Genomic DNA, 144,179 nt, shown 5'->3' on the forward strand with positions numbered 1-144,179 from the left:
TATATGGGGTATTCAGGAAGCACTAGTATCTCAAGTGTGATAGCTTGCTGAATCTTGTTCAGGGCTGCTTATCAATTTTTGGTATCTATCTGTCCTACAATTATTACCTTTGGCTCTAATAAGCTGTAGTGTATAGTGATTATACCCTGGTAAAATGACTTGGAAGATAGACTAAACTAGGTTGAGGGTAACTAAGCCTGTTGTGAGTTAGGGGGATGTTTACCCCAATTATATGAAGTTCCAATAGACCAGGAAAGTGGTTGAAGCAGGCACTGGGGACTGCTTAGAGCTCCATCTAAGGAACCAAAGTCAGTCATCTATTGCTTCCTGTGTCATCACTGGTCATCTTGACTTTTGTTTTACAACTGGAATTTGATGATTTTGGAACAGATAGCAAGGCTAAGGAAATCATGCAATCTGCTTCCTTTATATCCATGTACAAGTCTGTACAGAGATGAATGGGCAGCTAAGTGACTCAGCAATAAGAGTGTCTGGCCTGGAATTAGGAAACACCTGAGTTCAAATCTGGCCTCAGATACTTACTAGCTGTGTGATCCTGGGTAAGTCAGGTTGCCCTGTTTTTTCTTTTTAGTTTCTTCTAAATGTGTAGTTTGTAAAATGAGGTAGAGAAGGAAATGGCAAATTACTCCAAGAAAAGGCCTAATGAAGTCGTGGAGAGTTGGATGTGACTGAAACATCTAAAGATAAAGAACCTGAGCAGTAGATTAGTATTCTAAAAAGCTTCATTAATTTTCAGCATTTCCGTGTTTGTGAATTCATGTAACAGAATGAATCCCTTAACCTCTCTGTTCAGGCTTTCCTTGTGTGCAGACTAATGGCAATGTTTGATATGTACATCAGTGGCATGCTATAAAATTTAATGAAGAAAGACCAATCCAAACTCAAGAGCTTAGAACCGGAAAATCATTGAATCAGTGAGGCATAAATACAGTTTCAAGTTAGTGGAATTGAGAGATTTCTTCTTTTGCATATAAGAATCATTTTAAAACTGTTTGTGATATTTGCACTGTGCTTTATAAAATAGCCACAGGCATTCTCCTCATCCCTGGGAGTTTATAATCTTGGCTGGATGTTAAATATCTCCTTTATGGATCTTATTGTTTATTTCCTATTTTCTAACCTTGTTTTTCACGTACATTCAGTTACTAATTTTAGATTGTACACAAAACAGAAGAATTTTTTTTTTTGTCTCATCCTCATTGATGAGGATGTCTCCTCATCTTTTAAGTCATTAGCATTAATTACTGTTTACCCTATTGTCAGTTAAAATTATACCTCTGTACTTCATTGTTTCAATTGTGTGGTCATACCTTAGCCTTAAGGTATTTTACATAGGACTATGAGGGAGAGGGAGAAAAAAAAAAAACTCTACAGGATTTTTTGTGAATATAAATAGAAAAAGATGAATGAGTGTTACTCGACCATCTTATTCAGTATATTACCAAATGCTGAACATTCTTTGCAAGGCATGAAATAATTTTACTATAAAACAAAAATATATAAAACTCTTCAGGGTGAGATTTTATAGGCTCTTTTGTTATATCAACTATGAAAGCACTTTGACCTCTTTCTAAGGTGATGTAATATGGTGGGGTGAAGGGGTGAAGAAAGCAATATGGTCAAAAGTATAATATGCACTAAATTTGTTTCAGAAATAGAAAAACAAAGCCCCAGCACATACTGAAAACTCAGTTGTTATTGTATTTCTGCCAATCCTATGGCAAGTAGCCTGGATTATGGAAGCCATATATCTTCCTCACATTCCCCCTGCATCTTAGAATCATAAAATCAGAAAAGATATTTGCAGCCTTCCATTCAAACCTGTACCTCTAACAGAATCTCCTTTCCCTTTCACTCAAGAAGTTGCCATCCATTTATTTGCTTAAATAGAATATGGGGTAAGGCTTAGAAGGCCTTCAACACAATTAAGACTGTAGGTAGAGAAATCTGAAGACTGTAAGTAGAGAAGTAGAGAAGTATGTAGAGAAGAAGGACATGAAGAAGAGTTGCACAGATTGATATGCATCATTTTTCAACATTTTGATCAACTGATCCCTATACCATATTGTAGCATTAGTAGAAACACTCCAACTGCAATCAAAAGGAGAAATAAATATTATAAATAATATAAGGGCACAGTAAAGTCCTACTCCTATTGTAACAGTTACTCAGTGTCTGCATAAGAGAACTTGAGGTTCTGTCTAAAATGAATTTTTAATTGCCAAAAATAATTGGTTATTTCCTTTTACCTCCTGCTGTTAACATGGGTGTATTCTTATTCTGGTAAAAATCCTGCCAGTAGAATTCCAAATACTTCCTTTTATTCCCTAGATTGATCTTCCTCTTTATCCTCCTCACTTCAGTGAAATGTTGATGCAAATTTCTGCTAATTGGCTGTATATTCTTATCATACCCAATAGATTGTAAAAAAACAAATCTGTACCCTAGTAACAAGAAACTGGAATTGAAAGAACTGTGTTCCTCAGCATGCTGATATAGTACTTTTAGTATGACCTGCTATCTTTGACCTACAGATATTAGCTCCCCATTGACAGATGTACCTCTCCCAAGAGAGCTAATTTCTCTCAGTTGAGAGAATTCCCAGAAAATTGTAAATCTGCATCATTGTAGGAAATAACCACATTGATGAATTACTCATTCATCAAAATATTGAGAGGAAAATATCACTAGCATCTGTGTTCCCTCATGTAATAGTCACAGAAGTACCTGATTAAAGAATATGAGAGTTGGAAGAAAAAGAATCCCACAAGCACATCACCCATTCATATCTAAAGGAAAATCAGGCTACTATAGAATAGTTTAGGAAATCAGTCCATGTGATTAATTTAGCTACAAACATATAGAATTTTGAACTAATCTAAATCAATAAGAATTAGAGAAATGCCAATGAAAAGAACTGCAAAGTACCCATCCATATCTATGAAACTGGTTAATGTGGGGAAGGAAAATGATGAATTCTAAAGGGTATGTGAGGAAAAATGGGAAATTAATGCCCTGCTAGTGGACTGGAAAAAACATTCTGGAGAACTATTTGGCACAGTATCCAAAGGAATATAAAACTGCATATTCTTTGAACCAACAATAGCACTACTAAGGTTTGTATCTCAAAGAGTTTGAAGAAAAGGGAATAGAACCTATATGTACAAAAATATATAGCAGATTATTTTGTAGTGCAAAAATTGGAAATTAAGGAGATGACCATTAATTGAGCAATGATTGAACAAGTTGTGGCATATACTTGTGATATAATATTATTATGATATAATGAATGATGAAGAGGTTGCTTTCAGAAAAAGCTGAGAAGATTTATTTGAACTGATACAAAATGAAACGAAGAAAACCAAAAAATGTACACAATAACAACAATATTGTAATAATGATCATACATTAGCTATCTGATCAACACAATTATCAAGATAATTTCAAACCACTCATGATGAAAAATTTTATTTACTCCAGAGAGCAAACTGAGGAAACCTAAGTACAGATTGAAGCATTTTTTTCCCTTACTTTATCTTTTGAACTTGTTTTTTTTTTTTTTTTCCAACATGATTAGTAGTGAAAATATTTTATAAGGCTTCACATATTTACATGTATAATATTAATTGCCTTCTTAATAAGCAGGGGAGGTTGTTGGTGGAGATAATTTAGAAATTAAAATTTTAAAAGAGTATTTAAAAATATTTTGACCTAGAAGCAGTTTTAGAGATTATCCATAGTAAGCCATTTAAAAAACAAATGTGGAGACTATGGTCTAGAGAGATTAAGTGATTTGTTGAAGTGCTAAAACAGAAAAGGCAGGGTTGAGATCTGAGCTCATGGCCTCTGATTCTAGATCCAGTCTTTACATTATAGGAGTATTGCTCGTGACATCATTTATTTTGTTACCTTGAACTACTGATTCAAGAATAATTTCTATAACATTTCCTACAAGAAGTACATGCAGTATTTACATGCAGAGTCCCCCCGAGGAAAAAAAAAAGTCACCAAGGATAGCAAATTGCATTTCTGGATAATTTCTCCTAATGTCAAATATACATTTGCTTCTTTGAAACTTAAAATAATTGTTCCTAGTTCTGCCTCCTGGAGCCAAACAGAATAAGTACTCTCTTAACTTAGAACTCTTGAAATAATTGAAGTCAGTGATCTTCCCCCTTCCTCCCAATTCTTTTCTTCTCCATTTTAAACCAATAAAATTCTACTAATTGTACTATAACCTAAGTCATTGTAGTTGCTGTCCTGATAATAACTTTAATATAAAAATATCATTCCTAAAATGAGTCTCTTATAACTGAATACAGAACTCTAGATGTGTCAGAGCAGGACAGAGTGAAAGAAAACTATAACTTCCATAGATCTGAGTACTATGTTTCTCATACAGCAACTCAAAATCACATTAAATTCTTTAGATATCATATACTACTGAATTAAAGTTAGCTGGCAGATATATTGTTGTAATAAATCACACACACTGTTTATTAAATATAAAAAATTGATTTTTGAATCAAAGGATGTTTTTGCATATATTGCTATTAAATTCGATCTTATTACAATGAATTAAATGTTATAGGCTGTCAAGACCTTTCTGAATTCTTATTTGTTATCTAGTGTCTTAGCTATCTCTCCCAGGTTTTGTCATAATTTCTCAGTCTAAGGAAGTCTATTGGAGGTAGAAGCCAGGAGAATCATAAAAATATAGACTTCATCTATTAACAAATACAAATAATTATAGATGCAATATATATTTTATGAGAAGAAAAAAATTTGTCTCCTTTTAGCAAAATTTTAACGACCTCAAAATGACTCTTCAGTTCTGAATTGTAGAAATTATCCTATTTCTTACAATATGGCATTGTTCTAGAAATGTTGGGAAGAATTTCTGTTATCACCTTAGAAACATAAATGTTGACACATTGGTTTTGAAATCTAGTCCTTCATATTCCCTTCAAGTCATTCTTATATCATTGTGATATAAGAGATTTGTAAAATTAATCTCAGTCCCAATTGGATTATAGTCATAGGATTATAAAATCACAGATTCGGAGCTAGAGAAGATCTACTTCAGAGGATATCTATAAGATTTTTAAATAGAAACAATTACATCATTTTAACAGTTAAGAAAGTGAGACTCAGAGAAGTAAACTTTAAGTAGAAGTAATCTGGTAAATTTTTTGGGTGTGGCTAACATATATATTTTAATTCTGCTATATATTATCACTTCTTTTTGCCTTGATCTGTGTTTAAATGATAGTGTCATCCTGAGTCCAATTTTTACCACAGAAATTATACATATGTATGCATATGTGTATATATATATATGTATATACATATATATATATGTATAGAAAGATATTAAGTGGTTTTCCCAAAGTTACAATTACTAAGGGAGAGATCTATAATATGAACTCAGGTAACCTGACTCCATATTCATTTTTCTTTTCTCTATATCATGCTATCTCTCCAAGTTAACATATTTAGAAAAGTCAATATTAAATCTAGATTCCATGTGCTCAATCCTGTTCTTCCCACTAAGCTATTATTAAAAATAACCACCATAGTACTAAATTTACCAAGTCAGTCAATTCCAGTGGGAATTAGCTTTTTAATGTCTGCTCCAATAATCTGATTTAAATATTTTAGTCACCACTGAGATCATCTAACATCTACAAACATTTATATTTTTATTTAAGAGCCTATATCTTTGGTTAATTTGGCTTTTGCCATCTTGACCATAGTAATTGTGGTACACTCTTACTGGGTTATATTCTGGGAATACATCCAAAAGCTGTGTCAGTTCAGGCAACTACCACACAATTTAGAAAATTACTCCCTTTAAACATGAAATAGTTCCCTGGTGAACTGAAAGAGTTCTGAAAGTCTCTCATGTACTTTCAGCCAGTAGAACATGTACATACAAGAACTTGTTCAATATCTGCTTGTGGAACAATGATTAGAGTGCTGGACCTGGAGTTAGAAAGATCTGATTTCAAATCTAGTCAATAAAATTTATTAATTGTGTAACTCTGGGTAATTTATTTGACCTCTGTTCACCTCAGGGCTCGCCATTGTAAAATAGGGACCATAATCATAGCTGAATCCTGGGGTAAAGGGGGTTGGGCTGTGTTAAGTGCTTCATAATTTATTTTATAATTTTTATATCATTTGGGGGTTGATAAAATTTTGCTGAAAAGAACCAAACTATTTTTTCTCATAAAATATAAATTTTATAATTATTATAATTACTAGCTCATTGAAATATCTGTGAAGCTCTTAGCATATAGAAAGCACTTAATAAATGCTTTCTTCCTCCCTTCTTTCTTCCTTCCATTTAGTAGATCAGGTGAAAAGAGATTACCTTTGAAAAAGACAAATTTATGGACTCCAGGCATACAATAGGTGTTTGTTGCTGTCCTTTCCTTCATTCTTGAAGAAGACTAATGACATCTGGAAGGTGATGTTTTGACATATGGAAGTGAGTTGAATTCAAGAGAGACAAGGTGTGCAAAGTCAAGAGAGAATAAAGTACATCTTTCCTTGGTAACAATATTCATGTTGCCCATTTACGGATCAATATCTAAATTCCCCAAATTTTCAAGCTAACTTGCCATGGATGGTAATATTTACTCACTCTCTCTCTCTCTCTCTCTCTCTCTCTCTCTCTCTCTCTGTGTATGTGTGTGTGTGTGTGTGTGTGTGTGTATGTGTGTTAAGGCATTAGGTATCTTTTTAATACCTAGAATGCACACCCAAAGAAAGACCACTGTCATTATTGGATGATTGAGTTTTTTAACCATCTATTGATTGCAAAGCAAAAGTTCTTTGGGAGGCAGTGTTAATGCAGAGTTGATGGTTTAGTTATTTGTTAGCGACCTATACTTGTGGAGTAAGTGACAAGATAAGCACACAGCACTAATAAGCAGTCCCCAGGGAGGGTTGTCAAGATGATAAGGCCATAGCAATGTCAAATAAATTCTGCCTCATTCTAACCTAAAAGACAGGAGGGGAAAATGTGATTCAGATTCTTTGTCTGTCTCTCTCTCTCTCTCTCTTTTAACTTTAATTAGGAAGCAATAGCAATGATTTGTTAGTGATTTTTTTGTCAAATATATTCTAGTAAATTTCTAAGTGGGGGTGCTGAGCAACAGATATTTTTTCTTTATGATTGTTGAATGCATTTCTCTAAAACCATATCATTAATTATGGAAAATTTTCCAAATCCCCAGACATTTTAGCATGCTTCAAGTAATCATTCTTTCCTCCTCATGAATTGAGAATTCAGAGGAATCATGATAAAGATGAAAGAACTTTAGACATAATATAGTCCAAATATTTTCCTTTATAGCTGAGTAAACAGGCTGCCAAATTGACTTGTCCTATATACAATGAACTTGACACATAAAAATAAAGAATACATATATGTGTGTGTGTGTACATATGCATATCTATCTATATGTGTGTGTGTGTGTGTGTGTGTGTGTACATATATTTATACTGTGTGACTATGTAATCTCCTTGTAGCAATGGGCCCAGGTCCATTTTGGATGATGCACTATTTTTCTTGGCTTCTATGTGCCTTCAGGTAAACTTATAAAATTCAGATTAAAAAAAATATGTAGTTATATAGCACTTAATATATGCCAAGCTCTGTGCTAACACTTTTAAAGGGTAGCTGTTATAATCATCCTGATATTATAGTTAAGGAAATTGAGACAAACAGAAATAAAAAGGATCCTTATGATAAAGAAAATTGAGATGAAGCAAAAGTGTTCTCCAGCCTCTCAAGAAGCAAAAATACATCTGGATGCTAGAAGAATTTAGTAGAAGCTTTTCACCAGGAAAGCTAGTGTGAGTTCTGATAAATAAGAGAGAGAGAGAGAGAGAGAGAGAGAGAGAGAGAGAGAGAGAGAAAGGAGGGAGGGAGGAGTTATCATATAAATAAATAGATAGGTAGGTATATAAATGGAGGTGGGAGAAACATAGACATGGATGAATAGTTATCATCATTTGGTATTTACCACCTTTATTTTCAAATATACCATTCCATCTCAACAAATCTAAGCAAGATATCAACTGAATCTAATATTAAATATAATATTTTATTTCCCTCTGAACTCTTCTTTTCTGTTCCTCAGGGACACATTTGACCAGAATAATTGCATAGTAGTTAAATTTCATTTTATTTTTCTTCCTATTCATATTGTAATAGTTGTGTATATTATTTTCCTGACTTTTCTTGAATCATTTTCCTCCATTCAGATAAATTTTGAATATTTCTCTTAATTGTTTGTTATTTCCATTATATCCATACACCACAATTGGTTTAGTTGTTTTACTACCTGCAGCCATTTCTGTAGCTATAGTAACTTTGCTCTGAGCTCATTTACTCATCTCTAAACCAATAAAAATAGTATTTATCATGCTTACCACATAATGTTTTCATGCTGATCAGAATAAGTCACTCATGGGGAGTAGTATAGAAATGTCAGATATTGAGAGGTACAGACCCATTAAAAGCAGATGATAAAGGGTTAGAATAATTTTCTCCTGAATGAGATTATTTTTATTAACTTTTTGATATAAACCTAAATCAATTACCATAATCTGCCTTGAGCAGATCTTAAGGTACACAAGCAATCAGGACCCTACCCTTTTCCTATTTCAACTGAAAGGGAAGGGAGAAGAGAAAGAAAAATGCAGTTCTGCCAACGAAACACCATAATATTTCCTGTGTATCAGATTTTCAAGTTCTTTCATCTCTTTTTCCCTTTTGAGAGGTATCTTAGACATGATCTAAACTCTTCATGTTCCTAGTTCCCATTTTTCCACTTATGAGGCCCATATTTTGACTTTGAGTTAAGACTAGCAATTATCTATAATACTGCTTGGTGGGCACTTATAAATCCTCATATAAACAACGATTCAGCATGCATATTAATACTTCTTATTCAAAGAATCATACAATCTTTCCCATTAATTTCTGGGGTCAAATAGAAATAAAGACTGATGAGGAAAGACAAAATAACTATGATGCACTGAAGGAGATGTCACAGCCAGACTGAGGCATAGAATGATAGAAAGACCCATCACCAGTTATGTAGAGGAAAAGATGGAACAATAAAGATGAGAATTATGATGTAGAGAATCAATTAAACCAAATTAATTCATTGATGTTTGTGAGTCATATGGACTGTGTAGGTTTCAAAGAAGATGAAATATGCCATATATTTATACATATTTTTCCCAGAAATGGTGGAAAATATTTGGAATGTCATTATAATTCTAATAGACTATATGAAGCCCTGGGAAGACAAAAGACCCAATAAAGAAGGAAGAGAATTTTATAACTATTCTGAAGTTCACTCATTAGCACTTTTAAATTTTCTGTCAGATTAAAAAAAAAAAGATATCCTAAATTCATTTTTATTTCCCAATTTTTATGGAATATAGGATATATTAGACAGAAAATGAATTATGTTATTCTCAGTAGTAGATACTTAAGCCTATAGAGAATATTTAAAAGAATTGCCCAAAATTGAACCTGGTCTATGTGAGTTAAATATGTGTTTTTGTGGCAATTGGGGGCAGGAGTTAATTATATGTTTCATGATGCTCTCCTTTCAAAAGCTATAACTACAAATTCTTTAGCCTGATTGGGCCACTTAATTGACATTTTAAAGTCAAATGTTGATTACTCCTTTTGACTTTTCTGGTTAATGTGTTATCTAGATGTTTTGTTTCTCCCTTTTCCCTTTCTACTAGGTCTTTCTGGGAAAAATCTCTCTTATTTTGAGTTGATGAACGAAATAAAGGGAGACGTAACCCAAATAACTAGCCCACTGTTCTACTTGTCAGCAATACTTGTTAAAAAAAAAAAAAAAAGCTTTGGCTAATGAGGAAAGCAGATATTAATGCTACTGTCTTAGATTAATGTCAGGGTTTGTCTATGGATTTTAGTTTTAAATGATGCCCATGTGTCCCTTACCACAAATAATCAGAGTGTTTTCACTCATTGACCTAGTTATCTTTGAAAGTTAAGCCTTAATGCCATTTCTTTTTGGACCATATTTGAAACAAACTATATTAATGAAATCCTCTCATCAGACACCCCTCCACTTATTGCTAAAAGAATGTCACCATGGAGAAATGTCAAACCCTTTCCAGAATACTTCCCAACATCAAAGAAGAACATTGCTGTGGAAGTTCAATTCTTAAAAAAAAATAGTTTTTTTAGGTCCATGAAGAAGTAAAAACGAAGTTGCAATATCAAAGGAAAATATAGTATCCTATTACAGCTCAAAAGTGAAGAATCTTTGCAGAGTAACTAAAGAGTAGTCAACTTATTGTCTTAAAACATAGTCTCATTCTGAGATCACAGAAGCTTATAAAAGACCAGTGCAGAAGCTACAATCAAGCAAAATAGCACATATTTTAAAGTGACAGCATAATCTTCCTTTGACCTCCCTTATTTCAGCAGCATTCTCCCATCTGCTTTAAAGGATGATCTATTTCAAAGCCTCCAGTAATCCTAATATTGAATCTTTCTATCTTTTCTTCATTCATTTGAGATTCATACTTATATTTCCACTAATATTAAGAGTACTGGCTATATGCTTAATAGGTTTTAATAAATAGCAATTGAATGGAATTTCCATAAAACTAATAGAAAAAAAAACTATATTGATTTAGTGATAGTTGGAAAGGAGGAAGAGATGGATTAACCTGCCAGATGACTCAAATTGGGAGGTGTTACAAATTCTCACAAGGACAAGAAGTAATCTATGGAAGCAGGTAGCTTAGAGTTGCTTCAGAGAAATAAATTGAGATTCAGGTTAAGAAAGTAAATGGTGAGGAGTTTGGAGAAAAAGTATTTTGAGAAGCAGCTATTTGTGGGAGGGAGATCCCTGAAAAGAGCTCATTTAAAAACAAAACAAAACCTTTCAGAGAAAACAGATATGATAGAATCTATCGTTTCTACTGCTTCCATTCATTTTAGGAAATGTAATTTTTACTTGACTCCAATCTTCCATTATTTCCAAAGTCTGCCAATTTTTTTCTTCTCAATGAAGCCATAGATTTATAGTTTGAATGTTCCTTAAGATATTATGCATTATATTAAATCATTTTATTATATCACATAATATATTGCATATTATGACACATCATATCCTCTTATTTAACCTATATTACCATGTCATGTTAGGTCATTTCATATCATATAATATTATTCTATGTACTATCATCTTTTTATTCTTCTTTTTATTTCACAAGACATCATTTCATTGAAATTGGGAACTCTAAGAAGGAAACTCCCTTAATGAATATAGATCAGTGCCTGATATGAAATTTAGAACACTAGAGAGTTTTCTCAGGACACTGAGAAATTAAGCAACTATTCCAATCACATAATCAACATATGTCAGGGTCAATATTTAAACTCAGATCTTTTTAGCTTTGAAATAGGCTTTAGAGTCACTATGGAAAACTCTCTTATTATTTTGATCTTCTCATTTTTATTTTTTAAATATGATTCAGAAACATATGGTTCTAAGATAAGCCACTAAAACTCTCTTTCTATAATGTTGTGATCCACTGTATAGGGGGAAATCACTTTGTATAATTGAATAAACATAGTCATATGTATGCACTTAACAGTAATGGCTTACTGATAGGTAAAACTTCATTACCACACAGGACCCCAGGGATTAGATGTACCTTGAACTATTCCTACATGATTTTGGACTCCTCTTTTAAGTCTCTATATTTTAGAAGTTTTCATTGCATGCTGCTTGAAGATTATGATTTTTGGTATAGTGTCCTACATTAAAATGACTATTCTTAAATAATTATGGATCACAAGTACCAGGAGACAACTGTGGAAAATAGTTTAGTCTATTATCATGGGCGTGTTTCAATATCATTTTCTGGGGGTGGCTTTTTCAAGATATGTTGGGGTACAATTTTGTTAAATGGCGATTTGTGATCTGTCAGTGCATATATAGCAAGATTCTGATAGATAATTCTAACCTCCAAGTCATGCTTTATTAAGTACTCAGTAGGTGCTTTTTTGTAGCTGTAGGCTACAAGTTTTTAAATTACATGACCTACATGACAACCATTTGTTCTATGCATTCTGTATTAAAGTGTTGGGAAATTTCAGATCACTCAAAATTAAGGTACACAAGTTAAAAATAATAATTTAGAATTGACTAGTTATGGCATGCATTTGGATGATTAGCCCATCTAAATGTTCTTTCAGTGTTAGGAATGTCACTGTAGTACAATAGTGGCCTGAGGTGAGGATTGAATGAAAGTAAGTGAGCAGAGTGGATTACTTTGGGGAAATTATATAATGTTTTCAATGATCCCATTTTGTTCCTGTCTTCAAAGCTTGAGTTTTCAAAATCAATATTGGCTTGATTCTGTCATAGAATACCATATTTTTCAAAGAATCAATATTTCAGGTGATACAACAGACAACTAAAAAACAGATAGACAGCAAACTTCAATATATTACTAACTTGGAGGAACACAAAGCATTGCCCAAATGATATCAATAATATGTATGATCTAAAAAAAAAAAAAGTTAGATTGGCTATTCTACAGCATAGAGATATGACAAATATATAATCTGGGAACTACATTAGAAACAACAAAATGCTTTATAATCCAGAAGAATGACTGTAGGATATAGGGTAGTAGATCTTCTGCCGGATATGTATCATAGGAATGAATGGGTCTCAATTTTTCTCATAAATGGAATACTCACAGTAATGGGAAAACAAATAGATTCACATAGTGATAAATTTTTAAATGGGGTGCTTTGAGAATTTTAAGTGGCTATCACCAAGAGTTAGCATGACTTCCTCAGAAACAGGTCATATCATACTTCTTTAGTTCATTTATTGTGTTATGTTTTGTAATTATTTAACTGATAAGTCTGGAAAACGCTTTAGATATAATTTACTCAAATCTTAGAAAACCCTTTGATAAAGCTTTTCATAATATTCTAAAGTAATGTTGGAGATAGATGAACTAGATGGCAGAACAATTATATCAGGATCATTTGCAGGAGCCAATGCAAAAAAATGGTCTTTAATAGCTGCAGGTCAGTTAGGAAGGATACCCTTATTGAGGTATGCCTGAGGCATGTTTTTGGTCATTTTATGTTTAACAATTTCATCTATGGTGTGAGTTAAATAAACAAAAACCATACTTATTAAAATTGCTGATAGCTCTATTACAAAATGGCATATGTGTTTACAAAATGGCACGTGTGTGTGTGTGTGTGTGTGTGTGTGTGTGTGTAAGAGACTCTATCTGGACAAAGACCTGACATTGATTTGTGGAAATGGATGTCAAAAGAGTTACAATTTTTAATTAATTGTGAAATGGTGCAATTTGCAGAATCCTACCTGTTTCTCCTTTAAGAATTGATGCATAAGCCAATTCAAAATTTCCACTGTTGCTTAAAAAACAAAAAACAACCACAAAAAAAAAAAAAAAAAATTCCTAATATAAAGCTAGAGGTTACTAGATTGCACAGTGAATAAAGTGCTAAGACAAGTCATGAGGTCTTCGTTCAAAACTATCCTCAGATACTTACTAACTGTGTGAGCCTGAACAAGTCATCTTACCCTGTTTGCCTCAGATTCCTGATCTGTAAAATGACCTGGAGAGGGAAAAAGGCAAACCATTTCGGTATCTTTGTCAAGAAAACTCCAAATAAAATAATGAAGAGTCATCTTAACCAAACAGCAGCAGCAGTCCTGAAGTCAGGAGGACCTCAAGTTCAAATCTGTTCAGAAAGGCCTGGAGAGACTTACATGAACTGATGCTGAGTGAAATGAGCAGGACCAGGAGATCATTATATCCTTCAACAACAATACTATATGATGACCAGTTCTGATGGACCTGGCCATCCTCAGCAACGAGATCAACTAAATCATTTCCAATGGAGCAGTAATGAACTGAACCAGCTACGCCCAGAGAAAGAACTCTGGGTGATGACTAAAAACCATTACATTGAATTCCCAATCCCTATATTTATGCCCACCTGCATTTTTGATTTCCTTCACAAGCTAATTGTACAATATTTCAGAGTCTGATTCTTTTTGTAGAGCAAAAATAACGGTTTGGTCATATATACTTATTGTGTATCTAATTTATATTTTAATATATTTAACATCTACTGGTCATCCTGCCATCTGGGGGAGGGGGTGTGGGGTAAGAGGTGAAAAATTGGAACAAGAGGTTTGGCAAGGCTATTAAGAGGTTAAAAAAAAAAAAAAAGTTCAAATCTGGCCTCAGACACTTAGCATTTCTTGGCTATGTGACCCTAAGCAAGTCACTTAACCCTAAATGCCAAATGCTCAGGAAAAGAACCAACAACAACAACCAAACAACAAAATATGAATCACATTGGAACAAATTAAAATTTCCAAATCAAGTATTATTGCAAAATTTATTATACCATGTATTCAACATGGATAGCTAACACATTGGATGACAGAGTCAAGACAAAAAAGACTACAACAATGGGAGGAATCTAATAAGTTGAAAATTAATAGAAATATGCAAAATCTCTTATGGTTGGATTAAAACACAAAACAAATATGGCATAGACATACCTAGATTTATTGCATCACTTACAACCTTGATGAACTTGGTCAAGTCATTTCAACTTTGTGGAATTAATTTTCCTCTTCTGAAAATAAATATTTGGACTATTGACTTCAGAGTTCCCTTCCATTTAGAAAGCTAGATCTGGTGACAATTGTTCAAATAAAAGAAATGTGGAATTTTAAAATAATAGTAGTACTTCATTTTTCAAAATACATGCAAAGATAGTTTTAAGCATTTATCCTTGCAAAACTTTTTGTTCCAAATGTTTCCATTCCCTTCTCCTATCCTGAACAGCAAGCAACCCAATATGTAAAACATTTTAAATTCTTCTAAACACATTTCCACATTTATTATGCTATGGAAGAAAAATCAGATTAAAAGGAAAAATGAGAAAGAAAAAAATAAGCAAACAACAATAAAAAGAAAAAATACTAGCTTATGATCCATATTCAGTCTTCAAATTCTTCTCTCCAGATACAGATGGCTCAAGAAATGTGGAATTTTTAAGAACTTTCAAGGTCAACATGATTTGATGTGGAATACAGAAATACAAAACAACAATAATCTTTTTTTAAAATGTAAATTAAAGGAGATTTTTAGCTTCTCACTGCTTTGCCTTTACATCTAGATCTGTTTGTCTGTCTATCTGTCTATCAATAATAGCTTACTTATATTCAGTTCTTGGTGATACCTATTAGAGAAGATCATATTATGGTGGCAAGAGCATTGGTTTTGAAGTCAGAAACTTGGATTTTAATTTTAGTTCTGTCACTTATAATCTATGTGATCGTGGATAACTTAATCCCTTGAATTTCTTCTTTAAAATCGAGTTGCATCAAATTAAAATTCTCCTATAAGTCTCAAAGATTTTTTAGACACAGATATTGTTAAAAATTGGATGATTCCCATAAAAAGATAATAGGATTGTGAGAGACTTGTGAGTAAAAGCATTCTTTATAAAAATAAATAAAAAATTAAAAAAGCAATGGACTGAAATTGAGATATTTAGGTTGGGGAAGAAAATGCTTATAGGAGATATGACAATATGACATCTCTCTTCAAGTTTTCAAATGACTTTAAAGTAGAAAGGGGATTTGGCTGTGTTGCCCATTTCAGGGGCAGAACAATTACTAATAAAATAAAGGCAACAAACATATTTTTAGTGATTCAATGTAAAAAAAAACAACCCTCAACAATGAGAGATGTTAAAATGAATGTACGTGGCCTTGGGAGTTAGCAAGTTTACAATCATTAGAAGTTTATTTACAAAAGCTAGATGATAACTTCACTTAGTCTAACAGTTTTGGTTCTCTAGGATCAAACTCTTCTGATTGATGATGAAGTTTGCCCACTAATATATAGTCAGGTATTGAATGCAGACCATGCTTCACAACCTATCAAGCTCTTTGCCTTTACCATGCTCTAGTATCCTTATCCCTTCTAACAAGTAATTTCTTACCTCAAATTTTCCACCTTTTATTCACAGAAGTTTAATCAAATCAATACTAGTACCTCTTTTGGAAAGGCTGTATAACTTGTCACCCTTATCACTATACTCTGCATGCTTAACTCATTTCAGACAAAAAGGAAAAACTGCATTTATTTGACAACATTCTATTTTACATGAATATATTGACCACCAGGTGGATGGGAAGGCATAAACCTTTTGAAGGATTTATACTACGTGCAAGAAACTATGAAGTACTTCATAAATATGTTGACATGCAATCATCATGACAATTCTGAGAAGCAGATATTATTATCCCCATTTTACAGTTGGGGAAACTGAGGTAGAGTTAAGTTATATGTTCAGGGTCACAAAGCTAGGAAGTATTTAAACTGAATTTGGACACGTCTTTCTGACTTCAAACCCAGAACTATGTTATATAGATACCTGTTAGAATATAACTCTCTTGAGGATAGGATATATCTCACTCTTTATTTTTATATCCAATTTATAGCAAACTTCCTAGTATAGAGTATGTGTTTAGATCATTCATTAACTTATTCATTCACACACTTCTCAAAGATATTGGAGAAGGGGATTCCTGTTCACCACATTAAGTACTTGTTGGACTAGATATTATCTATCATTACAATACTATCATTCTGTGATTTGGGAGTCTCTATTTGTTCCAAGTTATTTTTATTGCCTTTCTTAAACTACTGAAAAATAAACTTTTGTCTGTCTATTCTCTGTAATATATTTTGTACTGTTTTCTTTGAAACCCTAAAGCCCCTATCCCAGGGGATATCTCCCTGACCTGATCATAGTCTCTCTAGCAGTATAAACAGATGTATGTTTTCACAACCACATGCATACACATATGCAGATATACATATGTGCAGATGTGTATATACACATATATGAATATATGTATTTTTTCTATTATATATCCATACACATCCATTTATATGCACACGTGTGAATATGTATATATGTATATATCTGTGTTTATGTTTAATATTTAGTAAAAACACTTCCATTTTCCAGAGAGTGATGAAAATTGTTTCATAAAATGTAATAGGTCTCAGTGGGGAAAAAAAATGACTATAGGATCAGAAGAGCCTTATTCAGATCCCAGGGCTGTTATATCCTAAGTGCATAACCTTAAGAGAATCATTTGATCTGTCCAGTCTTCAAATTCTTCATTGGCCAAATGAGAAATCTGAACATGGCAATTTCTAATGTACTTTCCAGCTTTACCTCTGTGATCTTCAGACAGTTGCATTGTTACTACTAATTATTGAACAGTATGTTACTTGTTACTAGCTAATCTATCCAATCAAAGGCAGACATTGTTAAGGGAAATCACCTCTGGCAGAAAGGCTCTATGTCTTTACTACTGGAGAGAATTTGTCTGACCCATCAAAGAGATCTGCCAGCCTCCCACTGAAGTCTCGGCATGGGAAGACTCGGGGAAATGTTCACTGCTCGGAAATGAAATTGTAGAGATGATGAACATCTTCAGGTTGATTAAATGAAATGGAAATCCATTTTCTCTTTCATACTGCAAGAGGCTTAACATTAAAAAACTAATCTTTTCTAAGATAAAGTTCATTAACACAATGATTATTCATTTGGCTCCTATAACGATATTGCTGCTTAATCACCAGAACATTGCTTCCTGTGCTCGCTGGGAGCCAGCAGGAAACATTTGAAGAGTGAGTCCTGGCGCTAATGTGACGGGAGAGGGAATGGAATTCTCACCGCTCCTCATTTCCGATGTGCAGCACATTCTTGCTCAGGAGTCGAACACTACCCATCAAACAGCAGGAGCTTTAAACCCCACATTAAACGCAGAATAAAGTTATACAACCCTGAAGGCGAAATCTCTGCCTCAGGTTTCCTGCCTCTCCCTGACTTTGGGATAATGTTTCTCTAGGGGGCATTTCCATTAGAAACTCAGATTTGGGTGGATTTAATCTTGACAGTTGTAGATAATACTGGACCAGATTTGAGATCTACTTTGGCAACCGGGGTGCTTAGTTTAATGTAGAAGGATGTGGATTAGACAATTAGATCCAATGCCAATATAAAAACCCACTCCTTAACAACTCAGTATTCAGAAAAAAATTTCTGTGTTGGGTTGAATACTATGAAGTATCTTTAGCTTTTGGAGAAACTTACAGGCATAACTGCAATCTATTTATTAAGTGTTGATAATGGAGTGAACTTAGATGACTGAGTCATAAGGTCAGATTTAAAGGTATATGAAACATAAGATTATATAGTTATATGATTATAAAAAATATAAATCTTTGATAATAGAAAAAAATCAATTTGATCAGCAGGTTGGCCACAAAAATACACATATACCTACACAAATACATGTATATATACATATATAAAATGGGTAGTTGGCCATAGAATGTTATGAATCTATAAATAAATATGGCAAAATTATAAACCACATAACAGAGGAAATATATCAAAGACTATTGTCTTTACAGACAGAAAATTACAGAAATGCTTTGGTACAGTAGAAAAACAAAAACAAAAAAGCACCAATTTAGGAGCAGTAAAGCCTATGTTCAAAACTTGCTTCTTGTGCTTACTAATTCTGGGACATTCAAAAATGTATTAATCTTCCCTGTATCCTAGATTCTTCATCCATAAAATGAGATCTTAAACTAGCTTGATTTCATGTTTATTTCTATCTTTCCTAAAGAAGGATATGTCTTTTAAAATAAAATAAGTTTTATTTAGCTTAATAATAGAACCAGGATTCATGAACACAACCATTTTGATGGAGGGTGGCTGAGGGAATTCTGTATTTCTACGATTGGGTAACATGGGAATCTATATTTTTTTCTTCACAGAATTGAACATAACTGAGTTTTTCACTTATTGTACTTTGAATAGAAAATGAAATCCTAACTGGCAAGTATTAGCCTGTAGCTAATATGTTCAAACAAAATCAAGCTGACATTATTTTCCTAATTTTGCATCCTGATCTCAGCACTTCACTTTATGAACACTGGCTTGTTTAATATGTCACTCTTGTCCTAGCCTCACTATTTAACTCTCAAATCATGACTTAAATTTTTATTGGTCCTCAGAATAAGGTGACTTAAACTGTTCACCTCTCTTATTAGGATTGTGGCTTTACGTGTTGTAATTTTGTTCATCTCCTTTCATTGTTCTCATATAGAAACCCCTTCCTTTCCAAGAAAGGTATCATAATCCAACAGAAAGGGTACTGAATTTGGAGTAACTTCATCTGCATCCAAATCCTAGATATGCCACATACTACCTTTGTGACTTTAAACAAGTAATTTAACCTGTCTATGCTTCAGATTTCTCATCTATAAAATTAAAGTAGAGTTAAACTAGATGACCCCTAAAAATCTCTTCTAGCTCTAAATCTATGATCCAGGGATCTTATGAATAAATATTCTGTTAAGGGAGTATTCCCCAGCCACTGGAAATGGAGCTAATCATTATCAGTAAAATTGAGAAATACACATAAAAATGGATAATCCACCCACAAATAAGTGAGAGTTAACCATATCAGCATAGCCTTTCTTGAATTGACCAGTAGGGTTAAAGTATGTGTCATGCAGTCATGTGTCTCTATTTATTCAATAACAGCCATCAACACAGTTAACATTTTCTAAATAAAAAAAAAAAAACAAAAAAACAAAAACCGAGTAGCATTAAAGAGTTTTTGTACTGGGAGCATAAGGTTAGCCATAAAGAAGTAATGTTCCCTAGATTTGAAGGAAAATCACAGTGACTAGAAAAGCTTAAAGACATAAAGCTATTATATAAGCACCATCACCCACAAGTGGAATAGAAAGAGAAGAAAGAATCCAATGTGGAAACATGAGCTATTGGCCTGAGGCCAGATTCAGTGGCCAGCTACTGTGAAAAAGACTACAGCTCTGACTACTTATTTCACTGCCACATGGATAGCAGATGTTCAATAAATAGGAAAGATGATGATGATGCTAAACAATAATTTACCAGTCATAATTAGATATCCAGAGAATGAGACACTTAATAGTATCATCTTCAAATTTAAAGTGCAGAAGTGGAAGCAAGATGATGGAGTAAAGATAAAAACTCACCCAGCCTTTCATCCAATCTGTTCCAAATTCCTGTAAATAATGACTCTATGCAAATTTTAGAATTAAACAAAATTTAGAATACCCCAAAACATAGAGTAGAATATTTTCTAGCTGAAGACAACTTAGAAGGTCAGCAGGAAGAATCTGTGAAACCAGAGAGTGAATCCAGTATGCAATCCCAGTGCAGGTCTTGCCAGCACAGCCCTGACCTGGTCACAACTCAATTGATTTAGGGACCTCTGAATCAATGACAGTATTGGTAACTTGCAGACCTTTCAGCCAAGGGACACCAAAGAGGACTTGGAATATCAGCAGAAAAGTGGAACAAGGGTGGGAGTCCGGCATCCCAGAGGAAGCCACAGCACAGGCCCAGCTCAATCCCAGCAACAGCAAGGTAGGATTATGGAATTCATAGTGGTTCTGGTCTTTTCTAGATTTCTTGGCTGGGAGACACCTGTGTAGACTTGGAAGGTCAGTGGAGAGTGAGAATCCAGGATGTGGTCCTAGCACAGACCACACCAGCACAACCTGGGCTCCAGCCCCAGTCCTGGTGTCAGCAGCAGCAGAGGCAGTTTCTAGCTCTCACAGCCCAGATGCAGCAAAAATGAATTTGAAGATTGGGGGGGAAATTTTGTCAGTAGAATGAGAGCCCTTGGGAAACCAGCAAACTAAAAGTTGGAGTGAGGCAATGATGGAAGTAAAAACTTCCTCGGGACTGCAGTTGACAAGGAGGTCTCTTTATTAGCACTGAAGAAGGATTCTGTTGCTTTAGCACATTAGATATTACAGCCAAAGTGATGGGAGAGATATTCCCAACAATTTAAGGGCAGAAAAGAGGGTTTGTAGTTAAGTCCCTAGAAAAATCTCTGAAAATATCTGCACAAAACTATCAAAGCTTGGTACAGTGCACACTCCACCCTGGAAACAAACTTTTAAAAAGAATTAAAAGCCAAGTAATAAGCTAGGAAAATGAGCAGCTAACAGAAAAAGTTTCTGACTATTGAACCATCAAAACACACCATCAGAAAATGATAATAAAATCAAAGTTCCTCCATCCAATACCTCGAAGAAAAATAAGCATTGGTCTCAGGAGATGGAAGAGCTCAAAAAGGATTTTGAAAATCAAGTAAGATACATAGTGGAAAATTTAGAATGAGAATTGAGAGTAGTGCTAAAGGAAATACAAAAAGCTAATGAGGAGAAGAATGCTTTAAGCAAAATTGGTCAAATAGAAAAGGAAGTACAAAAGCTCAATGAGGGAAATGATTCCTTGAACATTAGAATTTTGATAGAGCACCAGTCCTGAAGTCAGGAGAACCTGAGTCTTAGGTTCTGGTCTCAGACAATTAACACTTCCTAGCTGTGTATCCCTGAACAAGTCACTTAATACTAATTGCCTCAGAGAAAGAAAGAAAGAAAGAAAGAAAGAAAGAAAGAAAGAAAGAAAGAAAGAAAGAAAGAAGGAAGGAAGGAAGGAAGGAAGGAAGGAAGGAAGGAAGGAAGAAAGAAAAAAAGAAAGAAAGAAGAAAGGAAGGAAGGAAGAGAAAAAAGAAAGGAAAAAAGAAAGAAAGAGAAAGGAAGGAACAAAGGAAGGAAAAAAAGAAAATTAGAATTTTAAGCAAATAGAGGTAAAATGACAATGAGAAATTAAGAAACAATAAAGCAAAAGCAAAAGACATGAAAATAGGGGAAAACATGAAATATATCTTTGGAAAAACAACTGACCTTGAAAATAGATCCATGAGAGATAATTTTAAGAAAAAATTAATGCTTTACCTGCAAATTGTGATAAAAAGGAACCTGAAAATCATTTTCAAGAAATTATCAAGGAAAACTCTCCTGATATTTTAACCAGAGAGTAAAATAAAATTTAAAAGAATCTACCAATTATTACCTAAAAGAGATCTCTAAATGAAAATATCCAGGTATATGACAGCCAAATTCTGGAAATCCCAGATCAAAGAGAAAATAGTGCAAGCATCTAGGGAAAAAAAAAAAACAATTTAAGTAGAGTGGAACCACAGTCAGGATAACACAAAATTTAGCACCTACTTTAAAAGACTGGATGTTTTGAAATATAATGTTCTGGAGAGCAATGTATCTAGGATTACAACCAAGAATCACCTACCCAGCAAAACTGATTATAATCCTTCAGGAGAAAAAGTGGAAATTCAATGAAATAGAGGAATTTCAAGCATTTGTGATGAAAAGACCAGAGCTAAATAGAAAATTTGATTTTCTAAAACTCAGGAAAAATATAAGAAGGTAAGTGATATCATTAGGTTAATCTGTTTACATTCCTACATGGGAGAATGCTACTTGTAAATTATTATAATTTTCTTATTGTAACGGCAGTTTTAGGAGTATATAGGGCACAGGTATAAGTTGATTATGAAAGAATAATAACTTTAAAAATTATATTACAGGGTTAGAAAGAAATGTACTTGGAGAAAGGAAAAGGGAAAAGAAGAATGGCATAAATTATTTGCTATATAAAGAGGTATGAAAAAGCTTTTACAATGGAGAGGAACTGAGGGAAGAGAGGGTGAGTGAATGCACCTTACTGTCATCAAAACTGGTCCAAAGAGGAGAAAATACTTATCCTGTTGGAAAATATGAGGAAAATGAGAAATGGGAATGAGGGAGGGTGAAAAAAAGAAAAGGCATATTGGAGGAGGGAATGATTAGTAGCAAAATACTTTTGATCATGGACAAATTGGGAAGAGAGAGAGAATAAAACAAATGGGGGTAAATATAATTAGCATTAGTAATTGTAAAAATAAGTTTAAATTAAGTTTATCTGATAAGTGCTCATTTCTCAAACATAAAGGGAACTGAGACAAATTTATAAAAAATAAGAGCCATATTCCAATTGATAAAGGATCAAAAGATATAATTTATTCCCAAAGGTCATGCATATCTATTGATATAAAAATACCACTATTAGACATGAATACCAAAAGAGGTTTAAAAAAAAGGAAAAGGACCTATATACACAAAACTATTTATAGCAGCTTTCTTCTCAGAGCCATAATATGGAAATTGAGGGGATGCCCATAAATTAGGGAATAGCTGAATGAATTATGATGTGTGATTATGTTGTGATATTATTGTGGTATGGGAAATGATAAGCAGGATGGTTTCAGCAAAAACCTGAAAATTACTCCATGAACTCAAGTAAAGTGGAATGTACTATGTACAAAATAAAAGCAATGTTCTGGGATGATCAGCCATAAATGACTTTGCTAGTTTCAACAGTACAATGATCCAGGACTGTTCTGAAGGTCTTATGATAAAAGATTCTATCCATTCTCAGAGAAAACATTTATTGTGTCTGAATACAGATGAAAGTGTCTCTGTTTCTGTCTCTCTATTTCTGTCACATATATTCGGTTCTTAAATTCATTTTTCTTGAGTTTTTTTTTTTTTTTAAGCATGGGAGATCTCTTTTCATTCACAACATGACTTTTATAGAAATGTTTTACATAACTTCATATGTGGTTTCTTAATGAGGGCTGAGAGTGGTGATAAGGGAAAGAATCTTAAACTCAAAAGTTTAAAAAGTTATATAAAAATGTTCTAAATGTAACTGGGGGGAATATTATACATATATATGTATGTATATGTATCTATATCTATATTTATCTAATCATTTAATATCTCTGTACCCTTCTTTTCCTGGCTATAACTATGTGACAGAATAGTTGCTGATTCATGACCTATAAAAAATTCAGACTGGCCTGGTTTTCATTTTAATTAAATTTAATTTTAAAATTGTTGACTCTAGGGATGATCTTCAATCCTAGTGTCTTAGAGATGGAAAGGAAGTTAGAAATTATCTAAATTAATCCTCTTATTTTAAAACTCAGGAAATTGAGAATGAGATAGCTTTCATTCCTTGGATTCTTACATTTTGAGCTGGATGCTACCTAGGCAATATAGTAGATTGAGTGCTTAATATACTATCAGGAAGATTCGAGTTTAAATCCAGCCTTAGACATTTAATAATTGCATTAATATGATCAAGCAACCTATTGTCTGCTTATGCCTATAAATTTGGGTTAAAATAATTGTCAAAATTATTTTTAGTATGAAATATGAAAATGTTTGTAAAGAATGTTGCAAATCTTAAACACTGTACAAATCCTAATTATTATTATTATTAAAATTAATCTTGTCCAGTTGTAGATCAGTGACAAATTATTTTTCCAAGGCCAATCCAAATCAAAATATGACTCACAGTCACCAAAGATAATAACATTTTCATTATATGACCTCTCCCACTTTTGCCCCCAAGCTTATAAAGCTATTTATATATAAGAATGGAATTAGATCTTAGAGAAAGGATTTTTCCACTCAACTGCTCTAAATCTGTCATAGGCTAATGGGAATGCTTCACTTTTTACTTGCATTATTTCAGGAAATAGGTTAGGTATAAAAAAGAAATTCACCATTTTTAGTTATTGAGTATAATATAAAACAAGATCAGGCTCCCAATATGTCAAATAATCATTATCACTAATAACATATTAGAACAAAATTCAGAAACCACTCTGGAGTCAAAGTGGCTATAGGAATAAATGAACTCTTGTGCCCCAGGGAGTGGTTATGCTATTCATTATTTTCTATGCATAGTTTGGTTTAATTTCTGGACACTGAACAGTTTATCTTCTTTAATTTCTACATTTGGCTAATATCCCACCAATACCATTATGAGATGGGTAGAAATTTTTGGTTTTCCTTTTGAATTATACATGTGAGTAATTCAATGAAAGGTATTGACATTGTAGCAAGGTTGATCTCAAATGCAGACCAAAGTATGCATTTGATTAATTGGTTGCTCAGTGGAATTTTTTTTAAATGCCAGTCTGATCAGAAAGAAAGCTTGAATTTGTCCTGTCACCTGTGTTGATTTCACTATGTATCAGCATTAAGAGCTCGGTCAGACATTCTAAGGGAATTAAAACTAGGCAGAGCACTGAATTTGGAGTTAGTGTAAAAGAGTTCAAATGACTGTTCTGTTACTTATTGCCTGAAGAATCTTGGACATCAGACCTCACGTTACTCATCTATATGAGTCCTAAGGGAAATTTTACTTCCCTGAATTTGTCTAATAGATCCTACCTCAATCCTCTGATCCTATTTTAGGTGAGGTTGAAACAAAAAAAGAAATAATATTGGAGAGAGTCTAAAAAGTGTTGACCCTAAAACAATAATACCCTAAGGTAGCCTTATCTGTCTACAGCAAAGACAACAGGAACAAAGGATCAATGGTTATGTTTTGAGAGATTTATCAGTGTTGGAACTTGGGTCCATAAAGGAGCAACATTGAGCCAAGCAGTTAGCTTCAACTAATGACCATGTGGACAAAAAACAAAACAAACAAACAAAAAAATCAAACAAACAAACAAACAACAACAACAAAAACACCACAATCATTTTCAATCAGAAAGTCTTGAATGGCTATGAAGTGCCTCAATTCTCATGAAGATGTGGCTAATAACTGGAAAAATCATAGTGCTTTCCTTTTTTTTTTTTTTTTTTTTCAATTCATATAGGAGTAAAAGTTCTTCCTCTTCTCTAATTTTCATGAACCTCACGTTTACAGGGAAAGGAGTTATTGTGATCCCCACCCTTACCCCATCCACAAAGAAGATCATGGAGGGAAGGAAAAGAAAAGAAAAAAAAAAATAGGTATAGATACTTATCTCCATTAAAGGATAGATAAGTTCATTTGTTTTCCCACTGAATTTATTAAGTGTGTGAGTGTGTGAAGAGAGACAGAGATAGAGACAGAAAGAAGAATGGAGATAGGAGAAGAAGGAGAAAGGAAGATGGAAAGAGAAACTTATGAGTTTTTTTTTTTTTTAATTGGCCATCTGGAGACTTATTTTTAAGCACACAATCAGAAAGTATGGGTCTGATATTTACAGTAAGAAAAAAAAGTTTGTTAAAGGAGTAGAACTGATGTGCCTTGGATAAAATCTTCCAACATTGTTACAGGTGAAGTAAAATACTTTGTGTGACAAAATTAAAGTGAGTAAATAAATGTCAAGTGGGAGAGGATGAAGGACAAAAGGAATCTGTATCCTTATCAATTGTTTTGGTGAATAGCATGGAGATAACATCAGTACAAGAATATAAGGTACAGAAGAATGGGACTTTTGTAGGAGGGCGGGATTTAAAATACAAAATAAAACAAAGCTTAAATTCAAGGAGGGTTTATTGTTGCATAACTTAGAAAGAAGTACATATTTTTAGTGAGAGTTGGGAATGCCAGTCTTAGGAGAGTTTGAACATTAAGAGAACACCTTCTAAGGTAATGTCATGTCTCTGTGTCTTTCTGTTCAAAAGAAGGGATATGCAAGTTTGGGGGATCAGCCATCATTCTGAAGGAATAGATAACAGATGAGATGTCAAAGACAAAATATCATGATCAATAAAGAGAAAAAACTTGAAGAAAACAGGAGAATTGCAGCACATGATTTGAAACATAGATAACTCTTAATCTAGATTTAACAACTCTATAATAACAACAACAATAATAGCATTTATATAGCAAAATAAGGTTTGCAAAGCATTTTACATGTTGTATCTCATTTGATCTTTGTTACAACCCCATAAAGCAAGTGCTGTTATTATTGCCCTTTCACAGATGATGACACTAAGACTGTAAGGGGTTAAGTAATTACCTCAGAGTCATATACAAAAGAACTCTTTGAATCAGGATCAGAGTCTAAGATTTCCTCTTTCCGGGTCCATCAATCTACCTGGTGGGCCATTTAAGTCATTACCTTATTAATTCTCTGTAACTTCTGCCATCAATATAATTATTTTAGATAGTTAGTGAAAGATTTAGGAATTCCCCTCTGAGTTTTTTCATCATAACAGTTAAACTCACTTTTCTCTAAAAATCCCTTTAGACTCTCTCAAATTTGACAGCAAACTCATTGAGTCCCTCATAGACATTTTCTTCATGACAGTTAATTCTCCAAGTCTTCTCTGAGAAGTTCTCTTAATTTTCTCTCAGGGTTTCACCCAGGCTTCTATCACTTTTGACAGTTAATTGTCACTTCTAAAGATGTTATTGTCCTTCTTAATTGTATAATAACAATATCCAAAGCTCTTATGAAAAAAAGTATTTTAAATTAGATGATCCACATATTGTTTTTAAATTAATGTGGTGCATGAAAAGAACAATTGAGACTACTTCCAAAGAATAAAAGCCAGTGTTCAACAAGTAGAACAAATACAATTTTAAATATTGTTAAGATTCTTAAATAGTGCTATTTGAGGAAAAAAAGATGAAAGAGCCTTTGAAGTCATGATGGCTGCTTACAGAAAGGGAAAGATTAATGCCACAAAGCACCATTTTGGCAAGGAAACTTGGTCACCTTATATATCTGGTTTTGATCAGCCTGCTAAAAAGTTGGGATATTTCACAAGTACGGTAATTTTGGACCAACTGGTTCAAGTAGACTGCCATCTGGTGTTTATAATAAATACTTCACTCTGAGTTAATTCAAGCCCTTTACATTTTAACTTTGGTAGTACAGGAAGAAATCCAAATCAAACACTGTTGCTTCATGGAATGTTTTGTATAAAATGTGTAGGCCGACTAAGTGACTTCTACAATTCCTTCCTAGGACATTCAGCAGTAACAAATTTCATACTTTATTACAAAGCAGTCATTTAAAAAAAATGCTACTGTGTAAGAAATGGAGTGGTTGATCAAAGGAATATATTAACTATATAATACAGAGAGACAAATCAGTACAGGAACAATATTTGATTAATTCAAAGATCTCAACTTAGAGGAAATAACTCACTTTCCCCACTCCACCTCTATGACTTGGATAAGTCATATCTTTCTATCTTATTGTCTTTACTTATCTATAAAAGGTGTTAAAAATCTATTTTTTAAAATAAAAATGTGTTAATATTTGATAAAAACTGTTCAGGAAACTAGACAGTAGTCTGGCAATCTCTTGGCACATAGCATCTTATCCCACAAACCAAGATGAATTCAAAATGGGTATATAAATGGGTGATTCACAAGCAAACTGCGGAAAAATGAAAAAAAAAAAAATCCCCAGATCTGTGGCTCAGACAAAAGTTCATGACCAATTAAGAAATAAAAGTCTCAAAGGAGGAAAAATACATAATATTTGATTACATAAATTTGAAAAAAGTTTTTGCACAAATTGAATATTTCCAAGATTAGAAGAAAATCAAGAAAGTGGGTAATCTTTTTGTAGTAAATTTTTCTATTTTTCTGCCCATCAATCAATCTATCTATTTAGTCATTTTGTAGGAGAACCAATAATTGAGGCATTAATTAAAGGACTCATGGCGGTAAATGATCCGAGTTTAAATGAAAGAATTTGGAGTAAAGAAATGAAGGATCCCAAGTATTATTTATATGGCAATGCAAGTTTGAGAGACATTTTGCATTTTTCTTTATTGTATCACCAAGAATCAATCACCAAAGAACTTGTCTAATATTGATGGATTAAGAAATGATTATTGAGTTAGATGCAATTCCTTACATTTCACACTATTTTTGCTTTCTTCTCAATAAAAATTCAGAATGTCCATATTAAATAATAATAATAATTGCATAGTAACATAAAATAAAAATGTTAATGATAATATGAAGAAATGATAATGATTAATAATAACAAATAATTTTAAAATGTCCTATGTAGGATTTAGTATTCAGGGTATGTATGTAAGAGTACACTGAAACTTCTCAAAGAAATTTGCTGAAGCAAAAATCATTACTTGAGACAAATGAACAGTAGTGTGTACAGAATATGTGAGGAAAAATGAGAATTTTTTTTTTATTCTACACATGAATAGATGAAAAAAACTATGTTCAGTGAGGTCTATCACAACTAGGATGAGGCAATATCTTTGACAGAAGTTATTTAGAAACAAAAACGTGTGTATGAACAGAACAGAAGATTGATGCTTGTATTTTTGTCTCCCAGAAAGATCATGGTGATTATGCATGTGATAATATTTTATTTCAAACAGAACTGGGATATTAGTTAATTATGCAATTACCATGTTTTCACCACTTAAATCTCCAAAGAACTGACAGCTTACAGCTTGAATTGTGCATGTCCTTAAACTAAAACAAAATATGGTTTGAAAAAATTACATCTTTTTCCGACGTCCTAAATGTGAGTGCTTTTGATGAGCTGATCCATTCCTTGTGGAGTTTTAAATGTGCTTATATATCTTGTTGATTCACATATCTAAACAATTTAAATGTGCTCATGACTAAAATATTTTTGGGTTTTGAAATATCAATTCTTATTAGGTCTTAGAGAGAGAAAAACAAATAAGGATCACATTTTAGTAACTAATAAGAAAAGGTGTATTTTCTATGTCTTGTTAAAATTCTACATGCCTGATTTTAAAACTTATCATTATCTTGTGTAATTATTAGAAAGAAGCTAATGCCAGGAGATTATAAGGATGGAACTGAAACAGCAAAATGTGAAAACAGCTGATCTCATACTGTGCCATGCAAAACTACTAAGTAAATTGGACTTTATAGAGAACACTAATTTATATAAGATGGTTTTGCATCTTATAGTGAAAAGTTAGAAATGCCTGAGTTCACCTTTTAAATTAGTAGTAAGTTTCTCATCAAAGAGCTGAGAATGAGTAGCTGAGATCAGTAAATAACACAATAAATATTTATTTAAAATTTACCTATATTAATTTTGAAAATATAGGCTACAGATCTATCACCTTTCCACACCTTTCCTATCATTCTGCCTTACTCTTGTTGTTGTCTTGCTGCCATTTCATGAATCAAATAATTAATTAATATTTATTAAATTATTCTTCTATGTGTCAGCTACTGTTCTAGACCATGGTGATAGAAATAAAATGATTTCTTACCTTGGACTTTAAAATCTGAGTATACACACCCACACATGCATACTTATTTACATGTGTGTGCTTGCACATATTGAATAAATGCAAGGTCATTTAGGAAAAAAAAACATTCATAGTTGAGGAGATTTGATAAGATTTTTGGAAGAGAGTGCTCAGATTGTATTTTGAAGGAAGGCATTCTATGCAGTAGATATGAGAAAACATGGTAGACAATCATTGTAAAGAGAAGAAGATGAGATCATGGATAACATCAACGATATCAAATTGCGTGAACATCAGTTTGGCTTGTTTATGCAGGGTCGGATAAGAGTAATGTACAATATAGCTAGAGACAGATTATGAAAGCCTAAAAAGTAAACAAAATATTTTTTTATTTGATTCTGGAGTCAATAGGGAAGTATTTTAACGTATTATGACATATTGTATAATATATAGATTTATACAGTATATATTATAATTTATTATAATTAGGGGAGTGACTTGGTTATCTAAATAATATTTCATCTCTTTAGACCTAGAATGCTTTATTTCCTCAACTGCAAATATTCATTGAAGCTCAGATCATTTACCACCATGAGTCATTTCCTTAATGTCTTAAATTATTAGCTCTCCAAATTATTAGATAGACAGACAGATGGATAGATAAGTAGATAGATAGAAAAATAGAGAGGAATATATAAACTAGTAATGTAGATAAATAAAATTTCTTTTGGATTTGTGTATGTTTCCTCCTACTAAAATATATGTTTCTTGATGAAAAAGGCTAATGGTTATGCTGTAGTAGGTCTGTAATCCTACTATCTAGCATAATGCATGGAAATAAAATAGTTGCTGTTTGAATTGAATTGTATTACCCGAATTATATTGTGGAATTGAGGGAGGACCAGGGTAGCCATGCAAAGAATGAAATATTGAAAAGGAAAGATCCAAATTAATTTCTTTGGAGGGAGGTGGGACATGACCAAAAAAAATCACACAACAACAACAAAAATAACAACAGCAACAAGACAACTTCAATGTGAAACTGTCCATTCTTATCTTGAGTAATTTTAACTGTTAGGAAGTTGTTCTTTTCCCCTGAGATCAAACCCAGATTTAGACCTTTGCAAGTTCTACTCAAGAAGGATTCTGTTTCTGCCATCTGTAATCAGGGATTACTAATCTATTGTTTCATCCAAATGGAAGTCCTTTAAATATATGAAAATATCGATTAACTCCGTCACCTCAATTCCCTTGACAATTTTATTGTAATCATTTTGCCATAATAATAGAAGACTTCAATACAAACATATGCTGAGAAATAGAATTAATAGTATCTGGCTATTTATTATAAGCAATTTCAATCAACAAATGTTTGAGAGTCAATATTACTCCTCAAAGATGGTACCCTGGGAGTTCATTCAAACCTTATTTGAAAAACTATCTTTTCTTAAGAATATTTTCATAACTAAGTAGCTATGTTTGTTAGAGATCCATGATTTAGGAACTGTAGATTAAATTCTGTGTATAGGTTTGTGTTTGTGATTCATTTTATGGTCACAGATCAATCATTATCTCAAATAATAGTGACATAATACATAACCACATACATACTTAGTTATATGTATATTTATAAAGTGTAGAGTTATGATATATAAATCAAGATGATATTGATATAGGTTATACAGTGATATAGGTTATAGGTTATTAGAAACAGATTTCAGAGAACTGAATATCCCCATGAGTATAAGGGTGATATTCTACATAGGATATCTTTATATAGACTTCAGAGCCTGTTACAATACTGATTTTGATCTATTTATCTTAAGATAAAAATATGCCTTTTCATTGATTGTTGATGTAGTACTGAAAATGGATTAGATTCCAAAAAGTGCTAATCAGTCAAACAATTTTGTCATTCCTTCATGATTGTATCAGTGAGGAGGCAAAGATCTGTAAAAGTCTTTGGGTGGAGGAAGATCCTCCATTTGTAGTCAGTATAAAGTTCTGAGATCATTCAGTGAGAATTACTATCAGGAATAGCAGTGTGGTCCTAATTCCAGCTTCTTATCTTCTGCCCCCTTTTATAGTCATTATTTTGAGCCATAGTTATAATTGTGATCACATGGCTTTGATGATATTTCTTACTCTATTGCATACATCTAGTATGTTCTGCTCTTAAAGGAAGCAATATTAAACTAGGTTGTGATCTTGTGAGATTCAATAGAGAGAAGAAAAATTTCCTGAGTGAATTGCTTAGCATAGAAGCATAGAAGGCAGTTACAGGATTCTGTAACAAGAATTACAGAAACTTTGAATGTAAAATTTATAAAGAAAGGTGGAGCCAGGATAGGGAATTAAAATGTTTCTAAATTCTCACCCGAACTCTTTTAAAATAATTCCTCAAACAATTTTCTGGAATGGTAGAAGCAACAAAAAACCTAAGTAAAATAATTTTCCAAGTCAGCTAAGAGTTTGGCAGAAACGTCTTTCTTCTGAGGGTGGTTGTGGCCCCTGGAAGTACAGCATAGGTTGTGTTGACAAGGGCTTGGGGGCAGCTGCAATCATTGGGACAGAAGTTTTGGTAACTCTCAAAACACAGATGGTAGAGGCACAAAACAAATGTTCAGAAGAATACAAAGAGTATTTTGCTGAAACTAGCTTCAGAACCTGTTGTATCATCCATATATAATTTTGAGTTATGGTCCCAGGGTGAGAATGAGTAGCCACAGGATTCAAATATTGGAAATGAAACAGACTGCTTTCTTCAGAGTCATCAAAAGGAACTTTGTAATCACCTTACCAACTGCCTGGTTCTCTTATCATCTGTGGGCTGAGAACTCCAGAAACAGATGCACCAGTGTTGATTCACTCCACTCCCAAAGCTTGTTCATGGTTTTCCAAGGCCTTGTTTGGAAAAGAGTGTGGGAGAGAATTTGGAACTCAAAATATATTTTTTTAAAAAGTTAGATTGTTTAATATAATGAAGGGATAAATATAAATTTAAAAAATGTGAGTGGGCCAAAGAAAAATACATAGAAAAGTAATTTCACTAAAGGCAATAATGAAATTTGAGGATGAAGTTAAAATAATACTAAGAGGTAAATTTTTATCTTTCAATGCTTGTGTAAATAAAATAAAGAAAAGCATAACAAACTAAACATGGAAACAAATGTTTAAAAAAATAGAAAAATAACATATTAAAAATCATCAATTAAATACAAGTTAGAATCTTGAAAATAAAAGGAAAGGTTAATAAAACTGAAAGTAAACAAAAATCATTAAGCTAATAATACTTTAAAAAAAACACAAAAATACCCACAAAACAACAAAATAGATGTCATTGGTTAATTTATTATTTTAAGTAAGAAAATCAAATTATCAGTATCAAAAATGAAAACAAAAAGGGGGAATCTGCACCAATAAATATTAAATAAAAGCAATCAGGGGTTATTTTGCCCAATAAAATGTCAATAAATCTAACAACTAAGTGAAATGGATGAAAACTTAGAAACTTATAAATTTCCCAGTGTCATGTTTGGGCTAGCTTTCTGGAGGTCCTCTGGAAGGGCCTTGGTCTCAGCAAGATAAACACCATGAGAAAGGTTAAGGGTAGTCTAGATTCTTTATTCTGCCCCAGTCTTGATCTTAGTTCAGGAGGCATGAGAGCCACCACTAGGCTGGTCAAAGATAGCATATCTATATCTATCTTCAAGTCCTTCTTAGCCCTTATAATACCTGATTATAATTACATCATTGCAGCATACTGATTATGTGTGAACTTAGAGAACTATTACTTCACCATACTAAATACTAAGCATATATGTGAACTAGAGAACCATTATCTCTTCGATTCCACTGAGTTAACACCTTGTTTCAAGTATACTTCTCCAGAGTTCCAGCCCTCTACATCTCAGAATAAGAGAAGAGGGAAAAAAAAAAACATGCTATAGAAAAATAAGTTAAAAAATCAATAAACGAACTCTTTAAAAACAATAGACCAGATGGGTTCAAAAATGAATTCTACCACACATTTAAAAAACAATAAATTCCATACTCTCTGAACCTTTTGGAAATAATAGGTCAAGAAACAGACTTACCAAGTTCCCCAAGTTCCTTCTATAACACAAATATGACTTTAATACCTAAATCTGGAGGAGAAAATACAGAAATTAAATTATCAACCAATTTATCTAAAGAATATTGATGCAAATAACAGTTTGGACATGTAAACTTATTTTGTATTTAATGTGTACTTTATATATTTAACACATACTGATCATCCTACCATCTAGGGAGAGGATGGGGGGAAGGAGGGGAAAAATTGGAACAAAAGGTTTGGCAATTGTCAATGCTGTAAAATTACCCGTGCATTATTACCCATGCATATAACTTGTAAATAAAAAAGCTATTTAAAAAAAGAATATTGATGCACTAATTTTAAATAAAATACTGATAAGAAAATTACTTCAATATATCACAAAATCAGACACTACAACCATCTAGAATTTATGACAAGAATACAGACTCATTCAATAATAGGATATCAATATATTATACATATATGTGTGTGTATAATATATACAATGTGTTCATAATATCCATATAATTAACCAGATCAACAACAAAAATCATATTATTATATAAATAGAAGCAGAAAAAGTTTTTGATAAAATATAACATTAGTCCCTATTAAATGGAATTTTCCTTAAAATAATAAAATCTAACTAAATCCATCAGCAAGCATTATGTGTAACAGGGTTAAGCTAGAGTTTATCTCAATAAGATCAGGGGGTATCTAGAATACCCATTATTATTACTATTATACAGTGTTGTATTAACAACTAGAAGAGAAGAAAATTTAGCTAAAGGTATTAGAAAAGACAATGAGAAAACAAAACTATCACTCTGCTGATGATACCATACCATACTTAGAGATTCAACTCTAGTATTCTAGCTTAACCCCATTACAGATAATTAACTAGTTAAAATAATACACAACTTCATCAAAATTATAATAAATAAAAGAATCTTACATAAATAAGCAGCATTTCTATAAATTACTAATAAAGTTCAGCAAAAAAGAGAGAAAAAGAAATTTCACTTAAAATAATTGCTGACATTATAAAATGCCTTAAACTCTACCTGTCAAGACAAACTCAGGAACTAAGTGAACAAAATTACAAAGGGCTTTTCATACAATTGAAGTCAAATCTAAACAATTGGAGGAATTTGAATTACTAATGGTAAGTCAGGCAATAAAATTAAATGGCAATATTATCTCAATTAATTTGTTCAATGCCATACCATTCAAACTACCAAAAAATACATATAACTAAAAAAAATTATAACATTTAAGTGGAAGAACAGAAGACCAAGAACATAAAAGAAATTAGTGAGGGGAAATGTGAAGGAAAGTAGTCTAGTAGTACTATATTTCAAACTGTATTTCAAAGTAGTAATTGTAACAACCTGAGACTGACTGAGAAATTGAATGGTGGATCAGTGGAATAGATTAGGTACAGAATACACAGTAGTAAATGACCAAAATAATCTCCTGTTTGACAAATGCAAAGGTCCAAACTTTTAGAAAAAGCATTCACCATTGGACAAAAATGGCTAGGAAAACTGGAATACCATTTGAGAGAAATTAGGTGTGAGCCAATATTTCACCCTGTGAACCATGATAAGTTTAAAATGGTTACAAAATTTAAAAATAAAGTATAATAGCATAAGGACATTAAGAGAGCATAGGATATTTTATCTGATCTATGGATAAGGCAAACATGTATGACCAAACAAAAGACAGAGAATATAATAGGAAATAAAATAAATGTTATTACATTAAATTTAAAAGATTTTACACAAAGCCAATGCATTCTAGATTAAAGGCAAGACATAAAACTTGAAATGTTTGTGTAGAATTATAGCACTTTTTTCTGATAAAGACTTTATTTCACAAATATATAGAGGACTGAGGCAAATTTACAAAAATAAGAGTTGATAAATGGTCAAAGGATATTAACTGACAGTTTCTAGAAGAAATGAAAATCATCTATAATCATATGAAAGGATGTTCTAAATAACTATTGATTAGAGAACTTCACATTAAAACAGTTATTTGAAGAGTGAAAGAAATACAACCAAGAGAATAGCAATATTGTTTTAAGAACACCTGTGAATATGTTGTCTATTGCAAATACTGAAATTAACTATAACAGCCATATGAAGAAAGATGCTATCTGTATGCAGAAAGAACTGATAAATAGAAGTATGTATAGAAAAATGATTACATATATATACAGAGTTATTTGTGTCTGATGAGAGCTATGTCTATGGGGGGAGAAAAAAAATGTGTTACTTGATAACACATGTTCTAATTTAAGAGAAATAGCAAGTTTTGTGTAATAGATTTTCAAGTTCATGATAAATTATTTTTTGTTGTACTGACAAATCTTTTTTTGTTGTACTGTGTCATGTAAATGTGCATTTTATTTCGCAAATTTAGACTAAATAAATAAATATATCTGAGGCAACACCTCATACCTATTATATTGACTTATTTGACAGAGAATGAAAATGAGATCTCAAAAAATTGTCATAATAATGCATATTTGATAAACTGATGCAACTATTTTGGAGCCCAATTTGAAACTAGGTCCAAAAGGCTGTAAGATTATACATACATTTGACCCAGTAATATGATTACTACCTTTGTAACCCAAAGATTTCAAAGTAAAAAAAGGAAAGGACTTATATGTACTATAATATTTATAGCAGCTCTTTTTGGATTGGTAAAGAATTGGAAATCAAAGAGATACTCATAAATTGGGTAATGACTAAACTAGATGTGACAAATGATTTTTGATGAAATGCCATTGTGCTAAAAGAAAAGATGAGCAGCTTGATTTTAGAAAATATCCAGGAGACTTACATGAACTAATAAAGTGAAGTAAGCAGAGCTTGGTGATCATTGCATATGGTTATAGCCATATGTTATTATGATCAATTCTGAATGATTTAGCTATTCTCAACAACACAATGATGTAACACAATTTGAAGAACTAATGATGAAAAAAAAAATACTAGGTATCTTCAGAGCAAGAATTGATGAAGTCTTTTTATTGTAGTAAGTTTATTTTTAATGCACATAGCTTTATGAATCATGTTTTGAGAGAAAAAATAGAGAAAAAGGGAAAAACCATGGGGGAGAAGAAAAACAGAAAAAAGAAGTTAACATAGCATGTGTTGATTTACATTAGGTCTCCTTTGATCTTTTTCTGGATGAAGATGGCATTATCTATCCAAAGTCTATTCGGATTATTTTGGATTACTGAACTGCTGAGAAGAATCAAGCCTTTCAAAGTTTATCATCACACATTCTTGCTGTTATAGTGTACAATGTATCCCTGGTTCTGCTTGCTTCGCTCAGCATCAGTTCATGTAAATCATTCTAGCCCTTTTAATAATCAGCTTGCTCATCACATTTTATAGAACAATAATATTCCATTACCTTTATGTACCACAACTTATTCAGCCATTCCCTAGTTGATGGACATCTACTCCTTTTCCAATTCTTTGCTAGCAGAAAAAGAGCTGCTACAAAAATTTTTGCACATATGGGTCCTTTTTTCTCCTTTATGTATTCCTTGGGATACAGATCTCATAATGTTCTCTTTTTCTTCTTTGGTCATAAATTCCTCCCTTCTTCAAAGGTCTAATAGGTAATTTATACCTTGTTCTCTTAAGTTATTAATGGTACCATCCTTTATGTCTAGGGCATGTATCCATTTTGACCTTATTTTGATATGTGGTGTGAGATGTAGGTGTGTGCTTAGTTTCTGACATATTATTTTCCATTTTCCCAGCATTTTTTTGTCAAATAATGAGTTTGTATTCTAGAAGCTGAAATTTCAGGTTTATCAAATACCAGATTGCTATAGATCTTAATTATTCTGTTCTGTGTATCCAATCCATTCTATTGCTCTGCCACTCTATTTTTTAGCCAGTAACAAATGGTTTTGATTACTGCTGCTTTATAATATAGTTTTAGGTCTGGTACTGCTGAACCAGCATCTTTTCTATATATTTTTTATTAATTCACTTGATATTCTTGACTTTTCTTCTTTCAGATGATCTTTTACTAGTTCTATAAAATATTTTTTGGTAGTTTGATTAGTATGATACTGAACAAGTAGACCAATTTAGGCAGAATTTTCATTTTTCTTATGTTAGCTTGGCCTAGTCATGAATTGAAAATTTTCCAGTTGTTTAGATCTGATTTTATTTGTGTGAGAAGGTATTTGTAATTGTGTTTATATAATTCTTGGGTTTTTATGCTATAATTTTAAAAGGAATTTCTCTTTTTATATGTCTTGCTGATGGGCTTTGTCAATAATATATAAAATGCTGATGATTTGTATAGGTTTATTGCATATTCTGTAACATTATGAAAGCTGTGAATTTTTTCCAATACTTTTTTTGGGATTTTATAGGATTTTCTTTATAGGATATCATAGGATTTTCTTTAATAGGATTTTCTAAGTATATTATCATACCATCTGCAAAGAGTAATATTTTTATTCCCTCATTGCCTATTCTAATTACTTTAATTTCTTTTTCTTTTCTTATTGCTAAAGCTAACATTTCAAGTACAATGTAGAGTAATAATGGTGATGATGGACATTCCTGTTTCACTCCTGATCTTATTGGGAATGTGTCCAGCTTTTCTTCATTACAAATAATCCTTGGTATAGGTTTTAGATAGACACTGCTTATTCTTTTAAGGGAAAATTCCCTTTATCCCTATGCTCCCTAGTGTTTCTAAAAGGAATGGGTACTGTATTTCATCAAAAGCTTGTTCTGCAGCTAGTGAGATTATCAAAGGATTTATGTTAATTTTGCTATTGATATCATCAATGATCATAATAATTTTCCTAATATAGAACCAGCCTTGTATTCCTGGCATAAATTTTACTTGGTCATAGTAAATTATCCTGCTGATAAATTGCTACAACCTCTTTGCCAATATTTTATTCAACATTTTTTTTAAATCAATATTCATTATTTTTTTGTCTGTAATTTTCTTTCTCTGTTTTTGCCCTTCCTAGTTTAGGTATCAATGTCATAATTTGTGTCATAGAAAGGATTTTATTTACCCATTTTACCAAATAATTTACATAGTATTAGAATTAATTGTTCTTTAAATGTTCAGTAGAATTCAGTTGGGAATCCATCTGGCCCTGGAGATTTTTTCTTAGGGAGTTAATTAATGACATCATTTTTTTTTTCTAAAATGGGATTATTTAACTATTTCACTTTCTCTTCTGTTAAACTGTACAATTTACATTTTTCTAAATATCCATCCCTTTCAATTAGATTGTCAGACTGGTTCACATGGAGTTCAGAAAAACAGCTCCTAATTATTGTTTTTCTTTTTCATTGGTGATAAGTTCACCCTATTCATGTTTTATGTTGGTGATGTTTTTTCTTTTCTTTTTCTGATCAAATTAACCAAAAGTTTATCTATTTTGTTATTTTTCTTCATAAAACCAACTCTTAGTTTTGTTTATTTGATCAATAGTTTTCTTAGTCTCTATTTTATGAATCTCTCTTTTGAGTTTTAAAATTTATTTGCTACTTAATTGGGAGGGGTTAATTTGTTCTTTTCCTAACTTTTTTAGTTATATGCCTAATTCATTTATCTTTTCTTTCTCCATTTTATTTATGTTCACTATTTATCAATATAAAATTTCATGCTTTGGCTGCATCCCATAGGTTTTGGTATGTTTTCTCATTATTTCATTTTCTTAGATGAAACTATGTATTGTTTCTCTGATTTGTTGCTTGATTCACTCATCCTTTTAGAATTCCATTATTCAATTTTCGTTTTTCAGTCTATCTTTCCCTGACACTTTATTGAATATACTTTTTTATTGCACTGTGATTTGAAAAGAAACCATTTACTATTTTTGTTTTCTTGCATTTTGTTGTGAAAATTGTATGCCCTAATACATGGTCTATTTTTATATGGATGCCATGTTCTGCCAGGGGAAAAAAAAAGTGTATTCATTTTTGTCCCTATTCAATTTCCTCCAGAGGTCTATACTATCTAGGTTTTCTAGGATCCTATTAGCCTCCCTATTTTATTTCTTGTTTATTTTGTGGTTAGATTTGTTTGATTCTAAAGGGGGAAGGTTGAGATCCCCCACTAGAATAGTTTTGTAGTCTATTCTTCCTGTAATTGGCTTAAAATATTCTCTAGGAATTTGCCAGCTCTAACGCTGTTGCATACACATTTAGTGTCATTACTATTTCATAATTTACTATACTTTTTATCAAGATATGCTTTCCTTCCTTATCTCATTTAATAAGATTTATTTTTACTTTTGCTTTATCTGAGAACAGAATTGCTAGCCCTGCTTCTTCTTCTTCTTCTTCTTCTTCTTCTTCTTCTTCTTCTTCTTCTTCTTCTTCTTCTTTTTTCTACTTCAGTTGAAGAATAACCAATTCTGTTCCAGCCTTTTACTTTTTCTCTATATGTGTCTCTCTTTGTCAAATGTGTTTAAAGTAAACAACACATTATAGGATTCTGTTTTTTAATTCACTCTGCTATTTGCTTCCATTTTATGGGTGAGTTCATGCCATTCACTTTCACAGTCATGATTATGTGCTCTGTATTTCCCTCTATACTAATTTCTTCCTTGTATATACCTTTGTTCTCTATTTCCACCATCTTTAGTCCTGTTTTTTTTCCCCCACCTCACCTGCTACTTTATTTCCTATCACCCTTTCCCCTTCTCTTAGTCTTGTTTTTTAACCCACCCACTCACTACCTTATCTTTTATCACCCCCTTCTAACATTCTCTTACCTTCCTCCCTAGTGTTTCCCCCCTCATTTCTATCGTGTCCCTCTCTTTTCTTTTTCTCTTTCTCTTATTTCTTAATAGGATTAGATAAATTTCTATACTCACCTGAATGATTAAATTATTTCCTTTTAGAGCCAAAACTGATATGATCAAGCTTCAGATAATGCTCATCCTTTATACTTTCCCCCTCAATTGTAGTAGATTTTTTGAGCCTCTTGGCATGAACTAATTATTCAGTTGTACTTTCCCTTTCCTCTTTTTCTTGTATAGACCTATTTTTTTTTCACCCCTTAATATCTTTTCTCTGATGTCATGAATTCAGAATCCAGTCTCAACCACACCCTCAGTCCAGGTGATGTCTGTTTTGTCTACGGGCATCATCTGACGGATATTCGAAAGAGTTATGGATATTGTTTTCCTATCTAGGAATGTCAATAGTTTAACCTTTAAATATATATTTTCCCCTCTTTATCTTTCTGTGGTTCTCTTGAGTCTTCTTCACTTAGCATCAGTTCATGTAAGTCTCTTCAGGCCTTTCTAAAATCATCCTCCTGATCATTTCTTATAAAACAATAATATTCCATAACATTCATATACCATAACTTATTCGGCCATTCTTCAATTGATGGGCATTCATTTAGTTTCCAGTTTCTTGACACTAAGAAAAGGGCTGCCACAAACATTTTTGCACATGTGGGTCCCTTTCCTTCCTTTAAGATTTCTTTGAGATATAGGCCCAAAGGAAACACTGCAGAGTCAAAGGGTATGCTTAGTTTTATAACATTTTTTTTTTAGTTTGATAACTTTTTTTAAACACAGTTCCAAGTTGCTCTCCAGAATAGCTGGATCCACCAACAATGTATTAGTGTCATTGTTTTCCTACATCCCCTCCAACATTTGTCCGTTGTCTTTTCCTGTCAGCATAGCCAATCTGAGAGGTGTGTAGTGGTATCTCAGAATTGCCTTAATTTACATTTCTCTGATCAATGGTGATTTAGAGACTTCTCACATAATTAAAAATAGTTTTAATTTCTTCAACTGAATATTGTCTGTTGATATCCTTTGACCATTTATCATTTGGATAATAGCTTGGATTCTTATAAATTTGAGTCAATTCTCTATATATTTTAGAAATGAGGCCTTAGAACTCTTAAATGTAAAAAAATGATTTCCCAATTTATTGCTTCCCCTTCCCTTCTGATCTTTTCTCCATTAGTTTTGTTTGTACAAAAACTTTTTAACTTAATATAATCAAAATTGTCTATCTGGTATTCAATTATGAGTTCAAGTTCTTCTTTAAATACAAATTCCTTCCTTCTCCATAGAGCTGAGAGGTAAATTACCCTATGCTCCTCTAAATTGCTTATAATATCACTCTTTTATGTCTAAATCATGAATCCTTTTACATCTTATCTTTGTATGTGGTGTTAGGTGTGGGTCGAGCCCTAATTCCTTTCATACTAGTTTAGTTTTTTTGTCAAAAAGTGAGTTCTTATCCCAAAAGCTGGAGTCTTTGGGTTTGTCAAACACTAGATTGCTATAATTATTGCCTAGTTTGTCCTGTGATCCTAATCTATTCCACTGATCAACCACTCTATTTCTTAGTACCAAATGGTTTTCATGACCACTACTTTATAACATAGTTTTAAATCGGGCACAGCTAGGCCACTTTCATTAGCATTTTTTTTTTCATCAATTCCCTTAAAATTCTTGACCTTTTGTTCTTCCAGATGAACTTTGTTACTATTTTTTTTCTAGATGTATAAAATAATTTCTTGAGAGTTTGATTGGTATGGCACTAAATGAGTAGATTAATTTAGGTAATATTGTCATTTTTATTATATTTGCTTGGGCTACTCATGAGAACTTGATATTTTTTCAACTGATTAGGTCTGACTTTATTTGTGTCCAAAGTGTTTTGTAGTTGTGTTTGTATAGCTCCTGATTTTCCCTTGGCAGATAGATTCCCAAATATTTTATATGATTGATAGTTTTCTTTTTTGTATCTTTTGATGCTGGACTTTGTTGGTAATATATAAAAATGCTGATGGTTTGTGTAGATTTATTTTATATCCTGAACCTTTGCTAAAGTTGTGAATTATTTCTAGTAGTTTGTTAGCTGGTTCTCTAAGTATATTATCATATATGAAAAGACAATTCTCAGATGAAGAAATTGAAACTATTTCTAGTCATATGAAAAGATGCTCCAAGTCATTATTAATCAGAGAAATGCAAATTAAGACAACTCTAAGATACCACTACACACCTGTCAGATTGGCTAAGATGACAGGAAAAAATAATGATGATTGTTGGAGGGGATGTGGGAAAACTGGGACATTGATGCATTGTTGGTGGAGTTGTGAACGAATCCAACCATTTTGGAGAGTAGTTTGGAATTATGCTGAAAAAGTTATCAAACTGTGCATACCCTTTGATCCAGCAGTGTTACTACTGGGCTTATATCCCAAAGAGATTATAAAGAAGGGAAAAGGACCTGTATGTGCACGAATGTTTGTGGCAGCCCTTTTTGTAGTGGCTAGAAACTGGAAACTGAATGGATGTCTATCAGTTGGAGAATGGCTGAATAAATTGTGGTATATGAATATTATGGAATATTACTGTTCTGTAAGAAATGACCAACAGGATGATTTCAGAAAGGTCTGGAGAGACTTACACGAACTGATGCTGAGTGAAATGAGCAGGACCAGGAGATCATTATATACATCAACAACAATACTATACGATGACCAGTTCTGATGGACCTGGCCATCCTCAGCAACGAGATCAACTAAATCATTTCCAATGGAGCAGTAATGAACTGAACCAGCTACGCCCAGAGAAAGAACTCTGGGAGATGACTAAAAATCATTACATTGAATTCCCAATCCTTATATTTATACCCACCTGCATTTTTGATTTCCTCCACAAGCTAATTGTACAATATTTCAGAGTCTGATTCTTTTTGTCTGATTCTTTATTTTCTCTTCTATTAGCCTGGACAATCTATATTTTTGTAGATACTCCTCCATTTCAATTAGATTATCAAATTTATTGGTATATAGCTGGGCAAAATAACTCCTAATTATTGTTCTAATTCCTCTTCATTGGTGGAAAGTTCTTCCATTTGATTTTTGAGACTATCAATTTGATTTTCTTCTTTTCTTTTTCTCATCAAATTAATTAAAGGTTTATCTATTTTGTTAGTTTTTTCATAAAACAAAATCTTAGTTTAATTTATTAATTTGATAGTTTTATTATTTTCAGTTTTATTAATCTCCCCTTTTATTTTCAGAATTTAAAATTTGGTATTTAATTGAGACTTTTTAATTTGTTCTTTTTCTAGTTTTTTTTTTTTTGTTGTTGTTTTTATAAGCCCAATTCATTGATCTTCTCTTTTTCTATTTTATGCAAGTAAGCATTTAGAGATATAAAATTTCCCCTTATAAGCACTTTCATTGTATACCACAAATTTTGGTATGTTGTCTCATTATTGTCATTCTCTTGGATGAAATTATTGATTGTGTCTATGATTTGTTGTTTCATCCATTCATTCTTTGGGATTAGATTATGTAATTTCCAATTAACTTTTGGCCTATTTTCTCCTGGCTTTATATTGCATGTGATTTTTATTGCATCATGATCTGAAAAAAATGCATTTAATATTTTTGCCTTTCTGAATTTGATTTTGAGGTTTTTATGTCCTAACACATGGTCAATTTTTATATAAGTTCCATTACCTGCTGAGAAAAAAAAGTAAATGCCTTTTTGTCTTCATTCAATTTTCTCCAAAGATTTATCATAACTAACTTTTTTTAAAACATTACATCCTTAATTTATTTCTTTGTTAATTTTGTGATTTGATTATTCTAGTTCTGAGTGAGCAAGGTTGAAATCTTCCATTAACATAGTTTTGCTGTCTATTTCTTCTTTCATTTCACTTAACTTCTCCTCTAGAAATTTGGATGCTATACCACTTGGTGCATATATGTTTAGTTTTGATATTGCTTCATTATCTATGGTACTCTTTAGTAAAAAAATACTTTTCTTCCTTATCTCTTTTAATTAGATCTATTTTTGCTTTTACTTGATCTGAGATCAGGATTGCTACCTTGATTTTTTTTTTTTACTTCACCTGAAGCATAATAGTTTCTGCTCTAGCCCTTTACCTTTACTTTGTATGTATCGCTCTAATTCAAATGTGTTTCTTGTAAACAATATATTGTAGGATTCTGGCTTTTAATCCTGTCTGCTCTTTGCTTCTGTTTTATTGGAGAGTTCATCCTATTCACATTCACAGTTAAAACAACAAATTCTGTATTTCCTGTCATCTTATTTACCCTAAGTTATGATTTTCTCTTTCCTTTCCCCCTCTCTCCTCCCCAGTATTTTGATTTTGATGATCACCTCCCTCAAACAGTCATCTCCCTTTAGAGTCCTTCCCCCTCTTTTACACTTTTCCCCTAGTACTTCTGTTTTCCTTTCTATCAGTCTTTCCCTTTCTTTTCCTCCTTTCCCTCCCATTTCTCTATAAAGCGAGAAAAGTTTCTCTTGAAACCAAATGTGTATGATATTCTCTCGTAGAGCCGAATTCACTCAATGCTTATACTCTCCCCTTTGTCCCTCAATTATAATAGGTTTTCTTTGTCTTTTTGTGAGATGTAATTTCCCTTATTTTACTTCCTTATTCCTCTTTTTCCCATATGATCCCTTTTCTATCTCTAGTGCCTTTTTCATATTATCATAATAAAATCAAACTATGCCCTCATTCTCTAAGTATACCTATAACAAAAATATAGTTCTCAGGAGTTCTTCCTTTTTATCTTTTTATGCTTTTCTTGAATTGTGTGTTTGGAGATCAATTTTTTTGTTCAGTTCTGGTCTTTTCATTAGAAATAGGTGAAATTCATCTACATCATTGAATGTCCATCTCCTTCCCTGAAAGATAGTGCTCATTTTAGCTGGATAGCTTATATTTCATTGTAATCCAAGTTCCTTTGCCTTTCAGAATATCAGATTCCAGGCCCTTTGATCCTTTAAGGTGGAAGCTGCTAAGTCCTGGGTAATCCTAATTGTGGCTCCTTGGTATTTAAATTATTTCTTTCTGGCTGCTTGCAATATCTTTTCCTTGATATGATAGTTATGAAATTTAGCCATCATATTCCTTGTGAATTTAATTTTGGGGTCTCTTTCAGGAGGTGATCAGCGAATTCTTTCAATGGCTATTTTACCTTCTGATTTTTAAATATGAGGGCAGTTTTCTTTTATGATTTCCTATAAAATAATATCTAGGTTCTTTTTTATTTTCATCATGGCTTTCAGTAAATCCAATAATCCTTCAATTGTCTCTCCTAGATCTATTTTCCAGGTCAGTTGTTTTTTCTAGGAGATATTTCATATTATCTTCTTTTTTTTTTTTTCATTTTTTTTGTTTTTGTTTGATTCTTCAAGGCTTATTGAGTCATTCACTTCCATTTGTTCAATTATAATTTTTAGTGTATTATTTTCTTCAGTTACCTTTTTTAGCTCTTTTTGTAATTGGCCAATTGAATTTTTTTGTTCAGCACATTCTTTTTCCCTTTCACAAATGTTGTTTTTCAGTGAATTGGTGTCTTTTTAATATCTCTTTTGTAGAGCATTATATGCTTTTTCCATTCCTTATTGCAATGATCTCATTTCATTTTCCCTTTTTTCTTCTAACTCTCTTTTTAAAGATCCTTTATGCAAACTTGCAAGAAAACCTTGTGAAATGGAGACTAGCTCATGTTTGCCTTTGGGGCTTCATGTGCAGTTGCCTTGCCTTTAGCAAACTCAGGATTTGAGGTCTGATCTCTCTCTCCATAAAACCTGTCTATGGTGAGAGTTCATTTGGATATTTTATTCATTTTTTTAAGACTTGAAATCTATTCAATGTAAAGGAGTGACAGCCACTTTAATTTGCTCTGTGGCTGTTCTGCTGATTGATTTCTATTGCTGGATAATGGCAGTGACATTCTTCTGGGGCTCAATGGTTTACAATTTGCCAAATTTGGCAAATCTGCCAAACCATCAGCTTGCAACTGGGACAGAGTGGCCTAAAAGGCTCACAGAAGATTCCTGGGTGTGTGGAAGTTTCAATGCTCTGATCCCCCATCCACACTCTTTGCCCCAGTCTCCCTGTGCTAAGGTCTGGGTTTGGCAGACTGTCTCTCTGCCTGTTTGAGACAGACCTATTCTGACATTTTTCCAAGGTATCTTCTTCTGGGAATGTGTTGTTCTCCTAATATTTGTGGATTCTTTGACTCCAAGACCAGTGTAGAGGCTTAATCTGCTGTTAGTTTGAGAGAAAGTCAGAGGTCACAGAAAGTCATGTCTGCTCTCAGTCATCTTAAATCCTTCTCTATACTATTGTTTAAATAGTTGTTTTCTGCAGACAATTTTTCCCTTCCTTTTCCAAACTATTGACTCTCTAATGCATACCTGTCATTTCTTTTTTTTTTTTTTTTCACTTTCTCTTCTACCTCTCTTATTTGCCTTTTGAAGTCTTTTATGAAGAAGCCTCTTTGGGTTTAAAACCAATCTATCTCACTTTTTGATATTTCTTTTGTAATATTCTGTCCTTGTCTGAGTTTGTGGTTTAATCTGCTCTGTCACCATAGTTGTTTTCCATGGTCAAGGTTATTATCTATTGCTCATTTTTTTTCTTTCTTTTGGTATTTCCTCTTTTTCTTACTTTTTAAGGTGGAACTCTGCTCCTGAGGTGAAGGGGCCACTGTTACAAGCTTCCATGTTGTTTTGAGCCTTGGATTTGAGTACAGGGGCCCCTTGCATTTGCAGGTGGTAGCTTTGCCTGATCGGTTCAGGAAACAGCCTGAACAGAGTTTTGCCTTCTGATCTGGGAATGACGGCTGCCCCATTGATCTGCTCCTCTATTGAGCCAGGATTAAAGGTCTTAGTTCCTGTTTGCAATGATCAAGAACCTCTCACCATCTTTCCCAGACTCTATCTGAGCTGGGCTTTCCTTTTTACCCAAGTGAGATTAACCTTTCTTAAAGCTTTTTTTCACTCTATCTTGAGATTGAGAGTGGTTTCATTCCATTAGACTCTGTCTCAATGATGTCTGAATGAAGATCAAATCATACTTTTTATTTTCTTTTTGTTTTGTGTTTCCTCCCTTACTCCCTTTCTCTCTCTTTTTCTTTCTTTCTTTCTCTATTCCTTTTTCTTTCATTCTTTGTTTCTTTCTTTTTTCCTTCCTTCCTTCCTTCCTTTCTTTTTTTCTTTCTTTCTCTATTCCTTTCTCTTTCTTTCTTTCTCTATTCCTTTCTCTTTCTTTCTTCACTTCTTTTTCTTTCTTTCTATTTTTTGTTCTCTGTTTTATTTTGCAATATGGCTAATATTGAAATATATTTTGAATGGCTGAGCAAAAGCTTAATTCCAATATTTTCTTTTCAAACACGAATTTTATGACCATAGCTATTTTTTTTCCCCTAAAAGCCATGAAGGTGTCTAAGGCAGCCAATGTGGAGTGTTTGGAGCTTGGTCAGACATTGGAGATGTCAAGGTCTTCTAATAAATTCCAAATAAATCATCTTGACCTTTGTCCTTTCATTTGGCTTTGATAACTCAAGAAGAGAGAGAGTGAGGCTGATGACTTCACACAACTCTACCTCTCTTTGATCCAATTCAACAAATAAAGACATTGCCATGATGTTATTGGTCTTCTCCAAAACTGAAGGAAGAAAAAAAAAACAGCCACATTATCATGACAAATAATTGAAACCAATCTAATTAGTTTAATTCAGTTCCATTAACAATAATTAAGCATCATGTATAAGTATTGTGCCACTCTAGGATTTGGAGAACAAAGATAAAACAATAAGCTGCCCCTGCCCTTTAAGAGCAAATACAATTATCAACTGAAATACTAATATTAGACACACAAATGAGTACAAATACTCAAATCACTTATGAAACCAGGAAAGGTCATCCACAGTTGACGTGTGTAGCTGAGATTACAAAATAATCTAAGAATTTTAAGATGGAAATACTTTATACATATGGGGGCAATCTTGGGAAAAGGGGGAAAAAAGGTGAAATTCCAATGATGGAAAAATTGAAGTATATATGTTTTGAAGGAAGAGTCACAGTATCAAGGGAAAAAACATGAAATGTATGCTAAGGAAGGATGGAGCTATTCAGCAAAGGAATTTAAGTGGCAAGTTAAGTTTGGATTTTATCCTAAAGGAAATAGGAAGCTATGGAAGATTCTTAATCTGAGATCACAATGCCAACATTATCTTAGCCAAGAATAAATAATACTTTTTTTAGCTGTACTTTATACAGATGAGGAGTTTATAGTGAGTGTATGTTGTTTTGTTATTTTTGGATTTTTGCTTCAGTTATGAAGTTTGGTTTTCAGGGAGATATGGCCCCTTTCTGCCAATAATCATGCACCTCCAATAATTAAAGCCATGTAGAAAACACTACCTTGATCAATCAAATTAGTATTCTTAATCTAATTTTGACTTCCTTTTCCAGTTCAAAGTTGATCCTATCATGTAGTTTTTGACTTGGAACATTTGGAGGAAAACTAAATTTCATTAAATAGAAAATGTCAATAATATTAATATAAACACAAGCAATGCATGCAATCTTATTGCTATTTTTTTGTGATTGGTTTTACTTAAAATTCTGTACAGTATATATATATATATATATATATATATATATATATATTAAATGTGAATGTTTACTTTGCAACCTCTGATATCCCAGACCAGATAAGGGAAAAACTAGGCATGTCTTGATTGAGGGGCTTTTAGTGCCTTCTCTAGTTGCTAGGCACAAGCAAGAACTCTGTGGACGCTATTTTTCTTTTTTTTTTTCCTTTTTTTTATTTATCCATGATTGTTTCCTTTTTTTAAAAAAAAAAAATAACTTTTTATTGACAGAACCCATGCCAGGGTAATTTTTTACAACATTATCCCTTGCACTCACTTCTGTTCTGATTTTTCCCCTCCCTCCCTCCACCCCCTCCCCCAGATGGCAAGCAGTCCTATACATGTTAAATAGGTTACAGTAGATCTTGGATACAATATATGTATGCAGAACCGAACAGTTCCCTTGTTGCTCAGGGAGAATTGTATTTAGAAGGTATAAATAACCCGGGAAGAAGAACAAAAATGCAAGCAGTTTACATTCATTTCCTAGTGTTCTTTCTTTGGGTGTAGCTGCTTCTGTCCATCCCTGATCAATTGAAACTAAGTTAGATCTTCTCTTTGTCAAAGAAATCCACTTCCATCAGAATACATCCTCATAGAGTATCATTGTTGAGGTATATAATGATCTCCTGGTTCTGCTCATTTCACTCAGCATCAGTTAATGTAAGTCTTACCAATCCTCTCTGTATTCATGCTTCTGGTCTTTTCTTACAGAACAATAATATTCCATAACATTCATATACCACAATTTACTCAATCATTCTCCAATTGATGGGCATCCATTCATTTTCCGGCTTCTAGCCATTACAAACAGGGCTGCCACAAATATTTTGGCACATACAGGGTGGACGCTATTTTTCAAAGATACTGGAATTATCTTAACTTTCTGAAATGAAAGGGGCCTTTTCTCCCTCTCTAGTGAAGAAGCAAACCCAACCAAATCCTCTCATATCTAGATTGTAGCCTATGACATTTGTCATTCTTAATGGCTTCTCTCACCTAGTGGGAAAGCTAGAATAATAATAAAAAATACACAAATACTAATGCTACCATTAACTTAAACTCTCTAGTAACCTGCCAAAGAAAAGTGTGTTCAAATGGTGCCCTATGATAAGAAAGACAACTCATTCACCTCCTTTCTTAATCTCAGAAATAAGAAAAAAAAAAAGAAATTGCCACAGAGACCTCACTTCCATAAGCATTTTATCATCAAAGACATAATTAATAAATTTGTGGTTCAAGGAACAAGAATTGTTCATGGAGCCAATCTACATGTCGAGAAAGTCCACTGTGGAGAACCCCATGTTTCTAGTTTACCAAAAAAAAAAAATAGATACTATTGATAAAAAGAAGGATTCAAATATTCATTTTCTAATGGAAAAAAAACATTCCTCAATTTGAAGCTCCCAGCACCCTCAAAATTTCACATACTGGCACAAAATCTTAATGTCCTATACTACTTATGGTTCTATTTATTAAACAACTAAAAGATATAACAAGATATAATTGTCTCTGTTTCTGCCCACCCCAACCAGCAGCACATTTGTTAAAGATTTATTTACTATTTTTTTTTTTACATGTACAACAGATACGTGGACATATGGGAAAAGAAGTGAATCGGTGACTTTTAACTCTTCAAAATTTAATACTTTAAAATCTTGGTAATGTAAGAATTGTTAGCATATAATAAACTGCTACCACCACCACAACAATAATTATCATAGAAAACATTTTTTATTGGGGCAACTACATTGCATCTTGGTAGAGCACTGAACTTGGAATAAAGACTCATCCTCATGAGTTCAAATCTGACATCAGACACTAGCTTTGTGACCCTGGGCAAATCACTTTACTCTGTCTCATTTTCCTAATCCATCATGAGCAGGAGAAGGAAATGGCAAACTATTTTAGTATCTCTTCCAAGAAAATCCCAAGTGAGGTCACAAGGAACGAGACAAAAACAAAAAAAAAAACCCTCCACATTTTAATAGTATTTAGTGTGTCCCAAGCATTGTACTTTATAATTACTATCTTATTTGATCCTCATGACAACCTTGGGAATCAGGGTCCAATATCCCCATTCTACAGATAACTGAGGCAAATAGATGTTAAATGACTTTGCCAGCGTCAAAAAAGCTAGCAAATGTCTGAAATGAACTTAAATTCAATCCACTTTATCCCCTCATTTCCCTTTAGTGTATATAAAGTGTTATCTATCTGTTACTTCATTCGACCAATCAATAAATAAACATAATAGTTATGAAGTGCTTAGTACAGTGTTAAATTCTAGAATTAAAAAACAAAGCAGAAAATCCTTTGCCTAAAGAAGTTTACATCTTAATAAGTGTGACAACATGCAAATATATGCATATGTAAAAATATGTGTGTATCACACATTCACATATGTATGTGTGAATACATACAGAATATATAGAGGAAAAAAATGGAAGCCTCAAAAAAACATACCAAAGTAAAGTATGTACAACTAATATTGTTAGCCCTTATTTTTATCTATGAGAGGTAATAGTGAATTAGTAAATAGAGAGCTGGCTTCAGAGTCTGAGGAAAGAAGGTTTATATTCTATTTCTGATATATTGTACGTGTGACTCTGGACGAATCATTTAATATCTTACCACTCCAGACAGCTTTATAAATCTATAAGTTGCAGAGTAGGGCAAATCTTTATTTGTAGAGAATTTCCTGCAAAAGAATGAAATCACAAATTTATTTTTTTTTAAATAAAGAAAAGAAAAGAAATTAAGCTTATCAAGGTGAAGTGGCTTGCCTCTGGTCACATAACTTGTAGGTGACACAGATGGGCTCAATGCCAATGTATTCCTTATTTCAGGTTCAGTATTCTAGGCACCATCCTCTGTTTTGAGAGGATGTGTCCTTCTCAAACCACTGTTCTTTCTAGACACCTTCCTGACTCATTAACACTCTGAGCTAAGGCAATAAATAATTGAAGATTCCTATTTGAAGGGGTGAGCTGAATTCCTACAAGGTAATGTGATCAGCATCCTTGCTCTCAGATTCAGAGACTGTTCTATCCAGAGGCTGTTGATGCTGCCACTACTACAGATGCTACTTCCCTTCCTACAGGTTTTTAGCTCATAGAATCTATGACTGATGTGCAAAATGCTGCTTCAAACCAACCAACTTGAAAGCTATTTGAAAATTCTCTGAAGACAAATCCCTCCCATTCATTAAACATTAAAAAGCTATGGCATTTCTGACACAAGGGAGACTGGAAGAGGGGCCAAGTAGATCCTATTTCATTTTTTAAAGAAAAGCTCAATAGCTTTGGGTTGCCCACCCACAAATGCTTGAGGCTAAAATTTTTGTTGTTGTTATTATTTTTTTTTTTTGGTAAGAAATTTTAAGGAGCAAAAAAAAAAATGAGATTGTGAGCTGTATTGAAGATAACTACAGCAGAATTTTTTCCCCTTTCTTTTTATTTAATCTTTTTTTTATAACACTCTCAGAAAACTTGGGTACAAGTCTAATTGATTATATTCTACAGCTATGTGATTCTGAGCAAATCACGTATCTTGCATTTGCCTCAGTTTACTTATCTGTAAACTTTATGCAATAATAATACCTATTTTTCAGTGTTTTAATGAAGATTAAATAAGAGAGACAATGATTGCAAAAATAAACAAACAAATATTGAACACAGTATCTGGCACAGTAACCTCTATATAAATGGTAGTTTGTTGTTATCAGAAGGTGAAGGAAAAGGAAGGGGTGGCTGAAATTCCACTTCTTTCTCAGTTACTTATAATATGTTCATTATGTATCACTATTTTTCAGCAGCAATAAAACTCTATTATTATTACTACATGGAATATAAGTAGGAGTAAAATAACCATGGAATGACACTGCACATGAAAACATTGATCAATCAACAACCATTCATTTAGCACCTACTATGTGCCAGGCTTTGTTCTCGGCATTGAAGATGCACTGACACATGACAAAAGTGAAACAACAAAATAATGATAGTGCTATAGCATAATAAAATGGTACGGCAGGGGCAGCTTGATGAAACAGTGGATGGAGCACAGGTCCTGGAATCAAGAGGACATGAGTACAAATCTGGCCTGAGACACTTAATACTTATTAGCTGGGTGAGTCTGGACAAGTCACTTAACCCCAAGTTTTTCTGAAATCTGGCTGCTCATCATTTCTTGGGATGCAATATTATTCCATTACATTCATTACCACAACTTGTTCAGTCATTCTCCAATTGATAGAAATTTCCTCAATTTTAGATTCTTTGCCACCACAAAAAAAAGAGATTTTGTGAACATTTTTGTACGCATAGGTTCCCTTTCTTTTTTTAAATCACCTCTTTGGGATACAGACCTACTAGTGATATAACTGTATCAAAGGGTACATACAATTTGATTGCTTTTTGGACATAGTTTCAAATTATTTTCCAGAATGGTTGGATGACTTCACAACATTTTCCTTTTATTAATTGAATTCTTCCAAAAGTATATATCTGACCATGTCATTTCCCAACTCAAATTCTAATGAGTATTTTTTAACTTTCAGATCAAATTAAATTTCCCTCTTTATATGCCTATAGTATTTGACTCCTAGATATCTGTCCATACTCATTATATATCATTCACCTTCATACACAGACTTCATTTGAAACTAATATATTTGCTAATTCTCACACACAGTATTCTACCTCTTTTTTCTGTGTTAAGAGGAATTATCTCAAATACCAGGAATAGGATTCCTTCTCATATCTAACTCTTGGTATCTAGTTTTCTTTGAAGTGTAGGATATGATATCTCGCATCTGTTCCCTTTCACAGAATTACAGGATAGGAAATTGAGAAAGATCTTATTAACCATTTTATTTAACTCATTGACAAAAAGAATCCCCACTGTAAGATTTTCAAAAAGTGGTCATCATGACTTTATTTGATGTTCTCAAAGGAGAGGAAACCTACTTATTCTCTAGAAAGACCATTGCACTTTTGGAAAATTCTCGTTGTTAGGAAGTTTGTTTGATTTGTTTTGTTCTTGATATCAAGCCAAAATTAATCTTTTTGTGACTTCTATCCTATTGGTATAAACAGAAGTACAATTTTTCATGCCAATGGTAGTGTTTCCAATGCATGAAATCAACCATCATTCCATTTCTGAATTTTCTCTTCAATTAGTCTTCATAAAACATGAATTCAAGACTCTGTGTCATCTGGTTGCTTTCATCTAACTTATCAACATTGTTGTGCAATCACAGCATGCAGTACTAAACATCATATTGTACATTAGCTTGATGAAAGAAGAGTATACCATCCTATTACCTTCTGTTTTAAGGAAGTTATTCTTCTTTTCAAACAATTTAAAATGTTGTCTTTTCTGTCTCATACTGCTGACTCAAGTTTAGCATTCTGTATAGGAAAAATCACATATCTTTTTTCAAAACTTTTACTGTCTAACAAGGTCTCTCCCATCCCATATTTGTGAAATTGATTTTTTAATCTCAAAGTGAAAGAATACATTTGTCATCACTTAATTTTATCTCATTTCAACCCACAGTTCCAGGTCATCAGGATCCTCTTGGGTACTAAATTTGTCAAACACTGTGTTAACTTTTCTTTCCAACTCTGAATTATCTGCATATTTGATGAGTAGATCACATATACTATTATCCAAATCATTGACAAAAATCTTGGACACAAATCCAAATATAGAAACACAGAGTTTCTTCCTTGCAGACTTTCTACCACAATGAGATTGAATTTCCTAACAACTACTGTTGGACATTCAATCGGGTCTGAATCCATTTAACAATGTCACTTAATTCAGTGGTGTCAAATTCAAAAAGAAACAGATATAAATAAATTGTATGTTGACTTTGAAAACTACAAATTAACACTATGTATATTGAATTGCATTTTTAATTACATTGTGAAACATTTCACAATTATATTTAATCTGGTTCAGGATACATTAAGAGATTCTGGCATCTAGGCTACAAGTCTGACACCACTGAATTTCAATTAATCTTTCCCCCCAAAAGTAGTAGAATTAGCATAAAAACTGTATTAAAACATAGATAATTTGCATCTACATCATAATCTTCTTCCATTAGTTTTAGAAATTTGCAAAAAAACTTTACCTGATTCTTTTTGCTGTCAATGCTTTACTGTCCCCAGTTAACTTACATGTATTTAATATATATATATTCTCTGTTATAGTGGATAAAATGCTGAGAGACATTGGGTCTAAGTCACATCTCCAGGATAATTGTTTGGAAGAAAGATGCCAAATTATATTGAAAGAGGAAATTGCCACTTCTAGAATATCTATGCATCATTAAAATCACAGGTTCAGTCACTCTCCAAATTCTGTAATTAATTAATTATATATATATTTATTATATTAATTATATAATTAATTTGTTTTTCCTGAGAGAATTTAAACTTTTTAAGGGCAAAGTTTGTTGCTTTTTTTTTTCTTTTTAGTTTTAATTTTTATTGCCTGACATAGTAACTGATAGATAATATAACAAATACTGGTCAAAATTCTCTTGGAAATGGAAAAAAAAAATAGGACTAATGTCTCATTATTTATCTAATTGATGAAAGTCACTGGTATCCTAAGGTTAGAGATGTTGTAATTTCAATCGGTGTCTTTTCAATTTTATTAAATCCATTTGGCATTGACTTGGCCATTATTGTTTCAGAGTGAGGTCTTGACACAGAAATGTCAAAGGTAATTACAGACACAGGAAACATAAGTGAACTCTAATTAAGGAGTTATCAGTTTCATTCATTCTCTTGCCATTTGCCTTGAAGATGGGAGTGGTGAATGGTTAGGACTTCAATGCTTTCTTTAGAGCAGTTGAATTGTAGTCATGGTGGCAAAAGTGTTTCAGGATTCAGTCTGTTTTTTTTTTTTAATCATTTTATTATTCAAGTCACTTCACAGACACTAATTAATAATTTTTTAAAAAGCCTCAGTTTGGTATTCTTTTATAAGCAGGGTTTGTTTTTTGTTTTTAAAAGTAAGAAACAAGTAGTTATCATTTAAAGCAAACCAGACAGCACCCAGGTTGAATTGTCTCTGGAGAGATGAGAAACAAAATTCTTCAAGAAAATGAAAATATTTCATGTCTCCCTTTCATGTTCTGAAAGGTTACTTTTAAAAGTTAATTCCTGAAGAGAAACAGATGTGGCCTGAAATTAAGCATTCAAAGCAAATCAATGAGAAAGCGTCTGTACATTCAATAGAAAATGAAGAGGTCTCTGTACTGAAGGAACCATATTCTGAAAAATCTATTTGATTTTGCTGTGTTTAATATGTCAGGTCAGAGTGACCTTGTCAGGCTGGGTTATGTTAGGACAAAATATTAACATTCTCTTATTAATATTCTCATCATCACCCATCCTGATAAGTTTTTAAAAATGTGATTTATTTCTCATTTTACCAAATATATTAGGTTTATTGCATATGTCTTATTTTTCTCAACAATCATTCTTCCTTTTGAGCCAGAATCTCCCTGAAAAATCTGTATATATTTTTTTCATTTTAAACATTGATTTGCTTTTAAACGAGTAGTCTTAAAATCCATGTTAAATATATATGTGAATCAAAAGATTATATCTGTGAGCCAAAAGAAATATGACATATGAGAATCAAGAATATTTATATTTATTTTTCTCAATATAATTAATGTATATGAAAGAAAACAACTTTTAATCATGCATGATCTGCAATATAAAAGAACACTGATTTAAATTGTATCATTTAAACAGATTAAATTGTTCATATATTGCACAAAAGATACTTTCACGTATATTTCCCAATATTTAATTTTTATGTGCAGTAGTAACAGGTAGTTGAAAATTGAGATTTTCAAGGAAAATAATATGTGCCTAATCAACACGCTAATAATCCTTTGAAAATTTTGAAGATTCCATTCACCAATGACTCTTCCATCTTCCTCCTACTTAAGAGTCAACTTTGTAAAATATACCCCACTCTGAATCATGACATTTGATTATTTAGAAACTAGAAGACCTTTGTCACAAAGAATATAATGAACATTGAATATTTATTAAGCACTTGTATCTATAATACAAAAACAAAAGTGAAATAGTCTCAGCCCTTAAAGTTGCCTTCAACTGGCAATAAGGGGAAAGCACATCTACAGATGCATACAATATGTCAATGGGATTTAGAGCAAGAGAATGTTAGTAATTGGGGAAATGAAGAAAAGTTTCAGATAACAACTCTTAAACTGAGTATGAAAGGAAATTGGGGATTTTATGGAGTTAGAAGTAAAGTGGGATAGAAATCATTTCCATACTATGCTCAAAAAGTTATCAAAATGTGCATACCCTTTGATCCAGCAGTGTTACTACTGGGATTATATCCCAAAGAGATTATAAAGAAGGGAAAGGGACCTGTATGTGCACGAATGTTTGTGGCAGCCCTTTTTGTAGTGGCTAGAAACTGGAAACTGAATGGATGTCCATCAGTTGGAGAATGGCTGAATAAATTGTGGTATATGAAAATTATGGAATATTACTGTTCTGTAAGAAATGACCAACAGGATGATTTCAGAAAGGCCTGGAGAGACTTACACGAACTGATGCTGAGTGAAATGAGCAGGACCAGGAGATCATTATATACTTCAACAACAATACTATATGATGACCAGTTCTGATGGACCAGGCCATCCTCAGCAACGAGATCAACCAAATCATTTCTAATGGAGCAGTAATGAACTGAACTAGCTATGCCCAGAAAAATAACTCTGGGAGATGACTAAAAACCATTACATTAAATTCCCAATCCCTATATTTATGCACACCTGCATTTTTGATTTCCTTCACAAGCTAATTGTACAATAATTCAGAGTCTGATTCTTTTTGTACAGCAAAATAATGTTTTGGTCATGTATACTTATTGTGTATCTAAGTTATATTTTAATATATTTAACATCTACTGGTCATCCTGACATTTAGGGGAGGGGGTGGGGGGGTAAGAGGTGAAAAATTGGAACAAGAGGTTTGGCAATTGTTAATGCTGTAAAGTTATCCATGTATATATCCTGTAAATAAAAGGCTATTAAATTAAAAAAAAAATCATTTCCATAATGAAATGCTGAGTTCAGTGGTTAGGATTCAAAGACAGGCTATGAGAAACATGATTAGAGAGTACATGAAGAGGAGTTATATAAGGCTGAAAACCAAAGTTTGGACTCAGTTTGTGAAGTGACCTAATATAGTTGATTCTAGTGTCAATGGAAGGTACCTGGAGTTTATTCAGTAAAGAAGTGTAGGGACATATCTGCATTATAGAAAACACATTTCAGTGACTTTATGAAAAAGGATTGTTGTAAGGAGAAACTTGAGGCAGTGATGTCAGTGAGGATGCTACTACAATTGTACAAGGTGTTAAGAAACTTCCTTTCCTTTTCTTTTTTTTTTTTTTTAAATAGGGTCTATAAACAGATTACAACATACATTGCTAGATACTGTGGTTATATACTTGCTTTACCTGTTTTAACTAATATATGTGTGTGTGTGTGTGTACATATATATGTATGTATATAAGTTCATCGTGTGGATTTCATACTTGGATCAGTTATATCAAGAAATTACTGACATAAAAACAGAAGATATGGGCAAAACTGTTATTTCAATTGAATATTTGCCTAATGAAGTTGTCTAAGGCTTGTCCTGAAAAGAGAAAAATAGCACAAAAAACATGGGTTACAGATGCTCTTCTTCCCTCTAATTTGTTTAGTTTTTAGATTGGTGTTTTAAATTTATCCTCCCCAGTGGCAAGGTGAGGTAAAGATATGCACAACAAGACATATTAAGGTCGTTACCAGTGATTCTGAAGTTTGAAAATAGAAGCTTTTGGAGCCCTATAATTAATAAGTGCTGAGTTAATTAGGGCAATTCAATCTTAGTGGCTTTTCTCTGATATGGGAATATGTGAGGTTGTGAAAACAGGGGAATTCTTCATGGTTTTATTTTCTGTTGTTAATTTCACATAGGTGCGATCTTTGTTCACTATTGAATAACTCACTTCATCATTCCAATCTTTCTCCTTTTATTTAAAAAAAAAAGGAAACCTTCCCTTTCCCCTATTTATTTAAAAATGAATCTATGAAAATTGGGTCACAGAAATACTCTAGATAATTTCTGTGAAACCCAAATTTAAAGCAAATGTGTTTTTTGGTAATTGTTTAATTTTTTATCTTCAATGAAATTCATGCCATTAAAAACACAGTAAAAAAAATTAATGGGCTTGGAGTCGGGGGACTTTTTTGGATGAATAACCTGTATCTATTATTTGGCTTGTATAATATCCAGTTCTCATTTTTTGAGGGACATTATTTTACCAGTATTAAATCTAATTCTATATACAATAATCTTGAGGTCACAAGGTTCTAAAATATTCATGAGGGCATTTTTTTTTCTGCTTTGTCGATACATTCTGAATTTACTTCATCAACATTTGTGGTTGAGAAGGTAGAGCTTTTACACAATTGAACCTCCTTGTAACAGAGCAAAGCAATTAAGTAAAAACAGCTCAGAGAGTGACCAAATCTGATAATGAAAGCAACATTTTGCTCAACTGTGAGCAAGAAAGCATATTTCATTATCTGTTTTCTCATATCCTAATTGGTTTTTCAATGACTAAACTTTAGCTTCCTTTTACTGATCTTTTCATTTACATTGTTATGGCTATGCTGGATATTGTTCAGGTGCTCCTATTTCATTTTGCACAATCACTCTATCCATCTATGTATCAATCTGTCTGTCAGTCTGTCTATTTGTCTATCTATATGCATTTGCACACACATATATATCTTTATACATAGACACACACACACACATACACACACACACATATATATATATATAAAACACCATTTCTCCAAATTTCTCATATTCATCATTTCTTATGGAACACTGATATTACATAGTTTTTCCATTCAGCCATTTCCTTCCTAGTATATTTTGGTCATTTTCTGAAATGTTCTGCAACTCAGCATGCATTCATCATTTCTTTTTGTCTTCTCCCATTGTAACTGAGGGTTAACCCTGCTTCCTTTAGAAATTTTGCTTCTTCCTTTGATATTCAGCTTACCTGTTCAGATACAAAATGACGTTTAAAGTTCTATAATTTTTTAAAAAATGTATTCCAGAAGAAGCCGAATCTTGCAATGACCTTCAGTGATTTGGATGTTTTTATGCCTTGTCAGATAATATTTCCAATAACATCAATAGAAGCCATGTCACCATCAACCGGAGTTGTGAAACTTCTAGGCAGCTGGCTTAAAATCACTCTCCAAAATTCAATTCATGTTCTGTTCAAGATCCAACAAAGCAATTGCTTTTAGATCAAATAAGATAACATTTGTAAAGCACTTGGCATGGTACTTGACACATAATAGGCACTGTATAAATGGTTGATTTTTTTTTTCCCTCAAAGAGAAATATCTGTATCCTCTCCAATAAAAAAAAACCATGACCAATTTCACTTAGAGTCTAAGTATGATAGTACTTCTTTATTATGGCTATTTTTTGTATTTCTTAGAACTATGTTCTTTCTAAGCCCTTGAAGGACTTCATGTGTATGTTATTACTGTCTAAAATTAAGAGCCCTGAATGCAGCATCAGTTTTACAGGTCAAGTTATAGCTTTTGCTAACTAATAGCCATTACATTATTTTACAAAAAAAAAAAAAAAAAAAGGAAATCAACAGAAGCAGAAAACTTTAAAAAAAACATACAATAGTCATTTTTACTAAAATATTCATCCCCATTTAAGTAAGCATGGAAGGATCATTTTAATATGTATATATATATGCATATATTTTTATATTAAAATAATATATTTGTACACACACACATATATATATCAGATTGAATATTTTGTAATGAGAAAACATTGGAAGCTTTCTCAATAAATGCAGGAGTAAAACAAGGATATTCCCTTTCACCGCTATATTTAATAGTAGTAACACAACAAGAAATAAATTACATGCTAATAAATCAGCCAAGAGAGAATAGCATTATTCATATTTGCTGATGACGTGAAGATTTATTTTTAAAATATCTTAAAATTGGCAAACAAAATAATTGAAACTCTTATTAGCATTAAAGTAGTAGCAGTAAATACACACACACACACAGAGGACACACACACAAACATACATAATCAGAAACAATTCTAAATGGCAATTACAAAATCCAGTAGGGAAGAAAAATAGAAAAGGAAGATATGTTTAAATCAATATATCAAAGCCTACTCAAGACTTAATGAAGACTATTAGAAAACATTTTTAAAGACATAATTTCAAGTCCAGAATTTCTCACTAGAATTTGAATACCTTGAAATGAATTACCAAAAGGGAACACAAACTCAACATATTTCTAAACTCATTATATTTTCCCTAAATCCTCTCTCCAAAATTTCCATTTTTTTTGTTTTTTGTTTTTTGGAGAGAGCACCACAATTTTTCTAATCATCCAGGCTTATAACTTCAGCACTATTGTCAACTCTTGACAAATATTTATCCTATGTATTCACTCTGTTGCCAAGTCTCTCTCTGCTTATGATTTCACAATATCTCCTTTAACTATGTCTTCTTCTCCCTACTCATATAGCCAGCAGTATAGTTTTAGATTCTTATCTTCTGATGTTTAAATTATCAGAATAACCTTGTAATAGACCTCAAGACTTCAGTCTTTCTCCCACTTCAATTCATTCTCTACTAATGAGGCAAAGTGATACTTACAATTAGGAAGTGTTTAGTGCCTGAGGCCAGATTTGAACTCAGCCCTTCCGGGGCTATATATATATCTATATATCTATATAGATATATATAGATATGCCACCTAGCTGCCCCAAGATTGCTTTCTGATAACATTCTTTATTATCAATTTTCTCAAATCTTTCTTCTGACATTGCCATTTCCCTACTTCAGGCTTTTATCAGCTCAGATCTAGACTTTTGCAATAACTTTTTTTCCAGTTTCTCTGCTTCAAAGTTGCTCCCCACTCCAATCATCCTTGACTCAGCTGTCAAATTGTTTTGTTGAAGCTTACATGTAAACATTTAATCTCTCTATTCAAAAATTTTTGTAAGATTATATTACTTCCAAGATAAATTATCAAATACTTTGCCTATTTTTATTTTTTCTAATAATATTTTGTTTTGCCCATTACATAAACAAAACAGCATTTATCTTTATTTTTTTTATTTCAAGTTATACATTCTCTCTGTCCCTCCATCTCCTCACCACTCCCTGAGATGGCAAACAATTCAATATAGGTTATACATTTGTAATCATACAAAACTATTTCCATAGGAGTCATGTTGGAAAAAAAAAAACATCTATCCCACACAAAATTAAATGAAAAAAACATTATCTGAATTCAGAGTCCATCAGTTCTGTTCCTTGAGGTGGATAACATTTTGTATCTTGGTCCTTTGGAATTGATTTAGAAGGTTGCATTGTTGAGAGCATATAAGTTATTTAGTTGCTCACTGTACAATATCAGAGTTACTGTATACAATATCTTTCTGTGTCTGTTTACTTCATTGTGAATTGGTTAATGGGTATTTTCCTAGATTTTTTTCTCAAACTGTTCATTGAAATTTCATATTGGTATAATCACATAATATTAGTATAGCAACATTTATTTAATGTTATCCAATGTATTTACTTTTTTTTGTCCAGAAAAAAAAAAGTGCTTCTACAAAAACATTAGTGCATATGGTGACACCCTTATTGCCAATGAGTTTTGGGACAAATACTGGATCATCCTGTAGAACTATAAGATGTAAGTCAGACATTGATCCATATTGGTAAAAGAAAGTTATTGTTGAAATTTCTCTTGTACAAATGAAGTCATTGATCAGTTTTAAACATACATGCATATGTATATATGCACATATTTACATACATGCAAATATGTATGTATAATACATACATATATATGAAGATGAGCTCTCTTTGGGAGTTTGTTTTATTAATTGCTACTTCTGGATGAATTGGTATCTATATTTTCTAGATTGTATTTTCTGGAAGTCTGGCTCTGCAGAACAAGACAAATGACAAAACTATACTATTTGTGGTCCTATCTTATATGCATTACATTTTAAACAAGCAGAAAATTCTTTTTTATCATTTGCAATTTGTCATAATACTTCTAAGAACTAGCATATCCCTAAACATATTTTGAAAAAAAAGAAGCCTTCATGTTATTTTTTAAATATTTGCATATACACACAGATCATGTATTTCTTTTCATTAAGCTCGAATAATATGGATTTCTTTTTCAAGATATGTGTGTACATGTGCCTTTGTATGTAATAGCTTGTTTGTGTGTATGTGCAGGCAAGTCTGTATGTCTGTATTTATATTTATATTATTTAATTTGAAAACCATTTTATAAGCTAGTGTGCCAGAAGCATCATATATATCCTAAATATAATTCTATTTCCAGGAAAGGAAATGTACAACAACTTATGCTATTTCATTTCCAGAAACAATATTTAGTTAGTTTAATATAGAATTATGTGACCAAACACCAGAATAGTACATTTTGGTGGCAATTAACACTGATAACACTATGCATGATTTATTTATGTGTTGTGATGACTTATGTAGATCTCAAGGCCTTTTCCTTGTTTATATTGATGCCTTGTCAATTCAAAATCTGACACCTGATAGAATTGCAGATATATCATGTAACTCTGGAAGACAAATTTAAATGATTGGTTTTTTTTTGGCTTAGCTTTGCTCTTTTGTTTTATATGTGTTGATCTATTTATTCAATAACAATTGCTTTTTTTATCATCTTAAAGTTTTATGATGCTAGTAATCTGGAATTTATTTTTTTAATTTAACTTTAGGATTACTAGGTTAGGAAATGGACTTTGTGTTTTCATGAGTATGTGGAACTTTGCAATGGAGACCTTTTTAGAAAAGCAATTCAGGTCAGACACTTCTGAAACTTAAAAAGTATCAGAGAGCTTCCTAGAGAATTTAGATGCTAGGTGTCTTACCCAGGGTCATAGAGCCATTCTGCATCTGAGGTGGGATTTGAGACTAATTGTAAGGAATGAATTTGATGAGTAGAACAAATATGATAATTAGGGAGTTTTAGGAGAGGTATTATTTAATTGAGTATACACTTGCTAACACTATGTAGATATTACCCCCCAGACCTGATTTTTCCCTTTGCTTTCTATAATTAATTAAGAAATAAGAGATAAATTATGGTCCCTTGGTAGTATTATCTTCAAATCAGCAAATCTCTAGCTATTTCAGAAGATATTCAGTGGGATGCACTGTTTAACCCAAAGACTGTATTATTATCTTTAGTCACAAAAGAGCATCTGCCTATCAAGGACTTTTTAAGTGCCTACTATGTGTCAGCCAATGTGCCAGGTGCTCATAACACATGCAAAACCAAATCAAATACCCTCAACCTCAAAGGTATTTAATTCTAAGGGACAAGAAAAGGAAATGTTTTATTTAAGCATATGCAGGATTAATATAAAAAGACTAAATAAGAATAAAATAGTTTATAAAAATGGAATTGTTTGAGAGAGAGGACATTAGAAGTTACAACAATCAGAAAACTTATTTGCTAACTATTAGATTACTCTGCTTCTGTTCATGAAACACTAACGTGCTACTGGTAAAACTGATGATAAAACAAGACATTCTGGATATTAATAATAACAACAACATCAACTTAGATTTATAGAACCTTACATTTTAAAAAGAGTTACATAAGTATTATCACTCATCCTCAATACCGCTTGGCTTTTTTTTTTTTAACTGAAAAGGAAATAGAGAAAAACAGATATTAAATTACTTGTCCAGGGTCTCACAGCTGAGAAATGAATCATAATTCTAACTTAGGCCTTCCCGACTCCCCGTGGAGCATTCTGTCTACTGTGCCACCTACCTTCCTTCTTACATAAATAAGATTATGTAATAAACATGCTTAATTTAATCATATATCTTGACCAAGAGATCCTATTGTGACAAATATCCTCCAGGGAAGTAGATTTTTTTTTTTTTAAGATTGCAGCTTATACAATATTTATCATTGCAGCTTTTGTTATAATAAGAATTAGAAATACAGCAGACATTCATTCATTGATTGATAAATAAAATGGAGAAGCAACTAGGTGACTAAGTGAATAGATCCCTAACTCTAGAGTCTGGAGGACTAGAGAACCTCAGTTCAAATTTGATCTCAGACATTTAATACTTTGTAATTGTGTAACACTAGACAAATCAGTTCATTCTGATTACCTCGCAAAACAATAACAATAATAATAAAATGAATGAACACAATGAAAAAATATATTAATAGAGTGACAAAGAATAAATTTAATCCATACAAACAAGTATGAAATGATTTATATAAATTGATAAAATGAAGGCAGAAAAAAATAACAAAGAAATTCACAATAATTACAGAGAATAACAATAATAAGAGCAACAATAGTTAAAATTGAATGCTTTAAAAATTATAATCAACAAGCTTGTCTCTAAAGAACGATAAGAATATACCTCATTGAAGAAATACAAGACTTTGTATGTGGAATAATGTGTATAATGACAGACATTGCATATTTGTTAATTGTTTTTTTTTTTTTCAGTACTCTTTGTCTCCTATTAATTTTTTTGCTATTTTTTAAATAAGGTATATATTTTTTTCCTGTATGGAGAAAGCAGGGGAATGAATTAAGAAATGTTACTAAAAATGTAATGAGGAAATTAATTAGGGGACTGAACGTGATCAACTAACTCCCTTCAGCTAATGATTTTATGTCTTTGGCATATAACAGAGACAATAAGATCTCAATGTGTTAAACTAAACATTTGTCCCTCTTTGAAAACTATGATAGTGTTTTTTTTTTTTTTTAAATAAGATAGAGAGATAGAGATAGATAGAAGTGGATAATAGTTATAGATGATAGGTAGTTTCCCAATGGAACTACTTTATAGAAAATATATCAGTATATTTTAGCACAAATCAAGTTCAAATTTTATCAAATCACTAATTAACAAGTTAAAACTTAATGTTATCACTATCAAATATCCTTTCACAGATTCTATGCCATACTTTATTATTTTTGAAGAAACATAAATTATGCCAATGTCTTAAGCAAAGTTAATGTGAAGGGAATAAGTGCCAACTTTGTTAGCATCATCACCAACTGTCTTATTAATTAATGAATGATACTGTGAGCAATAAAAGGGTGATGTTGTTAAACTGGTAACAAAGCAGTGGGTGGTGGTAGTAGCAGCAGCAGCTCATCTGGCCTCCCAGAATTTCTGGCAAAGAACTGTTTGGAAAAGGTCACCACTCTTCACTGACTTGGCAGTGGTACAAAGTAAATGGGAAAATCAAAGGGAGAGAATCTACCTTGACTGGCTTCTTTGGAAGCACAGTGCTTCTCTGTGGAATGATAATAACTTGTATGCAATGGAAGGCTCTGTCTATCAGTTACAAATACCTAGGCAGAGGAAGCACTAGACCTTTAGTTTTTATTGTCAAGCACATTTCAGGTTTTTGGAATAAATGTAATGCATTGGACAGGTAACACAACAAAGAACCTTCTGTTTGCCATAGTGGGTGATGTGCAACACACAATGCAAGATAAAACAATGAGACTGAATATTTAGGCTTAAAAGAGTGAATAATATACCATCAGAGTCATCCTTTTTTTTTTAATTTAATTTTGTTTTTTTAGGGGAAAACAAAAGAAAACTATCCCCATTTTTACTGAGGGGAACAGAGTTTGGGAAGATAATCATACTTCCAAATGATCGATGTTATTTCTTGGGAATTGTCGCATTATTGCAGGTCTGATTTGGAGTCCTCTGTTTTTACTGCCATTGACTACAGCAGTCTTGCTGCCTGGAACCAAGTGAAATGAGCAGTGCATGGATCACGGGATCCATCAGTAGCTTGATGGAGTCCTGTACTCAGGCCTCTTTCCCTCCCCAACAATCAATCTCAATTGGCCTGACAAGAAAGCAGTGCTGACTACCGTCTCCTCTATATCTAAGCTGTACCACAGTGCTTAGGAAAGCAATTTACTTGATGGAAGTTTTTAGGAGGAGATAGAAAACAACATGAAAAGAATGTTCTATTTGGAGCTGGAGGATGTGGATTTGAATTCTGACAACACCCCCCCCCACATGTTTTGAAAACTTATTGGATATTCCTGAATCTCAATTTCTTGATTGATAAAACGAGGTGATTAGATTATATAGCTTTGCATCAGTGAGCTTGTTAAATTCTCTGTGGTTATGCAAAGGAGAGGTAAAGGAAAGCTTGCATGAATCAAGGGAGATCATGTATTAGGCAGTCCTTTAGATGAAGGATGTATATGCATGTGTGATAAGTCTAGCACTATCTGATTTGCAAAACATGATTACATTATCTCATTTAATCCTTTCATCAGTCTTTTAAGGAAAATAATTTAGATACCCTTATTTTAAAGATAAGCATACTTAAGCTCCAAGAAATGAGGTATATGGTCTAGGGTCACAGAGCTAGTAATTGAAATACATTTATTGACATCATGGTCTAAAACTACTTAAGTTCACAGACTCTAGATGAACAGCTGGGAAAACACCTTAGAATCCATCAAGTTATTTTGTATCTGGAAAAAAAAAAAAAACCAGAAAGCTCCTACCTAGCATCACACAGGTAAAAAGTATCTGAGCCATAATTGAACTCAAATCTTCCTGATTCCAAGTCCAGCAGTACTCTACAAACTACACTGTTGTAGGATTCAGTTTCTTCATAATAGGTATTTAACAAATTCTTGTTGCTTAATGGAAATTAATTAAAGAAATTAATACATTCACTGTTTTCTTCCTGGAGTTGTATGTAGTGAACTTTCTAAATCTGAAAGCACTATTAAGAGGCAGTGTGATGAAGTAGAAAGAGTACTGTTATGTTGTTACAGGAACTGACTTTGAAACCTGGTTTGCCTATTCAGGAACTACAGATAAATCTCTCAACTTGAGAGGGTGAATCTTTCCTATTCTATAAAATGAATACCCTGAACTATACAACATATGACACATCTTACAACTCTAAATTTAGGTTTCTATGTGAGTTTTCCCAGTATTCTCTTTAAACATGCATTTGAATTTCTGTGGGATTTTTAACTGGAATAGGTATTCAACTTATTTGTCATAGAATCCTATCTGTAATTTCAGTGAGACAGTTTGTTGTTCAACAGCTGGGCAGAAGAGTTGAGCTAATGCTGTAAGTAAGCCACTTAAATTAAAATTTCAAATATCTCCTCAACTTATAATTAAATGCACCATATGGTTCTACTTTACTGAAAGTTGGGGCCCAATTTCATGTTGTTTTTCTTTTTCAGCAACAAATTTTATTGGCTTGTGCTCAATCATTTTTATGACAAGAAAACAATTACAACTGAGGCAATCTTCTAAAATTATTAGTCTAAAATGATCACTTCCCTGGAACTGAGAGCATGTATGCATGGAGGGGACACAGAGAGAACAACAGCAGGGGAATACATTGGGGCATATCTTTATACTCTGAGATACAGATATAGATGATATAAAGTGCTCTAGGTGTCGGAAGCTGGTCAATTCATCCAAATTCTAAGAATTCAAGTTATAGTCAGTACTGATCTGCATGATGAGAGAGGTTTCTACACAATGAACCTCTTTACAACAATGAAATCTTGGGTCCAACCAAAATATGTTTATCTTTACCTGGATTTGTCAGTAAAAACACCCAATAGTTTATCAAAATCAACAACTGACATGACATTTCTAAGAACTTTGGCACTTTCTTCCAGTTTGATCTCCCTATAGTTTGCTTAATTTGTATGCCAATAACTACCTCTATTATTGACAAGTATTTCTCCCCTCTGAGCCTCAGTTTCTTCAGGCATGAAATGAGGGTTTGGGATCAATGCTTTCCGAGGCCCCTTTCAGTTTTAAAATTCTATGATTTTATACCTTCTGATACATGAGACTGAAGTTATTTACATATTTTTAAATACTAATACATAGCACCTCTGTTATCTGGAAAAGTTCACTGTGGAGTTTATAGAGACCTTTTGAATCATCTGAAAAGAGACCATCTTCTCATTACCTTGCCTAGATTATAGAAGATTTAAAAATTGTTGCCATTTCTAATATATAGCCAACACTTCCAGATATTGCTTTAAAGTCTATCTATGTGAAAGGCATCAATATTCTCTGGGTCTGGGGAGCTATGTATTCATTATAAGCCTATCAATCATCAAAGTCTCTCTGTAATCATGTTTGCCTCTTTGTACTTCCTTCTACTAGCATGACAAACTGTCCAAGTACACTGTAAAGTTTCCCACTGGTTTAAATTTGTGGGGAAATATGAAAAAAAAAACTTCATCTCTTTTTAAATTATTGAGAACATTTAAAAAAAATTCTGATGCTGCATAGAATCATCAACTCATTTATCAGTTAAGACTGATGCAAAGTAATAAGAACAGTATTCAAATCACAATTTGGTCTTATTCTCTGTGTGAATTTGTATAAATCATTACCATCTCGGGGGGAATATGTCAGATGATAGTGTATTTAGAGTCCTTTCGAAATCTTGTGAGTCTGTAGCTCTTTATGAAGGGCATCGTGATAAGGCCTGAAACATAACAGAATAACAGAGAATCAGTAAGGGTAATCACCATTCTTCTGAATTTTACCTTTTAGATCTGGAATAAATGACAATCATTCAGGAAAAGAATGATAAATTGGAACTTACAAGTATATTAGAGAGTATCTATCTATTCCTATTCACCCATTTTGTAGATGAGTAAACTGAAGGCTAGAATAGTGGTGAGGCCCCAGGTAATACTCATTTCATATAGCACCAAATTATGTAACTCTGCAAGGTTTTAGTCATGAGTCAAAGGAACAAGGAGTAAAAAAAAAAAAAAAAAAATGGAGCACATGAGTTTGATCCTTATTCATGGATAGGAATTGATAGAGATAAGAAAGAAACCTGCTAGGCAAAGTCACAACATAAAAGAAGGAGGGACATTGAAAATAATTGTAATGATGTAAAATTATAATGAACTCAAAGTATAGAGATTAAAAGACATGCTCTTTGCTTTTTCTTTCCTCAAAATTTGTGGTTCCATGGGTTAAAAAACTGCATATAAAAACAAAGTATTTGTATATATTGAATAGTTTTCTTTAAAAAAAAAACACTTTTTTTTTTCTTTCTATATTTTTATCCTCTACAAAGGGTAGCTCTTGGATATATAAATATATATGTGTATATATGTATATATATATATATATATGTATAGATACAAATATGATGTAATTGATATAAAAAAGAAAAGAAAAAAATTGATATTTTCTAGTAAGCATAATAGGCCAGAAAAAACAACCCTGTTACCAAGCTTCAGAAAGAGGAAGGACTTTCTGAGTTGAGATCAATTAGGATGAAACTTTCAGTAATGAACATCATATGTTATTTCTATTCTGAGTCTCCATAATGCCAGAAAAGCTATGTGAAAAGTGATCATTTCAGCCATTCACCTAAGTGATCTGTGTTTAATATGGTACATTTTGAAAAGATCCTAATTTCATGATTGTAGGGGAGAAAAAGGCAGAGATAGGGAAAGAAGGAAAGGGAGACAAATAGGAAAAAGGATAAAGAGAGGGAGGGAGGATATCTGGGGATTTACTCACCATTTCCCATTTTGCCACCTTAGGGCATTATTCTAAAGGTAGCATAAATCAAATGTTAATTAATTGAATTAATTAAGTTAATAAAGAGCATTGAAATAATTAAGGGCAGAAAGTATTTCCATTTTCTCTTTATATTGTCAAAAGCAATCATGATGGCTAGTACATTTTTGTTTTGGTTTAAATATATGGTTTCATCATTAAAAGGTATTCTTAATATGGAAACTCCCTTCACTGACAGACATCAGTAATTGTCTTTTATGTTATACATAGGAACCAACAATAGTTATTTATTGACTTGAGTAATGAATTAATACTATTGTTCAACTGATTAATGTATCACTTTCCCCATTATTATGAACATGTCAGTGGGAAGTTGACATAACCCAATTTATCAGAGAGGAATTTTGCATAAGGCAGCTTTCTCTTGGGCATCATCCCAAAATGAATCATTTTCAAAGATATTAAATAGTCTTCATGTTGAGGGATCATATCACTTATATTCCCCAGACACTGACTCTGAGTAAGGTGTTATAAGTCATAGCTATTCATAGAATGTAGACATAAGTTTGCAGGTCATCTGGTCCATGTATATAGACGTGTATAATTAAAATGGGATTTCAGTGATCACTGTGTATCACTGTGTGTTCTTTGTAAATGTTTTGTCCTTATCTATCTAATGACTAGGAAAAACCCCTTAAGTTTTAGATAGGTTCAGGACCAAGGAGAGGTCAAGTTATTAATGGATGATCAGACTGTCTGCTTGTCACTCAGAGAAAGGAACACTTTAGAATGATGAACTTGAGAAAGTCTAAGTTGCTATTAACTTAGCACAGTCAGAAAAACTGCCAGTCTCACAAGTGAGAAGAAGTAGCTGGGAGATACCCAAAGCAAGGTAGAAAAAGTAAATAGACAGTGAAGTCCCAGAAGAACAACAACAAATAATATGGTATCTAGTCTTTATATAAAGCTTTAAGGTTTGAAAGTGTTTAATGTAAATCATTTAATTCTATCCTCTTAATAATTCTGTGAAGTATGTGATATTATGTCCATTTTACAGATTAGAAAATTGAAATTGTATGATTTTGACTGACTCAAGCATACATTTATTATATATGTGAGACAGGATCTGAATTATGTTATTACTGAACCCTTCCAGCACATGTTTTTGTTCTTATTTATCCTTCATTTTCTAAGTTAATACATCACTTGTATTGACTTATGCAGGAATTAGATTTAAATCAGGGCAAATTGTACAGTCCTCAGCATCATTCTCTCTTTCAAAACCTTTGCTGTGCCCTGACAAAACAAATGTCAAGGTGACTAATGATAGTCGTGGATACAGTGGATGATCCTGATGTCCTCAGGACTTCCACCCTTAATTCATTTATAAGTTTGAGGCCTGTCCATTACCCACAACCTTTCTTAGCCCATTTGCACAATGTTTATACCAACATTTGGCCACTGTGCTTTTATAGTTTCTTAAAGTCATGGGTGAGAGGTATTTTACAGGTGGACACCAAAGGTGGATGAGCAATCCTGAAAAAAAGCTCAACAAGCCTTTACACCCAAAGTTCTAGTCCTTCTGAACACTCTAAACAAAGACGCACCTATAAATTACAGAAATGGTTTTATACTATATTTTATATATCAATGTTAAGACCTAACATTTATATAACTCTCTATCAACAAAACATTCTTGACTTATTTCCTCAATCCTTATAAAACTCTTGTGAACTAAGTGCTACACATGTTATTTTCATCTTTCTTTATTTGTCATTCATTCATTCATTTATTTATTCATTCATCCATTTGTTATTTGTCTGTTTGCTTTTATCAATGAATAGACTAAAAAAAGAAGCAAAGTAACTGGTCATTCCTCACTCTAAGAATGCATTCTTTTCCTACTTCCAACTCATGAAGTTATTCCTTCCCTGAAGATGCAGCTTAGATATCTTGTAAATTATACTTTTCCAAATCCATCCAGCTAACTGATACAGTTCATATAAGCATGGACTTAAAGTCTGAAAGATTCTATTTTGCTATGACTCCCTGTGTGATCTTGAACACTAACAATGTCTATTTGCCTTAGTCTTCTGAATTATAAAATGGGCATAAGAATAGCACCATCCTTCAGGGTTGTAATGAAGATCAAATGAGATATTTATAAAGTACTTAAGACAGTATCTGGAACATATTTAGCTTTATATAAATGCTTCTCTTCATTCTCAAACTACTTTGTATCCAATTCAAATATATTTGTACTTATTAATTTTATTTTGATTCTAAATATATTTATTCCCTCCCCTGTTGATATGTAGGTTCTTTAAGAATAGGGATAGTAGCATTCTTTGTTTCCATGACTCCTAATAGAATGTCTAGCATATGTTCATATTTAGTAACTTCAGTCTCTTCATGGCCCCATTTGAGGTTTATCTAGTGAAGATACTGGAGTGGTTTGCTATTTCCTTCTCCAGCTCATTTTACAGATGAAGCAAATAAGGTTACATGATTTGCCCAGCCTCAAAAATCCACAGCCTTATGGGGGAAACAACCAGTTTGTAGCTATGTCCAAACTACCTATGTATTTTGATCTTGGAAGTTAATTTCCCAGAGATGGTTCTAATGGTTATAGGGATCAGAATAAAAACTTATTTTTTGTTTTTTTTTGCAGAAGATGAGAATTTAGCTGACACTTGAGAGAAAACAGGAGGTCACCAAACATGAAGACAGAATGCATAGCACTCTGTTCACTGCACCATCTAGCTGCCTGCCTGGTATATCATAGACATTTAATATGTGTTGATATATTGATTGTCCCAGGCCAGAAAGACCATTTCTTAGGTCACGTTAACAAGTATTTTGAAAGAGTAGGAGCAACATATAAAGGAAGGAAAATTCAATCCCTCTCCTTAAGTAATCTACCTACAGCCTTATGGGGGAAACAACCAATTAGTAGCTATGTCCAAACCAGCTATATATTTTGATTGTGAGAGGTAATTTCCCAGAGAAGGTTCTAATGGTTATATGGATCAGAAAAAAAGAAAAACATTTTTTAGAAGGTATGAATTTAGCTGACACTTGAAAGAAACAGGAGGCCAAGATAAGAGGAGGGCCATTCCAAAAATGAGAGTTAATTAGAAATGCTTTGACTCAGGTCATGGGATGTTTTCATCCAATATCAGCCAAGAAGGCAATGTATCAGAGTGGACAAACAGAGTAAGGGAAAATAAAACTAAAAAGATGACTTGGGTTGTTTATATGGAACCTACTATGTGGCAGTCACTTTATAAATAACATCTAATTTGATGTTGCAAGAATTATCAGGGGGGTTGCTAGGAATAGCCCAAATAAGGCAGCAGAAAATATAGCCAGACCAATGTATTATAGTTTGCATATCTGCTCAAAAGGTGACATAGTATCAGGAGGGGATACAGACAAACGTGCACCTTTTCCAACAAATATCATATATAGTAATCCTTTCTATATTATACAGGTTTTGAACATGGTGTCCCTATAATGTATAAAATCTGTGTAAAAATGTTTTGGCCCTCTATACCAGAAAAGAGGAATAATTTTTCTTTTATAGGGTAATTAGTATAATATTTAAAATTTTGATTAACTATTTGCTCATAGGCTATATGTAGATATACATTAAGTAAAAATACTAACATTGTGTGTTATCAACTGGCTTTTGAACTCTTTTCACAAACTTTTTCTTTTTACTTTTTGCAAAATAATATTTTTATTTTTAAAATACATGCAAAGATAGTTTTCAACATTCACCCTTAAAAAATCTTGTGTTCAAAAATTTTCTGCCTCCTTTTCCACCCACCCTCTCACTTATACAGCAAGTAATCAATATAGTTTAAACATATGCAGTTACTGTAAATATATTTCCAAATTTATCATGCTGCACAAGAAAAATTAAATCAAAAAGGAAAAAAAATAATAAAAGTAAGCCAGCAACAGCAGAAAGAAGAAAATACTATATTGTGATCCACACTCAGTCATGTCTATTAGAATTGGTCTGAATCACCTCATTGTTGAAAAGAGTCAAGTCCATCATATTTGATCACAATATAATCTTGTTGTTGCTATGTACAATGTTCTCTTGATTCCACTCACTCCACTTAGCATCAGTTAGTTCATGGAAATCTCTGAAATCATCCTGCTGATCATTGCTTATAGAGAAATAATATTTCATAGCATTCATATACCATAGACTTATTCAGCTATTCCCTAACTGATAGGCATCCACTCAGTTTCCAAGTTTTTTACCCTTATAAAAGGACTAGCACAAATATTTTTGCACATGTGAGTTCTTTTCTCTTTTTTTTGTAATCTCTTTGGGATATAGACCCAGTAGAGAGACTGCTGGATAAAAGGGTATGAACAGTTTGAGAGGTCTTTGGCATATTTACAAATTGCTGTCCAGAATGGTTGAATCAATTGACAACTCCACCAAACATATATTAGTGTCCCAGTTTTCCCACATTCCCTCAACATTCATCATTATCTTTTCCTGTAATTTTAGCCAATTTGAGAGGTGTTTAGTGGTACGTCAGAGTTGTCTTAATTTGCATTACTCTGATCAATAGTGATTTAGAACAATTTTTCTTATAACTAGAAATGACCTTAATTTAGTCATCTTAAAATTGTTTGTTCATATCCTTTGACCATTTATCAACGAGAGAATGACTTGAATTTTTATAAATTTTAGTTAATTCTCTCTATATATTAGAAATTAGATTTTAACAAATTTTTATATTTATAATTTTATATTATCAATTTAGACATTGAATGTAATTTTTCCCATTTCTTTTTACTTTTTACTTATTTTTCAAAGTTAAAGTTATAACTTTGAAAAAGAAATTATATGTATTTATGGTATTAAAAGATAAATTATGTTGACATCATATAATGATATATGTATATTTAATATATTTCTGAATTTCTATATTTTTCTGTATTGTCTGTTGGCCTTCACCTGCAGTTTCTGAAAAAAAAAAAGACTTCTCATTTAATTTCTTATGCTGACCTGTGATATATCAGGACTGTGAGGGAAAAGTTACAATGTGGAAGGCATAACTACATAGTCTCTCCTTCAGCATTACCTAATCAAGATAGAGTGGAAACATTTCATGATAAGATCAGGTTGGGCCATGAGGCAAAAATAGATATAGAAAAACTGATTTTTTTTTTCAAAATTGAATTCTTAAGATGTTAAAGGGTTCTATTTGTATTGGGCTAAAGGAAACAGTATCTTCTTAATCCGTTAGTTAATTTATTGTAATATTTTATTTGTTTCTGAACCAGGGTCCATGCTCCCCAGGCTGTTGATGGGTTTTTGCCCTGCTTATAATAGGATTAGGTCTGACAAATTGGTCAGGCTGCAATTTCTGCCTGAAGACCAACTGCTATGGCAGAAGGAGGTGGTGGAAAAATATACTAGCCCACAACCTGGAACTCCTACTGCCCTGGAAGATATACAATAAATATGGTACTTTACTGTGACAAAGATCTGCTTGTGAAAGGGTTTCAGCTTCGGAGATATTGTGCTTTGGAACAATCCTCTCCATTCTTGTCATTTTGGACAAATCCTGAAGAAGTCAATTTAACATTCTTATGTTTATCATGTTTCCTAATATCAATTATATTAGTGTTAGAACAAATTGGCATTTTTGAAATGAGCCTTATATTAGAAATGATTGGACTTGTGAAGCATTGTGAGAGCTTATATCATTATTTTAACATCATTTTTGTGAGTAGAAAATACATATGTCTTTAGTAGAGCACATATATGCCTATAGTTTTTCTAAACATGGTATGTAACAAAGTTAACAATTTTTTACATATTTTTTTTAAATATTGAAACACGTGTTCATTTGGCAAAGTCCCAATAAAGAAACTTCAATTGAAAAAACTAATTCCAATCTTTTGATAGTTTATCTTTGTGTTGAAACTATTTCACCTCCCCTTTCTGGAAGTGTTGAACTAAATTTTTAAAAATGAAGTGATTTTAAGTTTTACAGTATATACTTATTAGCATTTAGAATTGGTTGTAAATTTAAACTTCAATGTTACAATAAGTTTGGTTTACAAAATCTTTCTTAGATGCTTCCTTTGCATTTCTGGGCAACCATAGTATAGCTAGAGATATTCCCTAAAATTAAACTTATAGTTTTTAAAAAAATAACATGAGGATGGGGTACATTTGAGTATGAACATTTTTATTCCCCTCAACCTGAGATTAGTTCATTGGTTTTGGTTATTTGGGTCCCCATTAATCATTACATTATAATTTGGCTTTTTAATGCTGTGGTTTATATTCAGAGTATGAGGCAAGGTGGTATAATATAGACATGGTCTTGAACCTAGGAAGATTTAAACCATTTTTGATATTTCTGGGCACTGAACAACTTAAAGTTTTGCAATTTCACAGGAATTGTTAAATCTCATGTGCTAATGCAATCTCAAGTCTTTGCCTTGCCCTGTTATAGGAAATGTTGTTTACATCATTATCAAATTTAAAAATGACTAGTGGACATAGTAATGATGTATCTTACCAAATGAATGGCTTTGAATGTGCTAAATTTAATATTAATATTAATAAATTTAATATTAAAATGTGAATATCCCTTAAAGAATCACAGAATTTTAGAAGTTAGAAAAGATTTCTGAGGCCTTTGCAAAGGCCTCTGAAAAGTCAATGATGTACTTAACAAGGAAACAAGGACCTGTGCATTACTAGGTACAGAACAGACCCTTTCACCTTTCCCGAAGACTTCCATTTGAAGGAAGGAAGTGATTTATTAGCTTAAGAGGAAACTCAATCTAGTTTTAGATTGGCTTTCACTTTTTAGAAAGTTTTTCTTTATGCCAAGCCCAAATTTGTTTCTTTGCAATTTCTACCTAGCTTCGTCCTTTGGAGCCAAGCAAAACAAATCTATTCTTTCTTTTTTATGGCATCCTTCAGATATTTTTAAGATAGCTATTTACTCCCTGTGATAGATATATAAGTGGAAAGTGATTTTAAATAGAATGTAATTTATGTTTTTTTTTTTAAACTTTTATTTATTTTGATAGGAAGGTGCCATTATCAAAGCAGGGCTTTGGGTGACTTGAGTGAATAAAATTAAAATTTTTAGAGCACATTCAATACAGCACATTAAGTGAGGGAGTATGCAAAGTATATACATTTGTAGTCCCTATTTGACTTATTGTCACATGTCTCCATAGAAGCTGTTTTATATCTCCCCTCAATTCTGTCAGAGACTCTGTACATGTTATTGAGAACACAAAAGTCATTTGATCTGGAACTTCCTTGTCTCCCCTACTCTGCTTTTTAAAGCACTTTAATGTCTTATCTATCCCATCTCTCCTTTTTTACTAAGACCTAATGTCTGATCAAGATCCCCTAATGTCTCCATTTGTGTCCTTGATCCTATTCCTTCCAGTGCAATCGGGCAAATTGTTCCCATAATTACGCATATTTAACCTCTTCCCTTAATCTCTTCTCTTCTCCCCAAATATTTTAGGTGTCCCCCATTTTTTAACCTCATCCAAGTACTCTTTTCACTCTCATGGACTCTTAGAGAAAAAACCTGGTGCAACATTTGTCTTACATTTCTTTACAAACTTCTCAACCATTTGCAGTCTGATTTCTGATATTATAATTCAATTTAAAATACTCTTCAAAAATTACCAGTGATCTTTTAATAGCTAAAAGAATGAACTCTTAGTCCTTCTTTATTATACTCATCCCTGAATAATAATAGTATATAGACAGCATTTTGTGAAACACTTCGGGTATAACATCTGATCCTTACAACAATTCTGTTTTACAGATGATGAGATTGAGGTTGAAGGGAATTTTGACTAGTTCAAGGTCACCGAGGTAGTGTCTGAGGAAGAAATTAGCATATACAAGGTACCTTGATGCTTGCCTCATTAAGTAAGTTAAAGAGAATGGGACAAATTCTTGAAAGTATTCAATCTTACTAGTTTTCCTTCCTAAATGAGGAAAGAGAGATACTGCTGGAAACATTCAGTATTTGTCAAAAAGGCATCTGGCAAAAAAACAAAGAATTATAATAACAAACAGAATCAAGTGAGTTATGTTTTCTACAAAATTTGTTTTCAACAATCTTCACTGCAATTCTTTAAGGTATATGTTATAATTATCTTTATTTCACAATTGAGGAAACAGAGGCAAATAGTGTTTTAAATGACTTTCCCAGGATCATATATGGCTAGTCAGTGTCTCATGCCAAATTTGAACTCAGATCTGTCTTACCTCATGTCAAAGATTCTATTCAGTGAGTAAGTAAACAATTCCTTCTGACAGGAGAGAGTCTACACCAAATGATACTCTCCCCCACACCCCAAAATATAATAATTGAACTATTTATTAAAGCGCTGAAGGAAATCTTTGGGAAAGATACTGAGGGAAGTTGAAGAATTTTGAAAAGTATGTGGAACAGTAGCAACCATGAAAACAATCAGAGATGCTCAGAGTAAGAAAAAGAAAAAAATGGGGTTTATTACAATCTTGATGATATCTGACAAAATATTTGCCAATAAAAGGAGTGCAAAGCATAAACTGCAAAACATAAGATTAAATAGAACAGTAACCCCCTTCCCACTTTGACATTTTTTCCATTGTTTGAGGGAGTCCAGGGTTACACTTTACACACAAAAATCTATTCCAGAAACAAAAGAATAAATTGCCTTTAAATAAATAAACTTAACTGCTAAGAGTTAGTGGGAAACCAGATGGGGATGTTTATTCAAGATAATCAAATACCTGCAGCTTTTTAGTTATAGCTCAACTTGTTATTGTAAAAGTCTCAAGTCATAATTAGGGAACAGTTTAAGACCATATTCCCATGAGAAGGTCTTCATTCAGTTCATCCCACACAAAAGTGATGCAGTTTGAATACTCTCAATTCCTGGTGGCCAAGAGGTTAGTGTCAATAAGAGAACTGTTAAGATATCCCCTTTAGATTGGCCACAGGTTTAGGAGTGAAAGAATTCACTCATTCCCAAATTATTAGTTGCAAAATGAAAGTTTATTATTGGATAGAAATCAGTTTGCTCAGAGACTGACTTCTATAGTGGCAAAAACCTATTTGGAAATGGAGTTTTGGCACTGAGAATGCTTCCTCAGGGGACAGAAGGGTCCTGGATGCTCAGCAAGCTACCTGGGGCTATTTGCCAAGACCTTAGTTGAGGGAACCTATTATATGGGTATCTTGGTGGTGGTTGTGATAGTCAAAGTTGAAGAGATCAATTGAATGAGAATTTAGAATTTCTATTGTAGTTGATTTGCCCTTGAATATTATTGCTTCTCTTATCCTGGAAGGATGGGTCTTTTCTAGATCATGATCTCTGAGATCAGAAAAGGGAACACAATCTCAGAGTGATAATCTTAAAGGGAACACTTCCCCTCCCCTTTCAAAAGGACATATCATATGCTTTTAAAATGTCAATTGAACATAATAACATTCAAAGTTGTACCTGTAATCAATCCTGTTTCATTTCCACTTTGTTCATGGAATTCTTTTCCTTTTTTGGAGTGGTCAATAAATTCAGAATAAATATAAAAACAAAGAATCTTTATCTACCTTTAAGATAGTTCAAAAGGCATTTTTAACAAGAAACTATTCTGATTCCCAAGTAGAAAGTATCTTCTCCTGTGAGATTTATTATCTTCAGTTTATTTCTTGTAGGTAGTTTGGTGAGCCAATGAAGAGAAAGTTGGTTTTGGAGTCCAGAAGGGTTGAATTCAAATACTTACAGTCAAACTCATCTCTCTGTTTGGGGTACCAAATTCTTGCATGTGGGTGTGCTGACCACCGATATGAAAATTTTGCTTATTATATTTCATAAAATATTTGGATGTTTGGGGGAGTTGATTTTTTATTTAAATTTAGAAAAAATATTATTATTATGTGATTTTGAAATAGCTGAAACAAATAATTCTTTGTCCTAGAGAGTTTTTATTTATGATTTCCTGACATATAGCTCTGAAAAAAAAAAAAAAACAGGCTTTAAAAAAGCCCATTGTATTTGAAGTGGAGCTACTTGATGTCCCTTTATACCCAAATAACTGGGGATTTCTTTAAATGGCTAATAATAACATCCAACTCACATTTTTGTGGTTCATTGTTTGTTTTGATGGCTTAGAATGAATATAAAGAGTAATTGTTTTCTGTTCTAGCCAGAAACTTAGAAGTTCTTCCCCTTTCAGATTGATATTTTTATGAGAGTAAATTAAATCAATTTTGCTTCCATTTTCACATTCTCCTTGGTCATTGAATGACCCATTGCCTATAACAAACTAAGACCAGGAAAACCCTTAATCCAGAAAGGATAAGCTCATCCATTGTATCCTGGGCCATCACTCTGACTTTTGTCTTGCCATGGAATTTCAGTGACTTTGGAGAAGTGAGTGAGATTGAAGACTTTGTACAGCTCTGACTCTCTTAAATCCAATTGACACCTCCCCAAGATGCCATTGGTCCTCTTCAGTAATGAAGGATGAATAGCAATATGAAATGCTCATTAAACACATGTACATATTGCGTGCCAAAATTGATGCTTTGGACCTTTAAAAGTCATTCAAACATTCCTTAAATATCTATTCAATGTAAGTTGTTGGGAGGAGGTGAAATGTTAAAATAAGTAGTTTAAAATAGTGTAGTTGTCACCCTAAAAAAGCTTCTAGAAAGAAGGAAAAGATATGCAAGTGATGAAAATTACAGGTAGAATTTAATTATAAAAGTGCAAAAAGTTCAATAGAAGTTTAAGGAATAGGGAATTTCTTATACTTGAGCATACTAAAATATGTGTGAATCTTAAGCATTGAAGGAAAAAAAAAAGGATTTCAATAATTAGAAATGAGAGAGTAAGGAAGAAGAGAGTTTGAGGCATATCATATAACTACTTTAAAAGGAAACTTAGAGGCCATATGGCCCATTCCTTTTAATTTTACCAATGATGACACTAATTTTTTAAGAGAAAAATTATACAAGGAGTAGTAAATGGCAGAGGTAGAATTTGAACTCTAGTCCCATGATGCCAAATATGTGGTTCTTACAAAGGATAGTATAAATGTACAGAGTTAGGCAAGAGAAAGATGACAGTGGAAGATAGTTATGAATCAAAGTGGACTAAATTGCAGTGTGTGTTGAATTAAAGTAGCAAAGTAGTGGAGAACAAACAAGGGAAAGTCCTTGAATGCCAGAATAAACAATTTTAACAACTGTTTGTATTCATTAAAACACAAAAATAGCTTTGTATTTTGCTTAGAAGAAAAAAGGAAAATTTTTTTGGTAGTTATTTTATATTCGGAAACATTACAAAGAGCATTCATTAAATATAATCAATTAATATTTTCTCAAAATTGGCATGTGCTTTATGGAAGGAAAATATTTAAATTTTAAACTATTTTTAATTGTCTTAGACATTATCTATTCCTCATTGCACATTCCATTTCAGGTACTCTGTATCAATGAAACACAAAACTGTCCTTTCTCAAAAAATGTCAAGACAGATATACTGCTAAAAGCTCTATTCTCTCTCTCTCTCTCTCTCTCTCTCTCTCTCTCTCTCTCTCTCTCTCCTCTCTCTGTCTCTCTTTCTTTTTCCCCCATCATAGGTGAGGGCAGGGTGACAGGAGGATTCCAAAGCAAACATGGGTGAAAAACTCTGAAAAGGGTTTCTTATCTTTCTCTGTGTCTCTGTCTCTGTGTGTTTTTCTGTCTCTGACTGTCTCTCTGTCTACCTGTTGTGTCTTTCCTAAATTTATATTATTAGTACCAGAAAGGTGATCTATTGCAAGATATACATAACCTGATGAAGAAAAAGGGAACATGCTGCTCTGTGATGGACTTTATTAGCATGTAAAATGCAAGTATGGACTTTGATATGCACAGATGTATAGTTCTATGATTAAAATACCTCAGGAGTCACCTTGGCCTTATAATATTTTTAAATGTCTCTGATCTTTTATTCAAATGTCTATGATGGTCTTTTCTATTTATTTAGCTTCCCCCTTGCAGGTTGCTTTTCTAGTCATTTATCCAAATCCCAGGCACAAACAGCTTCTATATTGCAGGCTACACTGAATCCACATGAAATGTTTCTCTCCTTATAAATTTCCTTCTAACTAATACTTTTCCCTAAAATCATCTCCACTGTAATTTCTCAAATGGCCTCAATTCTCTGCTGTCTTACTAAAGCAAAAGCTTTGTAGTGTGTGAAAAATAACAAGCGAACAGAATGATTAAAAGGGCCTTGGAATCTCACAGAGTACACCCAGAATAAGCACCTGAAAAGGGAAAACTCTTTAGTATTATAATACAAACTATCAAACCATTAATGACTTGGGGAAAAGTGACCGTCAATCTCCTCAAGAATTTCTTCTTAGACCTTGAAAGAATATTAATAGGGCATTTCATTTTATGTTTTTAATTTTCTTTTGTTAAAAACCAGGACAATGTTCCAATGAGTGTTTATTTAACCTGTGGGGAAATGTCACACCAATCAAAAAAATACTCTGTTTTTGTCTTCAACAGAAAAGTCGTCTTTTAAGTTAATATAGGGCTCTCAGTCTTTCTTGGGACACAAGATAACATGACTACTAATGAAGAAACTCTAGAAAGTACAGATCTTTATTTTTTTTCCTGATTTGATCAGTTTCTTTAGAGCACCAATAAATGTATAGTGCATATCAATAAAGGCAGATTTGATCTGGTAAAAGAAAATTCTTTCTGAATAGGATAAAACTATATCAGCCTACCTTCAAAAATTTGTAGATTAGAGACAAGTGTTCAGCTAAAAGGGGTGTCATAGAAATTTTGCAAAAGTATTGATGAAATTCCCCAAAGCTCATTTATGTTTAGGTATTATAGGCTTAAGCAACTTAAGTGTCATTAATCTTTTCCTTGTTTCATGTGTATTTCATAGGATTTGATCAGTTAGGAACACAAGTTCATAAAGCAATAATTTTAAAGCAAGAAACAAACAGAGGTCATTGACTTTAGCCATCTCACTTTAAAGATGTGGAAATCAGAATTGTCAGAGAAGGAAAGTGTCTTTCTCAGAATCACATAGTTTTTCAGTTTTTAAAAAATCATTTGCAGGAGTAACTAGATGGTTTAGTGAATAGAGCACCAGCCCTAGAGTCAGACTTGTATTGAATCTGGCCTTGAGCACTAGACATATACTCACTATGTGAGCTTGGGGAAATCACTTAATCCCAATTTCCTTCCCCCCAAAAGAAAAAAAGTCATTTTTATTTTGGGGGGGGGGCGGTAAAACATTTGACTCTTATTCAATTGAATTGGAATTTGATTTCAAAAGGTGCATATTAGAATCTAAAGTTACAAAAATAAAAGTCAGATAAATTCTTTTTTCAAAGAGTTTATAATTATACTTTGCTAAAAGCAGTTTCACAATTGTCCTTGAAAACAATTGTGACATAATGGAAAGACCTTGAAAATATGGAAGCAGAGGCCCTGGGTTCAACTCCTACTTTGTATAATTTCTTGTGACCATCAGCAAATATGTTATTCTTCCTCAGTCTCAGTTTTCTCAGAGGTAAAGTGAAAGAGATGGTTTAGATGGCTTATGAGGAACTTTCTAGCTTATGATCTACCTTTAGTAATAAAAAAGTTAAGTAACAAAAATTATTTTTATAAATGTCAAGATAATGTGATAAAAATGGCAGCCATGATTTGCAGGGACCCTGGAGAAACTGATGGATGATCAGCATATTTTTGAATAGTGCATTTTGAAGAACAGGAATCAAGAGGCTGCATACTCAATTATTCTAGTTAGAACTAAACTGAAATGTAAATTTCCCTTCCTTTATATTGTAAACTGAACAATTTGAGGAGTCCCCTGCTAGTTCTGTGGATGATTAGCTGACTACTCTAAAATCAAGATTAAAAAAGGAGAAAGATAGAAAATATGGGAAGAAGATTATCCATGCAATCTTTTAGACTTGGCACAATTTCAGCTGTAGACTAAAAGTACTACATAAAGTTGATGGTCATTAGTTTGCAGTTAAAAACATCTGCTGTCCCAAAAGTCTGGGTATATTTCTTGTTTCACATTGCCAGGGAAAAACCCTGAGCTTGGGACATTAAAATTGGTTACTGGGGTCCTGTTGCTCAGATGAACTAGAATGTTTGAATAGCAGTACAGATTTTTTTCCTTAGGCCTTAGTGTTTGTAGTCAGATCAACAAAAAAGCATTCATTAAGTGTTTGCTATGGGCCAGGCACTTGATGAGGTAGATATTTTTGAAAGGATGTGGAAATATTTCATTGTTGAAGGTCAAGAAACTTCATTCTTCAGAGAAGCTCCTTGTCAATAATTCGGTGCCAGAAGAGATCATCATTCATTATTACTTGAAATAGTTTATGCTTTTCTCCCAGATTTTCCATGTAACAATTGGTTCATCTGAGAGGAAGGGTGGTGCAGTAAAAAGAACACTGGATTTTATACCCAGAGGAACTGACTCATTTTTTATTCCTTGTGTGACCTTGGAGAGGGTAGTTTACTTCTCTGGAAATGCATTTCTCATGTATAAAATAATGATATTAGACTACTGATCTCTTAGCAGCTCTAAATCTGTGTTCCTTTGTTTCTTTTCAGCATTGCTCATTCACATTTGATATCTACATGACACTCAACTCTTACCTGTTGTTCCAAGAAGCTGGAGCATAAGCAGTAGTCATAGTCCAGGAAATCCATTGGGACAGACAAGCTAAACAAAGTTAAGGGTAACTTAAAACTTGTTGGTAAGTTAGTCACGTGTCCATCTCAAGCAAGTGAAGACTCCCCATGATAGAATGGACAGATGCGGACAATTTCTTCCAATGACCATAAAGAGGCTAAGTAGAATACTTGTAGTGCTCAGAGTTGTCAGACATCAAAAAGACTAACATCATCCACCACAGCCTGGATTATGACCACTTGACCTGAATTTGCCTTGAAACTGAACTTTTATGACTGTGGAAGAGAGCTTAAACCTGATGACTTTTTGCAATTCTGCCTCATGTAAAATCATTTCATTCAGGGGTTCAATACTTCACTCCATGATGTCATTAGTCCTCTTCAAAATAAAGGATAAGTAACTTTAATTCTATTGTTTGACCTTATGTATGTAATATAAGTTCTAATCACTTCAGTTTACTTTTTTCATATTTTTGAATTACAAAGTAAATTGCAAATAATGAATTTCAGCAGTCAAAAGATCACAGGTATAAAGCTCAAAGAAACTTTCCAACATTCTCATTTTCCATGTAAATATTATAAAACACAAGTGTCATGGGCCTTTCCCATAATCACACTGTAAGTGAATAGAATGGTGACTTGACTTTTGTCTATATGAACTTAAATCCACCACTCTTTCCATGCCAAAATATATCCTTCCTAGTGCAAATGCTACCTACATAAGATCATTGTATCATATATTTAAGCTGATAGCGATCAGAGATGCCCCTTAGTCCCTTTAATTTTGTAAATTAATAAATGGAGTTCCAGAGACTTTAAATGATTTTCCAAAACTTTCCCAGATCCTTAGATAGGATTAGAACTCAGATATCTTGACTTAAACATCAGTGGAAAAATTTAGTAATCTTTTGACTATTCCAGATTTCTCTGTCAAGTGATCAGTGTGATTCTACTTGGAGACACCACGTTTAATTTAAGTACATGGAATCTCATTTTCTTTTCTAAAATTGTCCTGGATATTGTTTTTGAAATTTGCTCCTTAGCAAGATGATTTGTAAAATATTTTGTGAATCTATCGGCAACTTGTTCCCAGTTCCCTGTTGTTACCCATCATTGTATTTTTATATTCTCTTCTGTGCCTGTTTATGATTTTTAACCACTATATTATTTTGCCCATGTGAACATCAACTAAGGATCAATTTTATTACTCTCTCCTCCAAATTTTAACAACTTGATTAGGTCATCATGAAGTATACTGTTTTCCAGTGAGGATTAAATCAATTTCTTCAGCCTTTCCTCTATGTCCTACATCTCAGAAATATTAGTTGTCTCTCTGTTATAAGTGGTATCTATAGAAAAATCTATTTTTTTCCCTCAGGATCTGACTTGATGACCAATCTGATGTTGCCTCTAGGTGAAGTCAGATTAGGAACAATGCTGGACCATTTGATTTATGGTCTATTCCTCTAGCAATATGCTCAAGCAGACTACTTGCGTTTGGACTTCATAGTCTGAAGGTTTCCTTAGTAGTTATCTTTTTATTTGTCATATGGTCTACTTACAGTTGACTGCTTTGTTTTAAGTCAGTCTTGTTTACACTTGGATTCCACATTTGTTTGTTTCTTATAATATCAGAAGTCAACAAACATGAGTTTTTATTTAGCACAGAGCATTTTACTTTTTTAAGAACATTTAAAATGGAGAAAATAATGTAGTCCAGTTGAAAGTTTTCTAAAATCAGAAATAATGATGGGATTCTTAGACCCCATTTTATTCCCATATTTAGGTAAAACATTTCTTTCAGTCAAGTAAGATATATTTTGTAGTGGAATTTTTCAAGGACCTAACAGGTTCATTGTTGGTGTTTTTTCTTCTTTAAAATATAAGAGTTCTCTCTGGGGGAGAGGTTTCTCGGGGAGGTTTTCTGGAGACAGCTTTAGTTTCAGTTTCAAGTAAATAATCACCCCAAATCGCAGCCAGCTGATAAAAGTTCAGATCTTTTATTTTGTCCTTCAATATAGCCCCTTTAGCTCAGGCCTATCTCTCTGCTTGGTTCCAAGAGCTCGCTCCAAATGTCTCCAAATCCAAAGGTTTGTCCTTCAAACTCCAGCCAGCACCAAGGTGGAAGATGCAATGAATCTCTCTTGCCTCGAAGAGAGGGCTTGTGGGCTTCCTCCCAGAGTGCTCCTCTCTGACCCCAGTCAATATTCCACAGAAATTCTTTTAAGCTCTAAGAGCTTCCTCCATATATATGATCTCCCAAAGGTTAACTCCTTCTGGAGGCAGGGGTTAAGGGAGGTGTTAATTCGGATATCTCATACTAAACCGTGTGAACTCCAATGAGTATTTAAATATTTCTTGCTTCTATGAGCTCTCTAAAGGTGTGAACACAAACATTATTGTCTATCAGTATTAGCAACCCATCACCCTGCAAGGATTTGCTCTAAGGTGTGAACCAACAAGCACTGTATCAATTCTATTGAGTTAACAGCAGGACCCTGACATCACCCTTGAGTTTTCACCTTGTTTCAAGTTGAGTTGACACTAGGATTCCAACAGTTCATCACTCACCAATCTGTGTACTTGAGGTAGGGTCAAATAATAACAGGAAGCCATCAATTAAGAACAAAGCAAATTGATTTTTCTTCCCGTTAGTGGAGGCAGATAGCAAAATGGATATCAACCTACCTGAGCAAGATGAGACATCTCTCTCTGTCTCTGTCTCTGTCTCTCTCTGTCTCTCTGTCTCTATCTTTATACAGAGTTATACACACACACACACACACATATATGTATGTATGTATGTATGTATAAGTGTGTACATAGGTTTCCAGGGCAGCATCCATAAACTAAATAAACATCATTCAAAGTAGCAGTGTGGGAAAAAAAAAAAGATAAAAAGATGGCTATTCCTAAAACACAGGTGGTTACACAAAAACAATAGAAAGCTTGTTAGAAAAAAAGGTATTGTTAGCTATACGAAATAGATAAGTGACAATAATCTGACTATAGAAGGCCTCATCTAAATCAAAGATATCTGCCCATTAGAGCAGACAGGGAGGAGGAGAACTTTCTCAGCATTCTTGAGCCCTCCACTCTTCAATTGCTAAGTCTTTCAGTTCTGAGAAGAGGTAAGAATAAGATCTTAGCAGCTATCCCTTAAGTTTACTTACAACAAGAAAACAGAAGACAGGCTTAGGGGAGGGGGGTTTTATCTACTTTTCCCACAGTATACATAATTTCTAAACACTTTCTGACTCAGTCACATTAGAGAAAAAAAATCAATCACATGGATAATGTTGTAATGTTATTTTTATTTTCAGCTTTTGTTTTTAGTATCATTTAGACATAGTCTTTGTTTGTCCCTCTATCCTGTCAACGTTTTTACAAAATTGTTATTATAATTTTTAAATTCTATATTGAACTTTTCAGGATAAAACCCACCCCTTACATTTATTAAGTTCTTGAAATGAAATTAAAACCCTTTTAAAACTTGCTTAATAAGTAGCTGTTTTCTTAGTATTTTTCCTTAGCATCCTAAACATAAAAATGTAAATATATTATAAAATTGTCTTAAATTAGTAATATGTTGCTTGAGAAACAGAGAGATTATCATTCCATATAACTAGACTGTCAATCAAAGTCTTACCATTAATTACACTGTGCTCATCAACTTTTCTAAGCTGTATCTTTTGTAGACCTGTGTTTTAGTTGACTTAGCAAATTCATTTAAGGAATTTCTTTCTAATAATGTTTTTCTCCCACTTTCTCTATGATTTTGACACTCTTAGAAAATTGCCTAGGGTACTAAGGGTTCAAATCATTTGCTGCCAAGAGTCACATGGCATATATATGTGTGTGTGTATGTGTGTGTGTGTGTGTGTGTGTGTGTGTGTGGATCAGAGAATTGATTTGAACCTAGATTATTCCTTCTCCAAGTCCAGCTGTCTAGGGATTCTACATTACTTCCTCTCTTTTATATTAGTTTTTTGGTTGGTTGTTATCCTTCATTCTTGAAGAATATCAAAATCACATCACTTTTTAATATGTTAAAATGTGTGTTAAATCCAATATTTGTATTGGATTTAACAAGAATTTTAAGATATTTAACATGTATTAGACTACCTGCCATCTAGAGGAGGGGGTGGGGAAAGGAGGGAAAAATTTTGGAACAGAAAGTTTTGCAAGGGTCAATGTTGAAAAATTACCTATGCATATGTTTTGTAAATAAAAAGCTTTAATGAAAAAAATAAATCCAATATATGAACACATATTTATATAATTATCTTATTGTATAAGAAAAATCAAATCAAAGAGAAAAAATGAATAAGAAAACAAAATGCAAGCAAACAACAACAAAAAGAGTGAAATGCTTTGTTGTAATCGACCCTCAGTTCCCATAGTCATCTCTCTGGGTAGAGATGACTCTCTTCATCAAAAGATCATTAGAATTGGCCTCAATCATCCCATTGCTGATATGACACATGCATCAAAATTTATTTTCATATAATATTGCTATTGCCTTGTATAATGATCTCTTGGTTCTGCTCATTTCACTTAGCATCAGTTCATGTAAATCACTCCAGGCCTCTCTAAAATCATCTTCCTGATCATTTCTTATAGAAAAATATTCCACAAAATTCGCATACCACAATTTATTTAGTCATTCTCAAACTGATGGGCATCCACTCAGTTTCCAGTTTCTAGGCACTTCAAAAAGGCTGCCACAAACATTTTTGCACATGTGGGTCCCTTTCCCTCCTTTAGGATCTCTTCAGGATATAGACCCAGTAGAAACACTCCTGGATCAAATGTACACATGGTTTGATAAATTTTTGAGAACAGTTCCAAATTGCTCTCCAGAATGGTTGAATACATCCACAATTCCACCAAGAATGCCTTAGTTTCCCAATTTTTCTACAACCACCCTTCATTATCTTTTCCTGTTATCTTATCCAATCAGAGAGATGTAGTGGTATCTCAGAGTAGTCTTAATTTGAAATTTTCTGTTCAATAGTGATTTAGAGCACCTTTTTATATGACTAGAAATGGTTTTATTTTCTTCATCTGAAAATTGTTCATATCCTTTGATCATTTATCAATTGGAGAATGGATTGAATTCTCATAAATTTGAGTCAGTTCTCTATATATTTTTTAAAATGAGGCCTTTATTATAACTGTTAAGTTTAAAAATATTTTCCCAATTTATTGGTTCTCTTCTAATCTTGCTTGCATTAGTTTTGATTGTAGAAAACCTTTTTAACTTAATATAATCAAAATTATCTATTTGATGTTCTTTGGACACAAATTCCTTTCTTCTCCACAGATCTAAGACTATCCTATGTTTTGTTTCCCTAATTTGTTTATATTACTCTTTATGTCTAAATAATGAACCCATTTAGATCGGATCTTGGTATATAGTGTTAAGTATGAATCAATGCTTAGTTTCTGCCATACTAGGTTCCAATTTTCCCAGCAATTTTTGTAAAATAGTGAGTTCTTATCCCAAAATCTGGCATCTTTTGGTTTGACAAATACTATATTATTATAGTTTTTGACTATTTTGGCTGTGAACCTAACCTATTCTACTGATCAACTATTCTATTTTTTAGCCAGTATCAAATGGTTTTGATGACAGATGTTTTACAATATAATTTTAAATTTGGCACAGCTAGGTCATCTTCATTGGCATTTTTTTAAATCAGTTCCCTTGAAATTCTTGACTTTTTGTTCTTCCAGATGAACTTTGCTATTATTTTTTTCTAGATTTCTAAAATAATTTCTTGGGAGTTTATTTGATATGACAATAAATAAGTAGAATAAGTTAGGTAGTATTATCATTTTTATTATTTTTGCTTAGCCTAACCATTAGCACTTGATACTCTGATCACTTTTCCAACTGATTAGATCTGACTTTATTTGTGTGGAAAGTGTTTTGTAGTTCTGTTCATATGGTTCCTGACCTTGGCAGATAGATTCCCAAATATTTTATACTATTAACCATTATTTTGAATGGAATTTCTCTTTGTTTCTCTTGCTGCTGGACTTTGTGGGTAATATATAAAAATGCTGATGATTTATTTTGTATCCTGTAACTTTGCTAAAATTGTGAATTATGTCTAGTAGTTTTTTTAGTTGATTCTCTAGGATTCTCTAAGAATAATATTCTATCATATCATCTGCCAAGAGTGATAATTTAGTTTCCTCATTACCTACTCTAATTTCTTCCATCTTTTTCTTCTCTTTTTGCCAAAGTTAATATTTCTAATACAATATTTAATAGTAATGGTGATAGTGGGCAACTTTGTTTCACACCTGACCTTATTGGAGCTGGTTTTAGTTTGTCCCCATTACATTTGATACTTGGTGATGACATCACTGTTTTAGAGTCAAGTTATAATGTGCCCAGCTATGGTTGATCAAACCAATGGAAACAACATGCTCCACAACATTTCAAGCACAATTAGGCAATGCGAATAGTTGTGACAGATTCTCTAAATTTCCACATCTCACATTTCTTTTCACTTATATCAATTTTCCTTTGCTAACATAATACAGCCTTCTTAGATGAGGGCATCCTATGCTGGACATCTTGAGCTAGTGTCCCCATGCAACATAATAAATTTCAAAGTTCTTAAGAGATCTGGAAAGTGTCCTTGTATTGGTTTTACTGACCACCATGTATTCAATTGCACTGTGTGAGTTTTCTATGAAATAGTCTTTTAGGCAAAAATATGCCTGGCATTTGAACAACATGGCCAGTCCATTGGTGTTGGGCTCTCTGCAATAGATTTTGAATTCTTGGAAATTTACTTTAAGAAAAATCTCATTGTCCATTCCTTTCTTCTAGCAGGTGCTTTTCGCAATCTTCCTAAGACAATTCAAATGGAAGCAATTCAGTTTCCTGGCAAGGCTCTCAAATGCTGTCCAAGTCTCATGCATACAACAATAATGTCAAAACAACATCTCTATAGAACTTAAGCTTTTTAGCTAGACTAATTCCCTCTTCTCTCCCACACTTTCCTTCAGAACTTCAGGAAATACTGAGCTAGGTCTGTCAATGTGTGTATCCACTTCATCATCAATGTATAAATCCCAGGAAAGTATCCTACCAAGCTCTTATACGTTCACAGCCATCAGTGGAGTGAAACAAAGCTGTGTGTTTGTTCCCATGTTTTGTAGCATGATGTGAATTATAACAGTTTTGTCAGATACCTCCAAAAAGGATAAATGTGGAACCAATCAGCTCCCATATTGATGGTACATTATTAATTATTTAACTTTAAAAGGCTACAAGCCAAGACTAAAGTGGAAGTAGAATTAGTGCATTTTTTTTTTTTTTTTTTTTTTTTGCAGATGATTGTCCACTCAATGCAGCCTCTGAAGCTGAGATGTGACAAATAATGGATTAATTTACTGTTATTTGTACTAATTTTGGCCTATTGATTAACATCAACAAAATACAGGTTTTACCTGTGTTTTGTTTCACCTGCCAGCATAACACCATCTATATGTGGAATCATCAGTTACATAAAATGGAGAAAATTTTAATACTGTGTATAAGTTCAGTTACCATTATATAAATATAGAAAACAGAAAATACATCAATTCAAAAATGAAAGCTTATTCCACTTTAATTGTGATGTGATAAAATCATAGGTACAATCAGCATGTGAAATTACTTAGAAAAACAAGTGCTTGATTTCACTAAAATAACACAAATTATTTTGTTTAACATCCATCTGAATTTTGTCCACAAAAGTATTTACCAAATAAAATTGTCTGATTAAGCCTTGTTTTTTTTCTTCTTCCCAGAGTAAATTTTGTATTCAGATATATATAGGAAAAAACACAGGCAACGTTCCCTCCAACCCTGAACAATCTTGGGATTTTTATTCCCCCTCAATAACCTTTCCCTCTCTCCACCACCACCACTCTTCCCCTTTATGCTTAACATCTTTGCTAAATATAAAACCTACATCACACCTCCTGCTGTATGATATGGAATGGAGTTTGCTGATTTTAATGAAGAGTGTGTCATCAGAGACAGCTTTCTTATTATGAGATTCAGTGTGAATATGTTTACTTCATAAGGAGAGAGAGAAAGACTGATTTGAGAGAGAGAAAGAAAACGAGATAGATAGATGCAGATACAGAGAAACACATACAGAAAGAGAGAGACAGACAGACAGAGATATAGAGACAGAGAAAGACAGAAACAGAAGACAAGGACAAAAAAAAGACAGAGACAGAGAAAGAAGGATATATAAAGAGAGACAGAGAGACAGAGAATTTGGGCCATCAAACAGGAAGACTGGAAGGAATGACACACTGATCAAAATAATTAGAAAATTTCTTAGATTCATTTATAGGACATATTTCATATTAAAAAATAATATTCAGGTCATTATTATTCAAAACAGAATAAACACCATGAATTAAAGGTAAGAGTCTCCACAGGCAGAGATCCAAAGATCCAATGAGTGTTAAAATAATTGGAGGGAGAAGGGTAAGAATGAAATCCAATGAATGGATTAAAGAAAAAATAATTCTCCTTTGTAGAATGCTTTAACCTGACACTTAATTTTTGAGAATTGTAAATCTGGTACATTTCAGGAGTATTCTATTCTATTCCATTTTTCAATTAAAAGCATGATATAAAAAAAGTTATTCCATAGAATATACATGCTGAGAAAATGGAGTGAAAGGAAGCATGGGAAAAGAGGAAATCAGGCAAGTTTTGTGGTTTTGGCAATGTCTTCAGAGGATTAAGTCTTGGCAACAACAGAAGATGAAAATGTTTAATTATAGACAGTAAAAGTGAGGAGATGCAGGTAAGGCAGAAAGGCAGTAACTAAAAAGAGAACTAGGCAGAAATAAAGATATTGTCACCAATGGTGCTCAAAATGAATAGAAGTTGGAAAGAACCACCCAGATCATTAACAGGTTATCTAAGGAGGAAAGGTGCTACCCATCCAACCAACTACCCCCACCTCTTTTTACATAACAGAAGCATGTGCTGTTTTTTTTTTTTTTTTTTTTTTTTTTTTTTTTTTTTTTTTTTTAGGAAAAAACATTGAAATAGAAAATAACTGCAGTCTTCTAGGAATAATATGGTTAAACATGCAGTTTCAAAATGAAAACTAAAAAAAGAAGTTGGTTATATGGTCAAAAGACAATAGTTACAAAATTGGATAAGGAGGGAATTTGGGTTTGGATAGATGAGATATAGGCAGTCAGTTGTGTGGTCTTAAATAAAAGGAAGACTAACATGGATAGAGGAAAAAACAAGGTGCTGGTTATGTGAATGCTGTAGAAGGCATTATACTATGAAGATTACTTGAAATGAAAAAAAAAAGGGACTTGAAATGAGAAGAGCATAATGGAAAAAAGCATTTTTTTGAATATTATTATCTCTAAATAACCAAAAGTTATCACAAACTGGACTCATGAAAAATAGTTTCTCTGACAGTCTCTGAAGAGGGTTAAGATGGCCTCCATTGCTTCAGTTTAATTCCATTCACCTAAAGCTTTTATTTAAAAAAAAATCTATTATGAATATTTCTCTAATATTGAAATATATTCTAGGTAAATGTAATCCCCTTACATTATCAATCTCAGTGAAACATACATTGTAATAAGGGAAATTAAGCAAAACTACTCAAAAAAAAATTTTGAATGGGTATGTTGCATTCCAAACCCATAGTTACCCACCTCTCAAAGTGAAGGGAATAGTACATTTCTTTTTCTCATTATCCAGAGACCAAAACTGGTCATTATAATTAGGTATTGTTGAGATTAATTCCACTGTTCTTTACATTTACTTTGTATTTATGTAAGTTGGACTCACCTAATTCATTCTGAATGTATTCATAAATCTTTCCAGTGTTTCTATTTTCTGAAAATGATAATTCAAGACACAATATTATAATATATTCCAAAACAGTGATTCATTTCATCATTGTCTAATGGGCATTCATTATTTTTTCCTCATTTCTTTTATACAAGAAAAAGTAACATAAATATTTTCATTTTATGGGACCTTCCTTTTTTGTCACAGGATTATAGATAGAGTAAGAGCAAAACTCAAATAATGATTGTGAACAATTATATCCCCCTTTAAGGTTTGAAAAGTGATTTACAAATATCTAATTTTATCCTCACAATAACTCTAGGATTTAAATGCCAATATCACCTCCATTTTATAGATGAAGAAACTGAGGCAAACTGAGGCTCAGTTATTTGCCCAGGATCACTCATCTGGTAAATCTCTGATATAAAGTTTAAATTCAGATCTTCTTCTCAAAAGATATAGCACCCTATTCAGTGTGTCTGCTAACTTAAAAAGCATTTACTCCAGTTCTCTCTTTTTAGAAATGAGAAAACTAAATCCCCCAAAGATTATTGCTTCCTGGGAGTCATACTAGTAATCAAGATCTGAATTAGTGTTTTCTGATGACAAAGGCAGCACTCTTTCCCATGTGTTGTGTTATTTTTGACCTTGAATCCTATGGGATATATGAATATTGGTCAAGTGCTGATGTCTGAATGGTATCCTGGCTTTCTGGATAGAAAGAATAATCAGAAGCACTATTTGGCAATAAGGAGCTGCCAGACAGATGTTTAATAACAATAATAATAGAAAATTCAATAGTGTGGCAACCAATGTTGTTAGTATTTACTTGAATTATTCCATTTGAGCCACAGAACTTTGTGAAGTAAGTTATTTTGGGAAGAAGATAGGACAAGGTTTAGATCTAGATTTTTGGCATCTTTGTTCTAAAGGATCCTAGGCAAGGACGCTTTCCCTTACAAGGTAGATATCATGTGCGCTGCAATTTAGTCTTTAAGAACATCCCAGAGCTCTGAAAGTTTAACTGCCTACTCACCATCACCTCTGCAGTTGCAACATATTGTTGTATGCATTTTGCTGATGAACAAACTGAGTCTAAAAGAGTATAAACAGTGCTGAGGTTCAAACTTACTACAGGTCTCAGATGGGATATAAATCCATGTCTTCAGTAATCAAAGTTCAGTGCAGTACCTCAAAATGCCACTTTAGAATAAATGTTCAAGCCAAAGTGATTAGGGATGGAGTGCAAATTCTAAAGAAATGACCTGAGGTACTGTCTTTACTAAGTCTCCACTAAGGAATTAGTGCCAAGCTCAGTTCTAACTGAAAGAATACATTTATAATAGAGCAGTTAGGCATTAACCATATATAGAATGCTGATCGCGTATTCAGAGAAATGACATCAAATCCTATCTAAGACATTTTCTAGCTTTGCAATCTTAAAGAAAGAAAGAAAGTCCTCATCTGCAAAGTGTAGACAATATTGTAGACAAATTATCTCACAAGGCTTCTGTATAGATCAATTTTTTTGTTGTTTTTGTTTATTCATTAAGTCATTTCGATTCTTTGTGATTCCATGGACTATAAGACATCAAACCCTTTTATCTTTTACTAACTCCTGTAGTCTCCAAAATCAGGTTTGTTTTCATCTCATTTTTTACTCACCCCTTCTCTTTTTGCCTTCAATCTTTTCATAAAAGAAGGATCTTTTCCAATGAGTATTATCTTATTATGTGATCAAATTATTTAAGTTTCATCTTTAATATTTGCTCTTCCAGTGAATAGTCTCAATTAATTTTCTTAACTTTGGGTGATGATCTCCTTGCTATCCAAGGAACTCTAAAAAGGCTTGTATCATACCAAAATTTGAAAGTGTCAATTTTGTAGTGCTCAGCTTCTCACCATTACTGGTGGAAATGCCATATTAACTATATTTCTGTTTGTAAAAATCAAATAAAATAGTATATGCAATTAAAGAATTACACAAAATTTATAAGTATTATCACCAAAACATAAATTTACTTTTCCTGGGGCAAAGCTCTTACTACTCTATCTTAGTTGTGGTCCTAGTAAGATCCTATTGTCCTAAATGTTTCTCCTGGGGATATTTAGTAGATGAGTCATTTATTCCAATGGCAGGAAATGACTATGTATGTGTTAGGACAGTGAGGGAGATAGACTTTTATCTCTAAAACTTTGTAGCAGAAATTACATCTTCTAAAAAGAGAAAATCCCCTCTTCTATCACAGCAAATAGAAATTCCCTATTCAGAGCAGCCTTGTTGCTGGCACCATACAGAGTTGCTACTGGAATATGTAACAAAAATGATGTTTATTGCTGCTGGCTAACTTCTCTTTGTCTCTATCTATGAATCTTGTCTACAGCATCTGACTCTCTAAAGTGGTTATTCAGCCTCCCTATTGGAAGTTTTCTGTGACTGTCAACTTTCTTCCACATCTCATTCCCCTTCTCATAGGTAGGTCATTCTCTCAAAGGCTAAATGAGCGCTTTGGGGCATATGTGTTTCCCATCTAAGACTAAAACTATCAAGCTGAAGATTAAGAAATCACATTGATCCAATTGAGATGTCTAACAATTTTCAAAGTGCAAGACTCTAAGAGGATAAAATAAAGGTTCCCAAACACCATTCAATAGAAGAAGGACAAAGGTGAATGAGTTAAAGGAGCTTTTCATAAGCTTATCCAGATTGTACAATGATCTAGAATTTGAAGAGGCCTCAGAAGCAACCTGATAAAGCCCCTCATTTTAAATAATTAAAAAAAAAAAAAACAGAAGCTGGGTAACCCTGGGGCCACTTTAGAGTCTAACCTGAAGGAGGAGGAGGAGGAGCTGCTGTAACTGAGATGATGTCTGGAGCCTTGGATGCTGCTGCCCAAGGGATGGGGACTTAGGCACGGCTGTGGATTCTGAGGGCCAGCAATGAATCTGAAGCCTGAAAATCCCCCAACTACAAGTCCACATGAACAGCCTGCTGAAGCACAAAACATAGCAAAACTTCATCAAAATGTGTTTTTGGTCTATTTAACTCAGAAATAGATAAAGCTCATCAAATGTGTTCCTATTGGGGCTGTTGATTTATTTTTTTTTTATTAAAGCTTTTTACATTTCAAAACATATCCATAAATAATTCTGCAACATTAGCCCTTGTAAAACCTTGTATCCCCCCCCACTTTTCCCATCCCACTCCACTAAATGGCAAGTAGTCAGATATGACATATAGTCAGTATAAACATGGTAGAAATGTTATATATATATATATATATATATATATTTATATATGTTACATCCAACATATGCATACATATTTATATAATGATCTTTCTGTATAAGAAAAATCATATCAAGCCAAAAAAGTAAATGATGAAGAAAATAAAATGCCACCAAACAATAACAAAGAGTGAGAATGCTATGTTGTGAACCACACTCAGTTCCCACAGTCCTCTAAACTGGTCTGAATCATCTCATTGTTGAAGAAAGCTACATACAGCAGAGAAACTCTCTCCTGAGAACCCCACCCCAGGGAATCAAGATAAAGTGATTTCATTCTGTTATTTGGGTGGGACTAGTTGAGTCTAGGACCATTCCTTCTTATCCAGAGGTGGATATTGAGATTTCTGTCTAACTCTATTGAGTTGGAGATTAGTTCAGGAACACTCATTCAGTTAGAATATTCTCTATTCTGATTCCAACTCAAATTGCTCCCAGCTCCCACCAAGAGCTACACATATAACAAATTTCCTTCAGCTCATTTCCTTACAGAGGATCAAAAACAGGAATCATGCCAAGGAACCTCTCTCTCTCTTTGGCATAGCTGCAATCCTCTGCTTGCTGAAAAGACATTCCCTTTTCAACATTACTTCCTCTTTATCTCTCTCACCTATTTCCCCAACAAGACTCTACCCCTATTTAACTCTTTTTCAGGATTTCTCTGCTACATCTTTACATCTCAGGACTTTGCCACCAAGAAAGTCAGCTTGCAAAAGCTGACTTCTGAGTTCTAATAATAAGCTTCTTTTGACAGTTTAACTTTTCAGGTTCATAAATTCACTTACAAAGGACCTGTACCAACCAAAAGGGGGTTCCCACAACTCCCTGCTCTGCACCAAACCTCATCATTTTTGGCTTTCTGAACAAGAATCGAGGGGAGCTGAACCTCATTAGTATTGGAGTTAATTGTTCTTTAAACATTTGGTAGAATTCACATGTAAATCTATCTGGCCTTGTGATTTTTTTCTTAGGAAGTTGATTAATAGCTTCTATTTCTTTTTCTTAAATGGGAATATTTAAGTAATTTATTTCTTCTGTTAATCTGGGCAATCTATATTTTTGTAGGAATTCCTAAATTTCACTCAGTTTATCAAATTTATTGGCATAAAGTTTGGTAAAATGACTCCTAATTATGGTTCTAATTTCCTCTTCATTGGTGGAAAGTTCTCCCTTTTTATTTTTGAGACTAACAATTTGATTTTCCTCTTTCCTTTTTCTAATCAAATTAACTAAAGATTTATGTTTATGTAAAGGCTCCTTGCCTCAAGGAGCTCTAGAGGTTCTTGATTTAAATGAAGTTGAAACAATATTGGATGTATGGAAATGAAGAGTATATTCCTTTGAATTAGATGGACACAATCTCAATCAAAAAAGTTCTAAGAATTACTTTAAGTGGACTGGATTTGATCTTTGTGGTATTGAATCAAAAGTATCCTAGCAAAAGAAGATAAGTGATAAACTTAATGATTTGACAGCAATGGAACAGTCTTTAGATAAGATAATTAAGCTTAACAGCTGTTTGACAAAGAAAATGAAAACTTAGCATATGTGACTTATCAAGATATCTGTAGTATTCAAGATTTTCATAAGCAGATTGTTATTGCAGTCAAAGCTCCAAAAGAAATCAAGTTCAAAGTAGCAATTCCTAAAGAAGACTGTATAATGTATATATAAAGAAATCAAAGGGAACTATTGATGTTTATTTGTGTGAAGTGAAACAAGATAACATAAGTAACAAGACATATGAGGAAATGAGCAATACTTTATCTGAAAATAAATCTACAATTCATACTGATCAAAAAGGAAATCTATAGCTGAGTGAATCAAAAAATAATAATTAAAAAAAAAAACACCTGAATTGTCTTAAAATTTTGTAGTGAGTGCTTTTTGCCAAGTTGTCTTAATTTCTTCTGTGGTGAGATTTGCTTTTTCAGTTTGGACTTTGAAAAAGTCAGTTTTGAAGATTTCTTTGTCCAGTTTGATTTTAACATTTAGGTTCATAGTTTTTAATAGATATCTTGCATACAGTTATGAAAATTTATGGTTTAAAAAAATCATCATTTTATAAACAATTTTATAAAATGTAATTTCACATTTACCTAAGGAAAACAATAATTTTTGTATACTAAAAAAATTCATGAAAATAATCTTTTAGACTTCAAGTTTGTTACTACTAAAACTACTCTAAAATTGAAGAACACATTATATCATCAACTTCTTTTAGTAAATGCAGAAGACGCACCAAGTAAAATTATGCTTTATACCATGTGAGTGCTGTTTCCATTATATACAGTCAATAATTTAAATAGTAAAGATCTAGACAATAAAATTAAATGTGAAGTCCTGAATATATTTACATAATATTTAGATAAATATGAAAAATGTGAGGCAGAAATAAAATTTTCACATTGTACAGCAAAAAATAAAAAGTAAATATCAAAAATTTTAAAAAGAGGAAAAACTGACTATATCTTTGCCTGCAGAAGATGCTAGCACCAATACAAGTCAGGAAGGAGGCCTTCTCTCCAGTGCAAGCCAGCAGCTAAGTACTGAGATTCAGTTCAAGCCAGTAGCAAGTCTCAGGATAAGAAGTTTGGAACATCAAATGCAAAGATTATTCCTTAAATAAAAGCATAAAGTCAAAAATGAGCAGACAAATGAGCAAAAGATAAACAAAGAATTAGCCATCAAAAGTTACTATGATCTCAGAAGAAATTTAAAAGAGGAGAAATTTGTCAAGATATATACAAGCAAAGACCCAAAGAGAAAGTTAAGCTGTTTGTCCCAGCTTATATCCTCTATTATAATTACATCATCATAGGTGTGAATCTTGTAGAACTATATTAAGTACTAAGTTCATGTACTGAACTGGAGAACTATTAATCACCATGCTAAACTAGATAACCATTGTATTATCAATTTCACTGCCTTAACACCTTTTAAGAATCCTTGTTTCAACCCATAACATAATGTGACTGAAAAAAGGGAAAATTATGAATATTAGAGGGGGATGTGGAAATACTGAGATGCCAAATCACTGTTACTACAGTTACGAACTACTCTAACTACTCTGGAGAGCAATTTGGAACTGTTAACAGAGGTCTATGAAACTATACCTATTCATTGATCCACTATCAATACCACTATTAAAGGTGTATCCCAAAGACATTTATTTACAAGAGGATAAGAACCTATTGTACATCTGAAAATATGCAATAATATTAGAGATCTTTATGCACTAATTTGTAAATCCCAAAGTTAATCAAAATTTACAAATAAATACAGACCCCAAACTCCAACAAGTCATTTAATGTATAGGATGAAATGTCGGTGAACATTTATAGGAACCTCATAGCACAGCATATGTAGGAAATCTCATGTGATTAGAATAACTCACAAACTTTTACTATTATTGTTTTATTTAGAAATATCCACTGCACAAAACTGCTGTCAGTTCACTAGTTGATTGTTTACCTTTTCTATTGTTAAGCTAGAGAAATCATCTTCACTGTCATTCCTGAACATGGCATATACAAGATCTTTCAATTAATTACTACTCTTCCAAGAGTGTTAGAAAATGTTAATCCATCATGTGAATGGAAGATCTTTTTAAACTAGAGAATCAAAATATGAATGAAATTGGCACGCATATATATGGGTGTATATGTGTTTGTATATGTATATATATATGTGTAGTTTATGTATATATATATATATATATATATATATATATATGAACCATAACATACTATATTATTATAATAATTATAAAGTAGGAATTTTTTTCATGTATGCACCTTTGAGAAGCTTGTGAAATTATAAAATTCTGTGATTCTGAAATTCTATTCCTATCATATTCACTTTTTGAAACAGTGTTTCTGAAGCCAATTTAACCATAAATTACATCAAGATTTCTAACTGCAGGTTACTTTCTTATAAGGTAAAAGTAGAAGAACTTATCCCTCTATATAACCAAAATAACGGAATGTAATAAGTAGTTCTAAAACAAATATTTGTATGTATAGGGTTTTAATTCATGAACTTTTACTTGAATCTTTTAATGGGAGCCCTATTTCCATCATATGAAAAAGGTTTTAGAAACAAAATTGGGCAATTATTGTAAAATTATTTTGATTATAAATATAATGAGATTTATAAATGAAAGGGATTTTAAGTCATTTAGTCCAACTTCTTTCATTTACAGATGAGAAAACTGAGACCCAGATATAAAATGCCTGACTGAAAATCAAAACAGTTAAAAAAAGAGCATTCTTTCCATTGTAATGTTACCTTCAATCTTCTCTCTCTCTCTCTCTCTCTCTCTCTCTCTCTCTCTCCATTCTCCTCCCACTATCTCCACATATTTATATATACATCTATCTATATATAGATATGTAGAATATTTTAAAACCTCCAAATATACTAATAGGCATAAATGTATTCAAATATACTGAGATATAGACATATAGATAGTTATAGCCATATATGTTTTTATGTTTACACATATATTCATGTGTGTTATATGTAGTATAGGTATGCAAATTCATATGGATATGTACACACACACATATATACATACATATGTACCCACATATGAGAGTATTTCTTATGCTTTTTGCACAGAGTAAATGTCGCATAAATTTTTGTTGTTTCTTACTTTGATCCAAGGTCTAAGATGCTATGCTGTCAGGTCTAGTTCTAAAATAGTTTGCACTGACTATTTGGAAATCCTACACAATCTTTTAGAAATTATCATATTGCTAAAAGGACTAATTCTTATAATTAATCCTTATCTACTATTGCTGCAAAGATATTAATTTGGTGAGATGTAAGATGAATTTTGCTATATAGAAAAGTAAGTTGTAAGTAATCATTCATTGTTGATGATCACACAATATTGTTTATATTGTTTACATTATTTTCCTAATTATTTCACTTTGCATCAGTTCATGTAAGCCTTTGTAGGTTTTTATTGAAATTTTCCTGATTTGCATTTATTATACTTCAATATCATTCCATTACAATACTATGCAATAATTTGCTAAGCTATTCCCAAATTGATTAGCAAAATAAAGAGACTTTCTTTTTCAACATTCATCTTTTTTATACATGCTAAATACATGGTAAATCCAATATGTGTAATACATATAGTTAGACAAAATAACTCCTAATTTTAGCTCTAACTTCCTTTTCATTCATGGAAAATTTTTCCCTTTTCATTTTTGAGACTAACAATTTGAATTTCTTCTTTCCTTTTTCTTATCAAATTCACTACAGATTTATCTATTTTTTTCATAAAACCAAAACTTAGTTTTACTTATTAATTCAATAGTTTTCTTATTTTCAAATTTATTAATCTCCTCTTTTATTTTCAGAACTTCAAATTTGGTGTTTAATCTAAGGTTTTAATTTGTTCTGTTTCTAGTTTTTTTCATCGTAAGCCCACTTCACTGATCTCTTTTTTGTATTTTCTGCAAGTAAGCATCAAGAATTTTCCCTAATAACCTATTTAGCTGCATCCCACAAATTTTGGTATGTGTCATTATTGGCATTCTCTTGGATGAACTTATTGTGTCTATGATTTGTGTTTCACACATTCATTATTTAGGAATAGATTAATTAGTTTCCAAATAATTTTTGGTCTATTTTCCCCTGACCTTTTATTGCATGTCATATTTTATTGCATATTTTATTGCATTAGACCATTTATTGATCTAAAAACTGCACTATTTCTGCATTTGATTTTGAGCTTCTTATGCCCTAATACATTATCAATTTTTATAGGTTCCAAGAACCCCTGAGAATAAAATGAACTTCTTTCTGACTCCATTCAATTTTCCCCAAAGATCTATCATACCTAACTTTTCTAACATTCTGTTTACCTCCTTAAGTTTTTTTCTTATTTATTTTGTAGTTCGATTTATTTAGTTCTAAGAGAGCAATGTTGAGATCCCCCACTAATATAGTTTGGCTGTCTATTTCTTCTTGCATCTCTCTTAACTTCTCCTCTAGAAATATGGATGTTATACCACTTGGTGCATATATGTTTAGTATTGATATTGCTTCATTATCTATGGTATACTTTAGCAAGTTATAGTTTTATTCCTTATATTTTTTAATTAGATCTATTTTTGCTTTTACTTGATCTTTGATCAAGATTGCCAACCCTGCTTTTTTCTTTTTTCTTTTTTTACTTCATCTAAAGCATAATAGATTATGCTTCAGACTTTTATTTTTATTCCAAATGTATCATTCTACTTTAAATGTGTTTCTTGTAAACAACATATTGTAAGATTCTGGCTTTCAATCCAGTCTGCTATATGTTTCTGTTTTATAGGAGAGTTTATCCCATTCACATTCACAGTTAAAATGAGTAATTCTCTATTTCCCACCATTTTATTTACCCAAGTTATACTTTTCTCTTTCCTTTTCCCCATAATATTTTGCTTCTAATCACTATCTCCCTCAAACAGCTGTCCCCCTTTTCTAATATCTTTCTCCTACTACTTCTGTTTTCTATGAAATGTTTTTGTAATTTTGATTGACATGTTACTGAACAAATAAATTGGAAAAGAATTCTCATTTTTATTATATTAAATCCAGCTACCCATATATAGTCAATATTTTTTTCAAATTCTGTTGATCTGTTTTATTTCTGTGAAAATTGTTTTGTGATTGTGATCATATAGCTCCTGTTTTGGTCTTGATAGATATAGTCCTAATTGTTTTCTATAGTTTTAAAATGTGTTAAATAGCATCTCCCTTTCTACATCTTCCTGCTGAACTTTGTTAGTTACATATAAATTGTTAATAATTTATGTGGTTTATTTTATTCCTGTAACTTTGTTAACCATTGTTAAAATTTGTTAACAATCATTGATTCAAGTAGTTTTTTAGTTGAACTTCTGTCATTCTCTAAATATGCCATCATATCTACTGTAATGAATGATTTTTTCAAATATGATTCTTCTATTTTGCTTTTATTTTTTCATTCTTTGATTTTGTGGATTTTTGTAATAGCTTTTTATTTTTCCAAATATATAAAAAGATAATTTTTAGCATTCACCCTTGTAAAGCCTTGTGTTCCAATTTTTTAATCCCTCTCTTCCTTCTCTCCCCCACCCCTAGGGAGCAAGCAATACAATATACATCAAATATGTGCAATTCTTCTAAACTTGTTTCTATACTCATCATTCTGTGGAAGAAAAATCAGATCAAAATGAAAAAAAAACCCCACAAGAAAGAGGTGGGGTACCAAACAAGCAACAAGTGAAGGTGAAAATACTATGCTCTGATCCACATTCAATCTTCATAGTTCTTTCTCTGGATGAGAGTGATTCTTTCTATCACAAATTCTTTGGAATTGCCTGGAATCACCACATTGTTGAAAAGAGTCAAGTCCATCATAGGTGAGCATCACATAGTCATGCTGTTTCTGGGTTCAATGATCTCTTGGTTTACTTAGCAACTGTTCATATGAGCCTTTCCATGATTTTCTGAAGTCAGCCTTCTCATCATTTTTATAGAACAATAATATTCCATGATATTCATATACCATATTGTATTCAGTAATTCCCCAATTGATGAATATCCACTCAATTTCCAGTTTCTTTCCATTACAAAAAAGGCTGCTACAAATATTTTTTTTTTCACATGTGGGTCCTTTTTCCTTTTGTATGATCTCTTTGGGATATTCTCCCAGTAGAGACACTGCTGGATCAAAGGATCACAGTTTTATAGTCCTTTGGGTATAGTTCCAAATTGTTCTCCAGAATTGTCAGATCAGTTCACATCTGCACCAACAATGTATTACTATCCCATTTTTCTCACAATCCTCCCCAACATTTATCATTTTCTTTTCTTGTCATCTTAATCATTTTGAGAGATATAAAGTGGTACCTCTGAGTTTTCTTAATTTTAATTTATCTAATCAATAGTGATTTAGAGCACTTTCTCTTCACTTTACTAGAAAAAGCTTTAATTTATTCATCTGAAAATTGTCTATTCATATCCTTTGACTATCAGTTGGTAAATGGGTTGTATTTTATAAATTTTAGTCAGCTTTCTATATATTTTAGAAATGAGGAACACTATCAGAAACACTGGATGCAATCCTCCCTTCCTTCCAGCTTTCTGCTTCCCTTCTAATCTTTACTATACTGGTTTTGTTTGTACAAAAATATTTAAATTTAATAAAATAAAAATGATCCGCTTTGCATTTCCTAATATTCTCCAGTTCTTTGGCTATAAATTCAGCCATTCTCCACAGATCTGAGAGGGAGACTACTTTGTTCTCGTAATTTGCTCATACTATCATCCTTTATGTCTAAATCATGAATCCAATTTTATCTTATCTTGATATAGGATGTTAGACATTCATCAATGCCTAATTTCCACCACACTATTTCCCAGTTAAGTTTGGTACAGCTAGAACTAGTTCTTTTGATTTTTCACCAATTCCCTTGAAATCCTTGAACTTCTGTTGCTCTAGATGTGTTTTATTATTTTTTCTAGCTTTATAAAGTAATTTCTTGGCAATTTGATTGACATGCCACTGAATAAGTAGATTAATTAACAAAGAATTATCATTTTTTTTAAAAATTATATTAGCTTGGTCTAACCATGGGCATTTGACATTTTTCCAAACTTATTTGTGTGAAAAGTGTTTTCTAATTTTGTTCATATAGTTCCTGGCTTTGTCTTGGAAGGTAGAATCCCAAATATTTTATAGTACATACAATTATTTTAAGTGAAATTTCTCTTTCTATATTTTGCTGCATGACTTTGTAACAGAAATGCCAATGATTCATGTGGATTTATTTTATATCCTTCAACTTTGCTAAAGTAGTCAATTGTTTCTTGTAGTTTTTACTTTATTCTCTAGGATTTTCTGAGTATATCATCACAATATCTGGAAAGAGTGATAATTTTGTTTCCTGGTTACTTTATTTCTTCCAATTTCTTTTTCATCTTTCATTGCTTAATTTAACATTTTAATACATATTGAATAGCAATTATAATCATGGACAACCTTGTTTCATCCCTAATCTTATTAAAAATGCTTCTAGTTCCTCCCCATTACATATTATTCTTGCTGATTTTTTACATATTTTTAATATTTCATTTTTTACATAGATGCTATTTATTTTAAGGAAAACTTTTTTTTTTACTATGCTCCTAGTGTTTTTAATAGGAATGGTTGTTGTATTCTGTCAAATGCTTTTTTCTGCATCTATGGATATAATCATATGGTTTCTGTTTAGTTACTAATTTGGTTAATTAGGTCAATAGTCTTCAAGATATTGAATCAGCTCTGCATCTCTGGTACAAATCCAACATGATTATAGTGTATTATCTAGCTGATAAGTTGCTATAATCCCTTTTCTAAAATTTAATTTAAAATGTTTGCATCAATATTCATTAGAAGAATTGGGCTACAATTTTCTTTCTCAGTTTTGATGCTTTCTGATTTAGGAATCAGTACCATATCTATATCATTAAAGGAATTTTTAGTACTCATTTCCCTCATATTTTTCTAGATGGTTTATATAGTATGGTAATTAATTAATTGAAAATAATATTATAGTCCAGGGATGGATCCAAGATGGTGGAGAGGACACATTTCTTTCTGGCCTTCTCTCATAGCCCTCAAACAAATTCACAAATCAGCCTCTGAATTAGGTCTGGAAGGCAGAATCCATGAATATTGGGAGTACAACAAATTATCAGCAGAAGATAAAGTTGTACCACAGTCTTCTCTAAAAAGTCCTGCCTCAGTGTCCCTAAATTGTCCTGTCTCAGTTTCCCTGAATTATTCTGCCTTAATCCCCATGGTTTGTGACCCTACTCCTGATCATTGGGACTGCTATAAGTTAGGGCTAGTTACTGTAAGGTTATAAATTGTAAATGTGTAAACTCAAGATAAGGGGGAGTTCAAACTTCCTGGCTCCTAACTCCTCCTAAGTCATAAAGAATTTATGGTCCTACCACCCAATCTGTCAGAACCAGATTGATGGTCTCTGCCTGGAGATTTCTGCTCACCAGAGTTTGGACTCCACCCCTCCCCTTGCCTTTATTTAGCTACCTGAGCTAAGATTATAGAGGCACCACTTGCAGATGAAGCTTAGAAAACCTCCCCTGCACTAAAAGAAGACCTTAATTTTTCTTTTTCTTTTCTTTTTTTCTTCAAATGAGTAAAAAAGCAAGGAGAACTCTGACCATGGACATTTTTTATGGTGAAAAAGAAGAACAGATTTTAACCCTGAGAAGACTAAAAGCATATCATCTCCAGATGAAGCCCCAAAGGATGATATAAATAGGTTCCCCAAACAAGACTCTCCTAGAAGAAATTTAAAAGATGCTTAAAAAGAGAGCTGGAAGAAAAATGGGGAAAGGAAATGAAACCTTTGAAAGAGGGTTTGGGAAAGGCATACAACTCATTAAAAGATAGATTTGATAAAAAGGAAAAATAAAACAACTCCCAGAATAACAGAATTGGTGAAATGGAAAAAGAAAATAATGCCTTAAAAAAACAGAATTTTGCAAATCCTTTTCTTCCAACTTTTTCCCTCCTTCCCCCCACGCCATCCCCAAGATGGCAGGTTGACCAATATATATTGAATATGTTTAAGTATAAGTTAAATACAATATACGTATACATGTCCAAACAGTTATTATGCTGTATAAAAAAGAGTCGGACTTTGAAATAGTGTACAATTAGCCTGTGAAGGAAATCAAAAATGCAGGTGGACAAAAATAGAGGAATTGGGAATTCTATGTAATGGTTCATAGTCATTTCCAAGAGTTCTTTCCCTGGGTATAGCTGGTTCAGTTTGTTACTGCTCTATTGGAACTGATTTGGTTCATCTCATTGTTGAAGTGGGCCACATCTATCACAATTGATCATCATATAGTATTGTTATTGAAGTAAATAATGATCTTCTGGTCCTGCTCATTTCACTCAGCATCAGTTCATGTAAGACTCTCCAGGCCTTTCTGGAATCATCCTGTTCATCATTTCTTACAAAAACATAATATTCCATAATATTCATATACCACAATTTATTCAGCCATTCTCCAATTGATGGCATCCACTCAGTTTCCAGTTTCTGACCACTACAAAGAGGGCTCCCACGAACATTCTTGCACATACAGATCCCTTTCCCTTCTTTAAAATCTCTTTGGGATATAAACCCCGTAGTAACACTGCTGGGTTAAACGGAATGCACAGTTTGATACTTTTTTGAGCATAGTTCCAAATTGCTCTCCAGAATGGCTGGATGTATTCACAATTCCATCAACAATGTTTCAGTGTCCCAGATTTCCCACATCCCCTCCAACATTCCTTTCCCTGTCATTCTAGCCAGTCTGACAGGTGTATAATGGTATCTCAGAGTTGTCTTAATTTGCACTTCTCTGATTAATAATGACTTAGAGCATCTTTTCATATGGTTAGAAATAGCTTCACTTTCTTCTTCTGAGAATTGTCTGTTCATATCCTTTACCATTTATCAATTGGAGAATGGCTTGATTTCTTACAAATTAGAGTCAATTTTCCATATATTTTGGAAATGAGGCTTTATCAGAACTTTTGATTGTAAAAATGTTTTCCCAGTTTATTGCTTCCCTTCTAATCTTGTCTGCATTAATTTTGTTTGTACAAAAACTTTTCAATTTGATATAATCAAATTTTTCCATTTTGTGATCAATAATAATCTCTAGTTCTTCTTTGGTCATAAATTCCTTCCTCTTCCACAGGTCTGAGAGGTAAACTATCCTATACTCTTCCAATTTATTTATAATCTCATCCTTTATGCCTAGGTAATGAACCCATTTTGACCTTATCTTGGTGTATGGTGTTAAGTGTAGGTCAATGCCTAGTTTCTGCCATACTAATTTCCAATTTTCCCAGCAGTTTTTGTCAAATACTGTTCTTATCCCAAAAGCTGGGGTCTTTGGGTTTGTCCAACACTAGATTATTAAAGTTATTGGCTGTTTTGTCCTTTGAACCTAATCTATTCCTTTGATCAACTAGTCTATTTCTTAGCCAATACCAAATAGTTTTGATAACCGCTGCTTTATAATATAACTTTAGATCTAGTAGAGCTAGGCCACCTTCATTTGAATTTTTTTCATTAATTCCCTTGAAATTCTTGACCTTTTGTTTTTCCATATGAACTTTGTTGTTATTTTTTCTAGGTCATTAAAATAGCTTTTTGGTAGTCTGATTGTTATAACACTAAATAAATAAGTTAGTTTTGGTAGTATTGTCATCTTTATTATATTTGCTCGTTCAATCCAAGAGCATTTCATATTTTCCCAATGGGTTAGATCTGACTTTAATCGTGTTGAAAGAGTTTTGTAGTTTTGCTCATAAAGTTTGTGATTTTCCCTTGGCAGATTGATTGCTAAATATTTTATACTATCAGTAGTTACTTAAAGTAGTTATTTAAAAATGGAATTTCTCTTTATAACTTTAACTGTTGGGTTTTGTTAGTGATATATAAGAATGCTGATGACTTATGCGGGTTTGTTTTGTATCCCACAACCTTGCTAAATGTGTGGATTATTTCTAATAGCTTTTTAGTAGAATTTCTGGGGTTCTCTAAGTATACCATCGTATCATCAGGAAAGAGTGATAATTTGGTTTCCTCATTACCTACTCTAATTCCTTTAATCTCTTTCTCAGCTCTTATTGCCAAAGCTAGCATTTCTAATACAATATTGAATAGTAATGGTGTTAGTGGGCAACCTTGTTTTACTCCTGATCTTATTGGGAATGGTTCCACTTTATCCCCATTACATATGATGCTTACTGGTGGTTTTAAATAGATGCTACTGATTATTTTAAGGAAAACTATTTATTCTTATACCCTCAAGTGTTTTTAATAGGAATGGATGTTGGATTTTATCAAATGCTTTTTCTGCATCTATTGAGATGATCATATGGTTTTTGTTAATTTGGTTATTAATATGGCTGATTATACTGATAGTTTTTCTAATATTGAACCAGCCCTGCATTCTTGGTATAAATCCTACTTGATCATGGTGTATTATCCTGGAGGTGATTTTCTGTAGTATTTTTGTTAATGTCTTATTTAAAATTTTAGCATCAATATTCTTTAGGGACATTGGTCTACAATTTTCTTTCTCTGTTTTCAACCTACCTGGTTTAGGTATCAGTACCATGTCTGTGTCATAAAAGGAATTTGGTAGGACTCCTTCATTCCCTATTTTTTCAAATACTTTATATAGCATTGGGGGTAATTGTTCTTTAAAAGTTTGGTGGAATTCATATGTAAATACATCTGGTCCTGGGGATTTTTCCTTAGGGAGTTGATTAATAGCTTGTTCTATTTCTTTTTCTGAAATGGGACTATTTAAGCAATTTACTTCCTCTCTGTTAATCTGGGAAGCCTATATTTTTGGAGATAATCATCCTTTTCACTTAGGTTATCGAATTTATTGGCATAAAGTTGGGCAAAATAACTTCTTATTATTGCTCTAATTTCTTCTTCATTGGTGGAAAGTTATCCCTTTTCATTTTTAAGACTCACAATTTGATCTTCCTCTTTCCTTTTTCTAATCAGATTTACCAAAGGTTTATCTATTTTATTGTTTTTTCATAAAATCAACTCTTAGTTTTATTTATTAATTCAACAGTTTTTTTTTTACTTTCAATATTATTAATTTCTCCATTAGTTTTAGAATTTCAAGCTTAGTATTTGATTGGGGGGTTTTAATTTGATATTTTTCTAGCTTTTTAAGTTGCAAGCACAGTTCATTGATCTTCTCTTTCTCTGTTTTATTCAAGTAAGTCTCTAAAGATATAAAATTTCCCCTTATTACTGCTTTAACTGCATTCCACAAATTTTGGTATGATGTCTCATCATTGTCATTATCTTGAATGAAATTATTAATTTTGTCTATAATTTGCTGTTTTACCCAATCATTCTTTAAGATGAAATTATTTACTTTCCAATTACTTTTTGGTCTATTTACCCCTAACTTTTTGTTGGATGTAGTTTTTACTGCATCAAGATCTGAAAAGAAAGCATTTACTATTTCTGCCTTCCTGCATTTTATTTTGTGGTCTTTATGTCCTAATATATGGTCAATTTTTGTATAGGTTCCATGAACTGCTGAGAAGAAAGAATACTCCTTTCTGTCACATTCAATTTTCTCCAAAGATCTATTATACCTAATTTTTCTAATATTCTATTTACCTCCTTAATTTCTTTCTTATTTGTTTTGGAGTTTGATTTATCTATTTCTGAGAGTGCAAGATTGAGATCTCCCACTATTGACAGTTTTGCTATCTATTTCTTCTTGCAACCCTCTTAATTTATCCTTTAGGAAGTTAGATCCTATACCATTTGGTGCATATATGTTCAGCATTGATATAGCTTCATTGTCTATAGTACCCTTTAGCAAGACATAGTTTCTTTCCTTATCTCTTTTGATTAGATCAATTTTTGCTTTTGCTTGATCTGAGATATATATGTTAAATATATTAAAATATGTGTTGTCCAATATATGTGTACATATTTATACAGTTATCTTGCTGCACAAGAAAATTGGATCTAGAAAAAAATAAACCTGAGAAGGAAAACAAAAATGCAAGCAAACAATAACAGGGAGTGTGAGAATGCTATGTTATGGTGCACACTCAATTCCTGAAGTTTTCTCTCTGGGTGTAGATGGCTCACTCTCTTTATCACTGAACAATTACAACTGGTTGGAATCATCTCATTGTTGAAGAGAGCCACATCCATTAGAACAGCATTAAATAAATAGATTAGTTTAAGTAGCATTGTCATCTTTATTATATTTGCTTGACCTATGCAAGAGCACTTGATATTTTTCCAGTTACTTATATCTGACTTTACTTGTGTGGAAAAGGTTTTTGTAGTTTTGCTTATATAGTTCCTGACCCTACCTTGGGTGATACATTCCCAAGTATTTTAATTTTTCAACAGTTATTTTAAGTGAAATTTCTCTTTGTGCCTCTTACTATTACTAAGTTTTGTTACTGATGTAAAAGAATGCTGATGATTTATGTGGATTTATTTTGTGTTTTGTATCACTGGTGTTTCATCTATGTGTGCTCTGGATTAGCCTCCAACCTCTTGTCATAAATCCTCTTTCTGACTATATCCTTCTCATTTTTGAGTTGAAATAATGTTTCATTCTGAATGTTTATTGGCTCTGTCACACATAATTTAATGTATGGCATAATTTTGTAGTTGTTGAGAAGGGAATGGTGATGCTTTTTCCCTGAATAAAAGGCAAATATTTCCGACATCTAGAGATATCACACATTTTATTAAGAATTTTGTAGAGGGAGGACTCTGGGATGATGATGGAATAGGACCAATTAAGCTCTGGAGAGCTTAAATTTTAAGCTCTCCAGATTTCTCCTACGTATAGAACAAATTTGTGTCTTAGAGTGAACAACTGTCAGTAATAAAACAAGAAGATATGGAGCAGAAATAGTGTTCTTCTAGGAGAACAACTGAAGAAGACCCAAATAAAAACCACAGAACATGGAATAACCAGGGTGAAGTGCAAACATTTCCAGGATAGCTCCACAGAACAGCAAGTATGGAGCCATGGAACTAGCTGATTTTGGCTACAGCTTCAACAGGAAGTATAGAAACTTTCACATTTCAGACACTGCTGAGTCTGGGTTTCAGTCCCAGAAAACAGAGGAAACCTCTGCTGATTAGGAACACCAGACCTAGCTGTGTTGCAAAGATATGGCCTTGGGCAAAAAGGAGTTAGCACATTCTGTGAGGGCATGAGTAGTAGGGCAGTGATGCTTGCAAGAAGGTAGAGCTTTTGGTTTGACTTTCCAGATCAGAGCTGAAATGAAGTTATACACACTATACCCCAAGTCCATGATTAGAGGTACTTACACTAAATGTTCCCACTAAAAAATGAACAAGCAAAGAAGAACTCAACCCATAGCAAATGACAGTGTTAATAGGGGAAACTGGGTTCATCTTTAGAAGAGGATAGTAAAATAAAAAAAAAAAAAAAATTCTCCCTTAAAGAATAATTTTAAATGACTCCCTGCCAAGAGAGAATATATAGAACAACTCTAAAAACCAGACTTTAAAAATCAAATGAGAGAGATTGAGGAAAAAAGTAAAAAAGAAAAGAAACAAACCAAGAAAACTGTCATGGAATGATAGAATATGAAGGGTAAATAGAAATACGAAAAATCCACCAGTCATTACATCGAGGAGGACCTTTGTGAAAAACAATTAGGAATAATATTCACAAGTTTCTGAAATGCCAGATCAAAGAGAAAATTTTGAAAAAATACAAAAAAATTATTAAATATACTGGAACAATGATGAGAATTGTACATAATTTATCAGCAGCCTCAAAAAAAGAACAGATAAAAGAATTAATAAGAGATAAAAGAACATCTCCTAAATGATATATACTAGCATTCAAAACAACTAGGCCTGTGGCGAAAAATATCATATACAGCAAAATTATCCATAATATTGAATGAAACAGTGAATATTCACTAAACTTGCAGATTTTCAGGGTGTTCTCTCAACCAAACCCTAACTTAATAGAAAATTAAACATATAAGAACCAATCTCAAAGATTAATTTCAAGGAACTTAACATGGATAAATTGTTTATGTTTTATACTTGAAATATATATCCCATGTTTAAGATTGACATCAGTAACTGGGTAGCTCAAAAGAAAGACTGGGGCAGAGTTGAGTATGATCTGACTCTAAAAAGCAAAATTTTCTGGTAAAAGTGAAAAAAAAATAGTAGTTATGTCAGGTAAATCAAGTTCAGAGGAAGAATAGAAACAGAGGCATTAGAGGGGGAAGAAGGGTTCATAGTTCTGAAAATTCACATTGGAAATGGGTTGAACAGGCAACACTACATACATACCATGAAGAATATAACATCCTCCAAAATCTATAAAGAAATGTGGATTTCTTTAAAGTGGATTGATGGGGAAGGGAGATGGAGAGGGGGAAACAAAGGATGTGGGAAGAGGAAAAGGGAGGAATCCATAAGTAAAGGAAGGTTAAATAATAGTAAGGCAAGTTAAGGAGGAGATTTAAATAAATAATTAGCAGGGATAGGAAAGAAAAGATATGCATAGACATTGCAACATGGATCAGGAATAGAATCTATTAGGGGAAAAAAAGTAGAGCTAGTAATCAGTGATCTTAGATAAAGTTAAACTTGAATATTCAATCAATTCAATCAATCTACATTATATGTTAGCCATACTAATATTGTTTTAGATACAGGTTTACATACCAAAAAAAAAAAAAATATGTATGTGTACACAGATAAATGGATAGACAGATATAAATATATAGAGATATATGTGAACTATATATATATACACATATATATGTATGTATATGTGTTTATATATGTATATAAAAATATATCTGTACTTGTTTGAGGGAAGTGAGGGGAAAGAAAGGGGGAAAGAATAAAATGAAAAAAAATCCATAACCTAGAACAAAAGAACAGCCCGTAAGGAAGCAAAGTTGGACACTCATGAATATAATTTCTTCTGTTGTTATATATGGTTTCTTGAAATGATAATTTATTGTTATATATTTTGAATCCTACTGGATGTTCTGCTGGTCACATGACAATGTTCTGTTTTGTTTTGTTTTGTTTATTTTCTTTTTCTGACTTTTTCATTCTGTTTTTTTTTTTCTTATTTTGTATTTAGTGAAAAAAAAATTTAAAAAAAAGTTATACGGTCTCTCTTCTCTAGAGGTATTCAGATAAAAGCTCAAGGAAAAGCACAAGGCCTGGCATAGAAAAGGGATATAATAAATGCTTATTTATCAAGTGATTGTTTGCTAAAATAATGCATAGGGAATTATACTTTGAATAGAAGATTAGCCTCTTTGGTCCTTTCTGAATCCTTAATTTCTCTGAATATCTCTGATTCTAAAAAGATACTTAAATGAACCCTTGTATCTAAAAGCTATAAGGAATCTCAAAACTTACCTAATATAGTAGTGTGATGACACAGTAGTGAAATGAAAAAGAATGCTTTGTTGATATTGAAAAACTTGAGTTCAAGTTTTCATTCTATCTCTGCATATATGACTTTGGGCATGTTCTTTAAACTACCTGTGCCTCAATCACCACATCTATAAAATGAAAGAGTTGTCTAAGTTGACAACTAAGATCCATTCCAACTCTGATCCTTGTCAATATATTTAAATATTTATCAAGATATTTTTAAAATATCTGGGTGCATATAGGGGAAAATAAAAAGACATTCAAAAATTTATTTTTAGATATATTAAAAGAAAATAACTTTGAAAATATTCCATTTCCTATCTAGATTAAAAGCTTTTGAGTAATTTTCTTTACTTCTAGATAAAAATATATATATATACTTTGAGCCAAGATATATCCATAACACCAAAAACTATCCCTAAACTCTCTGGCCCTCCCTTTGCTTGAGAGATTCTGAGACTTGAATCATGGTACATGTGAAGGATATAGTAGTTTGATTAGTGCTGTTTATATCTTTAGTTGTGGTTCTCTGTTACATCTCTCTAAATCTTCACTGAAGGGTACAAAGAATCTCCAATTCCTTTAAGACACCATGACATACATAGCTTAGAGGTAGCTTAATGATGCAGTAGAAAAAAAAAAATAGTCTTGGAATTAGGAAGAATTGTGCTGAATGTTCACTTACTAACTTTGTGAACTTACACAAGTCATGCAAGTATTCTGAATTTCAGTTCCCTCATATTTAAAATGGAAACTTTCTTCTTGATGATCATTTTTAAGATCCTCTCAGCTCTAATCTATAAATTTATTAAACTAGAATCACTTTATTAAATATGTGGCCCTCCCTTAGAAATGTTTTAGTTTAGCAATGTCTTTCTTAAACTACAATGTCACAAATTGAACAAAATACCCATATTTGGTCTAATAAGAATAGAAGACAGAAAAAAATTTACAGATATGTTTTATTAATGGAGATATATTGCATTAACATTTTAGATGTCATATCACATGGTTGACTCATATTCATATTCTTTCCCCTCCCCATTTTGCTATTTTTTTCTAATCAAGTTGCTGTGTACCCATATCTTTCCCACCTTGCATTTGTAAATTTGATTTTTTTTATTGACATATAAGATACCATTTTTCTCTTAGTATGGCTACCATTATATTTCTTCTGATTGTGTGTATTTTGCTTCTTAGCAACTGCTCTGCAACCAACTAATGTAAAATTGCATAGTTGAATAAAAAAGAAATGGCATATCCATGGCTATATCACCAGGATAAATCTCAGAGAAGACCGGATCCTAGGTCTTCTAAACTATGAGACTCTGTTCACTCTACAACATGGCCTTGATTTTTTCCAAATAAAATGTAAAAGAAATACTATCCTGATTGTTGTCTATAGCTTTTATTTTTAATTTTAATATTTTTGATATTATTCCAATGATACCATGCCAAGTTTTTATATTCCTTTTCCCCTTAATTGTTTGGTATTTATGCATAAGGGATAGGGTTAAACTGATGGAAGACAGAAGTGCAGTAGTCTTCATCAATCTTTTTTTTTTTTTTGTGGATTCTTTAACTAAGAATCTCTTTTGAGTTTTCTGAGTTGCTGTATAAGGCAGGGATTTAATATAATGGCCTCTCAGTCATCACAAAATAAAAGCTATAGAGGTTTAAACAAATCTCTTCATATGATTTTAATCTATAAGATTAGACTGTGTGACAAAGAAATTTGTTGTTAATTAGCTAGCTAATTTGTTGTTAATTAGCTAATTAGATAATAATAATGAAAAATATATCGTTAATTTAATTGCCCGCTTAGTCATTCACAAGAGTCTGGGTTTTAAAATATTTAAATATTTATTCAATTAATAAAATAATGAGTCAGGCAATTTTTTTTTAACATGAAGCATTAATGAATTTACCTTTTTCCTTTCTTTTCTTGCTTTGTCTCTTTTGCCTTGCCTTACTTTGCCTTTTCTTTTTTGTTTGATTTGACAAAATGGTATCTTTTTATATCCACAAATTCTTCACTGGAAAATGTTTAGGCACTAAAATATATTTGCAATATGTAAATATTAAGAAATGATAATAAGTGGGAACCTGGAAAAGATTTGTCTTTGATCTTAGTTATTGTTGTTGATGATAATGATTTATATTTTAATACCTTCTATGCTTCCCACTACTTAATTCCCAACTTTGTTCTTAGAAACTGGTACTTTATAACAAAAAGGGAACACATACATCAGTAAAAACTATACAACATAACAATCCAATTCAACATTATATTTAAAACTTAATTAGGAAATTTGTAATTTTCCAGTCTAACACACTTCCCTAGAAAAAAGCTTCACCAACAAGCCACAGATTGATTTCAAAACAAAAGTCGAAAGGAATAGTGATTTATTTTGTTGCTATTAATGTTGTTGGTGGTATTAGTATTGGTGATTGTAATGGGCTGAGGTTTGAGCTGATGCACTGAGGTCCCAAGTACATGAGGCTAGATAGTAATTGGGCTATACTCTATTAATATACATGATTGGATAAAGAATGGTCCCTGCCCACTCTCCTTGCAAGTCCTGATGTGTTGTATAGGAAACGACGATTTTGGTGGGTGGAGGCAGAGAGAGAGGGAGGAAGACAAGTGGGGAGAGATTGGGCTGGGTTCGAGACTCTGAGCTGCTGGTTGTGTGGCTGCTGGTCGAGCTAGCTTCTTGACTCAGCTGCACACATTGCTATCGCCGATTCTCTTCCACCTCCGATCCTTCTTCACTGAGAATAAAGACTGACGATTTTCCCCTAACCTGAATTCCTGTCTCGTGCTGATCTTAAAATACACGATCTTAACAGGTGATAATGGTAATGGTAATGATGGTAGTGCTGGTGATGATGTTTTTAATGATTTCTTTTTTATTTTAGTTTGAAAAATTGCAGTCTTGCCTTTTTGTGATGACCTATAAATACAAAATCATAATGTAAGAAGGCAATATATGCTGATCTTCTTGGAGAAAGACTTGCTTAAAAAGCTTTACTAAATTCAAGAAAGTATGAAGGAACTTGAATGATTCAAGATTGGTGGAAAACTATGCCTTTTCTAATGGTTTTATGCTATGAAATTTGTGAGCTTAATGTTTTTCATAGCCCTCAGAAATGTTTATGTAGACTAAATGAAGAGAGATTTTCAATAACTTCTTGCTTTTCCTCAAAGGTCTCTCCTGGAAAGAACAGTATATGGATATCAGCATTTTTAAAATGAGTCTCTAATGAGGGGTCTTGAATATCTTCAGAGATCTAATTTATGCAGATTTATTTTTCTTTATTGCTTTGTCTTTGCAAAAATGCTGCTTTTCCCATAGGTTCCAAAATAGATTGTCTTAGCTGATGCTTTAGAAATTGTCTCTCTGACACATAGAATTGAGCCCTAGAAAATGTTCTTTGCAGAAAATTATGTATGGTGTTACCTTTACAATCGGGTTGTCACTGAATTTTCCATTTGTTCACAATGGATGTTCTAAACAAAAAATAAAAATAAATGAAGATTAAACTAAATAGTGACCAAAAAAAGAACAGTTCAAAATTTATTATTAAAAGATCTGATCACAAATATTACATTTGAAAAAGATCTTCATTTGTTTTGTTTAATTTTTGACATATGTATATATATAAACATATATTATATATGTGGGTGTATATACATAGACACAAACATACATATATGTGTATATGTATGTATTCATTCATTCATTTAAGAGCTTGGAAAAACATTTCATTTCTCAGCCATTCACAAGTGGCTAGGTCTCAAAACATGTAAGTTCTAATTCTATTTTATTTGTTACACATTTTCCATCAAGAGTATCATTGACTTTTCCTTGTCTTGCCTTGCCTTGCCTTGCCTTGAAATACCCAATAAGCAAGTCATTTTGATTGATGGAAAAAGAATCACTATCTTTTTCAACATAATTTTAGTGAGCACACTCCAACTTGTACATGTACAGACCAAGACAAGACTAACAACAGGTTCAAGGTAACAAGCTGGTCCCTATCCACTCAAAATACATATCTTCTGATATTGGATTAAACTTTACAATCAAACAGAGAACACAATTGATTCAAAGAGAGTCATTTAATAAAATATAAAAAAGAATAATAAAGCATTTCTTATATACACATGGGAAAAGGGTAAGCATATAATTATGTATGGAGAGGCACCCAAAAGGAATAAATGTAAACAGAGTACATATTTGTGGTGAACACAAATATAATAATCACCAGGACACTTTTGGGGAGCATTTAAAATAGGGTATCAGCATACCTTGAAGCATAGCACTGAAGTGACATCTCATGTTAATGCTATATGTTCTCTGATAACTTTTGGTGTTGCCATTATACTTCTTTCAAATATGTCCAATATTTACAAACATATATAACTTATATCAGGCATTTATTCTATATAAAATATTTTCTATTGCACTGTCTCTACAGGACTTGAAATATCTATGGAGGTTGTTAGACTGATCCTCTAGTCTTCTGACTAAAGTTAAGTATATTTTTATTCTGGATATGTTGGCAGAGTTGCTTTATATTTTTATCTTTTTCTTTTTCTTCAATCAGACTTCTTAATTGAAGAACATTTTTTCATAGGATAAAGTTTCTGGCTTTCCTTTTTTTGGTTTAAAATGTTTTGAGGCTCCTCTTGCTATAATTCCTTTGGAAAAAAGAATCCTACAACAGTCAATTGTGAGCTTTTGCCAGGCAATAAAACTCTTCCCACTTTTTTTTTTAATATCTTATGAAAAATTTCTATATTTTGATAGCCTGTTAGAACAGGTTTTCCCAAATACCATTATTTTTGTAGAGGTGTGTGGTTGACAGCAGAGGTACTCCCAGTTTACTATTGCCCTCAAGCTTAAATCTATTTTTGAGCCTCATTAATTTCTCTCTTTTCTTCATTTACAAAACAGATGCCTCAATGTGGTATAGAAAGTATATGTTACTCTTTTTGAGGAGTCCTCTTTTGTGGGTGAGGGGTGGGGGGGTATAAGGTAGTTGGATTTAAATGACTGAACTCAAGGCCTACTGACTCCAGAACTCAACTTCCTTTTACTATATCATATAGCTGCCCCAGTCTATGTAGCTCTTTATCTGCAGTGAAAATGGCTTCCTTGCTATTCCATGAACAAGGCACGACATCTCTCAGCTCCAGACACTTTCCCTGTCTGTCCTTTCTACCTGAAATGCTCCCCCCTATTTATTTATAAGTACTAGCTTCCCTGGCTTCCTTTAAGTTTCAACTAAGATTCCATCTTCATTAGGAAGTATCCCAAGCTCTCTTAAGTTTAGTGTTTTTCTACTGTTATTTCCTTTTTGTTTGTACTTGTGAATTTTCTTACTATCTCTTTCCTTAGATTGGGAGTTGTTTGAGGAGAGAGACTTTTTATTCCAAGGGCTTAGCACAATAAATGAAACATATTAACATTTAATAAAAGTTGAACAATTGTTTGGAATTCATAAGTTCTCATATTTTGGTGACCCGGCAAGCTTTGTTTTTCCATTACAAATACAGATAAAAAGAATACCAAGTTCAAAAGTCTTTAAAACAAAGACTATGTTTCTTATTTCTGTATCATTAGAGTTAATGGAAAATTTTGAAATCTCAATATAAATATGAATCATGAGGAATTTGTGAGAATACTAAAAGTTTAATAAACATTCTGGTATCTGTTTAAACTGTGATAAGAAGAAAGATTATGTAAGAACAGAGAAAAAAAGACTAAGAATACCTATTTCCTAAGTTACCAAGTGGGTGGACCACCCAGATGAAAGAGATTAAAGAAATATACTGAGTTTAATTATTATCTTGTAAAAAAAAACACCTTCTATGGAGAATTTTTGAGAGAATTGCTTTGCTGAGAGCTAAATGACAGAAGGATTTGAGAATTGAAGAAAAGTGAGCAGGATATGATAAGATATTTCTCTTTATAATCTTTTTTATGCCTGATATATAAATAATTATTTGTCATTATTTTACTGTTTTTACATTGTAAATTAATTTATAGTCAGAGACTTTTAAGTTAATTTAATTCTAATGAATCTGACAGTTTGATACAGAGAAAGATGAGTGAAAACATGATAAAAGAGAGGAAGAACTCTCTTTAATACATATGTACTTAATAAAAAATGGTAGGGACCTCAGAGTTAATATATTAATTAATGAAAAAGATATTACAGATATATTTATAAATTATTATCAGAATATATCCCATGGAGACTTTTCTATTCAAGTCTTTGGTGGACAAACCCAAATAGTCATGAGTCTGGTGAAAAATTAATAGAAAAAAAAATTAATTTTCTTTCCCAGTATTCTCAAATATTCCCGATGTGTGATATAAATGTTGTGAGGATTCCCTTCAATTATCTTTATTATAATTATACCATGCCTGTCCATATGATGAAACATTCACTCATTTCATTCCCAATTATAGAGTGTTCTTTACTTTTAATAAATGCCACAAGAAAATGATTGAAGCATGTCTTATACACTGGTTATCCTTTTCTACTTCCATGTGACCAAGCCATCTTATTTATTTTTCCAAATCTTTCTTTTGATGATATCTATTCCTTGGCTGCATCTAGGTATTCAGTGGATAAAAAAAAATACCGGACCTGGATGCAGTAAAACTTAATTTTGTGAGTTTAAATGTGACCTCAGACACTTACTAATTGTTTGACCATGGGCAAGTTAGTTAACCCTGTTTGTCTCAGGGTTATGTGTAAATGTAAAATGATCTGGAGATAGAAAAAGCAAATATTCCAGGTTCTTTGACCCCCAAAAAGAAGGTCATGAAAAGTTTAAAATGGCTGAACAACAGCAATGCCTTGATGTCCTCTAAACTGATTGTTCATGATGTATGTAGTTTAAAATAACCCTTCCCGGCCTTTTTCTTTTTCTTGTCTTAAGCTTTTGTGTAACAGTGAAATTGGAGAGAAGGGAAGGAAAACATTTCAGAGTAAATGCTCAAGTTCTCTTTTCACTCAACAATGATTTCATGAATGTACATTGTTTCCCTCAAAAATGTTCCTGATAGAAATGATGTTGGCATCAACAGAAGTTATTCACTTTACTATTTGATACCAGTCCATAGAAAGAATAAGAGGAATTATTGCTACACATAAACTCTAAGAAAGCTCCAATTCCTAGGAATCTAATATTTCAGCTACAACTCAAGGGCATTAAGATTTGAAGCAAACAAAATAAGAAAAAACTTTTCTGCTAGAATTAAATGTTTTAGAATGAGATGTGGTCTCTAGAAGCACTTTAAATCTCTCTAATCCATTTTTTTTTAATCTTTTCTTTTAAACTGAAATATAAAATAAGAAAAAATATTGCCATGTGTATAGCCAAACATAAGAAAGAATTCAAAATATAAAGCAATACAATTTCATTTCAAGCAAGCCTATTTAATCAAGACTACACATTGTATGCAAACTTCCTTAAAGATTTTCTTTTGTTTTCTGCTTTGTAGTTTATGTTCCCCTTTCCTCCCCAAGAAGACTACAATTAAGCAATATATATATATATATATATATATATATATGTGTGTGTGTGTGTGTGTCTGTGTGTGGGTGTGTATATAGAGAAACACACACATATATATATATGCACAAGTAACTATAATCATACATATATAAGCATATATATGTATATATATATATAATATTGATATATACATATGTACAAGACTAAGGTATGCTTATTTTCAATTTTCCTGTTTCTTTAAAGGTGGATAATATCTTCCTTACTAAGTATTTTCATATTTTACTAAATCCACCATCTTATTTCCTATACCATGACAATATCCTGGCCTTATACTGTGTAGTTATTATAAATAGTCCAAAACAATATTTATTAGTATGGTTGACATATAATGTAGTTTCTCTATTTTTCTTTTTTAATTAAATCTGTTTTCAAAAACTTGAAGTTTTTCTGAGATCATGATTCTTATACCTACTTTGTTTTACATAATAAATTTTACTCCTGATCATTATTTTATGTTGGCATCTAAACATTTTTATAACATTTCCTGCAAACAATGTACTGTTGAGTTGAAATTTTTTACCTACTATCTCTTCATGTTAGAGGTGAATTCATCCAATTCACTTTCTATGGTATAATTATTTGTTGCTTATTTTTCTGCTTCCTATTTTCTTTATAATCTTTTTTATTCTGTTTCTATCTGTCTTCATTATTCTGATTTGCTTCTACTCCTTAGATTATTTCTTTTCCCCCTGAATTCTCCACTTTATTTCTACCAGTTGCTTTGTCCTCCTTTTCTCTCCCTTTTCCTTTCCCTCACCTATATCCCTACTTGCTTGTTTCTTTCTGAATTTAAAAGACTTTTATACACACAACACCCACACCCACACACGTGTATGTATGTATGTGTATATATATATACACATACATATATATATATATACACACACAGAGAGAGAGATCAGCACTACTCATCTTCTCCTCTATTAGCTTCTTGAATTATCTGTGTATTTTTTTTCTTTTTATCTACTTTGAATGAGATACTTGCTCCTTTTTATCTCTCATTGTTACACTGTGCTACACACACACACACACACACACACACACACACACACAAATGCTTATGGATAGATAGAGACATAGAATCACCCCCATCATACTTAAAGATCATTCCATCTCTTTCTTTTCAACCACACAAATAAAAATGAGTCATAAAGTGCTGATTATATTTTTATATTAAAGAAGTAATTGTTTGATTTTGAGTCTCTTGTAATTGTCCATAATGTTTATATTTCTTTTGCATGTTATGTGTTATATAATTCTTCTGTTTTTGTCACTTATATTTTGAAAATCTTTCAGTTCATTAAATATCTTTTCTTTTTCATTCATGATTATACTTTATTTTTCCATGTAATTAACCTTGATCATAACCCAGGTCTACTGTGCTATCTAAATTACTTTATTTATTTAATTTACCAATCAAACTCACAAGAAATTACTTTTCAGAGCTAGAAAAAATATAATAAAGTTCATCTGGAAAAACAAAAGGTCAAGAATTTCAAGAGAATTTTAGCTATACCAGACCTAAAACTATATTATAAAGGAGTGGTCATCAAAACCATTTGATAATGGCTAAGAAATAAGAGTAGTTGATCATTGGAATAGGTTAGGTTTACAAGACATAATCATCAATGATTATAGTAATCTAGTGTTTGACAAACCTCAAAATCCCCAGTTTTTCCCTTCAAGAACTCACTATTTGACAAAAAATGCTGGGAAAATTGGAAATTAGAATGGCAGAACCTAAGAATTTACCCATATTTAATATCCTATACTGAGATGTGATTGAAATGGGTTCATGATTTAGACATAAAGAGTAATATTATAATAAGCAAATTAGAAGAACAAAAGATAGTTTGTCTCTGAAATATATGGTAAAGAAAGGAATTTGTAGGCAAAGAAGAACTAAAGTACATTATTGAATACAAAATGGATAATTTTATTATATTATGTTAAAAAGATTTTGTACAAACAAAATCAATTTAGACAAAATTAGAAGGGAAGGAATAAACTGGGTAAAAATTTTTACATTCAAATGTTCTGATAAAGGCATCATTTATAAAATATATAAATAATTAATTCAAAGTTATGATTTCAAGCAATTCTCCAAGTAATAAATAGTCAAAGAATATGAACAGACAGTTTTCAGATGAAGAAATTAAAGCCATTTCTAGTCAGATGAAAAGGTGTTCTTAATCACAATTGATCAGAGAAATGCAAATGAAGACAACTCGGAGGTACCACTACACCCTTCTCAGATAGGCTAAGATGACAGGAAAAGATACTGAAAAATGTTGGAGGGGATGTAGGAAAAGTGAAACACTAATACATTGTTGCTGGAGTTGTGAATTGATTCAACCATTCTGGAGAGCAATGGAACTATGCCCAAAGAGCTGTCAAACTGTGAATACCCTTTGAACCAGCAGTGTTACTGGGATTTTATCCCAAAGAATCATAAAAGAGGGAAAAGGACCCACATGTGCAAAAATGTTTGTGGCAACACTTTTTGTAGTGGCAAGAAACTGGAAACAGAGTGGAGGGCAATCATTTATAGAATGGCTAAATAAGTTATGGTACATGAATGTTATGGAATATTATTTTTCTCTAAGAAACTATCAGCAGGATGATTTCAGCAAGGTCTCTAGAAACTTATATGAACTGAAGGTAAGTAATGAGCTTAACTAAGAGATCATTATAAATGTCGACAACAAGATCATCATATGATGTTCTGATGGATGTGACTCTTTTCAACAAGATGATTCAGATGAGCTCCAATAGACATGTAATTGAAAGAGTCATTTCCACCTAGAGAGATGACTGTGGGAACTGAGTGTGGATCATAACTAATATTTTCATTTTGTTGTGGTTTGATTGTATTTTGTTTTCTTTTTCATTTTTTTTTCCTTTTTGATTTAATTTTCCTTGTGAATCATGGTATTTGTGGAAATATGTATATAAGAATTGCACATGTTTAATATATATTGAATTAATTCCCATTTAAGTGAGGGAGTGGGAAGAAGAGGGGAAAAATTGGAACACAAGGTTTTGTAAGGGTGAATGTTGAAAATTATCCAAGTGTATATTTGTAAATAAAAAGTTTTAAAAATTAATTAATTAATTGATATTTCAATATATATAATCTTTCACTGTAATAGCTGATAGATTTTGTGTATTCATTATATCTCCATGGCACTTTTTTTCTTTTGGGCTTTAATATTTTCACTTAACCTGGGAAGCTTTTGTATTCCTGTACTTTTTCTCCTAGCATCTCTTTCAGTCAGTGATCAGTGGAGTTTTATTTTTTTTTTCTATTTCTGCTTTGCTTTTTTGTTCTAGAACTTCAAGGAAGTTTGCCTTCATAATTTTTATAATATTGTATTAAGATTCTTTTATATTGTAATTTTCAGGCAGTCTGATTATTTTTAAAATTGTTTCTCCTCAAGCTGATCTCCAGATCAGCTGTTATGCTAATGAGACATTTCACATTCTCTCTTTTTTAAAATTCTTTTGATTTTGTTTTATGATTCTTTGGTGTCTTAAAATGTCATTAGGTATCTTTTGCCCAATTCTCATTTTCAAGGAACTATTTTCTTCCTTAAAATTTTAGTTCTCTATTTCAAGTTAATTAACTAATAATTTTCTTGGATTACTCTTTTTTCTCCAAATCTTTCTTAAATTTTTCCTGTTTAATTTCAAAAGTCTTTTTAAAGTTCTTTTAAGAATTTTTTTGAGTGTGTTTGGTACCAATTAATGTTTCTCACTGAAAAATGGGTGACTTTCTTATCTTTTTCTGAATATGACTCTGACCTTCACTATCCCCCCAGCATCTATGTATAAATGGTTTCTTTCTACTTTGCTGTTCTTTGTTGTTGTTGTTGTTGTATTTTATTTTTAGCAGTTATTTCTGTGATCAAGTTCTAATCCTGAGATATGGGAAATTATGCCCCAAGCCTTAGGTCTTTCTTATTTTCTGTGGTCTATCCCAGTTCTCAGCCTTTGATTCTCCTCATCACTCTTATATCACAGTTAGACCTCTAGGCCACCATGTCCTCTAAATGATCTTACTTCCTGTAGTACCTTCTCTGGCTGTAAATTACAGTTTTCAGAGGATTATGGGAAAATGGCAAAGTAGGTTGTAAATTTCAAGCTCTCCTGATTTCCCTCCAAATAAAACAAATTTGCACCTCAAAGTGAGCATAGACTGGTGAAAAATTAAGAACATTAGGGGCAAAACAAGTGTTTCCTGTCACAACTGGACAAGAACTGAAGAAAGACCTGGAGTTGGAATTAATCTGTCTGAAATGCAACACCTCTGGGCTAACTCTGCAAAATATCAGGTGGAAATCTCTCTGGATAGCTGGGTAGCTAGATCCTTTAAAAGACCCATAGAGACTTTCACCTCCCAGACTTTTTATCTAATGGAGGTTTGAGTTGGGGAAGAAAGAAGGAACCTTGGAGTTGATTGGGAACACAGGTCCAGCTGTGCTGCTGAGATATGGCCCTAGTTGAGAAGGATCCAGCACCTGGTGAGTGCACAGGCAGTGAGGCAGGGATGCTGCTGGCTGTGAGCATTTGTAGGAGGGAGAAGCTCTTGTTTTGGGGTTCCTTGTCAGAGTAGAGAGCTGAAGGGAAGTTTGAGGCATCATCCCTTCACCCCACGATCAGAGATGCTTATACTAATACCTTGAATTTAAAAAAAATGAACCGGCAAAGAAGAAACATATGGTAACAGGGAAGATCAAGATTCATCTTCAAAGGAAGACACTTTAGTAAATAAATGCTTCTATCCAAAATAATTATGCAAAATGGCTCCCTGCCCAGAGAGAATTTATACAAGAATTCAAAAAATATTTCAAAAATCAAATGAGAGACATTGAACAAAAACTAAGGAAACAAATTAAACCATTCAAGAAAAACAAGATTATGAAAAAAAACTAATAAAAAAGGTATAGAGTCTCAAAGATGAAAATAACTCTTTTAAAATTATAATTAGGCAAGGGAAAGTCAGTAAAGCTATAAGAAACCAAGAAATAATAAAATAGATTGTAAAGAATGACAAAATAGAACAGAATGTGAAGCATCTCATAAGGAAAACAATAAATCTGAAGAATAGATTAAGAGAAAATGTCAGGGAACTGCCAGAAAGTTATGAGCAGAAAGAGAACCTTGAAACAAAAATGCAGGAAATAATTCTAGAAGATGAGGGGAAAGTAGAAATAGAAAAAATCCACCTATCACCACCTCAAAGAGGTCCTTTGTGGAAAACACATAGGAACATTATTGTCAAATTTCAAATTTGTAGATCAAAGAGAAAATTTTGCAAAAGAAACTTCAAATATGCTGGAATTAAAAGATTTATCAGCAGCTACAATAAAAAAAAAAAACACAGGTCTTAAAATCATATCTACAGACATACAAAAGAATTAGGCCTGTGGCCAAAAATATCATATTCAGCAAAATTATCTATAATTTTCAATGTGAAAAAAATGAACATTCAACAGACTTTCAGATTTTCAGGACTTTCTACAAACCAAACCAGAACTTAACATATGAGAATTTAACATATGAGAAGCATTAGAGGAGGGAGGATGACTCATAATTCGGAAAACCTATTCACAACAGGAATGGGTTCAATAAACAGCACTCCATATATACCATGAAAGGTATAGCACCCTCTCAAATATATAAAGAAATAAGGGGAGAGGGATGGGTAAATGAAGAAGTAAAGGGTGAGGGAAGAAGACAAGGGAGGGAGACCTACTTCCCTGGGTAGGGGGAAGTTAAGTAAATAGTAAGCCAAGTTATGGAGCAGAATTTAATGAAAGAGTCAACAGGGATAGGAAATACCTTTGTATATGGGGGATTTGTGTATGTGTATGAGTATATGTATGTATGTATATATCTACATATGTATATATAAATATATTCTTTCTTAACTATAGCCTGCTTGAGGTGATGGGAAGAATGAAAGGAGGAAAATAATAAAGTAAATAAAATGAGCAACAAAGAACAAAAGAAAAATTTATAAGGAAGAGGAACCCTTTTGAATATAATTTCTTCTATTAATATATATATATATTATATATAGTTTTGATTTATTTTGTTTTATACTATTTTTTGTTTTTCTTTTTGTTTATTCTGTTCCTTCAAATAAAATAAAATTGAAAAAAAAAGCTACAGTTGTTCTCTCATCCCTGGAAGTGAAACCAGGGACTGTGTTCACCTGCAAATACTGAGTCAGCAGTGATAGTGCTCTGATACTGATACTGAACTCATCATATGTGTACTATCTCTTTCTTTTCCACAATGACAGCCCAGCCCAAGTTAAATCTAGTTGCCACCGTTGGTCTTGGTATTTCTAAACAGTGGAAGGTCCTTCAAACTTCTCATATGCCATGGAAAGACTCCCATTCCAGCAGTGAGATGAAAATTTCTAGCCTGAGGATAACTTCCAACCCAAGCTACGCCCAAGCTTTGTTGTTTGTAGATTCCTTAGAGCTGGCCTAGAATTGCTGCACTTCTCTCAAACCCAATATCTGCCTCTAGAGCTCAGGTCTTTCCTGAATCTTGGGAGAACAAATGTTTTACCTTGACTTTTGTTCATTTCCATTGATCTACATTACCTCTGAGGTAATCTAATTCTATCCTTTTCTTTGGAGGAAATTTGGAGAATAAAGTTTTCTGACCTACTGCACCATATCCCACAAATTTTCTCCTCTCTTCCAAATCTTAGTGTCAGTTTATTTCATTTCTCCACCTAAATGCTTAACATAAAATTGAATCAATATATCTTGGGAAGATGAAAGATCCCATAAAGACACCAATATTTTCTTCAAAAGGAAAATCTGTCTTTTTAAAAAATAGAGTCATCTACATATGTCTGATGACACTGACCGTTTAAATTTGCAATAAATATAAAAGTCCTTTTTATCTTTATGTTCATGGTATAAATGAGGCATATATGGTCACCAATCCTCTTGGACCCCTGGGCTGCAGTTGTTATCTCTTGTCTGCTTCTTATACTCAATATCAAATATTACCTTGCTGCCAATTCATTATAGTTCATGATAGCATTGACCTTTCCAACCTGCTGGTCCTAAGGCAATAGTATATGTGTTATACAAAGGTTTGAATGCTTATTGTATACCATCATTTCATAGAATTATGGGCTTTTGAATATTCTTTCTCTGTCACCACTTCAAATCCACAATTGTAGACCATTTTGTACTGGCCCATTTATTACTGACAAAGCCACATAAAAACCAAAGAAAAAACTCTTTCCTTGTTGACTTCCAAGGTCAAAGTCTAGTATCCTCTTCAAGTAGAAGAGATAAAAGGACTGTTGAATATTGATCTGTTATCCACTTTACTGGACAACAAAATCACTGCCTTCCAACATATTTTCAATATTTTGATACAGAACTTATATTTGTAAAAAATACTAGATGTCCCAGGACACCCTGTTGTGTAAATGGTACACAAACATATATGTCTTATACATATACATTTTTGTATATATACACATATATAAACATATATATACATATATATGTATATGTGTGTGTGGATACTAAGTTTATGTACTATTTGTGTATACATATCTGTATATAAATGTTAAACTCAGAATAAGAAGCCAATACTATGTCAGGATCATTTTACCTAAATATCCTACTTAATACCTGAATCTTTATAATTTGATTAATACTCATTACACCCAATCTATTTTTCATGACCTTAGAAATATAAAAATAAGGTAATTTCTATTTTCTTTTTTCCTGTTCATCCATTGTCAAAAAAATCAGATTTGAAAAATTATGTAAGAAAATTATTTTGAGGCCACTTCTTTAAGGAATAAAGCCCTTGGAAAAGCAGACTAACAAGGTACTTCTCTTACTATGAATCATTGGGAAATATTCTCTGATCAAGACAACTGGAATTGAGAACTGAAGAAACAGAACACAAAAGAAGACTGGCTGCCTTCATTGCCTTTAATTTAAACAGGCCACCACACAGTAAGCACATCTAGAGTCCACATGAGAACTACTCATAAAGTTATAATTTACTGGAGCATGCAACATATTAGCCAACAATTGCTAGTAAAGGATAATGACATCTCATAAAGAGAACAGTTTTCTCCAAATCAGGAAATGAACTGGCAAGAATGGCAGGCAAGAAAATGACCTGAGCTTTTTAGAGAATACAGCCAAATCTGCAGCAATCACTTTGCAATGACGAGCAGTTAAAATGTGACTTGAAAATAAGCCCAGGACTGACTGGAGGAGGAGAAGAAAAAGAAAACTGCAAACTCTGTGGGACAAAAAGACAAACAGATTAAACTAAGTCTCATAGAGACTTACCTGATTTGCTAATTTATTTTTAAGCATCTTTGAAGTGTTTTCACTTTCAGATTCCCAGTAGGGACTTTTCCAATCAATATTTATGTTACTTCCATTTTCAAAACAGGTAACTTTCAAGGGTTGATGTATGTAGACAGAGGATCATGTTATCTTATGACAGACACTATCTATGGAAACATCTATGTTTATATTATTCGATCATTGACTGTGGTGAATTGTAAATAGGAGATAGAATTACACTAGCATAAATTTTAGTTTGCAGTAAAACTTTTAATGGTTTTCCAATTAAGGCTGAACTATAAAAAATTATTAGATTTTTGTCCTGGGTGAGAGCTATCATAGGATGTATTTCCAGCTGAAGCCCTTGTGGTTTACTATAGCTGTTTGGGTAAGCTGCTATAAATATCAGAGTCAAACTCAAACAATGGAAAAGGGAAATATCTGGACAGATTAATAAGTCTGAGATAAATGACACCAGCTATGATACAGTAGCAGCCATGTTGACAAGACTATATGGCCACACAAGGTTATAGTTGATAGAACAGTATTTAAGGCCCTCTCCAGCCCTTTGGGGGAGTTTTGATCTAGAGCCCCAGTATGTCATCTGTTTCTTTTCTAGGCCAACTCATCAGAAGGACCTTAGGTTCTTGGCACAAATGTGGCCAATTAAACTGACTACAGTAATTCTAGTAGAATGTACCAAAAGTCACTATAGAGTATATAAATAAATCATACATTAAATAACTTACATTCATTCATGCTAAATAAATTAGATTTCCTTCATTATATTGTAGGCACTTTGGCCTCTTTTGAATTTTCTTTTTGCTCTTAAAATAAATTTCGAATTCATTTGCCCCAAAAAGAGCATTTGCATATACAAAACAGAGGGCAACAAAAGATTGATATGAACCAAAAACTTCATCTATTATCATTTGCATTTTGAACAATATAAAAAAAATTCCACATTTCTTTCAAAATTATGGCTTGTCCTTATTTCTGAAACTTGTCCTGTTCATAATAACAACCATTTTTGTTGACTTATTTTATTATCTAACACCTCATCTCTCAATTCATGTCTCCCATTAAAAACTCAAAGAAAAAGAAAAGAAATTAAATCAACAATCATAGCCAACCAAAGATAAATCCATATAATAACCAGAAAAACAAATGTATAATTCCCTCTGCTGTTTCAGATCATTGATTTTCTTTTCTTTTCTTTTCTTTTTTTTTAGCTTTTTATTTACAATTTATATGTATGGGTAATTTTACAGCATTGACAACTGCCAAACCTTTTGTTCCAATTTTTCCCCTGCTTCCTGCCACCCCCTCCCCTAAATGGCAGGATGACCAGTAGATGTTAAATATATTAAAGTGTAAATTAGATACACAATAAGTATACATGACCAAACCATTATTTTGCTGTACAAAAAGAATCAGACTCTGAAATATTGTACAATTAGCCTGTGAAGGAGATCCAAAATGCAGGCAAGCAAAAATATAGGGATTGGGAATTCAATGTAATGGTTCTTAGTCATCTCCCAGAGTTCTTTCACTGGGCTTAGCTGGCTCAATTCATTACTGCTCATTGGAACTGATTTGGTTCATCTCATTGCTGAAGATGGCCAGGTCCATCAGAATTGATCATCATATAGTATTGTTGTTGAATGATCTCCTGGCCCTGCTCGTTTCACTCAGCATCAGTTCATGTAAGTTTCTCCAGGCCTTTCTGAAATCATCCTGCTGGTCATTTCTTACCGAACAATAATATTCCATAACATTCATATTTGTTCAATTTGTTCAGCCATTTTCCAATTGATGGGCATCTACTCAGTTTCCAGTTTCTGGTCACTATAAAGAGGGCTGCCACAAACAGTCATGCACATACAGATCCCTTTCCCTTCTTTACAGATCATTGCTTTTCTATCATGAAGTGAGTTACATGCTTCACCATAGGACATCTGAAGGAATGCTTAGTTATTCTTTAAACCTTCTAAATTTTGGAAAATTTTTTTTCTTTACAATTGTGTTGTGCTTTTATATGCTATTTTGAATTAGCTCATGTCATGCTATAGGATTTTACAATACACAGTATTCTCTGAAATGGGATCTATATAAACCATTATTTTCATTTATTAAAGGCATTTCATAATTTCTACTCATTTAAATTACATTTGTTAATATATTTATTAAATATTAAATTACATATTCAAATATATATTTTAATTTTATCTTATTCTCCTCATCAAAACAAAAAACATTTTGTTGGGTTTTGTTTTTTATTTTTTGTTTTTGTTTTTTTTGCTTGAAATTACTTCCTACCTTATATTATTCACAATCTGTTTCCTTTTAGTTTAGTTTAATTCTATCTCAATTGAGTATGTGTATTTTCTATACATTTATTTTGTCCAATTCACATAAAAGTGAAGTTTATCTGAAGTTTGTTACCTTAACTCCTTCCTCTGAAATTGTAAACCATTGTTCTCTTTCCCTTTATTCATCAAAAATAGTAAATTCCTCTCTCCTTGCTCCTTTCTAAACTAAAATATTCTTTTTATCCTCTCTTCTCTTTTTCCTTTTCAAAGCAGAAGAGGACCTTTTCATTCCGATATCCTCTACTCACAATTAAATTTCCTCAATACTCTTTGGAAATAAGCAAATTTTGAAGTGATATATTTTTAATACCTGTTAAAGTGACAGCACCATATCCTTATTCAGACTTTCTAATTATTTAAAGAAATTTACCCTACCAAGTTTTTCTAAAGGCTTAAGTGTGTATTTCAAAATTCTTACTCATCTTTGGCCTTTTTGTTATAATTGTTTGTTTCCTTGTCCATTTAAGTTGCATTTTACACTCTTTTGGGTTATACATGGCTCTTCAGGGAATACTATCCTTGGGGATAAAGTTATATTATTTGAATTTCTTACATGATCCTTACTATGGTTCCTTGGTATTTGCACATCTTCTTTCTGATGTATTCAATATGTTTTTCCTGATATGAAGACTCTGGATTTTGATTATAACATTCCTGCAACTAGTTTCCAGGGTTTTATTTGTATAATTTGGATTTGTTTTGTTTTTCAATCAGAAAAAATTTTTTTTTGGTGGGCTTTTGCTTTGTTTTGTTTTGCAGCCAAGAAATTGCCCTCTGGTGCCAATAGAACTAGATAATTTCCATTTCAAAAAAAAATTTTAGAGTGTTCAGGCTTAAAAATAAAGGAATAGTTTTCAGGAAACTCAATTATTCTTAAATTATTCTTTTATATTTGTTTTGCTTGCTTCAAGTGATAATAAATTTGTATATTTTCCACTGTATTTAGCTTTTTTTTGGTTCCAGTATTTCTTAGTATCTCGTGATCTGTTTGAAAAGGCTTAACAGTTTTTAGATCTATTTTCCTTCCAATTTTATTTCTTAAAAGATTTATTTCATTATTACCCTATTGTTTAGTTTTATTTAAGCATTCATGAAGTCCTATGTAAAATCAGTATTCTTCATGGAGTTTCTTTTTGCAGAATTTACACAGCTACTCCCTCTTTCTAAACTGCATTCTGGACATTCACCTGATCTATTATATGATACACACACATACACACACGTGCATATATAGAAATATATATATGTATGTATGTATGCATATTCACATACATTTACAATGAAGCACATTTACTTATACTCATGCATAGAAAAACACAGGTACAGGCATTTAAGAGTACATATACATATACACATGGATATATGTACACATATGTTACATACTATTACATATTACTCATACAATTATATACCTATGCTAGTTATTTGCCTACACACATGCTGATGAACATATATATGTATTATATGTACATAAACTATATACTCATATACATATAAAGATACACTTACACATCTAACATTTGTTCATTGATTTGTTTTATAGCAATCAATAGATTTTAGGCTATTAATTTCTCAACTTTTTAATTGAGACTTTATCATGTTATAATTTTTTAGGTAGGAGGCCTAGGTTGGTTTTAGCTTGGGTAATCTGTGAATGACTTTTATATTCACAGCAATACTGAGATCCAAGACTACTCTGAAAGACATAAATGCTAACTATATCCAAAGAAAGAACTGATTATGCCTGAATAGATAATGAAGCATTCTTTTTTTTAAGCTTTTTTTTTACTTGAGTATTTTTTGTTGGAGGGAGGAAATCTATGTTTTCTTTCATTATATGATTTTATGTAATTGTTTTACATAATTTCACATGTGCCTTCTTAAGGAGGGTTAGGGCAGAAGAAGTGAGAGAATTTTAAATTTTAAAGACAATAATAAAAAATTCTTTTACATGTAATTGGGAAAAATAAAAATGTTAATTTAAAATAAAAAAAATTCAAAGTGGACTGTATCTTCAAAATTCTCTATGACACATCAAGTGAGACAGCTTGGTGTCCCTGCCCATCAAGTTTGTTTTTGCCTAGAGATAGAAAGAGAAATTCCATTTAAAATAACCATCAAAAGTATAAAATATTTGGGAATCTATCTGCCAAGGGAAAGTCAGGAACTATTATGAACAAAACTATAAAACCCTTTTCACACAAATAAAGTCAGATCTAAGTAATTGGAAAAATATCAAGTACTTTTGGATAGGTCAAGCAAATCTCATAAAGATGACAATATTAACTAAACTAATTTATTTATTTAGTGCTATACCAATCAAATTCCCAAGAACTATTTCACTGATATAGAAAAATAACAAGAAGAAGAAAAGGTCAAGAATTTCAAGGGAATTAATGAAAAGCAAAAAAAAAAAAATAATAATAATAAAAAAAATAAAAGGTGGCCTAGCTGTACCAGATCTGAAACCATATTAAAAAGCAACAGTCATCACAATCATTTGGTACTGGCTAAGAAGTAGAGTAGTTAATCAGTGGGACAAATTAGGTTTATAGAACAAAATAGTCAATGATCATAGCAATCTAGTCTTTGACAAATCCATAGACTCCAGCTTTGGGATAAGAAATCACTCTGACAAAAACTGCTAGGAAATTTGGAAACTAGTATGGTAGAAACTAGGCATTGACCCACGTAATATTATATACCAAGATAGGGTTGAGATGAGTTCATGATCTAGGCATAAAGAATGATATTATAAACCAATTAAAAGAACATAGGATAGTTTACCTTTCAGATCTGTGGAGAAGGAAGGAATTTGTGAGGAAAGAAGAACTAGAGATCCTTATTGACCACAAAATATATAATTTTGATTATATTAAGTAAAAAGTATTTGTATAATAAAACTAATGCAGATAAGATCAGAAAGGAAGCAATAAACTAGGGAAACATTTTTACATTCAAAGGTTCTGATAAAGGCATAATTTTTAAAATATATGGAGAATTGACTCAAATTTATAATAGAGCAAACCATTCCCCAATCGATAAATGGTCAAAGGATATGAACAGACAATTTTCAGATAAAAAAATTGAAACTTTTTCTAGTCATATGAAAAGGTGCTCCAAATCACTATTGATCATAGAAATGCAAATTAAGATAACTCAGATACCACTACACGTCTCTTAAATTGGTTAAGATAACTGGAAAAAATAATGACAAATGTTGGGGAGGATGTAGGAAAACTGGGACACTGATACATTATTGGTGGAACTGTTAACAGATCCAATTATTCTGCAGAGCAATTTGGAACTATGCTCAAAATGTTATCAAAATATGAATACCCTTTGACCCAACAGTGTCACTACTGAGCTTCTATCCCAAAGATATCTTAAAGGAAGGAAAGGGACCCACATGTACAAAAATGTTTGTGGCAGCCCTTTTTGTAGTGGCAAGAAACTGGAAACTGAATGGATGTCCATCCATTTAAGAATGGCTAAATAAATTATGGTATTTGAATGTTAGGAATATTATTGTTCTGTAAGAAATGACCAGCAGGATGATTTCAGAAAGGCTTGGAGAGACTTACATGAATTGATGCTAAGTGAAATAAGCAGAACCAGGAGATCATTATGTATAATAATAAGGCTATATGATGATCAGTTCTGATGTACGTGGCTCTCTTCAACAATGAAATGATTCAAACCAATTCTATTTGTTCAGTGATGAATAGAGCCATTTACACTCAGAGAGAGGACTGTGGTAACTGAGTATGGACCACAACATAGCATTCTCACTCTCTCTGTTCTTATTTGCTTGCATTTTATTTTCTTTCTCAGTATTTTTTTTCTTTCTTCTTGATCTGATTTTTCTTGTGCAGCAAGAAAATTGTATAAATATGTATGCATATATTGGATTTAACATATTTAACATTATTGAATTACCTGCCATCTATGGTAGGGGGTGGGAGGAAGGAAGGGACCATTTGGAATTGAAGCTTTTGAAAGCGGCAATGTTGAAAATTTACCCAAGCATATGTTTTGTAAATAAAAAGCTTTAATTAAAAAAAAAAAAGATTGTCTTTGCCGTAGTTCTATCACCTATATTAGTTTGTAGATTTCTCAATGACTTAAAATGTTACTGTTTTGCTCTTATAGCTCTTATGGGATAATTCTTTGAAGATTTCTCCCCTCTTATTTTCCCCTTATATATTTTTGCAGGATAGGTGCCACTGGCCATTTTTTGACCTGACTGGGAGCCTACAATCTGATTTGCCTCTGCTAATACTTTCTTAACAGCACTATTCTCTATTGCCTATGAGCTACTAGCTGATATCTGGTATAGTTCTGGAGTGGGAAGAAATAATTCACCATACATTCTCATGGTGTTATTTGATCATTTGTCAATGCAGTATAAATTTCACAGTTTAGGGGTATATTGTGCTTTTTTCTGGCATAGATACATGAGAGCTGGGCAATCTGTTTCTTTCTAGACAATAATCTTGGCTAAGAACCTCCATTGTTCATTTTAAATGGAAAATATACTATTTTTTTTACTTAATTTTAAGATCCAATATCCCACTATGGAAAAAAAAGGAGCATGTAGATAATCTATATCATCAGAGTGCTATATTTGCTTCTTTATGATTTTCTTTCATATATTCATCATATATGGCCAAAAGGATCAGAGTGATTAATCAGGCAGTGAAAGTGATATAAGAGATAAACTGCACAACTAAAATACCAAATGGAAAATCTTTACCAATTCAGGTAGATACTCTCCTGAAGTTCATGGAATGACATGGAAATGAAGCACAGATGATGAGAAAATGAAGAGGTTCAATGATCATTGTTTCCCCTGAAAGATAATGCTTAATTTTGATGGATAGTTGATTCTTGGTTGCAGTCTAAGTTCCTTTATCTTCTGGAATATCATATTAAAGGCTCTATAATCTTTTAAGGTGGATGCTTTTAGATTCTGGCTAATCCTGATTGTGGCTCCTCAGTGTTTGAAATTTTGGTGGGAGTTGCATGCAGCATTTTCTCCTTGATCAGATAATTCTGGAATTTAGCTAAAATATTCCCTTGAGTTTTCATCTTAGAGTCTCTTTCTGGGGATGATCAATGGATTCTTTCAATGGCTATTTTACTTTCTGGTTTTAGGACATCAGGACAGTTTTCCTTGATAATTTATTGGAAGGTACTGTTTAAACTCTTCCACTCATCATGGCTTTCCTGGAGTCCAATAATTATTAGATATTCTTTCCTGGATCTATATTCCAAAGCAATTGTTTTCCAATGAAGTATTTTACATTTTCTTCTACTTTTTAATTTTTGGATTTTATTTGACTGATTCTTGATGTTTCATTGAGTCATGCATTTCTATTTATTCAATTCTAATTTAATGAATTTTCTTCAGTTAGATTTTATATCTACCTTTGCATTTGGCCAGTTTAACTTTTAAAAGAGTTGTCTTTTTCATTGGATTTTTTTCCATTTAAGAAATTCTGTTTTTTCAAGGAATTATTTTCTTTTTCCATTTCCCCAAAACTATGCTTCAAGAAGTCATCTTCTTCAGACAATTTTGTTGTTTCCTTTTAAGAGCTCATATTTCCTATCCCCATTTTTCTCCTGTCTTTTAATATTCTTTTTTGAATTCTTCCAAAAGAGACTTGTGAGATGAAAAGCAATTTATGTCACTTTTTGAAGCTTCATCTTGAGATGTCTTGTATTTAGTGTGTCAGATTTTGAATTTGGTCTTCTCTGTCTCCATAGAAGCTATCTATGGCCAGAGCTCTTTTTGCTTTTTTGCTCATTTCAAAAGGTTGAGGTCTGCTCTTAGAGCAAAGGAAAGATTGTCCCAAGCTTCTTCTACAGAAGACAGTGGTTTCATTCTGCCTTGGGGCTAGTGATGCTGGCTGTCTTCTCATGCTGCAAATTCCTTATTATGCTGGGGTTCAGTGGCTCACTATTTGCCCTATAAAGTTATATTCAATGTCTCATAGCTAAATGGCTAATCCATTGGCTTCTGAATGAGGAAAGAGTATCAAAAACTTCTGTATTTGGGTTATGAACATCCTACTAACTTCCCACAGCATGGAAGCCTCTCTGCTCTGGTTCTCTGCACAGTACTGTGCTGTGCCTGCACTGGTTCTACAATACCTCTTAAATCTTTCCAGTTGAGACACACCTTTTTTTGAAGTTCTTCCAAAATGCCTTCTGCTGGGAATTTATGACACTGGTTTTGTCACAACAAAACTCATTTAGAACCTTGATTTGGTATTGAACTGAAGAAAGTCAGGAAAAATCCAAACAAAGACTTGTTTACTCTCTGACATCTTGGCTCTGCCCTTTCTCATAAGAGATTTTAAAAAGTAAGTAAGAGAGTAGAAAAGAAATGAGAGGTGTGAATGGCAGAGCCAATATCTTGGAAAAGGAAGGCAATTCCTTAAAAAGTACAATTGGACAAATGCAAAACAAAATTCACTGAAGAAAACATCACATTGTATAGCAGAATTAAGCAAATGGAAAAAGAAATGCAAAAGATAGCTGAAGAAAATCACAAAAAAAAAACTAGAACTGGGTAAATGGAAGCTAATGCTTATGAAACATCAATAATCAGACAAACTAAAAGGAATGAAAAAATTGGAAGAAAATGTGAAATATCACATTGGAAATACAATATAACAGAAACAGATTCAGGAGAGATAATTTGAAAATGATTGATCTACCTAAAGGCAATGTCCAAAATGAGACTGCATACAAAGCATTCTTCAAAATATCATAAAGAAAAAATACCCTGATACACTAGAAACAGAAGGGAAAATAGTCATTGAAAGAATATATGATCTCCTCTGGAAAGAGATCCCAGAAGAAAAACCTGAAGGAACATTGTTGCAAAACTTCTAAAATATAATATGAAGGAAAAAATAACACTTCAAGCTGTCAGACCAAAAAAAAAAATCAAGGCAAATTTAGGCCTTGAAGGCAAAGCAAAGAACCTTGGGGTTAAAATTAAAAATTATTTACCAGCTGGACTGAGAATCATCTTTCTGGGGAGGAGAGGGATCTTCAATGAAGTAAGAAATTTTAATAATTTCTATCAGAAAAAAAGAACAAAATGTAATTTGATTTTCAAACCAAATAATTCTTCTTACAGCTCTCTTAATTTCTCCTCTAGGAATTTGGATGCTATTCTACTTGGTGCATATATGTTTAGTATTGATATGGCTTCATTATTTATGGTACCCTTTAGCATCCAGGTACCAGGTACCTGGATTTGAGAATTATAAAATGGAAAAAAAAAAGATGATGACACCAAAGAAAAAGACATTATTTCATGAGAAAAGGATTGTACTTGGAAAACAGAAAGGGGATATATAATGGGAAAATTTTGATCATGTGAAGAGGCACAAAAGGCCAGAAGGGAAAGGGATGAATATTGTCTAAAGCTAAATTTCATCAGTTTTGTGTCAGAGGGAACAACGTAATCATTCATTTGGGAATAGAAATTTATCCCAGGGGGTGGAACTAAGATGGTTGAAAGTAGGCATGACTGTATCTAACTTTCTTTCAAATTAATAGCAAATTAAGCCTCTAAACAGTTTTAGAAGTGACTGAACCTATAAATATTTGGGATACAACACATATCCTGAAAAAGATACTTTGGAAGAATTTCACAACAGGTCTGTTTTAATCAGGCAGGGCAAGAAGCTGTGGTGCCCAGACTGGAGCATAGGGAGCCTAGGGTAAGGACCTGGGCAAGGAGCCAAAGCATTGTGGCACCCATGCACCAGGGGAACTTCTGGGAGTCCCGTAGGCTACTCTGTCCCGGTTACAAGCAGGTGTCTAGCAGATCTGCTATAAAACCATCCAAAAGCAAATACTAAAGGCAAATAGTAAGCCACTGAGACCTGGAAGAAGAATACAGGATCTGTTCTGGACCTAGCATCTGAAATCAGTCAGCAGAACTGCCCCAGAACAAACTAAAGCTGTTGTTGCCTCTTTGTCTTAAGAGAAGACCTCACCCTTAAAAAATGAACAAAAAAGCAAAAAGAACTCTGATCATGGACAGTTTTTATATAGAGAGAGGTCATACCTGAAATCCTGAGTTTCCTAAAAGGCAAATCCACTTCAGATGAAACTCCAAAGGGAGATATGAGCTATTCACCATTTCACAAAACTTTCATGGAAGATTTCAAAAAGGATCTCAAAAAAGAGATACAAGAAAAATGGGGAAAGGAAATGTGATCTTTGCAAGAGGGTATGGAAAAGGAAAAAACAGAATTTATCTGAATAAATCTCCTTAAAATTTGATATGATGAAATGGGAAAAGCATATAACTCTACAAAATAAATTTTGATGAAAGGGAAAACACATATAACTCCTTACAAAATAGATTTGAAGAAATTGAAAAAAAGCATATAACTCCTTACAAAGTAGATATGAAAAAGAAACCAAATCATTGAAAAAACA

General features: G+C 32.5%; 1 pseudogene; it reads left to right on the top strand.

Moving 5' to 3' along the window:
* The first annotated feature begins 20,485 nt into the window (after positions 1-20,485).
* LOC105749585 lies at positions 20,486-101,226 on the top strand (annotated as a pseudogene).
* Positions 101,227-144,179: the final 42,953 nt, after the last annotated feature.

The sequence above is a fragment of the Sarcophilus harrisii genome, chromosome 1 (genome assembly GCF_902635505.1).
Source record: "Sarcophilus harrisii chromosome 1, mSarHar1.11, whole genome shotgun sequence".
Lineage (NCBI taxonomy): Eukaryota > Metazoa > Chordata > Mammalia > Dasyuromorphia > Dasyuridae > Sarcophilus > Sarcophilus harrisii.